The sequence below is a fragment of the Lolium perenne genome, chromosome 3 (genome assembly GCF_019359855.2).
Source record: "Lolium perenne isolate Kyuss_39 chromosome 3, Kyuss_2.0, whole genome shotgun sequence".
NCBI classification, from domain to species: Eukaryota; Viridiplantae; Streptophyta; class Magnoliopsida; order Poales; family Poaceae; genus Lolium; species Lolium perenne.
In genome coordinates, this window is record NC_067246.2 from 268,845,268 (window position 1) to 268,989,446 (window position 144,179).

Genomic DNA, 144,179 nt, shown 5'->3' on the forward strand with positions numbered 1-144,179 from the left:
TTCACCACCACGAATCACCGTGGAGAACTCAAACCGATGCACCAAATGCAATGGCAAGAACACCACAAAGATGCTCAAGTCCTTCTCTCTCAAATTCCAACAAAGCTACAAAAGCTATTGGGGGAATAAGAGAGGAAGAACAAAGGAATTCACAAAGAACACCAAGATCAAGATCTAGAGAGTTCCACTCACAAAGAGATGGATTTGATTGGTAGAAATGTAGATCTAGATCTCCTCTCTCTTTTCCCTCAAATGGGGGCAAGAATCATGGAGGGATTGAGAGATAGAGCAAGCTTCTCTAGTTCAACAATGGAGGAGAGAGAGAGTGAGAGAAGCGCAGCCCAAGGAGGAAGAAGGGGGGTATTTATACCCCCCAAGAAAATCGAGCCGTTTGGGCAAAAACAGGGCCGGATATTCCGGCCCAAGTTGGGGCCGGATTATCCGGGGGCCGGATAATCCGGCCTCAGGGACAAAACCTGGACAAAATCCGGCCAAAAATCCGGCCCCTATCCAGAGCTGCTTTTCTTCCGGTCCTTAGACGATTTCGGGGGGGGCCGGATATTTCCGAAATATCCGGCCCGGATAATCCGGCCCGGATATTTCCAAAATATCCGGCCTAAGAAAACTGCAGAAACACCAAAACTAAAACGGGCATAACTTTTGCATCCGGACTCCGATTTCGATGATCTTGGGCTCGTTGAAATCACAACAATGAGCTCTACAACAATATGCATAGAAACATCATAGTCCAGCAAAGGAGGATAGAAACAAATGAAGAAAGGTTTGACCTATCTCAAAAAGACATACCGGTAAAACCTCCAATCTTGAAAATGCAACAAGTTGCCCATGGAAAAACCATTCTCAATGAACTAGAGCTTGTCATGAGAATAAGCACAAGCTCTAAAACATCACATGGATAAGATCCAAATAAAACCAAGAAAGATGATGAACCAAACTCGAAAACGCAACAAGTGATCTATGCGAAATCCGTTTTCGATGAACTAGAGCTTGTCATGAGAATAAGCACAAGCTCTAAAACATCACATGGATAAGGTCCAAATAACAACCAAGAAAGATGATGAACCAAACTCGAAACGCAACAAGTGATCTATGCGAAATCCGTTTTCGATGAACTAGAGCTTGTCATGAGAATAAGCACAAGCTCTAAAACATCACATGGATAAGGTCCAAATAACAACCAAGAAAGATGATGCAAGGATGCAAAGGTTTGAGCTCTCTCCGAACGATACGATCGAGTTACTCACTCGAGAGCCCTCTTGATAGTACGGCAACTAAACTATAAACCGGTCTCCAACTACACTATGAGACCGGTGAGAAACAAACCCTATCAAGAGCAAACCTTATACTTGCGCATTCCACTTGAGCTCGATGACGACGATCTTGACCTCAACAAGATGGAACGCCTTTCTTGCTTGTGCTTGCTTGACGAAGTCTTGTGGATTGCTCCCCCATAATCCACCATGGGAGAGCTTCTTCTTCGGCGCATCTTCACATATCCATGATCACCATATGGATGGCAAGACTCAAGCAAAGGATCTCTTCGAGATGGCTCATCTTGAACTTGCACTTCATTTCTTCATTCTTCATCATGTTGATGTCTTGAAGTAGCTTGAGGGCTCACTTCATCTTCATCTTCAAGACATACTTGACACTTGATATCCTTCATCAATTTCTTCTTATTGCAACCTTGAAGCCAACATATGGTTCAAGAATTGCCTATGGACAACTCCTACAAATATAACTCAATGCAAACATTAGTCCATAGGGATTGTCATTAATTACCAAAACCACACATGGGGGCTCCATGCACTTTCAATCTCCCCCATTTTGGTAATTGATGACAATCTCTTTGAGAGGGTTTATATAAGGAATTTAAGTAACAAATAAGTTGAATATATAGAGCAAACTCCCCCATAATATATGCATGTGTGAATGATCTTGACTTTCATTGCATATATTGGCATTCAAAGCCTAGTGGAGTTTCCTCTAAATATTCAACTATGCAAAGCAACAAGATGCAATGCAATAAAGGCACATGCTTAAGCACAAAGCAAAGACATAACCAAATTCCTTAAACCCTCCAAACTTCTCCCCCATTGGCACCAATTGCCGAAATGGGTGAAAAATTTAAAAGGCTAATATAGTGAGAGTTCCTCCATAGCGTGTGCATTTCTCATAATTTGAGTGGAATCAAATGCACATATCCAATGGCGAATATTCGGAAGGAATCACACTATAGATAGGATCAAAGATTGCAAAAAGATAACAAAGTCAAGAAGCTTCAACAAATGAAGCAAGCAACCAAATGAGTCACAAAGAGGATACCAAAAGAAAGATAGATCTTATGATAAGATCAAGAAGATTGCTCTAAATAATATGAGGAAGCTCCCCAAGGTTTGTGCACAAAACTAGACAATTTGCATTGGAGTATAAAGTGCACAAACATGGAATCATCACTCCCATAATATCATTCAAAAACAAAAGATACCAAGTGAATCAAACTCTAATGATCATCACAAGATAGTGCTCTAAATCAAATGAGGAAGCTCCCCAAGGTACATGCATAAATTAAAATGTTGTATTTGAATACAATATGCATAACATGGAATCCTCACTCCCTCATTACCATTTAAAACACAAACATTTGGAATAGATCATAGATAGAGAAATAAGCTTAACACTTGCAACAAACAAATAGTTGAGCAAAAAGTAAGAGGCACCATAATAAAAGGCTCAACCAAGAAGATATGTGAAAGGCATGATAAAGCATATTATAAGACTATTATATGGATGAGCAAAAAGCATCATCATAGTCTTCAATGAATTATATTTCTTAGCATGACCAATCAACATGCAACAAATAAAAAAGATATCAAATGGAGATGTATCATCTCTTATGTGTATAAGTTTCTCTAAGTGGACAATATCACAAAGATATTTATCCACAAAGAAACATGCACACACCAAATAGATACACAAGAAAAATAGCATGATATCCAAGACGAAGTCATGCAATATACCAATAAGATTTTTGCTTAATAGCATGGCCAAAGGCTCAATATTATCTTATTGTACATTCATGAACTTCAACCACAAACAACTAAAATACATCACAAATATCAACAAGGGATAGAAGATAGTTGGGATGCATTTGAGAAAGGCAACAAGTATCACAAACGGGGATACCAAAAGAAGTAACTAAATTTGCACTTTCATCTATATTGCACATGTGAGAGCCTTGAGGAATTGATATGCAACAAAATTGCTAGATAGGCATAGTTGGGATGGATGAATCATGAGCATGATTTAAAATACTTCCCAACACATGCACTCATCTCAAATTACTCACATTCACAATAAAGAGGTTTCATTAAGACTTTTGCAAGAAGCACAACATTTGCAAATCAAGAGATTCATGCCAAGATGCAACCATAAGGTTGGATACAAGAAAAGTATGCATGAGAAGATACTTGTTACCAAGATAGCATTGGTGTGGATGTAGTAGATATGTGTTCGTTGATCATCCTAGCTTGCCTCACGTTACCATTGAGTCACCACTTCTTTCCAAGAGTGAGACAAGCATTCAATGCATATCCATTGTACCTAACACAAAGGTAAGTACAAAATGGTCCCCAAACTAATTGGGTCCGAAGTAGTTAGACACACTACAACATATAGGACAAACTCCACAATTCTATGTGCATATAGATATGAAATTGAATTTCATGCACATCTTAGCCAAATTAGGATTTGATGGAGTTTACCCTATATATTGGATCAAAGAAAGTGACACATGCCATAAGATATACATATATTAAATATGCATGCACAATACTTTCAAGAACCAAAGGAAGATACAATTTGGACAAAACACCAAATAAACCAAGAGACAATGGTTGTCCAAATTATATCAAAGAATCAAATCAACACAAGATTGACTCCAAAGACTTATCTCATTATAAGAAGCTAATTAAACCTAAGCACAAAGGAATGAGATAACCAACTCCCAAGAGAGCAAGGTTCCAACAAATAAACCAAACCCTCGACACTTTTTATGATGGCACACAGTACCAAAAAGAAAATTTATGACTCCCAAAACCAAATTTTTGATAAAGATCAAGAGAAGTTTATATAACAAATATAGGAGAGCTCCCCCAAGATTAGTGCATTATCTAGGATTTAGAATATGGATACAAAATGCACACAACTAGGATCATCACACTACCTATATCTACAAAAAAAAGCTAAGAAAGTTTGAATAGAAAAAAAGAACACATGGGAGTCAAAGCACAACAAATTCATGGCAATAAATAAGGCAATTTAAACACAAGATCCATAAGATGCAAGGAAGACACATGGGAGTCAAAGCACAACAAATTCATGGCAATAAATAAGGCAATTTAAACACAAGAGCCAATGTAGATATGATCAATAAATATCTACCTCATAATTGATTACCAATTGTCCTAGGACAAGAGGTATTAGGAAATATGTCGGTGGTAGTTTGTAAGTATACATAAGATCATATTTACAACGAACAAAGCATATGGTAAAAGATAAGAGTTAACCATCATGCAAAGAAAGTTTCTTGATAGCTTCATTTAGTCATACCAACATGCAAGGCAATTAATAGTATTCATACCAACATGCAAAGCAATTAATAGTATTCATACCAACATGCAAAGCAATTAATAGTATTCATACCAACATGCAAAGCAATTAATAGTATGACTTGAAGCACATGGTTTTCCAAAAATGTATTGAGGGACACGTTGTGAAAAACCATGCCAAGAAAAACTTACACAAATAAGATCCACAAAGATATTAGCAATGAAGCCATTTAAGCGAATTGGAGCTTGTTTGAGCAAACATGCCACATAGGAGAGATAATCTACAATATCAATTCTATGTGACACAACCTCAAATGTTCACATTTCCTAGGCTTGTAATATGCACAAAGCTTATTACTCCCCCATAATGTGATAAGGAATTTATTTTCACAAGAGGCAAATAAGATCCAACTAGAGATATTAATGAACATTAGAATTTGAATTTCTCATGAAGATGACATACCACATAGAGACTAGATAATCTTGCAATATCAATTCTAAGTGATATTCCTCATGTACACACATTGTTAGGATTGTGAAATTCCTAAAGGCATATCACTCCCCCAAAATGTTATAGTCCAATAATCTCTCATAAGAGCCATATAAGATACAACAAGATGCAAAGAGGCTCCAACACAAGCACAAATACATGGTGTGCAACCTAACATACATAGCCTTGATTTCTCAAGAAAAACACGTAGGATGCACAACATATACAAACACATGTTAGGAACAAAACTAACACATGCAAAGGGGCGAGTAACTTTCAATATAAATGAGTTGAGCACATGTTACCGCAAGGAGGAACATTGGGTGTATGATAGAAGTAAGATAACCAAAAGACTTGGCTTGAGATAGTATAAATGATGAAGATCCCTTAACTCTTCATGATGTAGCCAAGTCTCCAATGCCCTCCAACAAGCACCTATTGATCAAGTTTTGGATTGTTGGTCCCCAACTAAGTTGGGTCCTAAGAGGTTAGTCACAATAGGCCTGGCAACCCAAATGGTTCTTTTCTTGACACCACTTTGAGCACCAACAAATTTGGCAAACACATTGCCACCCTCATCCTTACGAAGAGAATAAACATCATCAATGGTGATAGAGTTGGATGAGGTACCAATAGTGCAAAAGGAGGAGATGTGACCCTTCTCACGGCATATGTAGCAAGTTCTTTTCTTCTCCTTCTTCTCACTAGATTTCTCCACAATGGGAGCATTGGCTTGATTCTTCTTGGGAAGTGGCATTTCTTCAACTTGAGGTTGAATATGAGTTTGAGCTTGAGGCCGCTTCCCTTTTTGCTTCTTCTTCAAAGGGCAAGATCTAACATGGTGCCCTTCAATTTTGCACTTGAAGCAAACGATCTTGGCCGGGTCTTTGACTTGTACTTTGCCCTTCTTCTTCTTGTTGTTCTTGGACTTGATCTTGTTGTTGGAGTTGAATCCAAGTCCACTCTTGTCATTGGGGGATTGTTGCACACTTAACATCTTATCAAGTTTGCATTTCCCTTCATGACCCTTTACCAAGTCGTTCTTCAAAGAAGAGACTTGGGCCTTGAGCTCTTTGATTTCCTCTACATGGTTAGTAACAACACAAGTACTAGTGGAAGTAGAACCTTCATTGTTAGAGCAACAAGGCAATGAAGATAATTCATCACAAGATTTAGCAATATTATGAGTGGATGAATTACTAGGACTAGCACATGGCAATATAACATTTTGAGTAGTAGTGCTAGTACCCACATGAGGCTCACAAGGTGTTGCCTTAGATATTATAGCCTCATGAGCTAACTTTAGCCTATCATGAGAGGCTAGAAGATCCTCATAGGAGCTAGAAAGCTTTCCATGAATTTCTCCCAATTTCCCATAATTGCTAGTTAGCAAATCAAGTTGAGCCCTTAGCTCAACATTCTCCTTCAAGGTAGATGCTTCACAAGAAGTAGAGTTAGTAGCACAAGCATCATTATCAATAGCAATAGGAGAAGGCAAGTTGGCATGCACTTTTAGATAAGAAGCTTTAAGTTGCTCATGCGACTCGGTGAGTTTGGTGAGCGCACTCTCAATGACCCTTGAGCCCTTTTTGAGTTGCTCAAAATCCTCAAGGAGTTTAGCATTAACAAACACAAGCTTATCATTTTTTAGCTTTAGTTCATTTGCCATCTCAAGAGCTCTATCATGGTTTTCCTTTTCTCTAGACAATTCTAGAGCAAAGGTCTCCTCAAGAGCTTCCTTGATGGTTTGTTCTTCTTCAAGTTCATTCTTTAAAGATGCTACATCATCGGCATACTCTCGTTCAAGAGCACCCTTTTTATCAATGGTGTTCTCATGCATCCAAATAAGTTTTTGGCTCTCAATAGCGGTAGTCAAGATTTCAAAGAAGTGAGTGCTAGCAATTTTATCTTTGCAAATAATCTTGAATACACTCTTACCCTTATCGCGTAGAGAGACAACCCAATCCTCTTCTTCATAAACATCCTCATCCTTATCACCACGAGAAGTATGAGGTTCCATGGTAGGAGATACCGTGGAACCCTTGGCCATAAGGCACATATGAGAACCGTGAGATAAAGATGAGGAGTTACTTGAGGCTCCTTTCAAGATCTTGTCTTGACCAATAGAATCTTTGGTTTCCTCTACAATGTTAGTCACACAACAACTAGAGGAAATAGAAGCATTTTTATCATGGCCACAAGACAAAGCAAGCATATCATCATTAGATTTATTCAAGCAACTTACACATGATATGCAAGGACTATCAACACAAGCATGTAAATCATTTCTAGTGCTAGATGTGTTTGAGTCCGTAGATGAAACATTGCATTGAGATAGAGATGAAGAATCATCAATAGAAAGCTTAATATCAACATTGCAATTTTCATCACCACTCACCATATCATTACCTTGTGTCTTGACACACTTTGGTGAAGTGGATGAAGATGAGAACTCATCACGGCCGGAAGTGGAAGCAATGCAATCATCCTTAATAATATTGGACACATCATATTTATCTTGAATTTTTGTCCATAACTCATGAGCGCTCCCAAAAGGCATGATTGAAGAAGTAACTACATTGCTCACAACAATGGAAAACACATGAGAAGCAAGAGCATCGAGGCAAGAGTTTTTCTCCTCCTCAAGAGATAAATTTTGAGGATCCTTAGGAGAAGAAAAACCCATGCCAAGAAATCGCTCCATGTCCGGAGACATACGCCGCAAAATATTAAGCACATAAATTTTCCATAGATCATAATTTGTGCCATCAAATATAACCAAGTTATTGTGCACTAATCCCCTAACCGACATCTTTACTCTCAAGGCGGTGAAGCCTAAGAATGAGAGACCTTGCTCTGATACCAATTGAAAGGACACGGATGTCGCCTAGAGGGGGGGGGGGGTGAATAGGCGATTTAAAACTTTTACGAGATGGGCTTAACAAATGCGGAATAAAACTAGCGTTTACTTTGTCAAGCCCAAAGCATATATACTATGGTTCACCTATGTGCACCAACAACTTATTCTAAGCAAGAGTTCACCTATGTGCACCAACAACTTATGCTAAGCAATACAAGCAAGTATGTGATAGCAAGATATATATAACTTCAAGCACGATGGCTATCACAAGGTAAGGTGCATAAGTAAAGAGCTCGGGTATAGAGATAACCGAGGCACGCGGGAGACGATGATTTATCCCGGAGTTCACACTCTTGCGAGTGCTAATCTCCGGTGGAGAGGTGCGGTTGCTTAGTGCTCCCGAACGCCACAAGAGGCTCACCTTGAGGTGTGGTTGCTCGATGCACACCAACGCCACAAAGGCCTCACCCCAAGATGCGGTACTCACACCACACACCGAACGCCACGAAGGCGCCTCACCTAAATCTCCGGTGACCCTCGCCACAAAGGCCTAGGTCACGGTTCCACTAAGGGATTTCCTTCGAGGCGGAAACCGGGCCTTACACAAAGATTGGGGCACACATCCACAACTTAATTGGAGGCTCCCAACAAACCGCCACAAAGGCCTAGAGTCCGTCTAGGGTTCCAAGAACCCAAGAGTAACAACCTTCTTGCTTTCACCACCACGAATCACCGTGGAGAACTCAAACCGATGCACCAAATGCAATGGCAAGAACACCACAAAGATGCTCAAGTCCTTCTCTCTCAAATTCCAACAAAGCTACAAAAGCTATTGGGGGAATAAGAGAGGAAGAACAAAGGAATTCACAAAGAACACCAAGATCAAGATCTAGAGAGTTCCACTCACAAAGAGATGGATTTGATTGGTAGAAATGTAGATCTAGATCTCCTCTCTCTTTTCCCTCAAATGGGGGCAAGAATCATGGAGGGATTGAGAGATAGAGCAAGCTTCTCTAGTTCAACAATGGAGGAGAGAGAGAGTGAGAGAAGCGCAGCCCAAGGAGGAAGAAGGGGGGTATTTATACCCCCAAGAAAATCGAGCCGTTTGGGCAAAAACAGGAGCCGGATATTCCGGCCCAAGTTGGGGCCGGATTATCCGGGGCCGGATAATCCGGCCTCGTGGACAAAACCTGGACAAAATCCGGCCAAAAATCCGGCCCCTATCCAGAGCTGCTTTTCTTCCGGTCCTTAGACGATTTCGGGGGCCGGATATTTCCGAAATATCCGGCCCGGATAATCCGGCCCGGATATTTCCAAAATATCCGGCCTAAGAAAACTGCAGAAACACCAAAACTAAAACGGGCATAACTTTTGCATCCGGACTCCGATTTCGATGATCTTGGGCTCGTTGAAATCACAACAATGAGCTCTACAACAATATGCATAGAAACATCATAGTCCAGCAAAGGAGGATAGAAACAAATGAAGAAAGGTTTGACCTATCTCAAAAAGACATACCGGTAAAACCTCCAATCTTGAAAATGCAACAAGTTGCCCATGGAAAAACCATTCTCAATGAACTAGAGCTTGTCATGAGAATAAGCACAAGCTCTAAAACATCACATGGATAAGATCCAAATAAAACCAAGAAAGATGATGAACCAAACTCGAAAACGCAACAAGTGATCTATGCGAAATCCGTTTTCGATGAACTAGAGCTTGTCATGAGAATAAGCACAAGCTCTAAAACATCACATGGATAAGGTCCAAATAACAACCAAGAAAGATGATGAACCAAACTCGAAAACGCAACAAGTGATCTATGCGAAATCCGTTTTCGATGAACTAGAGCTTGTCATGAGAATAAGCACAAGCTCTAAAACATCACATGGATAAGGTCCAAATAACAACCAAGAAAGATGATGCAAGGATGCAAAGGTTTGAGCTCTCTCCGAACGATACGATCGAGTTACTCACTCGAGAGCCCTCTTGATAGTACGGCAACTAAACTATAAACCGGTCTCCAACTACACTATGAGACCGGTGAGAAACAAACCCTATCAAGAGCAAACCTTATACTTGCGCATTCCACTTGAGCTCGATGACGACGATCTTGACCTCAACAAGATGGAACGCCTTTCTTGCTTGTGCTTGCTTGACGAAGTCTTGTGGATTGCTCCCCCATAATCCACCATGGGAGAGCTTCTTCTTCGGCGCATCTTCACATATCCATGATCACCATATGGATGGCAAGACTCAAGCAAAGGATCTCTTCGAGATGGCTCATCTTGAACTTGCACTTCATTTCTTCATTCTTCATCATGTTGATGTCTTGAAGTAGCTTGAGGGCTCACTTCATCTTCATCTTCAAGACATACTTGACACTTGATATCCTTCATCAATTTCTTCTTATTGCAACCTTGAAGCCAACATATGGTTCAAGAATTGCCTATGGACAACTCCTACAAATATAACTCAATGCAAACATTAGTCCATAGGGATTGTCATTAATTACCAAAACCACACATGGGGGCTCCATGCACTTTCACATGTGAGCTGCCTAACATGATCAAGATCATCTATCTGTAATGCTATATGTTGTGTTTGTCGGGATCCGATGGATAGAGAATACTATGTTATGTTAATTATCAATCTATTACCTATGTGTTGTTTATGATCTTGCATGCTCTCCGTTATTAGTAGAGGCTCTGGCCAAGTTTTTACTCTTAACTCCAAGAGGGAGTATTTATGCTCGATAGTGGGTTCATGCCTCCATTAAATGCAGGACGTGTGAGAAAGTTCTAAGGTTGTGGATGTGCTGTTGCCACTAGGGATAAAACATTGATGCTATGTCCGAGGATGTAGTTATTGATTACATTACGCACCATACTTAATGCAATTGTCTGTTGTTTTGCAACTTAATACTGGAAGGGGTTCGGATGATAATCTGAAGGTGGACTTTTTAGGCATAGATGCATGCTGGATAGCGGTCTATGTACTTTGTCGTAATGCCCAATTAAATCTCACAATACTTATCATATCATGTATGTGCATTGTTATGCCCTCTCTATTTGTCAATTGCCCGACTGTAATTTGTTCACCCAACATGCTATTTATCTTATGGGAGAGACACCTCTAGTGAACTGTGGACCCCGGTCCTATTCTTTACATCGCATACAATCTACTGCAATACTTGTTCTACTGTTTTCTGCAAACAATCATCTTCCACACAATACGGTTAATCCTTTGTTACAGCAAGCCGGTGAGATTGACAACCTCACTGTTTCGTTGGGGCAAAGTACTTTGGTTGTGTTGTGCAGGTTCCACATTGGCGCCGGAATCCCTGGTGTTGCGCCGCACTACATCCCGCCGCCATCAACCTTCAACGTGCTTCTTGGCTCCTCCTGGTTCGATAAACCTTGGTTTCTTTCTGAGGGAAAACTTGCTGCTGTCTGCATCATACCTTCCTCTTGGGGTTCCCAACGGACGTGTGCTGTACGCGCCATCACATATATAAAGCTAGTCAGGGCACCCGAAATAGGAGGAGAACAGATAGACATAATAGATAGACAACATAGCTCCGCCTACGGCGGCACCCTGTAAACACATCTATGATCATATACTGGATTGCTAGCAGCATGTAGGGATCCTCCACCGAGGGGACCCAAAGCTGGGTAAATCGTGTACCCAATCTCGCTCCCGGAATCTCCATCGTTGCTCTCTCCCAAAACCCAAGTCTACAATACGTAGGCATTGGCGAGGTGATCCCTCGTCAGTCGGAGGGCTGACAGGGGCCCCACACGCTAGGGCGGCGCGGCCTCACCCTTGGCCGCGCGGCCCTAGTGTGGCGGCGCCTCGTCGCCCCACTTCGTTATCCTTTCGGTCTTCTGGAAGCTTCGTGGAAAAATAAGACCCTGGGCGTTGATTTCGTCCAATTCCGAGAATATTTCTTTACTAGGATTTCTGAAACCAAAAACAGCAGAAAACAGCAACTGGCTCTTCGACATCTCGTCAATAGGTTAGTGCCGGAAAATGCATAATAATGACATATAATGTGTATAAAACATGTGAGTATCATCATAAAAGTAGCATGGAACATAAGAAATTATAGATACGTTTGAGACGTATCAGGATCCTCCACCGAGGGGACCCGAAGCTGGGTACGTCGTGTGCCTAATTTCGTTCCCGGAATCTCCATCGTCGCTCTCTCCCGAAACCCAAGTCTACAATACGTAGGCATTGCCGAGGTGTTCCCTCGTCAATTGGCGCCGACCGTGTGGATCGCGACGACTGGATTTCGTTATCCGGGCGAGATCCGTCATCAACAACGATCAAACAGTGACACTGCATGGAAGCAGCACACAGCTAGATGGAAATCACCTGGCATGCATCAGAGTCGCGCAATCGCTTTGGCGAGGCGCTTACGCGGAGCCGAACATAGGCAGAAATCAGCCAAGGAGCGAATCTCAGATCTGAAGAGTGGATTAGAACAAGAAAGAAGACTCTGGATTGGAGTAGTCGACGAATACGATTTCTCGTGAAGCACTATAGTCGGTAACATGCAAATTTTTATTTTCTTTTTGCTAACACAGCCGTTCAATCAATGGGTATCCAGGAATTTCTAGTAAAAGCACTGCGACCATCACATGAAATCAAGGTCATGCACAACAGACTAATATCAATCGGCGACATGTCTGCTCACGCGCCCAAGTTACGAGGCCGGAAAGAAAACCATCAGGATCTAACATGCACTATGCACAGCACTTGTGTCCCACCCCATGTGACCAAGCTCGTTACTTTTACAATGATCTTTTATATTGTTTAGTTTAACCATCACTTATTTCATGATCGATTTAACCCCTATGGGCATATATTTTTTCTCTATGCATATCTAATCTGAAACAATCATGAGTTCAAGGCAACGTAGGAGTTGGCGGACGAAGGAAAATTCCGGATGCGCGTGAAATATGCCAGACTTGCTGGCCGTGCAACCACCATGTTCGAAGACTCAAAAGTTTTTTGCGCCGCAATATAACTGCAGATTGAACAAAGCTTCGACTACTCCGCTCGAACGACCACGCCAGCTACACTTGGGGGTTTACCTGTCGTGGATCTGCCACATCGGCTGCGTCCTCTTCATCGACTACTTCCGGCCAGGCACCGCGCGACTATATCGACTGTGTTCGCCACATGACTTGCTTCCACGCTGGCTCCATCGCAACCGATAAAAAAGCTAAGTGATCCTCTTCCGAGAGTCAATTATTATTTATTTTCGCCACACCCGAATACCCGGGGGCCTAAACAATTGCATTATTACTGCAAACTCACCCAACGCTGGGGGTTGTGCCATTACTTCGTTATCACACATATAGTCGGTTACTTGGTGAATTTCTTTTTTCGGCTCTGGATATATCTTCTCCGGCTAAGTGGAATTATTTTCTCCGGCTTCGTGAAATTATTCGGCTTAGTGGATTTCTTCGGCTCAGTGGATTTATTTTCTTCGGTTTACTGGATTTATTTTTTCGGGTCAGTGAATTTATTCGGATTCATCTATATGGATATTACTGGTTTACTCTTATACAATATTACCCGATGTGTTTCCGGGTCAATGGATTCATCTTCTATGGTATTACTGAATTTATTTTCTTCGGATCAATAGATTCATCTTCTATGATATCAGCGGATTCATCTTCTATGATTATTACTGGATTCTTCGGGCCAATGGATTCATCCTCTATGATATCGACGAATTTATCTTCAATATATGCTCTATATTTAATGGCGTAATATTCAATATGGATTCATCTCAGATACTTCATCTGGGATTCATCTTCGTATATTATTGTCTATGGCTTCATCCTAAATGGCTTCACCAAATATGACGCCGCGACTCCATCAACTTATTTCGACGTCACGCCTAACGCTCGGAGGCTCGACAATGATTTCGCCTCGGGTCACGACTGCGACACAACAATCATGACATCACCTCAGCAATGCTCGGGGGCTCGGCTATTTCTTCATCAACAATTTCGCGGCCTCCACTTTTGCTATTTGGTGGTTTCTACTTTGGCTAGATTTCTTATCTACACTCGAAGACTTCATCATGCATCGACTTCGTCGTGTCCAAAAAGCTAAGTGTTCTTATATTTTGCACAAAGTTGATTATCGTTTACTTTTATCGCACCCGACAGTTGGGGGCTGCGCGGCATATATTCACTTTACATATCATCGAATCTGAGCATCTGACACCGCATGCGAAAAAGAGTGTAAAGAGAAAGATAGAAAAAGTTTGTTTATTTGTGCAGGAGAAAGCAAAATTCAAAGTATATAAGAGAGAACCCGACGAAATTGTCTACAGGGAGAACTCAACGAAATTGTCTTCAAGAAAGAACAGGACCCGAAGAATTATCTTCAGGGAGGTCCCGAAGAATTATCCTCAGGGAGGACCCGAAAAATTATCCTCAAGGAGGACCCGAAGAATTATCTTCAAGGAGGACTCGGAGAATTATCTTCAAAGAGGACCCGAAGAATTGTTCTCAAGGAGGTCCCGAAGAATTGTCCTCAAACAGGACCCGAAGAAATTTTCCTGAAGGAGGAACTCGACGAAATTTTCATCAAGGAGGAACCCAAAAAAAAAGGGGTGGACAAATCTTCGGGTCCATTGACTCGTCACATTGTTCCGAGCAAGAGCATCGGTGATGTACCCGACAATATAGAATAACCAATATATTCGGCTGTCTCATCAAGCCCGAGAGAAAAATAGAAGAACCCGCAAAATGGGTCATTGCATCAGCCGAACAAGGCACTTGACAAAATATTCTCAGAGCGCCAAAGTCGCGAATAATCTCTGAATACCGCAAAACTCTGCGAAGGTAAGACCCCGGGATCCGTCCTGTGTGGCGTGGCATCGCCAAAGACTGCGCTCTGCTACTTTTTTCCACATCAACAGATGTGAAGAAATATCCCGGCGGACGCGCTGTGGACCCGATAACATTACTGGAATTCGGATCACGGTAAGTCCTTAAGCGGCACGTGACGAATTACGCCAGGTCCCGAGATCATGTCCAGGGACGTGATCTTGAAGTAGGTTCTTGCGGGATTGCCACAAGAGCAGTTAACTGGTACCTGATCCGCCAGATGAACCAGCCCCATTTACCATTATCCCTGAACAACATAGATAGCAACGGCCTGGAGTCGATAAAACGAGGGGCTGCGCCCAGAAATATAGTCAAGTTCTTTATCGAGTAGTACAACTTGAGTCTATGCCCAGGTGCAAGCACCTGCCCATAGACTCGGGGGCTACTCTTATCAAGAGCATTGTTCACCCTCTCAATAAGATACAAGAAAGAGGAAAAATTGTGGAGTAGATTAAAAGCAAGTTGAGCCTACACCCAAGTGCAAACACTTGGCTGTAGCCTCGGGGGCTACTCCCATCGGGAGCGCTGGTCGCGCACCCGATAGAAAAATAACTTCGACAGCATCTACGACAATCAAGCTTTGTAGACTCAACTCGATTCTACGATTCGAGTGGAGCCTACTCCCATCGGGAGCCCATGGATTTCATCAAGTCCTCCAGAAATATAGTTAAGTTCTTCATCGAGTAGTACAACTTGAGTCTATGCCTAAGTGCAAGCACTTACCCATAGACTCGGGGGCTACTCCCATCGGGAGCGCTACCGCGCACCCGATAGATAAATAATTTCAAGAATCGTCGACATCGTCTACGCTACACATGATCTACGACATGGACCTCGCCTTTGGAGATGATTATGCTTGGAGTCTCTACGCAAGTCTTCGACTTCCCTAGACACTAGGGGGGCTACTTACATGGGTATACCCTTCGGGTACCCATTATTGGTATACCTGGATCGGCTCGGCCCAATATGGAGAAGGCCCAACAAGGCAACCCAAAGAAGTAGTCGACTAGGACTCTTGTAAAACCCTAGGCTGGTTGCATATATAAAGCTAGCCAGGGCACCTGAAATAAAGAGGAGGATAGAGAGACAGCATAGCTCCGCCTACGGCGGCACCCTGTAAACACATCTATGATGATATACTGGATTGCTAGCAGCATGTAGGGATCCTCCACCGAGGGGACCCGAAGCTGGGTACGTCGTGCGCCTAATCTCGCTCCCGGAATCTCCATCGTCGCTCTCTCCCGAAACCCAAGTCTACAATACGTAGGCATTGCCGAGGTGTTCCCTCGTCAATGGGACCAACTCAAACAATTCTGTAGGATTGGTGGACTCCAGCAAGGGGTATGTCCGGTCGCAATGAAACTCCTATGCTGGAACTACCGAGGAATGCATAAGTCTTCGGCAGTTCGTGAGCTCCTGGATCTCCAGGCGCGGATAAAACCGGATGTGCTTTTTCTGTCTGAGGCACATTTGTGTAAAGTTAAGGCAGAATCTTTGAAATGGAGATTATTGTTTGATGAGATGTTGGTTGCTGAGAGTGATGGCAGAAGTGGTGGCTTAGTCTTGTTCTGGAATAACGATATTACTGTAACGTCTAAGGAGATGGAGCAGAATTTCATTGACATCCGTATTAATGAAAATAGTGAGGCGGGACGGCGCTTTACTGGTTTTTATGGTGAGCCTAGCAGTGATAGAAAGTATCTGTCATGGGATTATATTCGATCTCTTCATGCAGCAATTGATCTCCCATGGATTATGGTGGGTGATTTTAATGAAATTCTTTATTCAAATGAAAAAAGGAGGTGCTTCCAGATCCCTCCGATGTATGCAAGCCTTCAGAGATGTTCTCAATGACTGTGAGTTGGAAGATATGGGTTTTGAGGGGGACATTTTCACCTGGAGAAGAGGGAAGATCCGGGAGAGGCTGGACCGTGCGGTTTGTAACTCTAGATGGGCAGATATGTTTCCTATTGCAGGAGTGATTAATGAAGATTTTGGTAAGTCAGATCATCACCCAATTCTTGTTGATACTGAATGGCTAGATGGGATTCAAGTGCAGCATGTGGTATCACCTCTTCGGTTCGAGGCTCGATGGTTGTGTGAGAGTTCGGTTGAATCTATTATTCAAACGGCATGGGACAGAGCCAAGCTGATCCATGCGGAGGCTTCTCTCAGTGATCACACCACAGAGGTACATGAGGCACTTCACAGTTGGGACAAACATGTGCTTCAAGCCCAAGGAGAAGACTACGTGAGCTTCAAGCTGAATTGAACCAAGTCATGTCCGGTCCACTCCCGGACGAGGCTATTTTTAAACAGAGAGATATACAGCTCAAAATGGAAAATCTATTAGAACAAGAGGAGCTTTATTGGGTTCAGTGTGGCAGGGTCAATTGGCTCCAGCATGGTGACCAAAATACGGCATTTTTCACCGTTTTGCTTCAGGGCGTCATAAACGGAATTTCATTAAATTTTTGAAGAATGAATCTGGAGATGTTATAGAAGACCAGGATCAAATTATGGGTATAGCTAGTAATTATTTCCGGACGCTGTTTACCGCGTGTTGCCTGCCAAAACCCACCGGCGAGCAGTGGTTAAGCAACACGAAGATCTGGGAGACTCCCAAGACTGCTAAGTGGGCCCTGGTGCCTCGCGTCGTCCCGCAAAGTCCCAGCACACGTCCTGGCGGTTGCAAGGGCGTGCCACCTGACCTATACCTGATCAGGAATGTGTTGGATTGCTTCAACTAGTCTCCTGCATGGTAGACACGTAAACATTAAATACGAGCCCGATCGGCTCTCAGGTTGCCCTGTGGATCGGCTCAAAGAGCCGATCGCCCCATGGTTCACGTTGGATTTACGATGACATGGGGATCCTGCTTGATCAAAACAAAGCTAAACCAATCTACGACAGTTTAGGGTTTTCACCGCATAATCGGAACATCCTACGCGTAGTTGGGCCTAGCAGATACGAAAGATGATGGAAACTATCCCTAAAAGAGGCCTAAAAACCAACGTTAAGTCAATTCCCGGAACATCCCTTATAGGAACGGTAAAACAACACCTCACGCACTACCGGATCATCCAACCCCAGCATAAGGCCTAATCATGCAGATATTAAACTAATCCTTGAAACAAGGAGCAACTATAACAGATTGGATCTACTAAGTAACGAACAAGCAAGGTGTTGCCCTTACACCTGAATAGGTGTAAGGACAGCTAGATATCGAGGGACGGCATTGCTAAGCAAATATGCATAAGAAAAGCATCAATGCAAGCCCCGAAACATCTATGATAAATAGTGCTACTCGCCATCAACAACGCTTCAGCACGAGTAACACAAGGTAACGAATAAACGTATACTGCCTAGATCGCAAGATGCGATCTAGGCAGCATGATGTTTACCCGGAAGAAACCCTCGAAATAAGGGGTGGCGATGCGCCTGGTTTGTGTTTGTTGTGAACGTGATTGTCCTCTATTTCAGAAACCCTAGATACATATTTATAGTCCGTAGACTGTTTAACGTGGGCATAAACCCAACCGTGTACGAGCTAGACTCTATTTCTTAATCCTAACCGACACGTACACTACTATTATTTACAGATACACGGGCACGCTGGCCCAAATTCTAGCCCCAAGGCCGATTCAGAAACTCCTCTTAGATATAAATCTTCCAAGCCCATCTTCATCTCGGTCCAACTCCAATGCGGTCAAATTCTGGCGATAACACCGCGGAGGTACATGATCCAGACCCTAATATTATAAACAAAATTCTTCCTGTTGTTACAACTGAGATGAATGAATTTTTTTTAGCTCCATATTCGAGAGAGGAAGTTAAAAAGGCTTTGTTTAATATTGGAGATCTAAAGGCTCCAGGACCAGATGGGCTTCATGCTATTTTCTATAAACGTTTCTGGCATATTATTGGTGAGGATCTTACTGACGAGGTTCTCCTAGCAGTCAATTCAAGAGTAATACCAGAAGGCTGGAACAATACTACAATTGTGCTTATTCCAAAGGTGGAGAACCCGGATATGATTACACAATTCAGGCCTATCAGTTTATGTAATGTGGTTTATAAGGTGATTGCAAAACTGCTTGCTAAGAGACTCAAATATATTCTTCCAGAAATTATTTCTACTACGCAGAGTGCTTTTGTCCCAGGCAGACTGATTACTGACAATGTACTGGCGGCGTATGAGAGCTATCACACTATCAAAAATAAGAAGTTGGGAAAGTTTGGAATTTGCTGGACATGCACAAAGCATATGATAGAGTGGAGTGGTCTTTTCTGAGGAGGATCCTGATGCGTTTGGGTTTTGACCCTAATTGGGTTGATCTCATTATGGCTTGTGTTTCCTCGGTAAGGTACCAGGTTCGTCTGAATAATGAATTGTCTGATTATATTTATCCGTCTAGGGGACTCCGTCAAGGGGATCCTCTATCACCTTATCTGTTTCTTCTTTGTGCGGAAGGACTCTCTAGCCTGCTCAAGTTTGAGGAGAATGTGGGGAATTTAATTGACGTCAAGGTTTGTAGAGATGCACCTGCAGTGTTGCACCTCCTCTTTGCGGACGACTCACTTATTCTCATGAGGGCTGATCCTGGTAATGCTATATGTCTTCGTAATGCTTTGAATGAATATTGTGCTGCCTCGGGTCAACTAGTGAGTGAGGCGAAATCAAGTATTTTCTTTAGCCCCTGTACTGAGATAGATATGAAGGTCGAAGTCTGCAATATTCTGAATATTTTCACTGAAGCGATAACTGATAAGTATCTAGGCCTTCCTCCGTTGGTAGGGGTGGATAGGTCGGATTGTTTTCAGCATTTGATTGATAGGATCTGCAAAATCCTTAGTGGATGGAAAGAGAAGAATATGTCTTTTGGCGGGAAAGAGGCGCTCATAAAAGCCGTCATCCAGGCAATCCCTGCATATGCTATGTCTGTGTTCAAGCTTACCAAGCAGATTATTAAAGGGATAATCACCGTAATATCCTAACTCTGGTGGGGAGATGATGATCAGCAGAAACACATGCACTAGTTCGCATGGTGGAAAATGTGTGTGCCGAAAAAACAGGGAGGTATGGGCTTCCGTGATCTTCACTGTTTTAACCTGTTTATGTTGGCAAAGCAGGTTTGGAGATTGATCTATGTAACAGACTCTCTTTGTGCTACAGTACTGAGAGCAAAATACTATCCATCCGGGGACATTCTGAATTGTCAATTGAAAAAAGGAAGTTCTTATACATGGCAAAGCATTTGTGCTAGTATCAAAACATTCAAAAGAGGACACATGTGGCGTGTCGGTGACGGATCAAAAATAAATATCTGGACGGATCTGTGGGTTCCTGGAAGTCCAAACCGCATGATTACTACCAGAAGAGGCAATATTATTCTGTCTAGAGTTTCTGATTTAATAGATCCCGATACTGAGAAGTGGGATGAAGAGATCTTATCGGATATTTTTTGGCATGTTGATGTGCAACGTATTCTGAATATTCCTCTAGCTAGTGGGCTGATGCAGGACTTTGTTTCTTGGCATTTCACTAAAACGGGGATTTTCTCGGTGCGTTCATGCTACCATGTGGAGTGGGATCATCAACACGACATCAAACTAAGGAGAACATCAGGTTATGGTACATCATCGAATTTGCCTGTTTGGAAAACAATATGGTCTTTGAATGTTCCAGTAAAGGTGAAAATACACTTATGGAGATCGCTTCTGGGAGCTATTCCTTGTAATGGGGTGGTAGCTAATAGACATATGATCACGAGCTCTCAATGCTCACTCTGTCAAACTGATTGTGACAGCATTCGGCATGCTTTTTTCTGCTGTCCGCGAGTCTTGGAAATTTGGAGCAAACTCGGTATGAGAGATTCGATATCGCATGTGTGTTCTGCCAAGACAAATGGCGGCGCGGTCCTGGAATCTTTGCTCCGGGACAAGTTGGCAGTGGCTCCGATGATTCCTGAAGTGGATCGGAATGATCTTATAGCAGTTGCGGTTTGGTATATTTGGTGGGAGCGGAGAAAAGCTACTCATGGTGAAACTGTTCAATCTCCCGCTCGTACTGCTCAGTCGATATCTGCACTCACTCTGAATTACTCTAGAGCAAAGAAGAGGAAGACATGAATTGACAGACATGGGTGGGTAAAACCAAAGGAAAATTTTGTGGAACTAAATGTGGATGCAGGGTTTAGCGCTGATGCTGGTTCTGGAAGCACTGGTGCAATTATTCGGGATGATACTGGGGGGTTCCTAGCGGCGAGTTGTTGTGGCATCCCTTTTATATCTGATCCATCTTCTGCTGAAGCTAGAGCGCTTCGGGGTGGACTGATCTTTGCTGGCCAGATAGGATGCAACAGGATAGAGGTGAATTCCTATTGCATGGATGTTATTGATGTTATGAATCAAGGCGGGATTTCGTTTAGTCCAGCTGCAGCTATTTACGAGGAGTGTACGATGCTTTGTCATAGTTTTACAGAGGTTGTGTTCTCTCATTGTCCTAGAGAAGACAATATGGCAGCACATGCTTTAGCTAGACACTCAGAGGGACCAGAGTCAATTGTCTGGCTTGATGACCCCCCTGATTTCATTTTTAGTGTGCTGGCAAATGATGTAACTGTTATGTGACTCAGACAGCAAGTTTCTTACGCACTCTTTTCCTTACCAGGGTACAGAAGGGGACTGGAAGGTTTTTAATGAGGCGGCTTGCTTGTCTTATATATATATAATGATTTTGTTTCAAAAAAAAAAACACATCACGGACGACGAAAACCATATATGAACCAAACGGACCAAAAGCAAGAAAATATTAGGTATATTATAGGAAATATGCCCGCGCGTTGCGGCGGACTGACTTTTACAATGTTGGCAAATACCATCAAGAATATTTGAGAGTATGTTTTATTTCATAGTGACTAACACATGGTATCCATAAATCCCAGTCACCTAAATTGTTTTTTAGCCAGGCTTCATAATTCAAACAAATCCACTGTGTTGACCATTAAAATATTATTGCTTGGATATAGTCGGCACTTGCATAATGTAGAACCAGCGTGCTCGATCAAAACATGAGAAAGAAAGCACCTTCATTTACATGAGAATAAATATAACTATACAACTCACCCGCTGGATCCTGATGCATTTCACCCTAACAATCCATTAGACAAGCAAAAAAAAATTGCATTTGCATGTGATCGGCAAACATCTGCTCCAAAACGATAGATTCAGATGATGTGTATTTTCTTGGATATCTAAATACAAATGCAGTTTCAAATATGGCAGCCTCTGCACAAATTAGCAGCAACCAGTAGCAAGCAAAAATTAGCAGCAGTCTCTCTCTCTCTCTCTCTCTCTCCCTCTCTCTCTCTCTCTCTCTCTCTCTCTCTCTCTCTCTCCCCCTCCCTCTCCCTCTCTCTCTCTCTCTCTCTCCCTCCCTCCCTCCCTCCCTCCCTCCCTCCCTCCCTCCCTCCCTCCCTCCCTCCCTCCCTCCCTCCCTCCCTCCCTCTCTCTCTCTCTCTCTCTCTCTCTCTCTCTCTCTCTCTCTCTCTCTCTCTCTCTCTCTCTCTCTCTCTCTCTCTCTCTCTCTGTGCACCAATTCTTGCCAGCCGGCCGAGGACCCGTGTGAAGTGTAATAGTAGGACCAACATCTTCTGTCGATTCCCCAATCCTTCGCTGTCTCGAACTCTCGATGCTCTCTGAGATAAACAAGGACTGCTGGACGCGTGCAAGATGGTGGAGTTGTCTGGCGTCATGGTGACATCGACGATAGGTCTGGCAATGTCAATACGGTGATCCCTCTTAAAGATGGGTGGAGGAAGACGGCGGTAGCGATTTCTGTGGCGTGTGTACTGGCATGCGCTCAGGGTCCGCTTGACTGGTTGTGCATCTCACCCTCCAATGGGCGGCTTGGGAAGGCATTCAATTTTAGATGATGTGTGTTAGTGTATTGTTAGGGTAATGACCCTAATCATGGTCAACCCCTTCATCGCTCTTGTAGGCATAGCAAATTGTCGCTGGAAAGGTGGCTTCGAGTTGATCTTTGTATTTCCCTTGTAAGGTTTTGCGAATAATTTAATAAAGAAGATCTGTGTGCATCCTTTAGATGCAGAGGCTGGGGCGATGCTCCCATTTCGAAAAAAAGACGGCAAGCAGTAGTAGCTTTCCCTAATTCCCTGCCATGTCTCCCGGTTCACAATTGTCACAGATTCCATGCCATCTTCTCCCTCCTACTCATCCTCCCCAATTAGCAGCGACACATCAGAGGACCGAGCGGAGGCAGCCAGGCAGGTCAGGGCAGTGGAGGCTTTGCATAGGTATCTTTCTCGCGAGCCCTACTCGAGGTCGGCTGAATCGAGCGACGCAACCTCCGTGAAGCTCGAGTCCGTCAGCACGAGGTCTGACCGCCGTTCCTGATCTCCCCATCCCTGACCTCCTCTTCAAGAATTAGTTCCGGCCGCCCCACACCCTCCCTCCTCATTCCTCAAGAAGCTACACCGACCGATCTGCCCCGATCTTCTCCTCCAGCACCTGCTTCGGTTGCCTTTGCCACCGACCGCCGACGCATACACAAGTGGATAACATCAACACTCTATTTCGATTTAAAGCTAGATCGATTGATTTGATGTAAGAGAAGTCGATTTCTCCCATATTTAAAGCCTCGGAGAAGCCGAGAAAATCCCTACTCGAGAACGTACAAACAGGGAGAAGTTGGACACCGCGCGCAAGCTGGATTTGGCAGAGTCACGTTCGCGGGGTGCTGATTCGTGGTGGAGATTTTTTTCCGGTCGCCGTCCTCACGCGTGCCTAGAAGTCTCTCGTGGGAATAAGCCAGGCGGCCAGGTGGGCATTTGTCTGGGCCGGGCGAAGAACTCATGAGGCTACGGTTGATCGGGGGAGTCGGACTGTGACGAACCGTTACTTTACTTAGCGGTGGCAAAACCTCGCAATTTTCACACAAAACTATGGGCAAGAAAAAACGGACGATGGAATCCCTTTTTGCTTTATTATCTATACCTACTAATAAAGGAAGTAAGGTTTCTCCCCAATTTTTTCGTCCGTTTTTTATTTAACCTTATTCTTGTGTTAAAATTACGTGCAGTGCCACCGCAGGGTAACGATTCGCTCCGTTCGCCCCGTCCAAAAGAAACACGGAAGAAGAAGAAAAAAAAGGGCAGCCTCTCCCACGCACGCACGCCCTCACAAATCAAGGCGGACGCTGTCTGCCCTGACCCGCGCACAGCTGCTGCCGGCGGCCACGCCACGCCCCCGACGCGGGGACTATGGAGGCCGCACCAGATTCTAGCCCACTCGCTCGCCGGTACTGTGGATGCCATGCCCGCTGCCGGGGCACTCGCTCGTCATCAATCGGACAGCGTGGAGGCCTGATCCCTGCAGGTGTGCTTGGTCCCCGTCGCCGGGACAAACTGGAGGCCGCATCCCTGCCGGCGTGTCCGCTTTATGGTGCTAGAGGTCAAACCATCTGCAGGAGCGCTCGATGTGGGACTCTCCGCATCCTCACGAGCTTTTCTCCTCACAGTTCAATCGTTCTCTACTTTTCTGCCCCTTCCTAATTCTTGGTGTAAGCCAATGCTCTTAAGGTGTTTGACGAATTGCTAACTAGCTGATGTGTCAACAATGGTCATAATTATAAAGTATACTGTTTAGTTGTCTGGAATCAAAATCTGGCTAGGCACAAAATACATATAGGAGTACTATTTTTTTTTTGGTGTGCAAGTCTAGCAATCTATCACCATGCGAAGCAATAGAACAGGTGTAGGAGTCCATTTGCAGTTCATGGAGAGAGTGATGCAGAATTACAGCGGGAGATGTGGCAGTTCAACTATTTGCGACACATGTTAGTTATTCGGCTCCAACATTTGCATGTAAAAAGAAAATTTCTGCCAAAAACTACAGCTGTTTGTTTCTGGTAGTTTACTAATTCGGTCAATAGTGAAATTTTAGATGTATTTTTTTAATAAAAATAGCCACCGGGATTGCACCTTTTATACTTGGTAGTTCAACAGAAGTACACAACTTCGATTTAGTGCACTGCACTTCCCGCTTGGAGAAGGGTCGAAGAAAAATTATGAAGTCCGCCAAGAAGTAGATACAATTGTTCCAAGAAAAAAAAAGGGGTACCAATGGGTCCCTGAGGTGTGCGGAGCGGAGGAGAGTTCGAGGATTGTTGCCAAAAAAAGGAGTACCAATCGGTCCCTGAGGTGTGCGGAAAGAAGGTGAGTTCGAGGAAATAGATGAGTGAGCATCGTCGTCGAGTAGAAAAAACATGCTAAGTTGGGGGCCAGCGAGCAGGAACGGGACAAAGTCGTGCACGGGTGAAAGGTGGAGGACTGTGAGACGGCGCGTAAGTGTAAATGGTCCTGTTTTGCCCTTCCGAGGAGCTGACGGGAATGAAGAAGGCTGGATTGTTGCATTTTTATGTTTAAGTTTCCAAATAGCAATATTAATACAATATCACCCGTAGCAACGCACGGGCTTTTTAACTAGTTATATATAGATATAGATAGCAGACGTACCCGTGCGTTGCATCGGGAGATAAAAAATACCGTCGTGGCACCACGCGTTTTACAAAAACCAAACAGTTTTATCACGTCTCCATGGCCCTTTACGGTCATGCGCGTTGCTATCGTTTCCTCCGCGGGACTTAGCCAGGGCACTTAGTACACTTGTGCCGGCTAGCAAAACCATGTGTTGTCATCGCCACCTCATCTCACTCCACGAAGGGGATTGAGGAGTAGAGGAAGCAGACACTACGGGAAAAATGGTAATTGCCGTGTTGCCCTAGCTTTGCCGTGTGCCCTACACCTCTGAACACGGCAATTATAAGCTTTGCCGTCTTCCACATAAAATGAACACATCAAAGATTAAAAACACGGTAATAATTAGAAAAAGAACATGGCAAAAAAACGAGCATGGCAAAGGTCCAAAAAAGAACCCGACAAAGAGAGGAACACGACGGACCTCGTACAAGGCACACGGCAAAGGTCTGGGCCACGGCAAAGACCGTGCCACGTGTCCCGGGTGGGCGCTCAAGACGGCACCGTCATAAGCAAAGGCCCTTCTCCCGCGCACACCACCCTCCTCCCGCCAACTTTTCCCGCGCGAAGGAGCATGTCGGCATCATTTTGGCGCGAAACCTTCGTTGTGTGCAAAAGAGCAAGGAACACAACAAAGATGGCGTTGCCGTGTGCCATTTTAAAAAGAACACGACAAAGGTCCATTTCTCTCTTCTTCCCCGTCATTTCTCTCTTCTTTCTACCTGTTTCTTTCCCGTCGTTTCTTTCCCGTAGAAAGGCACATGGCAAAGGTTCTTTGCCGTGCCGTTTTTCGCCGTGTGGACGTTGCCGTGTTCCGCCACACGGTAAAAGCTTTGATGTGTTCCGAAGGACCTTTGCTGTGTATTTTGCCAACACGGCAAAGCCGTGTTCTCCCGTAGTGAGAGGGAGATACAAAAATCGTATGAGGATTTACTTGGGTTCCAAATGCACGACATCCATTTGATCATCCCTTCTGACACAAGCTGACAGTCTTGTGCGGCTAGGTGCTATCTGTAGAACTACTTACTCACCAGCTGCCACCGACAAATTTCTATGAAATTAAAGATCTATACGATGCAACTCGTGAAAAATCGGTCCGATGATGACACCCTCGCAGCGGCTAGCCCCGTCCTATGATGTGCTCCCGGCTAACATACAACAAAATATATTTTTTGAACCACCAGATTGGATATCCATGGTTGATGTATTATTCTAAAAATCTACAAACAAAAAGAAGAAAGCAAGAAGCCAACTGCATTCAGAAGAACATGTCGATCTGGTACCATCCTTGCTCACGCATCCCTGAAATGCACACATTGAGATGCTACTATATGTATCATCCGTTTGGTTGAAACTGGTGATATGTTCAGTTTGTAGTTTAACTTTATGTAACAGGCAGAGGAAACTCTGGACATGCACCAAGCTCTGTTCATGCAACTATGCTAGGAAGTGCGGAGAATGCAATCAAATATTTTGGTGATAAACTGATAACAAAATTCGTCCTCCAAAAGCAAACAAATACTGAAGCAAAGTCGTAGTATCGGAATTCATTCATCCATTCAGTAAAGAGGAAGAAGCAGATGGAAAGCGAATAGACAGTCAACTACAGGAGATACTGGGAAAAAACAACAGGACGAAATCGTCAGTTCGTCACCATCATTTGGCCGCCTCCCCATCGACATCAGACTCGAGTGGGAGCTTGGCCTCGCGGAGGGTGTGCCGCGGCTGGACGGGAACGGGAAGGGAGTGCTTGGTCTTCGAGATAGGGCGGGGGCGGCGGAGCTCCATCACGCCCCCCACCCTCAACCGGTTCTCCGGGTCGTGCGCCTTGTACTTTTTTGTTGATGCGCTCCCGACGGTAGTACTTGGATTCAAGGTTTTTTTTTTTTTGAAACGAGGCAAAAGACTTGCCATTTTCATTAATAGAGCAGAAGTACAGATGTTGACCAGTTTATTAGCGGGAAACCGGCCGAAAACCGGCACACAGCCACCCTGGCAACCCACAGAAGCTACACACACCACCGAAGAGAGAGTCGCAGTCGAGGTTGCCCACCAACGTCATCGTCATCACCCTGCGGCGACTCCGACTTCACCAAGAAACAACCACCAAAGGAGACCTCACCGAAGTGGCACCACATAGCTCAAGTCAGCCTATGCCAAACAGGTGACTCCTCACACAGAGACAGGCAGCTCCGACTTGAGGCGAGCTTTGAAGAGGAGATGCGCAAGACCCGCGCCGAAGAAGACCTTCACCACCGGACCGCCCTTGCAGGTCATCGTACGCTGCTCAGAAGAAGAAACTTGAACGAACATAGCAGCTCCGACTTCACGGCAGGGGAAGGCTAGCACGAAGACACTCGGACACGCCGGAAGCCGACTAACAAGGTCTTGCCGCGACCAAACCATCGCCCATCCACGCCATCGTTGCCACACAAGACGCTGCACGGCACTCTCACATCGCCGGCCACCAGCCGCGATGCCGTGCAAGTCCAGCCCAGGGAAAGCACGCAGGGGGACTCGATCTTCAAGACGACGCCCTCAAGAGGGTATGCGACGTGAAGCGACGCCGTCGTCCGGCCCTGCACCGCAAGGCCTAGGATTTCACCTGAAGATGAGCGCCGAGGTTGAGGGGAAAGGAGAGCTCCACGACAACCCTCCAAGAAGGAAAGCGACGTCCACGGACGCCGCGTCGTCAGGCTTTCGCCCGGAGCAACCTAGAGCCCACAACCCCACACAATCGAACGGAACTGAGGAAAACCACAGGGCCGTCGACCTGCAAACCCGCTGGCCCAAGCACCTCCAACGCGATGGCGGCGCCACCGTCCCGCAGGAGCCACCAACCTCGCTGCCGATAGAGTCGGCAGGTCAGATCTCGGCGCAGACCAGATCTGACGCCCACAGCGCCAGCTCGAACGCAGCGACCGCGGACACCTCCAGACGGCCGGACACCACCAGGAACAGGAGGGAAGGCTGCCACCCCGCCCCGATGCGCCGAGCAAAGCCGGCGCCGCCTCGCCGGGCGGATGGCCGAGCCATCAGCTAGGGAGGCGCTGCAGGGGCGGCGACACAAGCGCGAGACGGAGGGGACCGCCGATGGCCACCGCATCAACCTGAGCACCGGGGGCCGAGCCTCCCCCGCCAGGATCCTCGCCGCCGAGATCGGCGCTGCACGCGCGAGCGGAGAGGCCCCGCCGCCGCCGTCCACCGCACGGGCTTCGCCCGACGGTTTCCTCCGGCGGCGGCGCGGCGAGAGGGGCTACAGGGAGGGGGGTTGCGGCGCGGTGGGGCTAGGGTTTCCCCCGAGCCGCCGCCAGAGAGGAGCCACGCGGGGGTGGGGAGGGTTCGGATTCAAGGTTTAAAATAGGGTGCTAAATAAAATAGCGGCAGCTTCCTTCAAACGCTATGAACGCTATATCTTGCTAATAGCGTGGTATATTTCAAATAGTGTTTTCAATATAATACTAAATATAGCCTAAAAATAAATAATTTTACTAGAACGAATGGATATATAGTCCAAAAGTGACTGAATCATACATACATGACCACATATAAAAATAGATCTCAAATATTTTAGAAGGCTAACATAAGCATTTCACAAGCCAACAACATAGTATAAATTATTTATTAAAAATTATTAGCATTAGAGATATTATCTAGAAGTGGAACCAATAGATTACAATTCATCACCACGAAAAAGTGAAAGCAACTTACCTGAAAGAAATAGCGTGCTAATGCTATGAAGTTTTAGCGCGATATAGCATGCTATATCAACAAGTTGGGTTGCTTCGCCGTGAGATCCGAGCTAGCCGCCTCTGCCGCCACCACCCGCCTTGGACATGATCAGGTGGAGGTGGAGCAGGATACTGTTTGCGGTGCGCGCACCCTTGCGTCCTGGTGCAGTCGCAGTCAGGGATGACCCTCTCAGCTCGCGTGGCTGCAGCAGCGACGGCATGTCGAGGCCGTCGGAGCGGTGGCGTGATGCGTGTAGTTGACACGTCCGTTGGGAACCCCAAGAGGAAGGTGTGATGTGCACAGTAGCAAGTTTCCCTCAGTAAGAAACCAAGGTTTAATCGAACCAGTAGGAGTCAAGAAGCACGTTGAAGGTTGATGGTGGAGGAGTGTAGTGCGGCGCAACACCAGGGATTCCGGCGCCAACGTGGAACCTGCACAACACAATCACAGAACTTTGCCCCAACGTAACAGCGAGGTTGTCAATCTCACCGGCTTGCTGTAAACAAAGGATTAGATGTATAGTGTGGATGATGATGTTTGTTTGCGAAGAACAGTAAAGAACAATTGCAGTAGATTGTATTTCAGATGTAAAGAATAGGACCGGGGTCCACAGTTCACTAGTGGTGTCTCTCCCATAAGATAGCAGATGTTGGATGAACAAATTACAGTTGGGCAATTGACAAATAAAGAAGGCATAACAATGCACATACATATATCATGATGAGTACTATGAGATTTAATCAGGGCATTACGACAAAGTACATAGACCGCCATCCAGCATGCATCTATGCCTAAAAAGTCCACCTTCAGGTTATCATCCGAACCCCCTCCAGTATTAAGTTGTAAACAACAGACAATTGCATTAAGTATGGTGCGTAATGTAATCAACACAAATATTCTTAGACAAAGCATCGATGTTTTATCCCTAGTGGCAACAGCACATCCACAACCTTAGAACTTTCTGTCACTGTCCCAGATTTAATGGAGGCATGAACCCACTATCGAGCATAAATACTCCCTCTTGAAGTCACAAGTATCAACTTGGCCAGAGCCTCTACTAGCAACGGAAAGCATGCAAGAACATAAATAACATATATGATAGATTGATAATCAACTTGACATAGTATTCAATATTCATCGGATCCCAACAAACACAACATGAATGATTACAAATAGACGATCTTGATCATGATAGGCAGCTCACAAGATCTAACATGATAGCACAATGAGGAGAAGACAACCATCTAGCTACTGCTATGGACCCATAGTCCAGGGGTGAATTACTCACACATCGATCCGGAGGCGATCATGGCGATGAAGAGACCTCCGGGAGATGATTCCCCTCTCCGACAGGGTGCCGGAGGCGATCTCCTGAATCCCCCCGAGATGGGATTGGCGGCGGCGGCGTCTCTGGAAGGTTTTCCGTATCGTGGCTCTCGGTACTGGGGGTTTCGCGACGAAGAGTATATGTAGGCGGAAGGGCAGGTCAGGGGGCGTCACGAGGGGCCCACACAACAGGGCCGCGCGGCCAAGGCCCAGGCCGCGCCGCCCTAGTGTGTCGCCACCTCGTGGCCCCACTTCGTTTCGTCTTCGGACTTCTGGAAGCTTCGTGGAAAAATAGGCCCCTGGGCGTTGATTTCGTCCAATTCCGAGAATATTTCCTTACTAGGATTTCTGAAACCAAAAACAGCAGAAAACAGCAACTGGCTCTTCGGCATCTCGTCAATAGGTTAGTGCCAGAAAATGCATAATAATGACATATAATGTGTATAAAACATGTGAGTATCATCATAAAAGTAGCATAAAACATAAGAAATTATAGATACGTTTGAGACGTATCATGGCGCTAGCAGCCGGGTAGCGGAAACGGCAGTGCCGCGTGATGGCACGGTGTGGTTCCCGTCGCCATCAGGATCAGGCCATCGGAGCTGGATTCGCTGGTAGGAGGAGAAGACGTCCACGTCGCGGTGGCTTGTTCAGGTTGGAGTAAATTCTTTTTCAGTTGGACGGGACGGCTGAAACGTTTTTTCTCTGACTTAGGCGGTGGCAGGATTTGTAATTTCGACAGGAATAGAGGGGTATAGAAAATGGTACGACGAAATCCATTTTTGCTTTATTATTAGGTAATAGATTAGGTATAGAAATGCACACGTGACGATTTTAGGTGATTCACGTGATTTTTCATCAAATTTCCAATTTCCTTTTCTAGACATTGAAATCTTTCCTTACATAGGCGAGTGTTTAGATGAGCAAACTGGCACCCAGATGCTCCCTAGCCACGTCTATATAAAAAGATCGTGATATGCATGCATGATATCATGTATTGTAGAGACATAAGATATTAGCAATCGTGACTAATCTAATCCATTTAGATCGGGCGAATCTTTGGCTGATTAATGAATGTTGGTGGGCGCATTGTTTAGATGGATAAGGTTCGAAACCTATAAATAGGGGCCTCCGAGCGCATGAGTCAGAGCAACGAGGCAAAGCTACACCACGCGGAAAAGAAAACAAGGAAATTACCTAGCTAGTTTGTCTTGTGAGATCGATCGAGCTAGCTTGCTAGGCCGGCAAGAGTTTGTCCGGCAGACTAGGCCGGTAGAAGCTACACCGGACCTAGTAGCGGTCACCACCATGTTAGGAACTTGCTCCTCTGCATCTCTTTTGCTCGTCGTAATAACACTCATATACCTTGTCCAAAGGTTTGGGTTCAAGAGCAACATCTGTGGTGTCACATGCTCATCGGCAATGGTTCCACTTCCACCAGGGCCGTTGCCGTGGCTGGTGGTCGGTAACCTGCCCGAAATGATGCTCAACAAGCCGGCATTCCGTTGGATCCATCTCGTGATGAAGAAGATGGGCACCGATATCGCCTGCTTCCGCCTCGGCCGTGTCAACGTCGTCCCCATCACCTGCCCCAAGATAGCGAGAGAGGTGCTCAAGAAGCAGGACGCGAACTTCGTGTCCCGGCCGCTCACCTTCGCCTCCAGCGCCGTCAGCTGCGGTTACAAGAACGTGGTGCTCTCGCCGTTCGGGGAGCAGTGGAAGAAGATGCGTCGGGTGCTCACCACCGAGATCATTTGCCCTTCCCGCCACAAGTGGCTCCACGACAAGCGAGCTGACGAGGCCGACAACTTCACACGCTACGTCTACAATCTTGCCACCGGCACCAGCTCCAGGGGGTCGTCTTCAACATCGGATGCCAACGTCGATGTCAGGCATGTCACACGACATTACTGTGGCAACGTCATCCGTCGGCTTGTCTTCGGTAAGCGGTACTTCGGGGAGCCTCAACCCGACGGCGGGCCGGGGCCGCTTGAGATGGAGCACATAGATGCTTCATTCACTTGCCTGGGGTTCGTCTACTCCTTCTGCATCAGCGACTACCTCCCGTGGCTGCTTGGTCTTGACCTTGATGGCCAGGAGAAGGTGATCAAGGAGGCCAATGCGACGGTGAATAGACTGCACGACATGGTCATTGATGAGCGTTGGAGGCACTGGAAGGGTGGCGAGACGCAGGACGAGGTCGAAGATTTCCTCGACGTTCTCATCACGCTCAAGGATGGGCATGGCAGCCCGTTGCTTACCATCGAGGAGGTGAAAGCAGTATGCAAGGTAAGCAACCCATTAATTAATGATAAAGATCTAGCTATATGCATGCAGCGTATCTGGGTATTTACATCGAAGCTAATAATGGCCCTCGGCTCTTCTCCTTGTAAATCTTGCAGGGGGACATAATATTTGCGGCGCTAGATAATCCTTCCAACGCCGTGGAGTGGGCGCTAGCAGAGATGGTGAACAACCCGGAGTTGCTGGACAAGGCGGTGGAGGAGATGGACCGGGTGGTCGGTCGGGAGCGGTTGGTGCAGGAGTCCGACATCCCGCAGCTCAACTACATCAAGGCGTGCATACGTGAGGCATTTCGACTTCATCCTATTGCTCCCTTCAACTTGCCGCATGTCGCGTTGGTCGACACTACTGTCGCCGGCTACCGTGTGCCCAAGGGGAGCCACGTCCTCCTCAGCCGGGTCGGCCTAGGCAGGAACCCCACCGTCTGGGATGACCCGCTACGCTTCAAGCCAGAGCGCCACATGAGAGACGACGCCGGCGTAGAGCTCACTGAGAACGAGCTGCGGTTCATCTCCTTCAGCACTGGCCGCCGTGGCTGCATTGCAGCGTCGCTAGGGACGACGATCAGCGTCATGCTCTTCGGCAGGCTCCTACAGGGTTTTACATGGGCCAAACCAGTTGGGGTGTCCTTCATCAATCTCAGCGAGTCCAAGCAGGATCTCTCCATGGAAAAGCCGCTGCTGCTGCACGCGGAGCCACGCCTGCCGTTGCACCTCTACCCGACGAGCCGTTGAAGTTCGATCGATCGATCATGGGAGGCCATGCATCTCCGTCCCAGCTTTTCTGTGCACTTCTTTTATTTTCCATTTCTTATGTCACGGCAAATAAAAGAAGTGATGGTTATGTGGCAAATAATAAATATTTTAAAGAAAAGTGTGTGATAAATTATGAATAAAATTGTGACAAATTGTAAAATTCCCCGACGGTGTTGGGGTTGAGGATTAGCCTCGCAGCAATTATCTATACCTATACCTAATAATAAAAGTAAAAGGGTTTCCGTGGTTCGGTCTATCGTCCGTTCTGATTTTTTTTGTTGTGCATCGCCCACATTCTGGTTACCTCCGATTAAGGATTTGTAGGAATTGCATTCCTATAGATTTTTTCCTATCACAGTCGTTTAAGTTGTTTGGAATAGAACCTGTAGCATTTTTCTCTAGGATTCTCCTAGTCTATACCTAATAATAAAGGGAGAAGCCTTTTCTCGGTTTGGTCCGTATGATCTAAGGTTTCTGCCAAAAAGTTTCGTCAACGCTTTTTTTTGGACCGTTTTACCCTCCCACCAAATCTCATAATACATCAAATTGCCACAGTACCGGTTTGTTCTGTTTTATTCCTTCGGGCCTCCGCTTCCGGAACGATCCTTCTCCTCCGCCCGCCGGATCGATTTCTCCGCGCGTGCGAGGACCCGTGCGAGCGCAGCCTCTGAACTCCACCGAGCTTCACCTGCGCCATTCAACGAACTGAGACTGGTCGAACCGAAACTGGTCAATAGCAGAGCGGTCGGCGAGCTGGAGTGTAGGCGAGAGGGGATTTGGACTAGCAAGCGGTCGGAGGTGGCGGCGGACGCTAGAGGCAGCATAAGTGGTGGTCCAGGCGGCAGGGGAGCGCAGAACGGGCGGCGAGATGGAGTGTAGGCGAGAGGGGATTTGGACCAGCAAGCGGTCGGCCCCCTCGGCGCACAGAGAATTAGCTTCTCGGACAAGTCCATTACGACCAAGAACAGCTTCCATCAGCCGCCCGCACTCAATTATTAGCGATTTGATTTAGACGTGCCTCGCAGCCGAAGGAAATCAATCATTACCTATTTCCTCCAGGAGATTAGCTCCAGCCCGCATACACTCGAGAACAGAGGAAGGGGAAAGTAAGAACAGACCGAGACTGGAGGTCAGGGACGGCAAGGATAAGAAATGAGAATAGAGATAGGAAAAAACAGGCCATCGATGTGCCATGGGCCGGCCACATAGTACGGGCCTGGTGAACAAATCACAAATTAACGAGCCTCGGGTGGATTTGACTGTACCATAGGTAGTACAACTCGCGTATTAGTCCCACCTTGCTCGTTTACACGGAACCCTACCAGTTTATATACGTTCAATTTGACCAGGATATCACCAAGGAATCATTAAATAGCAGCATCGCTGGTTGGTTTGAAGATTATGTGATGGATTTCTATGTACAGAAAATGGTTGGTTGCATGATGAAAGGAGTGGATTGTTGCATGGGGAGAATTAGAAGACAGCAAAATCGCCATGAGAAGCTTGCCAAGCGGAACTACCTCGGCACGGAGAGGAGCGGGCAGAGGCAACCCAGGGCTGACGTGTGCAGCGCGGAAACGAAGACGGCCCACGGAAGGCAGGAAAAAAACCATGGCGTTGACCAAGCACTGCCTGAGAGAGTGAGAGGCACTGACTGGCACAGAAAGCAACAACCGGATGTATGACCGTCCGGACAAGAACAATAAAGTACTCGCTAGCCCTTCACAACGGAGGTCGAGGTGGTCACGTAATAACCTCCCGACCAATATTTTGTCAATCTGCTCATTAATCGGGGAAGGTGCTAACTTAGCTCATGCATGCCTATTTTTTTAAGAGAGAACGAATATCTATAGCTTTCATGAATGTCTCTATATCTCCTCCGTATGATTATATAGAAACTGACTTAATGTTACAAATTGATAAAACAGTTTGTATCTTTTGCTCTGCCTGCTAGAGCTACCTTGGGTGATAACTATAGCCATCAAAAAGTCAACGGGTAGACCATTGTACGATGTGCAAAGAGTACCTCCGTGAAGGATAAGCTCGGTGTCATGATGGCGGCGCTCACCTATGTTATCACCTCCGTGTGCCAGCCAACTGTCACTTGTGCTGCAACAAAACTGTTTTTCTCCCGGTGCAACGCACGGGCACGTTTCCTAGTCTATTCTTGTAGGAAATTTTTTATTAGATGGGAGCTCTTGAAAAAAAAAACGCGCGCACCGCTCATTCGCTTGCATGCCCTAATTTGCCGCCAAAACACTGCTCTGCGCACCTTCTAGGTAGCCATCAGAAGAAAATCAGAGCACTACTAAAAAATAATTGTAACCCAGGTAAAAGAAATATCAGCAGGAGCCCTTGCCGGTCGGCGGTTGCATCGATGGCGGCGGGCTGCTCCACGCCGACTCCTTCTCAAATCTCAACCCTTCCGTGCGCCGTCCTACTCTGGTCCTTCACAGCCCCCTGCTTAAACCCCTTGCCTCTTCTTAGCTGACGGTTCATCTCCAGCAACAAGGTACCTTACAGGCCATCGAAAAATCATGGTTTCGTTCATCCATGCGTACATCCCTTGCTGTTTTCTCTATCATGCACTTAGATTTGATTGGTTTGATCGAGTTGATCTTGACGGCCGGAAATAATCTACAGGAGAAGAACTAACCTTAAAGTTTGAAGACTTGACCAATTAAGGAAAACTTCAACTTGCACTAGTGAGGATTTGGAACCTCCGTGGTGCTGAATATGTTTGAAGAACATAGGTACAAAGGAATCTCTTACATATACTAGATTATGAAGTGCGCCTTGGCGCACGATCCTGTAGAGTTTATCTATAAGTGCAAAAGTGATAATAACTTTCTTAGGTGTTACAAAACATAATGAACCTAAGAGAATATATTATAGCAACTCGTGTATAGTTGATTGCATTCATCCAATACTATAAAATTTTCGGGTTTTGCAAGTTTGTAACGTTTGTTTCCGCAGGTTTGGTGCGTTCTTCGGTCTGTTGATTCAACTGAAGCACTGAATGATGTTGGAGTGGTTTCCCTGTAAGTACCTACAAGGTTAGATTTGTATCAGATGTCATGCTTAAGTTATTGATTTTTCAACAAATGGTGATTTAATTAAGAGTGAATTCCACTTTTTACCTTGTAGTTATGCATTTGTGACACTAGTTATTCTATTGACTGAAAAAAAATCTAGATTAAGCATCTAAAATACTTGGACCCTTTTTTTCTGGTGCGTATCCATTAAGCAAGGCGTGAGGTGATAACTGGCGTTCAAAAATATCAGTACAATGATGTGAAATGGAAAACTTGGACAAGAAAAGTCTGGACATAATGATCGATGATGCCCTTCGATCTTTACACGTTTTGTCATGCCACATCAACAAAACACCCTGGTGATATCTAACAAAAACAAGCAAAATGCTAAACTCAGATAAAACGTGTTTTAAAGTCTCCTAGATGGGGATACTTTTTTACAAATAGAGTAATATGTCTCAGATGCCCAAGTGTAGGGTAAAAAGTGGAATTCCCTCTTTAGTTAAACTCATAAGTTCACATCAAGAAAATACAATGAACAGAGACCTCTGCATATCCTCGATTTTTTTGAAACGAAAAAAAAAAACGAAGACAGAGACAAAAAAAGACTAAGACAAAAAAGACAAAGACAAAGACAAAACAAGAGGCAACATACATTGCCATGCACGTCTAATATGAAGTCTAAGAGCATATCCATCCGCGTCCCAAAGCGACCCCCAAACAGCGCCGGATTTATCATTTGGGGGACGCGTTTTATTCGTGCCGCGTTTGGAGGACGTCGCTTTCCAGCCGCGTCACCCAAACACGGCCCTAAACTATTTTTTGATAGGGTTTTCGAAAACACAAACCATTTTATTAAACATAGCATACAAATAAATCCTCCGCAAATAAATCCTTCGCGGCGCGGCCTCTTCTGTTTCTCCGTCTCGACGTCAAGCATGTTCTGGAGGGAAGCGATGATCGACAAATGCTCCCGAATATCGTTGTCGAAGGCTTGCTCGTCCTCCAACAGTCGGACAATCATCTTGTCGTTGCTATCCATGTCTGAAGCAAAATAAATTGTTAAAATTCAGCCGCGGCAGAGGAGGCAACGAACATCAACCTATCGCGCCTACCTAACAAGGCGTCGAACGCCTTATGTGCGCGGAGGTCTGGCGGATTTGACGGCGCATTCTGAGACGCGTTGGCGAAGCGGTGGCAGCGAAAAGGCCAGCGAGGGAGCCAGCCGACACGACGGTACTCGACTCAGAAGAGATTTGCCATCGAGACGGCCGGCAAATCAAGGGCGACGGTGGAGGGGTGGGAGGTGCGACAAAAAATAAAAGGCAGGAACCAACCGTTGTGAATGTGATCGCCGACAGGTGGGAGACCGCCTCGATTTTCGTTGTGTCCAGCACCCCGGTGGACCAGGGACATGCTTGGGACGCCGGACACCGTATTGAGCTGCGCCGGACGAAAGAAGGTTTTGGGGCACATGACTGGGAACGGAAAATTATCTAGCACACCCCAAATACCTTTGGGTGACGCGGCTGGAGATGCTCTAAAGCCTATGCCGCTTGAGGGCCAATCCAAAATCTATGTCGCCATCCATGTGGTTGCATTAGCTACCAAGGTGTCTGAATTAGCTACTGAACTAGTATGAATAAACGATGGATGGAAAATAAGAAGTTCAATACATACATAGGATCAAAAATGATAGACCCCTAAAAAATTGTAGGCATCACCAATCCACAATACAATTTCTACAATTTGTTTATTTCATCTTCATCAGGAATTGGCAGAAGATAGCGCCTGGAATAATGCTCAAAATGAACAACACTATCCTCAAGAAATAACAGAAATGAACACCTGCTGCCAGTTACCTCCGCAGACCATACATGCCCAGCTTGTATTTGCAAGGAGATATAGATGAACTCCCAAGTGGCAGGCTCAGGAGCTACCCACTGCCTTTTGATGCCACAGCATTGGCCATCTTTCGATGCTCTTAGATCAGGCATTCAAGGGTGCTAAACACAGCATTTGTTGCTTGATCTCAATTTGTTGGGTCGGATCAGAACGGCTGAAAGGCACATGGGCAGTTCTATCTTCTATGTGAACCGGCGTCGAGAAATTCGACCAGAAGCCGCAAGTGTAAATCTGCTCCCATCAGACTCTCGGTCTCGGGCCACAGGTTTCATGGCTTTATATGCAAATGTGCTCAAATCAGGAGGACTCTGGGCAGTTCTTATGGCCATTGTAGAGAATTTGCTCTGGTCAGTGCAACTAGCAGTAGTCTTGGGCATGTATGCAAATGTGCTCAGATCAGGATGACTGTCAGCGTTGCCCACTGATTTAAGAGTGTTTTTGCCCTGATCAGGATAACCACCAGTAGATCTTGCAGGTTCATGCCCAAATGTACCCAAACCACCAGTGCTAGTAGCAGGACCAGCAGCTTTATTGGTGGTCTTCCCCAGATCAGGAAGAAAAGCAGCAGTTTTGCTAGGCCTGTATGCAAATGTGTTCAGATCAGGAGGACTCTCAGTGCTGTTCGAAGCATAACTTGTGGATCTGCTCTGAGAACGATGACCTCTGGCACTCTTCTTCTGCTCCGGAGGTCTGAGAATTGATCTGTAACAGAACAGACGTGTCATTATATATTCACTCATGGAGGAAACCAGCTCACTTCTGTGTACTGATAAGTAAACTGTGTGTACTTGCAATTTCTAAAGCTGCATACCTCACAGAAAGGGTATTCTTCACATCCTTTAAAGGAGCACGAAGGCCACTGGCACGGGAACCTGCATATCTGAAAGATGATATCAGCTCAGCAAACTTATCCATTGATTTTTCCGCAATGCCACTGTATTTGTTCACATGGGAAACATCGCATCCAAATCTGCCCTCAGAATTTGTGTCATCGATACCATCGAGAGAACCAACATCACAACCTGCGATAATTTTAGACATTACATGTGATCTCTCTCTAAAGATCAAGAGGGATACATACGTAACTATGTAACGGCAATTATGGGACATAAAAAATCTATAGTACAGGAAGAATTGCATGGAGGATGAAGATTGAGAAGCATCTAAGATCGAACCTACTCTAGAGCTTGGCTGAATTGGTTTTAGAATAGTAAGCTTGGCTATATTACTGTAAAATGCTTAATATCCGTCCTTGTGACCAGTGGCGTATTCAGTGGGGTGCCATGGGTGCCACATGGCATACCCTCCAAAAATACAGATGCTCTTTAGCTACTAGATTTTGTAAAAATTACGGCTAAATGCAAAGCCTAACAGGGAAGTTTTTAATCTTGCCACCGCACCAATTTCATTCTAGATTCGCCACTGCTTGTTTCCAAGAATAACAAACTGAGAAATAATGAAAACTTCATATGCCAAAAGAAAAGCATTACGGGGTATGATAGTCAAGCTGCTAAATATCAGTAAAACTTGCATAACACACACACGCATGAAAAGGAGTGAAAGGCCCAACGAATTGCATGCATGGTAAAAAGCAAAGGACAAACAGAGGCCGATGTTAGTTGCAGCGATTTTTAGTCATCTTCTTGATATCAAATATAGCAAAGGGACGAGGAAATGCTCCAAATGCTCAAAGAGAAGAAACAGGGACTTAATGAAACAAGGTAAAATTATTACCTTCATCATCTGGTGGACTGTCATGCAAGGTAGTTGGCTGCAACGTTTCCTGCACAAATAGCATATCAAAAAACAAGCTATGTACCCCGGTAGAATTACTTGCTGCCATGTAACGATAAATAGAAATAAAACAATCACTTACGCCTTCAAAATTTTGGGGATCCCAAAGTTTTCTTCTCTTTGTGATACCTTCAGGGTTCCTCAGTTGATCTTCAGAAAAAGTAGAAGTACAAGTCTCTTGGTTATCATCATCATCATTAAACTGGTCTTCTCCTTGATTTGTGTAAACTCTCTCATCTTTCTTGAAGTATGAACTCCTTACAGTAATATTTCTTTTAGTAGGGGCCACAGTGCTTTCAGCATAATGTGGCACTGGTCTAGATGTCTCCGTGTTGTATGAATTTAATAATGGGTCTGCTATCCCAGGCGACATCCCTAGAAACATAAAATAGACACATATAAACTACTGAAATCAAGCATAATGTGGCATGTATGCTTCCATTAATAAACAAGCAATTACACGACTTATAGAGTAAGTCATACATCAACCATACAAATTAGAGGTCTTACTCTCTAAGCAAGGACTTGCTGGTATTGTACTTGCATTGCAATAGCTGGCCTCAACCTGAATAAGACAAGCAAGATATGAGGACAACAGGAATATGTTCACAGTAGGAAGGTAGGACTATGAGAGTGTTGGCCATGTTTAGGCACTAGTCATGAGAGATACCTCGGTATCTTCAAGGTATTGGTCCTCGGAAGGAGGATCACTGCCAATATCACGAGAACTACAGTAGGGTGAAACACCAGCTGAATCATCCGGAGGGAAGGCACAACTGAAATGCTCAGCACTACACTGAGGGACTTTCATTGAATCGTCTGGAGAAGGTTCAGAGCTAAAACGCGCAGAACTAAACTGAGAGGCTTCAATATCATGTATTGGAAAGCTAGTGTCGTCAACTGAATCAGGGGTACCAGAGTCTTCAGTCTGCGGACTGGGCAAATAAGATTCATTCAATTTTTGTTGCTTGGGTGTAATCTTAGGTGCCCTGAACTTCCGTTTTGCCTCAAGCGACGCCAAGCCTTCTAGGGGTTAAGGATAGTACAATACAATGGACAGCTAAATGATGTGTAGAAATGATGCAAAATAACCTAGTAAATAAGATGGTGTGGATGAACTCTGATAGTATACTACGACTCGTACATCACCTTTGCCAGCTAAAATATTTGGGGTGGTAAAGTAGGAAAACTGTGCATGAATGAATCAAACAGGTTTGAGAGGCAGAAATTTACAAGATATGCCTGAAGCTAGGAGCTCACTCTAGTAACTTAAAATCTTAAATAACGCAAAGTTTTCTGAATAAAATTAGATGTGTTGAGAGGATACAGAAGTAATTTGTCAATATGTTTTTCTGCACAGGAAGATCTAGCCTCTTCTTTCCAAATGAAGGGTTAACAGACTCTCTGATTGGATAACCTTTATCAACAGCTGGTGCATTGCACTGAGTACTGGCCTGCAAGGTATGTATATGTAAGGCAGGGCAGATGGCAATCTCAACAAGATAATCAAGAAAGAAAACATAACTTCATCTTGGTGATTTGAGAGTCCTGCATTATAGCTAAGAGCATCCTGATATAATTTTTTATAACAAGTGATAACAAAGTAGTACATTCAGTAAGAGTCCTTTATTTTTGAGATGTACATTCAGTAAGAATTGCCAAAAAGGAACACAAAACCATGAGAACTTGTATCTACTTCCACTCTACCCTTTTGGTGACGAACGTTGTCCGTTTTCTAGCTAAATGTCAATTTGATTTCCCGTTTTGTATCTTCTATACTGGGCTGGTGTAATGCACTAATGCTATGCTCAAGACTTCCTTAATCAATGAAGTGAGAAAGTTGCTAATAAACAGAAAAACATGCGGAAAAGGTATTTGCTTTTCTTCATGTAATGGTGATGCACTATGTTTGTGCATATGCATGTCATTACATGCACGAGGCTCCTCAGCAGAGTAGAATGGATTACGTTTGAAGGAACAAAGCACCAGCAAACCAACTTGACCAATTAGTAAAGCATGAGGGAAAGCAAGCATAACTTTCACAAAATGTGAATCAACACAAAAGTTTTTCTTGTGAAAAAAAAAAAGAAACCTGAGAAGAACTACCACAGGAGGAAACGGATCAGTACCTCAAACGGTTCCTTTGTGAGTGAAACAAAAAAGTTTTTCTGGTGAAAGAAAGAAACCTGACAAGAACAGGACAGAAACAGACCAGTACCTCAAACGGTTCCTTTGTAAGTGGATCAATGTCTCCTAGAGCAATACCTTTTACAACAGCCTGTGGTAACCATGTATAGACCAATTAAGGAAATGCTATAATGCATGTAAGTAATATTCCTTCTGGAGGTAAAACAGTTTGGAATTACTGAGGAATTGGTGTCATGGAAAAAAAACTCGCCTAGATACACTGGTGACTGGTCATTAGAAAGAATGAACGCCAATTTTCAGCAAAGGTTGTCATATTTCTATAGTATCTTCTTTTTGCGGGAAATATAACATCTCACTATATAAACATAAGTTAATCAAGGATATGGGCCCAGAAAGTCATCTTCACTGAGGCCATGAGGAATGCCAGACAAGTGAACAATATCTTCTGTCGCAGGATCATAGACCCTTTGAAACTGAAATGCCCATATTGCCTTCTTGAAGTTTTCTTCATACTGAGGTGGAACAGAAACAGCACTGTACCTCAAGTGCTTGATTACCTGAAAGCATACATGCCATTAACTTGTGGAGAAGTTTCTAAATCGTAAAATTAGAAACACGACAGAAAGCTAAAAGCTCAGCGGTTACTGTTCATTTAGTTGCATGACTATTTAAACAATATTCCTATTTGAAATACAGGTTTTGAATGTTGAATAACTAACCAAATAATAGCCTCATAAAAGTTGATGGACCAATGAACTTTTTTTTTGCCTACTGTAGCCATTTCTAGAACTATTTATTCTGCATGCACATAATGCGTCCTTCCTTATCTTGTAGGACGGCCATGCCACACTTGGTTTCTTTTTTTTTTCATGAAATAGTGAAGTAGTATGCTCAAATGTTCAATAGACGCAGAGAAGACAGGATTTACCTTCTCGTAACTCTTGAGCTTTTGGATGAGTGCATGAGCTCGTTTCACACCCATTCCAGGTAACGATGGAAGATAGTCACAGCCACTTAAAATACACATCTCTAGCAACATTTGTTTTGTGAATCCATTCAAGTCCAACTCCCTGTTTCGTTCTAATCGTGTAATCTGGAATTCGACACCTTGCCCAAATTTGTCCATCTTAAAAATAATCTGCACGTTACAATAAGATACATAAAAATTAGAATACAAAGAATGCTCTCACAGGAGGCAGTCATCCAACTGCCAAACATGATACCAGGGTAATAAAAAGAAAGATTCTGGAAGTTGAGGTGCGCTTACTCTAGAACAGCCAAACGGTATCAAATCTGAATCCTCAGTAATTACAGCATCAACAAGTTTGTTTACAGATAAGAATGCCATTTGTGCATCTGCTTCATAAGGCGCAACAATATAATCAACCTTTTCTTGCTTCAGTACCTGCATTGCATGATACATAGCCAAATAAATGTTCTCATCCTGGTAGAAACTGCTTCAAATAGGTGGTAACTAAATATGGTGGTAACCAGCTGATAGCATTACATGGAATTTGCATCTGTACCTGGATCAGATCAGAAGCAATTTTAGGCGTAATGTCAACAGCTTTCTGATAACACTCATAAGCAGCACGTGAATTCCCAGCTGCTTCATGTTCCCTGGCACGCTCAAGATTTTCCTTCCGTGACCTGAACAACAGCATGATTAGCATCCAGTAAATAATACTGCAAAACAAAAAGATAGCTGTAGCGCCCCTCAACATATTAACATTAGGGAGTAATATTACAAGTGCATAATATAGGTAGAGAGTCCCAGCTGACCATAGCAGTGGCACATACGTTTAGAAAGATCTAAATACTTTGACATTATGCAAGGCTAATGCCAATGTCCCTTGGCAGCTGAAACAACACGTTAGGCGATTACCCTTGAAAAGAGCATACCTTGCACGTTTGACCTCTTGTTCGCTCTTCATTGGCAGATAGCCTCCATCAAATACGAGAATCGGCTTCACGCCGTGGTGCCGCAGCAAGTTAACCCTATGCATGCAGTAGTCGATATGCCTGGTTCAAATTCAGAACACAGGTGAGTTTATGGTGCTGCGCTATGAAAGTAGATACGGAGTAGCAAGTTTCAGTTGCAGCTCTATGGGCCTCTGCATTATGATTTCATGAAAGATGAATTTCAACCGCATCGTAAAATACTATGGTCCACGGTACAGACAGGCAGAAATACCGGTGCTGTGCCAATAGTTGCAGAGATTTTCATGTAAAGACCATCTCCAACAATAATTTCACGAACTGAAACGGTGAATTGTTTGAACTAAAGCAGGATTGCCAAAAATATGTTTCTTGTATCCGACATATCAAGAAATCTTGGCACTGGCACGGTGCAGACCGGTAGATTCTGTAGAATGTGCTGCATTTTGAGGGGTAAACAAAACAAATGAAGCGCATTTCCTTTCCGCAATCCTGAGAGAGACAACACGCACAAGGTCCCATATTTACCCTTCGTCTGGAATGGGGGGATCCATCGATTGGGATGCCGAATCAATCAAGAAATCCCCGGGGCCTTAGAGGGGATATCATATCAAACGTTGAGGGATTGGGGATTCGGGAGCGAAATGCGTGGCAAAGAAATCGATTTCCCCAATCCGTCGATTAGGATTCGGTAAACGGGTCGAGAAACCCTATCGCGGTCAAAACTAGTTCTTCCTGGGTCCAAGAAAGGGGGCGGGAGGGGAACCTGGTGGTGGGGATGCCCTTGCAGAGGCGGTCGCCGCAGGAGAGGGCGCCCTTGTGGAGCCAGGAGTAGGTGTCGACGGCCACCGTCTGGCCCCTGAGGTCCGCCACTCCGATGGGCGCCATGATTGACTTGAGCTGCGGGAGCAAACCCTGGATCCCCATTGCGGCCGCCGCGGCTCCCTCCCTCTCCCTGTCTCCGTGTAATGAGGTTTTCTTGCGAAGCGGAAGTGGGAGGGGCGGGAACAGTCGAACAAGAGGAGGGAAGGCTGGAAATGGAGCGCCCAAAATAGTCGCCCTTTTCTTTCTTTTTTTACTAGTACTAGTAAAAATGTCCGTGCGTTGCCACGGGTAACAAATACATGTAAATAGTGTACAATATTGATTTAAATGTAAATTCAATATCATCGACCTATGGACCTATGGTATTACTTTTACAACACTAAATTATGTCATGAGGTGAAGTGGCAAAGTAGAGTGGCGTCATCAATAATAGGCAAGACGAAGCTCACTCAGAGTATCATGTAGTCTCATGGTCCTCATCTTTTTTTCTATTGATCGGGGTACAATTTGAAAGCATTAAGCTTCATGAATTCAATTTTTTTGATAAAATCGTGAAACAAAAATTCCAAGGAAAACTAAAAGATAACATAATACAGTACCAAGATAACTTACCAAAAGTTGTAAAATACATTGCCACAAATTACATGTGGCATTTTATAATGCATAGCTAAAGGAAAACTTCAAAAAATAATCAAAACATCTTCTTATAGTGAAATCGGTAATGTGGTATTGTACAATATTATATTATACAGATAATGACATGTTGAGGTGAAGGACCTCAAAGTGCAGAGTTTCTCACAAAAAAAGTCTATAATAGAAAGATGAAGATCAGCTTGGACTATCGCTGTCTAAGAGGCTCTTGAAGATCATTATGGCAATGTTTCCACATAATATCTCAACACAATGCATGACCTAAAGAACTCATTATAGTATTACCACACACACACCGTTTTGACCGGGCTTTCCACTTGTTGCATGACTTATCAACTCGTCGTGGCAACCTCTTCTCACCTGCATGTCTCCCTTCCCTTCTTCTGTCGAGCATTGTTATTTGTAATCCATATCACCCTTCTCCTTCTGCTGCCCCTAGAAGATACCACGTGACTTTCAATCAGAGTTTTACTTGATTAGGCAGAAAACATGTTTGCTGCTAAAATATATATCCAACAAATACTCACTTACTACCAACCATTAGAATCATATCATATACACACAACATGACGCGGACAATGTCTTACCTATGTTATGGATTTAAAGGGAGCAACCTAACATGATTAAAATTTAGCAGAAGCTCAAGCAACTATAGAGTACAGACCATGGACCAAAATCTTCAGAAAAAGTTAATTGAAGCTCCTGGTTGAGAAATAAGGTCCCTGAAGTTAACAATGTCATTTTTTTATCTACAAACAGAAAAATATGTACATGAGCAGTTTCACGTGATCTTACAATGATACACAGTAGCACATAAAAATTCAGGTAAGTCAATCCTATGCAGCAACTAAGTCTGAAACAAAACAGTAACTAAACATGAACCTATCTACTGTTAGTCATGCATGTACATACACACGCAGACTGGTTATTTTTATTCAGACTAACACAGCTAACTGAATGAGGGTAAACTGCTTTGAATTAACTAACAACACCCCCCTCCCCTAATAGATGCAGTTTACTCATTTGATCTCGACGTTTCGCAAATCTTCTGAAACCTGGCTTGCCCCACAGCTTTGGTGAAGATATGAGCGAGCTGAACATCCGTGCCGACAAAATCGACAGTAACAGTCCCATCCTCGATGCATAGTAGCAGTTTCCAGAGGAAGCAATTACAAATCATCAGTAAATAAGTATAAAACAACAATTAGTAAATCAAAACCGAAGTAATACACAACTATAAGAAGCAACGTTTGACCTTGCTGATTTCTAATTGGATTGACTGGCCCCTTTTCCTGCTTACATGCACAAAAAAGATGTATATCATGTAACTGACTAAATGAAACTGGTATGCCTAACGGTATAGCTGCATTGGTTCAAATAAAAATCATCAACCACAAATCCGAAAAACATAAGTCTGAAACAGTAGATTCCTGTAACAGATCATTATCAGGCAGGTGTGATGCAGCCTCTAGACGTAAGGATGGTACGTGAGATCACATTTTAGAAAGCCATTGCTAGACGCAACTACATTCTACAGTCAACACAATATCTGGGAGTACGAAGCACTTTTTGCCTTTATCGGCCACCGTGGCCGAACCATATGACCCAATAATTACAAAATAGGAAAGCATTCCAGTTTCAGGCAACCAACCAACCTACCGAACATTACAACTTTCATTAGACGCCAACAGGAAGTGTCTTACTTGATGCAGAATAAGATGGCTCTGCCCCTAGCCTCAATGGCTCTATGAAGTTAACCTACTGATGGGAACACTCAAGTGTTTGCAAGAATAAACTATTTTACCTACATAAAGAATAATTTAATTTTGCTCCCGATGGAAATCCTACAGAGATAATACAAGCATAGCAGATAAACTGCTTATTCAAGCCACCAAAATAACTGGAACATAATCTGTGGAAACACATTAATGAAAAACACTCTCTAATGAAAAATATTATAAAATCAATAAGTAGTATTACAGAAAGTGTCCAGATGCCCACCGTAAATCACGTAATATGGTTGGTCTGGTCGTTGTTGACTGTCAATATTTATTAGGCACTCCTATGAAATTACAGCACCATCCCTATTCACAAGTTAAAACAATGCCCAGAAAAATCAGTGCAGGTCCATCACAAAGTCACCACTCATCAGGACCTGGTTTAGACATATCTAACTAATAGTACTCGTACACCACAATAAATAATCTTTAGACTTTGGTCCCAATTAAAGTGAAACATTAGGCATGGTTGTACATAAAAAGTACTAATTCTCTGTGTAGACCGTCCCTTGTTAATGATGAGCATAATCCAGTTTGTGTCCACTGATATGCATTACAATGGAATCAACTTTCTTGGATTGACAAGATTCTGCATGTTGGTAACTTGCTTGGCATATGAACAAGCCAGAACTCTCTAGATTCGTATATTACTAGTAAAATGCCCGTGCGTTGCTACGGAAGACAAAATATATAAATAAATAGAAAACCATGACTGAACGTCCAAAAATAACCCTAGCTTGGTATGACAAGGCCAATATAGGAACAAATTCAAAGTAAAAAGTGACACGAGGAAACATAAACTAATATGGTATATATAGTCTACACATCACACTTCTAAATCGGTACTTGCTATCTCTCTCGAACACATTCGACAATACATCTCCCTTTGAATGCAACTTGGAACCATCAACCTGCTTGAGAGATCGACAAGTAGGCAGCCTTGGCACCCTAGTTAGCTTGGGCTATTTTCTATTTTTTATTTTATTTTCGGCACGATGTAAATGGTTCTATTAACTGAAAAAATATTTTGGTCAAAAATATACATCGGGCCATTGAAGCTATCCCTGATCCAGACGGATATATCATCCAACAAGATCAATTTAGTGTCCACGATTCGACCTAAACACACATAAGTAGACATTTTTCGTGTCCGAAATAAGCCGGACAGCTGGAGAGGCCCGATCTTGCACGTTTCTTGCCGATGCACCAAACACGATGTGCGTGAAAAGAAGTTAGAATCAAAGTCACAAGCAAAGTCGTAACCAGCTATTTGTGACTACTCTTTTTTATTTAAATTGACCTGTTGATAATCTAATCTAAACAAATTAGTAGAAGCAAATTTGGTGCACATGAGCACCAGTGCTCTCAGTTTTTAAAATATTTAAAAACTGTACATTTGCTTTTAAAAAATCATCACATTTATTTCATGAATACATACATATGTTCTAAATAGTCATGCACAATTTCGGTAGAAATTGTATTGTGCATTGAGCTACAGGAAAAAAAACAAATTTATGGCTACGTATAGAGGTAGATATTTGTCAGAAATTTATCTTTTTTTTGTATAGCTTAAAATATAACATTTTTTCTCTAAAATTTCTACCATACCTTTAAAATGTTTATAGTATGTGAGTATTTAATTTCATTTTTTGGAATTAAAAATATAATTTTAAAAAATCAGAAGACTGATGCTCATGTAGTCATGTGCCTGATGCTCATGTAGTCATGTGCCAAATACACGCAAATTAGCGCACTTATTTCAGAAAGAGCAAGTACTACTATTAGCTAAGCTGGACAATGTAATTCCTCCTATAAATGTCCCAAGACTACCCTCTCAACCAGGGGGTCTGAGAGGGGCAAATGAATCTGGTCCGTTCGTTTCACCTAGCACAGTAACTTCCTAATCCCACTTTTCACCTCAGCCGTCGGATGTGGTAATCTTTGTCCCACCGGCCGCTGCTTGTTCTGGGTGCATGACAGCTGGGCCCATACCTGCGTGGGGCCGTTTGTTTGAGACGGTGAGCGTCCGTGCTCGCGTCGATCAGAAAATTAAAACGGTGAAAACCCTAGCCTCACCGAGAGCTACCTCTCCCCAATCCCGTGCCTCCCTCTCCTCCTCCAATCCAGTCCCCCCCCCCCCTCCCCCAAACCCGATCCGCCGCCTCCTCCACGCGAGGGCCCCGGGGATGCGCAGCGAGGGCGGCGCCGTGAGGAGCTTCTAGAGGAGACCGGGCAGAGGCGCTGGAGCTCGCGTCGCTGGAGATGGGGAGGCGCAGTGGAGCGCGTACCTCTACTCCATCGTGGTCGCCGTCTCCAAGATCGCCCACGTCGCCCTCCTCGCGCCGCTCGTCACCTCCATGTTCGCCCTCGTCGGTTGCGGCCTCGCACTCCTCATTCGGCCGCGGCGGTCCACAGCTGGGGGGCAAACGCTAGCGCGGTAGGCAGCTGAGCAGCAGGGTTGAGGTCGACGACGGTGGCTGCAGCAGGTGGATGATGACGGCAGCATCGGCTCGCCCTCCGCCGCCTCGTCGTGGTCGCCTCCAATGAGGGCAACGGTGCAGGCGGTGGAAAGCACGGTGGTGCTTCAAATCCTTGATCCCAAGCCGGAGATTCATTCAGGTTTGGGCATCCTTCCTCTCTCTGTCCCTTTCTCTCTGTCTATCTTCATCTGGTCTTCACTCTGGTTTTCCCTTAATGGACGAGGGCGCCAGATGCAGGGAACGGAGGCGAGCCATCAGAGGTCACACGCGCCTTCTCCTCCCTGCTCACTCGTGGTGGGCTAGGGCCGGAGCTCAAAGGTTGCCGGAGCCGCTCATCCACCCTGTACCTGATTTGATTTGAGCAGAGAAAAGTAGAGAGTGGTGGATTCGCATCCTCGACAGCCCGCCAGGTGACTAGCTGGAGAGGAGGACGTCAGCGACGATGTTTACTGGTTGGTTTTGCTTTCTGAGTTATTATTTGCTTTTTGCAGCTAGGATTTGCGGCGGGGAGATGCGAAGTCTAGCTTCATTGTTGGGTTCTTTACTGGACGTGATGCAGGTGCGCCATGCCTTCCTAGCCCCCTTTACCCCATCCCTGCACATATATTTTGTCTTGATTTTCGGATGTGTCTGCACCAATTCTTTCTCTTTTCCATTCATCCCAAGCTGTCCGTCAAGGGAATTTTTTAATTCATTTAGATGCAAAAATTAGAGGGTGAAAATGGTTGGAATATGGATTTTACCGATTCATATTTGGGTAAGCTTAGTAGTTGAATAAGAAAGACACGAATATATTGCAGAGCATAACTCAACTAATGCGATTAAAATCAACTGTAGTGTTCGGCAAGGTGATTTGGAGGAAGGTGGCGACCAGTACTCGGCAAAACTGTTGTGTTGGAGGAGGGCAAATTTGCCATGAATAGTTTTGTATTTACTTCAGCCCGACACTGAAAAATGGTACATTAATTGTTGGTTCTTCACAATTTTCGTTAGAATTATGTAAAAGTGTTTATAATCTCTCATTTCTTGTATTTATATATCTAAGTGTGCCATTTTAGGAATGTTTGAGCACCTAGACAGTCTTGCCATGTTGAGCATTTCTTATGGCTCTGTAATATTGATAGGCAGTGCAATGTCTCTTGACTGGACCATGAATTATCTTATTTTCAGAACTGTAGTTTTTTGTTTTGGAAACAAAGTATTATATGTTGACTTATTGCTACTCTCTTATTTTGTAGGTTTGGTCCTTTCTTTCGTTAAATGGTGAGAGATGCCTGCCAAATATTCCTCCACTGAAGCCTGCGATGAGTATAGAGGAGTTTGAGTCTTCTATTTTGCAGCTAGGGTTTTGGTTTATAGAATATATTCTTACCGATGGCGATTACAGGCAGCATTTATGTTCATATTGTCCATGGCTGGTACAAGCAAGCACATATTCCATACATTTCTGGCTGCCGGAGCTTGGTGTGAGTTCTTGTGATGGCATGGTGAGGTGAGAAAGCTTTGTTCATTCTTTTTGTTCTCTATCCTTGTTCCGGTCTAGATTGTTTCTATACTGGTTGTGACAGTCAATGTATCTTCTTTTCAGTACATTGTCAATTTTTTGGTTAAATTGCTTTGTACAATAACATACTGATTTGCTGCGGGGAAAGGCTGATGTTGCATTCCCCGATTTATCTCCAACAACAAATATAGTGTTACATCTTTCAAAATCATGAAATCTAAGCGGCGAACATTGAAAAACAACTGGGTGGCTTCATATTTTTGAAAGCTGGATGCACATCTAATTTATTGATGTACACTAGACCGTATTTAAGAATTTGATTACCCATTCATGCATTAATACTTTGAAAAGTGTGCCAATGTGTCCTTCTAATTCGTATATGATGCATGAACAGGGTGGTTAGCGGTGGCGTGACGGTGCTGCAACTGTTGCAAGGTCGCGCTCTCTCTCTCTCTCTCCCCTTTGATTTCTTTTATACTATGTGGCATTTACTTGTCGTCGATTAGAATTTTGTCATGTATCTATGACTTTGTCAATGTCTTCAGGTATAAGAATCATCCATTTGCCTCACTTATTTTTATTTTTGAAAAACAGATCACTGGATATTTGGATATTTCGCTCGTCTTGACATATAGAGTATTTTGGAGCAGTAATGAACTTGACTTGATATGCATATCCGTATTTAATTTATTTGATTTAGATTCCAACTCAATCCATATTACTAGAGATGACCTTCTACATGCATTTACATGTATGAATATATGTCCTATAATTCTTTTACAGATTTTATTTGCTCTGTATAATTCATTTATAATATTATATTAGTACACTGAAATAAAAGTACTGCAAGGAGATTAAGAAAATCTTAATTTGTACTTAATGCAAACCTTTTCCATGATCGTCCTTCATCTTGGTACTTATTTATTTGGCATCTTAATCAAGTGGTCTAGCTCTATTATTGTTGTCACAGACTCCCAGTGCATGTAATAAAGTGGTCCATGAGCAAACATTTGGCTTTCAACTATGCATTCCTCTGCTATTGTGCAATGGAGTAGGACTTTCATGCAATTTTAGTTTTCATTCACCGAAGCTTGGACATTTGAAATGCAGGTTATAGGTCACTACAGGAAAGCCAATACCCACTCTAAAATTCATTCCACCTAATGTAACAGCGAGGTGTTGGTGGTGTCCCTGATGAGGTCGCTTGCTTCCTTCTTTTCCGTAATCCATCTGGTCCAATGGGTTCCACGGTTCTGCCATTAAAGTTCATTTTTATTCTATGGCCACTGCAGACCATGCTGAAGTTCAGGAAGTTGTTGCATGAGGTGAGGCTGAGACCTCTTGTTCTTATTTCGGTTTGATCTTTCCGTAGGATTCTCATGATAGATTACTTACTGTCTAGGTGTGTGGTATTTTGGTTTTTCCCGTAGGACCAGTTTACACACATCATTACCTTTCTATTATGGAGTACTTAGAATTGCTCCATTCTTCTATGGTTATTATAGGTTTCAGAGTAGAAGAATATGTGTGGTGTTCATACCCTCATTATTGTCAAGTTTCAATCATTTGCACGTGCGCTCAGGTCAATCTGCAGCTTTAGGTTTGATTTTCCAATTTGAAAAGCCACAATTTTGAGTCCATGCTTATTTAGCAAATTCCATTGTTTCAGTTATATTTCATCTTGCACTTGTTATTTGGGAGATATGCTATGTAATCATATATCATGTGGTTGCAGGGAGTAGTATTGTTGTGTTTCTGCTCAAAAGATTAGGAAGTGGAATTCCCTGGAAGGCACCAATTTTATCTACAGTACTAGGCACAAGGCATGTTTGGTACAAGCTTATATTGTGCATCATGTTCAGATAGTATATCAATAAAAAGCTACATGATTTGGAATAGTTTTCTAAGGTTGTGTAGTGTGAACATAGTAGAATTAGGTCATCGTGCAAATCAGCTGTTGATTCCTACATCTTCCAGTTTATGTCGTATCTTTGTTCATGGAGTGCTTACTAGAGAGGGGCGTATATATTGAAATTTCATTTCAATTGTGTATTTTACTTTGAGGCGCTATTTTTTTTTCCTGAAACCTACCGTATGCTTTGCAGGTCAAGAAGGTGATTGAAGGTGGTGCTTCCAGCGAGGAGAAAAGATGAAGAGAAGGCGGCGCGGGGGAGACCGGCAGCGTCGGCGCTGACTCGTCGACGAGCGCCTCCACAGGAGGTGGCACTGAGAGACCGGCTGTAACGACGGCCGGCGAGCTCGACGAGATGGCGTGTTAGGGTTAGCTGTTGCGAGCGCGCCGCCGAGTGCGCCATGAGCGCCTCCCTACTTCCTCGCTGCTCTCCTGTGTTGGTGAGGTTTGCTTCTCCCTCCTCTTTCCGTCTCCTCTCCGTCACTTCTCTTACTCATTTCTTCTGGCTCTAGGGAATGGAGGACGAGGGGGTGCGAGTGGACCCGAGGCTGGTCTGGTTCGTTGGCGAGGAAGATCAACTAGGGAGAAAAGGTGAGACTGGTGAGGCTAGGTTTCTCATGTTCTGGCGTATTCTCTTTTTTTCTCTCTGATTCTCAATCCACCTCCATTTTATGCCTGCTTCTTTTCAAACATATTTTCTTACATAGATCCAGGCATAAACAAACCTGCTGCGCTACTGGATAAAAACTTGATGAGATACATCGTCTCGGTTCTGAAGGTAAACTACATTGTTTTGGTTTTTGTTGGATACTCCTTGCCGGGATTCAACCCGTGCTGAAATTTGGTGTGCTTGTTATCAACTTCGAATGCACCTTCCTGCTTCCTGCATTCCTTGTGTTGCACCTCATATCGACAGTTATGGCATTACCAACAGAGAGGATCGACCTACATGTTGCTTCGTTGGCTGCACATACTTATATTTGAATGCATCTTCACCCAGTATTTATCACATTGAATTTGATGTATAAAGTACTTGAGAAGGACTAAATTGTATGGCTGACCGGTGGCATGCATCTGAGGTTCTTAGGTGTTTCTGCTTTTTTAGTTCCATACATGATATTTGAGTCCTCACAGTCACAGGACATGATTTGTCACATATATTTGAGAACAAACTTTACCATGCGTATACTTGATAGACCTACTAAAAATCATTATCTCTAATTATACGAATTAAGATCTACTAAAAATATGGAGGATATCTATATTATACTTCACCCTTCTTCGGTTGGAAATCATCATCTCTCAAATTCCCATTCAATGTGTATACTTGATAGACCTTCAAGATGATGCGATAATGCAAATCCATCTATGATGCGGATTACTATTTACTAGCTAATAACTTGTGAACAATGGAGTTAGCTGTGTTTGTCTTGGCATGAGTGAGAATACACTATTTCTCCTTATTTCGATCCTTACTTTGGTAGTAATCTGACAGTGTCTTAGGTAGCAGTTTCACTTTTCTTACAGATTTGATCTGTTATTGCAGTGAATAAGTGTACTAATCTTTACTCTTAGTGTTTACGTATGTACATCACCTTCTTTTTACCTTCAAATAGTTTCATTCTATTTTATTTTTCCACAGCATAGTGCACAATACTCATAATTAGAAGCGCTGAGCATTCGTGTTGCCCTTGTGCTTTGAGGTATTTCTCATTTCCATTACCTTCTCCATCCTCTCAGGCTAGCCCTTCAAATCAGATGTACTTTTGAATCTGTTTTTCACCTACTTTTTAAACTGGATTTGCTGCATTACATGAGCCATCCATGGAAATGCTCGCCATTAGGTCGACAATTGCCAACCGGTGTAATTAGTTCATCCTTTTAGTGGAGATTTAATGAATCGACTGTATCTTGTATCTATTCAGTTCGATTTTGGAATTATTTTGACTGAGTGGAACTAATTTTGAAAAGCATTTTGGAGAATCACTTTGTCCATTTTAATGCACATTTTCATTGAAATATGGCGCCAACATAACTGTGCTTTACCTCACACGATTCAGAAATATTAGCACTCAGCGGAACTAATTTTGAGTATTGTTGAGACTGCCGTGTTGGTTGCTTGCTTTTCTGAATCAAGAACTGTAGGTAAAGAAATGCTCGACAAGGTTTTTCTAAACATACAATGTATTCTTCTGCATCTTTTTTGATGTTTAATTATTAACTCAGACAAGTGAATTGTTATTTCTGCAACCGCAAATTTTGCTATGGTTCTAATTGTGTATGGCATATTGGCCTTCCATATATGTTGCCCTTCCACTTGTTTCCTTATTCACAATTTGGTATCCTCTAAAAAATGCCGATATGATCTGCATGATTCTGTATTCATAGTTCGTTTTCTTGACGAAAATGGTTCTTTTATCTTATGGTACTACCAAATTTTGGATGTAAGGGCATGTTTGGGTGCCAAAATTTTGGCAAGCTATGATTTATTGGGGCTTGTTTGGTTGGTAGCCAAAATTTTGGTCGGCACTAGAAAATTGCCCACCAAACTCACGATTCCCCTTCACCTTGCCAAAAATTGCCCACGTACTTAGCTAATTTTGTGGCTAGCCAATGGTTGGAAAAAATTGGTAGTGCATGAGATGGCTCAAACCAAACATAACTTAAAACCAGTAACAAAGGGCCGAGCCATGGTTTTAGAGTTGGCTGAAATTTGGCGTGGGAGGGTTACTTTAGTAAGTTAATTTTTGAAACTGAGACTATCTCATGCGTATATGGTTGTTGCTCTTACGTTTGGTTATGTTGAAATGAAGTAAATGAGGTAGTTAGAAAGCATACGAGGTAACCAAATGAGACGGTGTCCACAAGAAGATAGCATGCTCTACAGAATTCGACAAATTTCTTATGGGGAGAAAACAAGACAGAAAAGACGACATCTTTTGGTTTCAGATATATTTGTTACTCAAATTTGTGTGGCGAAGCTGTCTTAATCATCACCATTTTAATGTCTGATGATTACTTAAGTTAGGGCATTTTTAAAACAGAGATTACCTCTGACTCTACCGTCTTGTTCATTGTCTAATTGAATCTTTCAGAAGGTTCAGTTTTGTGTTTCCCTTCGTAACAGACTGATACGTCTCCGACGTATCGATAATTTCTTATGTTCCATGCCACATTATTGATGTTATCTACATGTTTTATGCACACTTTATGTCATATTCGTGCATTTTCTGGAACTAACCTATTAACGAGATGCCGAAGTGCCAGTTCCTGTTTTCTGCTGTTTTTGGTTTCAGAAATCCTAGTAACGAAATATTCTCGGAATCGGACGAAATCAACGCCAAAGATCTTAGAATCCCCGGAAGCATCCAGAACACACGAGAGGGACCAGAGGGGGGGCACAGGCCCACCAAACCACATGGTGGCGCGGCCTAGGGGGGGCCCGCGCCCCCCTATGGTTTGGGCAGCCCGTGGCCCCTCCGACTCCGATTCTTCGCCTATTTAAGCCGTCGTGACCTAAAACTTCGACACCAATTGACGAAACTCCAGAAAGACTCCAGGGGCGCCGCCGCCATCGCGAAACTCCAATTCGGGGGACAGAACTCTGTTTCGGCACCCTGCCGGGACGGGGAATTGCCCCCGGAGCCATCTCCACCGCCGTCTCCACCGCCATCTTCACCGCCATCGCTGCCTCCATGATGAGGAGGGAGTAATCCACCCCCGAGGCTGAGGGCTCCGCTGTAGCTATGTGGTTCATCTCTCTCCCATGTACCTCAATACAATAATCTCATGAGCTGCTTTACATGATTGAGATTCATATGAGTTTGTATCACAATTTATCTATGTGCTACTCTAGCAAAGTTATTAAAGTAGTTCTATTCCTCCTGCACGTGTGTAAAGGTGACAGTGTGTGCACCGTGTTAGTACTTGGTTTATGCTATGATCATGATCTCTTGTAGATTGCGAAGTTAACTATTGCTATGATAATATTGATGTGATCTATTCCTCCTACATATGCATGAAGGTGACAGTGTGCATGCTATGCTAGTACTTGGTTTAGTCTTTTGATCTATCTTACACTAAAGGTTACTAAAATATGAGCATTATTGTGGAGCTTGTTAACTCCGGCATTGAGGGTTCGTGTAATCCTACGCAATGTGTTCATCATCCAACAAAAGTGTAGAGTATGCATTTATCTATTCTGTTATGTGATCAATGTTGAGAGTATCCACTAGTGAAAGTGTAATCCCTAGGCCTTGTTCCTAAATACTGCTGCGTTACTACTGCTTGTTTCTTGTTTCTTTGCGTTACTACTGCTGCAATACTACCACCATCAACTACACGCCAGCAAGCTATTTTCTGGCACCGTTGCTACTGCTCATATATATTCATACCACCTGTATTTCACTATCTCTTCGCCGAACTAGTGCACCTATTAGGTGTGTTGGGGACACAAGAGACTTCTTGCTTTGTGGTTGCAGGGTTGCATGAGAGGGATATCTTTGACCTCTTCCTCCCTGAGTTCGATAAACCTTGGGTGATCCACTTAAGGGAAAACTTGCTGCTGTTCTACAAACCTCTGCTCTTGGAGGCCCAACACTGTCTACAGGAAAAGGAGGGGGAAGTAGACATCAAGCTATTTTCTGGCGCCGTTGCCGGGGACCAGAAAGCTACACAACAGGGATTTCCTCCCTCGTCAACCCCGCGCCAGTCCTGGACAGCATCAAGTATTTTCTGACGCCGTTGCCGGGGAGGAAAGGTAAAAGGTACTCACACTCCGGACCTCGGCTACCAAGCTATTTTCCGCCATTGTAAGTACTCGAAGCTATTTCCTTTAGATCCTGCAATTGCATCTTTTTGTTTCTTGTTTACACTAGTTAGGCATAATGGAAAACAACAAAAAAATTGGTGAGCTTTTTAGTCTTTTTCCTGATTTAGAATTGTTTGATGCGAAAATTAAAAAACATGTGGAACCTTATTTGCATGATAGTAGTGATGTTATTAGCATGAATGCAATTACTGCTAATACTATGGAAAAGTCTAAGCTTGGGGAAGCTAGTTTATATAAAGATAATCTTTTTTGCTCCTCAGCTTTGGAAGAAATATTTTGCTCTGATAATGCTTTATCTCCCATATGCGATGATTCTAATGATGCTTCTGATATTTTAATTTCACCTGCTGAAAGTATTCCGTATAAAATACCTATGAAAATTATTGAACGTGTTATGGACAACCACTATAAAGGGGATGGAACTGTCCATCCTAGAGATCATTTACTGTTTTTGCACGAATTATGCGGGTTATTCAAGTGTGCAGGTATCTCTATGGATGAAGTGAGGAAGAAGCTATTCTCTGTTTATTTGTGCAGTAAAGCGGCGCATTGGTATAAATTGTTGGAGAATAGACATTTTCTTGGTTGGGAGGAAATTGCATCTCTCTTTTATTCTAAATTTTATCCTCCTCATGAAGTGCATATTGATAGGAATTATATTTATAACTTTTATCCTCGTGATGGAGAGAGTATTTCTCAAGCGTGGGAGATCGAAGTCAACGATGCTCAAATGTCCCATTCATGAGCTTCCCCGTAATGTTATTGTTAACAATTTTTATGCGAGGCTTTCAGGACAACACAAGGACTATCTGGACGCGTGTTCGGAGGGATCTTTCACAAGCAAGGAGGTTGAAGCTAGGTGGGATCTTCTTGATCGGATTGAGGACAACGCTGAAGGATGGGAGAACGACAAAGGTAAAGAGTCAGGTATAAATTATGATTATGAATGCATTGAAGCTTTTATGGATACCGATAAATTTCGAAATATGAGTGCTACTTATGGTCTTGACTCTCAAGTTGCTGCAAATCTTTATAAAGCCTTTGCTTCTCATTTTGAATTGCCTAGGAAGAATTTTGATAAGTATCATGAACCTTTTAAAGAGGCTTGCATGAAGAATGAAATTGTTGTTAATTATTGCCATAAGCATGCTCAAACTCCTAAGAGTGCTATTTCCTATAAGCATGTTAATTTTTGTGGAATGCATAGACCTTGTGGAATTAATCAAGTCAAAGATGAATATTGCATCCATCATATTAATGAAAAAACTAGAAAGTGGTTTAGGGCTCTAGATGATCTTGGTAAAAAAGTTTGTGCCCTCTATCCTTTTATTTGTGAAGTTTGCCATGAAGTGGGTCATTTTAATTTTCAATGCTCCTCTAATGATAATTTGAACCCAATGAGTGCTGCAAATTTGTATTGTGATGATGAAATTACTCCTAATCAGCATGATGAACTTACTTTATTTTTGGGGTGTGAAGAACTGTCGAGAAAAATCTCTTTGTTACATATGAGTGATCTTGATATTGATGATGTCCTGCATGGGTGTTTTTCTTATTGCATTGATAATAGCCATACAAATACTTACATACAAAATATTTTAGAAGATGACACCTTGCCAAAATACGATAGGACCGCTGTGTGTTTTCAACTAATTAATGAAAAGGAGGGATCCTCCCAAGTTTCTTCTATTGTTTCTGAAAGTAAATCAGGTTATGCGGACAAGCCAACCTTCAAGCCTCTTCCTCCTAAAGAAGGGAACAAGGAGAAGGAAGAGAAGAAGAGGAAGAAGGGAACGAAGAAGAAGAAGAAGAAGAAGAAGAAGAAGAAGAAGAAGAAGAAGGAGAATAAAAAGAAAGAGGTAACGGCGTATCCCCGCGTGAATGAGATAACGCTAAGTAACCGTAAGTATGTTGCTCCTAATGATTATTGTGACAGTGAATCTGAATATGATGATCTTCCTATGCCCTTTACATACATTAGCGATCATGATTTGAATGAGCACACTACTTTTGATATTGCAAATCTCTGGGAAACTAATTCTGAAAATGATGATAATAATTGCCATAGTGTCAGTGCTATCCATGCTTCCTCCCATAATAATATAGAAAGCTGTAAGCTTGGGGAAGAGGTGTTTGAAAATCCATTTGCTACTGATCATTATGTGTTTGATACATCTCCTTCTAATAACAACGATGGTATGGTCATAGATAAACCGACTGTGAAAGATAACTATTCTATTTCTTATGATGACACTGTGCCTCCGATCTTTGATGATTATTATAAAGAATGCTATGATATAGGTTATAACTACCCTTATGAAACTTGTCATAGTCATGATTGGATTACCAAAAACAATTCTTTTAATATGCAACTTGTTTACCATGTTCAAATTCTTGATAATAATCTTGCTCCAATTACTATTAATGAGAATAACTCTTCTTATGCCAAAATTAATGATACTTCTATGCATATGAACCATGATAAGAATGTTTTAAGTGATGGGTATATTGTGGATTTCATCAATGATGCTACTGAAAGTTATTATGAGAGAGGGAAATATGGTTGTATGCATCTTAATAATATTAAGTTTCCCCTCTTTATGTTGAGAATCTTGAAGTTACTCGTGTTTTATCCTCTTATGCTTGTCACTTTGTTCTTCATGAATTCATTTGTGTACAAGATTCCTATGCATAGGAAGCATGTTAGACTTAAATGTGTTTTGAATTTGCCTCTTGAAGCTCTCTTTTGCTTCAAATACTATTTCCCGCGAATGGATTATTAAAACTGCTGAGCCCATCTTAATGGCTATAAAGAAAGAACTTCTTGGGAGATAACCCATGTGTTATTTTGCTACAGTACTTTGTTTTATATTTGTGTCTTGGAAGTTGTTTACTACTGTAGCAAACTCTCCTTATCTTAGTTTTGTGTTTTGTTGTGCCAAGTAAAGTCTTTGATAGAAAAGTAAGTACTAGATTTGGATTACTGCGCAGTTCCAGATTTCTTTGCTGTCACGAATCTGGGTCTACCTCCCTGTAGGTAGCTCAGAAAATTAAGCCAATTTACGTGCATGATCCTCAGATATGTACGCAACTTTCATTAAATTTGGGCATTTTCATTTGAGCAAGTCTGGTGCCATTTTAAAATTCGTCAATACGAACTGTTTTGTTTTGACAGATTCTGCCTTTTATTTCGCATTGCCTCTTTTGCTATGTTGGATGAATTTCTTTGATCCATTAATGTCCAGTAGCATTATGCAATGTCCAGAAGTGTTAAGAATGATTGTGTCACCTCTGAATATGTTAATTTTTATTGTGCACTAACCCTCTAATGAGTTGTTTCGAGTTTGGTGTGAAGGAAGTTTTCAAGGGTCAAGAGAGGAGGATGATATACTATGATCAAGAAGAGTGAAAGCTCTAAGCTTGGGGATGCCCCGGTGGTTCACCCCTGCATATTCTAAGAAGACTCAAGCGTCTAAGCTTGGGGATGCCCAAGGCATCCCCTTCTTCATCGACAAATTATCAGGTTCCTTCTCTTGAAACTATATTTTTATTCGGTCACATCTTATGTGCTTTGCTTGGAGCGTCTGTGTGCTTTTGTTTTTGTTTTTGTTTGAATAAATGCTTGTGTGGGAGAGAGACACGCTCCGCTGGTTCATATGAACACATGTGTTCTTAGCTCATAGTATTCATGGCGAAGTTTCTTCTTCGTTAAATTGTTATATGGTTGGAATTGGAAAATGATACATGTAGTAATTGCTATAAATGTCTTGGGTAATGTGATACTTGGCAATTGTTGTGTTCATGATTAAGCTCTTGCATCATATGCTTTGCACCCATTAATGAAGAAATACATAGAGCATGCTAAAATTTGGTTTGCATATTTGGTCTCTCTAAGGTCTAGATAATTTCTAGTATTGAGTTTGAACAACAAGGAAGACGGTGTAGAGTCTTATAATGTTTACAATATGTCTTTTATGTGAGTTTTGCTGCACCGGTTCATCCTTGTGTTTGTTTCAAATAACCTTGCTAGCCTAAACCTTGTATCGAGAGGGAATACTTCTCATGCATCCAAATCCTTGAGCCAAACAACAATATGCCATTTGTGTCCACCATACCTACCTACTACATGGTATTTTCCGCCATTCCAAAGTAAATTGCTTGAGTGCTACCTTTAAAATTCCATCATTCACCTTTGCAATATATAGCTCATGGGACAAATAGCTTAAAAACTATTGTGGTATTGAATATGTAATTATGCACTTTATCTCTTATTAAGTTGCTTGTTGTGCGATAACCATGTTCACTGGGGACGCCATCAACTACTCTTTGTTGAATTTCATGTGAGTTGCTTTGCATGTCCGTCTTGTCTGAAGTAAGAGAGATCTACCACCTTATGGTTAAGCATGCATATTGTTAGAGAAGAACATTGGGCCGCTAACTAAAGCCATGATCCATGGTGGAAGTTTCAGTTTTGGACATATATCCTCAATCTCATATGAGAAAATTATTAATTGTTGTTACATGCTTATGCATAAAAGAGGAGTCCATTATCTGTTGTCTATGTTGTCCCGGTATGGATGTCTAAGTTGAGAATAATCAATAGCGAGAAATCCAATGCGAGCTTTCTCCTTAGACCTTTGTACAGGCAGCATAGAGGTACCCCATTGTGACACTTGGTTAAAACATGTGCATTGCGATGATCCGGTAGTCCAAGCTAATTAGGACAAGGTGCGGGCACTATTAGTACACTATGCATGAGGCTTGCAACTTGTAAGATATAATTTACATGATACATATGCTTTATTACTACCGTTGACAAAATTGTTTCATGTTTTCAAAATCAAAGCTCTAGCACAAATATAGCAATCGATGCTTTTCCTCTTTGAAGGACCATTCTTTTACTTTTATTGTTGAGTCAGTTCACCTATTTCTCTCCACCTCAAGAAGCAAACACTTGTGTGAACTGTGCATTGATTCCTACATACTTGCATATTGCACTTGTTATATTACTCTATGTTGACAATTATCCATGAGATATACATGTTATGAGTTGAAAGCAACCGCTGAAACTTAATCTTCTTTTGTGTTGCTTCAATGCTTTTACTTTGAATTATTGCTTTATGAGTTAACTCTTATGCAAGACTTAATTGATGCTTGTCTTGAAGTGCTATTCATGAAAAGTCTTTGCTTTATGATTCAGTTGTTTACTCATGTCATTACCATTGTTTTGATCATTGCATTCATTACATGTGTTTACAATAGTATGATCAAGTTTATGATGGCATGTCACTCCAGAAATTATCTGTGTTATCGTTTTACCTGCTCAGGACGAGCAGAACTAAGCTTGGGGATGCTGATACGTCTCCGACGTATCGATAATTTCTTATGTTCCATGCCACATTATTGATGTTATCTACATGTTTTATGCACACTTTATGTCATATTCGTGCATTTTCTGGAACTAACCTATTAACGAGATGCCGAAGTGCCAGTTCATGTTTTCTGCTGTTTTTGGTTTCAGAAATCCTAGTAACGAAATATTCTCGGAATCGGACGAAATCAACGCCAAAGATCTTAGAATCCCCGGAAGCATCCAGAACACACGAGAGGGACCAGAGGGGGGGCACAGGCCCACCAAACCACATGGTGGCGCGGCCTAGGGGGGGCCCGCGCCCCCCTATGGTTTGGGCAGCCCGTGGCCCCTCCGACTCCGATTCTTCGCCTATTTAAGCCGTCGTGACCTAAAACTTCGACACCAATTGACGAAACTCCAGAAAGACTCCAGGGGCGCCGCCGCCATCGCGAAACTCCAATTCGGGGGACAGAACTCTGTTTCGGCACCCTGCCGGGACGGGGAATTGCCCCCGGAGCCATCTCCACCGCCGTCTCCACCGCCATCTTCACCGCCATCGCTGCCTCCATGATGAGGAGGGAGTAATCCACCCCCGAGGCTGAGGGCTCCGCTGTAGCTATGTGGTTCATCTCTCTCCCATGTACCTCAATACAATAATCTCATGAGCTGCTTTACATGATTGAGATTCATATGAGTTTGTATCACAATTTATCTATGTGCTACTCTAGCAAAGTTATTAAAGTAGTTCTATTCCTCCTGCACGTGTGTAAAGGTGACAGTGTGTGCACCGTGTTAGTACTTGGTTTATGCTATGATCATGATCTCTTGTAGATTGCGAAGTTAACTATTGCTATGATAATATTGATGTGATATATTCCTCCTACATATGCATGAAGGTGACAGTGTGCATGCTATGCTAGTACTTGGTTTAGTCTTTTGATCTATCTTACACTAAAGGTTACTAAAATATGAGCATTATTGTGGAGCTTGTTAACTCCGGCATCGAGGGTTCGTGTAATCCTACGCAATGTGTTCATCATCCAACAAAAGTGTAGAGTATGCATTTATCTATTCTGTTATGTGATCAATGTTGAGAGTATCCACTAGTGAAAGTGTAATCCCTAGGCCTTGTTCCTAAATACTGCTGCGTTACTACTGCTTGTTTACTGTTTTACTGCGTTACTACTGCTGCAATACTACCACCATCAACTACACGCCAGCAAGCTATTTTCTGGCACCGTTGCTACTGCTCATATATATTCATACCACCTGTATTTCACTATCTCTTCGCCGAACTAGTGCACCTATTAGGTGTGTTGGGGACACAAGAGACTTCTTGCTTTGTGGTTGCAGGGTTGCATGAGAGGGATATCTTTGACCTCTTTCTCCCTGAGTTCGATAAACCTTGGGTGATCCACTTAAGGGAAAACTTGCTGCTGTTCTACAAACCTCTGCTCTTGGAGGCCCAACACTGTCTACAGGAAAAGGAGGGGGAAGTAGACATCAAGCTATTTTCTGGCGCCGTTGCCGGGGACCAGAAAGCTACACAACAGAGATTTCCTCCCTCGTCAACCCCGCGCCAGTCCTGGACAGCATCACAGACACAGAGGAGCACACTGAACTGAGAACATAGCTATAGGAATTGGCAGAGTTTCGCGTGGTCAGAGTAGTCAAACAGTGCTGGATTGGAAGAGGGTGATCTGCTCGAGAATGGTACTAGCATTTTTTGCTAATTTTTTCCTTTTAGTAATTATTGGCTACTCTCAGACATAGCCACCCTGGCTATCATGCCGAGGCATTTGAGGTGTTCGAAAGTTAAGGTGGTTTCAAATGGTAAGATTATTTATTTCATTTGTCATTTCTACACAGTGCTTAACTAGCCATGTTGCTAAGAAATCCTAACTACTGTATTTTTTGTTATCTCAACTCTCTAGAGAGATGAAAGAGAATGTATTTAAGCTGTTAGGATCTTCACATGATAAATTAATCTTTGACCTATCTCTCAGTTCTCAGTAGAGAGGCCGGACTTTATAACTTAATAATGCACTTCACGTTACAAGTGACCAACTAGCTTTGTTTCTTTATAATCGTTAATACAAGCTAATTCTCTTAGGTGATACTTTCTTAGATGTGCTGGCAAGGCCTAAAAGATTTCAGTGAGGTTCCTGCAATTTTTGATGCATTAGATAAATCAAAGGAGACACAGTGCCACCAAAGGATGCATGTATGTAAATATGCAGCCAATTCAAAGCAGACACATAGCAGCATGTTTCACAAGCTATCATCATTCATTGGAAAATAGAAATTACTCCTATTTGTACTTGACATATGTATTGAAGAATCTATATATTTTAATAGACATGGCATGATGATGTATAGTGATCTTGGTATACAAGTATGATAAAGACCACTTGGTGTGGCCTGTGCGCATTTGTTCTTTGATTCTTGGCGAGGATCCTGGTGTATTCTTATTGAAGGAAATGACTACAATTGTACTTATTGTATGTGTTGATGGCACCCAAAAAAATAATATTTATACACATTTATTTCTCTTTACTATGAACAAATGGTTGGATGCAGCAAATGTTTCTCCTGTGTGTACATGTGTTAGACAGTTGCTTGAAAGTTTTTTTAAAAGGATTGTTTATACAAGCTTAAGGGCTCTCAAAGGCATACCAAATTCTTAGAAAACTATGCACACATCAGCCGAGTAAAACTTAAGTTTATATTTTCTATAAAAAAGATTGTCTATGTAGGCTTAAGGGCTCTCTAAGACCTACTAAATTTTTGGACAACTAAACAAACATCAGCAACATAAAAACATATGATTACAATACTGTCTTGCATTTGCCTGTGCGCCGGGGCGCACCGGGTCATCTAGTAATAACCAAACGCACCACGGCACCAGTCACAGAGACACGACACATTCCTCACTCGCTTTCCTCTCACTCTCTTCTCCCCATGGCCTCACTCCATTCCCCGCCCACCTGATTCTCTCAGCCGTGAGCGCTGCTTGATCTCGAGGTCACGCCAGAGCCTGGGTTCGCGGCTACGATCTCCCTTCGCCGACCCTCGCACGGGAAATCGAGGTTGCCATCGCTCCGTCTCCAGGCCACATGGTCGCTCGTTTCTTTGACTTTTCATCAGCGCTGCCGGCCGAGCTTGATTCTGCGGATTCAGCCGGGAGGCACGCAGAAGAGCTTGCCCGGATTGGGGATGGAGGCATCCAGGATCAGCTGCTGGAATAGCTTCAGGTATCTGTTCAAATTCTTCTCATGCATCTGATAGAATTGAAATACACGAGAAATCCTGCTAAAGTTCCGGTTAAAATTAAACAAGAAAGTAAGATGCAATAATTCTTCAGGCAAGGAACCACAAATTATAGTGCTGAAGGTGGACGCGGCGGCGGCCGCCGCACCGCCCTAGGCATCCTCTGCCGAGCGATAGGAACGCTGCCGCCCGGCGGGCTGTCCGATGAAATGGCTCGCTGTCGCTTTCGCGCCCCGCGGGTACCCCTGCTCGGCCTACTTCGTCGACGGTGAGCCATCCAACATCGCCATTTGCCTATCTACTTTCTGAGTTTTATAATTTCTTGGTAAAATGATGACGACTTGGTCTAGATTGACCGAGTTTGTGGATTCGGGAATTTTTCAGGAATTTTTGTGGGCCATATTTCCATTTCGATTGAAATGCATTTCGATTCGTCATAATGTAGGCATGTTTATCTTTTTTTTTTCCTATTGGTATGCCTGTGCCTTGTAATATGAAGCTAGCGTTTGGCAGATCAGTTTTTGTAAACCAGTCTTGAAATACCACAGTTCATATGCGCTGGCCATTCAATATCGCAATTCTAGAATACTACAAGCTGTGTTTAAATTATGGGTCGTTTGGTTACTGTTGTATTCAACAAAGTATATTTTAGTCACTTTCTGAATGATAATTAGTCAGCTCACTTTCTGAACGATACTCGCTCACCTTCTTTAATCACTTTATATAGTAAAAGGAATTTTATTCTGTGTGCGCGATTAATGAAATTGTTATCATACATACTATATATTGTTTATTATCACCAAGTTGAGCCTTTCAGCGATATGCTCTTGTAACCTTCAAATGTGCCAAGATCTTCCCTACGAGGCAATGGTATTGAAGCTATTTACGATTGTCCTTGTCATATTGCAGAGTTGGACAGGGTTGCCAAGAGGTGTATAATTCTAGCGATAGTGATCTTCTATGGCATCTGGCTGCAGAAATTGGGTGTTCCGTTACGCGCCGGATTTTTAGTGTTTGCTCTGCAGGTCTGTAAAAAATTACGCATGTGTTGTTTATTCCTATTGAATGTATATAGCCTTCTACATATGTTTAATTAGTGAGTTATTTGTGAAGTGCAATCTTATCACTTTACTGCTTTATGTGAGGTTATTTTAATTTTTGGTCGCTTGTATGCAGGATGTTAAAACTATGCTAATGAGTTTTTCAAGGTTTTCAAAATTGACGAGGATTTTGGGTGTGTGCGAGTTTATAACCAATCAGGTAACAAGAGCCAGTGTAAGAAGCCATTGACAGCTGGTGAGAGTGTCTACCTTATTTGCTAACTATCCGTCGACTGAAATTGTTCTTCAGACAACTTTCAAGTTGGCTGAGAAGGTTGCATCCATAATGGATGAACCAGAACCTTTCCTTCCACGGGCATATTCTTCTGTCCAATTATTTCGTAACATTTAGCATCTTTTGACAAACTTCTGAAATCTCTGTGAAACCAATGCATTTTACTCAATACTGCTAAAGTGCTAAATCGGATTTCATGGTTTCAAATTCAAATGACTCCCAGCTAATGAAGTTCTGCGAAGCATGTTGGCACTCCGAAGTCTTCCAATACTGTTTCTCAATCCTTAGTACCTCAGTATTTCGGAAAAAAAAATACTTGTTTGCCATAAGCATTCTAAATATTTCAATCAGTATTAGCACTTTTTGTCCATTGTCTTCTACTTAAGTACATTTAAGTTCTGCAAGTTATATTTGATATTGATGTTCTTGTTGTCGATGCCTGCCATCAAGAAGAAAATAATAGTCTATGATTCCAAAATGCTAGTACATGTTAGTTACATGCTCTACCCTTTAATATTTTTTTTCATCACAAATATCTAATGTGTAAACATAAAATGCACACAAATACTCATGTAATAAAAGATTCAAGTATGCTAGCATCCACTACATTTGGAAAATATAATAATCATTAAGGAATCTGCTCAAATCAGGTCCAGCGAGTTCAAGTGCTAAGTACTTCCTTGTAGACTATGTCTAGCGTGGCCCTTACTAAGGGCTCAGTTCTTTTTCGCTTCTTTGAGTTTTTGGTCTTGTCCTTGATGGCGAGGATCTTGATGTTGCTTTTCGCGGTGGCTCTTGACAACACGACGTACAGTTGGCCATGCGAAAAGACTGGCTCCGGTAGGTACACGCCCACACTCGGGATGGTTTGTCCTTGCGCCTTGTTGATCGTCATGGCAAAACTGAGCCTGATCGGGAATTGCTTCCTCTTGAATCTGAACGGAAACATGTCATTGTCAGATGGGCATAGAGGTATCCGAGGAAGAAACACTCTCTCTCCTGCGTGCTGCCCCACGACGATCTCTGCGTCGATGGCGTTACTTTGGAACCCACGGACCACAAGCCTCGTGCCATTACACAACCCGTTAGCTAGGTCGAGGTTCCTCAACAGTATAACCGGGCAATTTATCTTCAGTTTAAGTGCGTGGGGGGGAAGCCCATTAGGAGATAGGTCATTTAGGAACTCTTGAGGGTAGTAGCCATGCAGATCATCCTCCGCACTATCAAAGGTATAGTAGATCCTTTCCTCGCCGTGGAAATGCTCAATCATGTGCATGTTTATTCCATCGACGCTATCATTTCTTGTGGAGAGGATAGCTCGAGAAGTCATGTAATGCGGATTGTCCATGTTGTGATCTAGGGCAGGAAACACATGGTCGATCAGCTTCTTTATATTAGCTGCATCGTCGCCTGTTGATGACACACAAATATCTTTAGGCAGTTGGATGTTTCCATCCTTGTCAGTTTCCTCGGTGCCATTACCGACCCTCAGGAGGTAATCCGCGAACCACTCGTCGCTTTGCGCCCTCATATTCTTGATGAGCCTTAGTTGGCGCATGCCCTTCCAGAGGTTCGAGCTTCGTAGACTTGCGTCGATTATTTGACCCCGTGATCCTTTCCTCACTACAGGAAGCACCTGCCTGAAGTCCCCACCGAACACGACAGTCTTTCCCCCGAAAGGTCGGTCTGGGCATTCCATGATGTCGCGCATGCTTCTATCCAATGCCTCAATTGCCTGGCGTTTTATCATGGTTGCCTCATCCCATAGTATGAGTGAAGCCATCCTCAGTAGCTTGGCTGTCCCACTCTGCTTAGTGAAGCTGCATGATTTTCCTTCTTCAAGGTTTAGTGGGATCTTGAACCTTGAGTGGGCTGTCCTACCTCCTGGCATAATGGAAGCGGCGACTCCTGATGTCGCTGTAGCCAACGCGATCTTTCTCTCGCCCCTAACCCTAGCGAGCAGTGCCCTGTAAAGGTAGGTCTTCCCTGTGCCTCCTGGGCCATCCACGAAGAATACGCCCCCATCTCCGCCATCAACTGCTGCTAGTATCTCTTCATAGGCAAGCCTCTGCTCGGTGTTTAGTGAGGTCGCTAGAGAAGCGTCTTCCTTGTCTACATGGATATTGGTTTCCTCAATAACCTCCCTGGCCTCGCCATCTGTGTTGTCATAAGTCTCGTCGATGTCTGGGAGAGGGAATGTCTTTATGTCTTTGCCCATTGACTGCAACATGCCCCTAATATCAAGCAACACCTTCTGCTCCACTGCTTTTGGACACTTGAATTCTCGTCGATAGTCATCAGACATCGCCTCAAGGTGCCTATCCCAAAGGCCACGCACATCTCCAGGCTCGCAGAATACCAAGATTGTTGCGAAGAGCCTCCTGAGTGAGGCCGGCATGGCAAACTGCTCTGACTCGGTAAGACACTCATCGAGCGTGTTGTCAGCCTCGATGAGACCCCTCCTCTCAGCGGCCTCACGAAAGTTATCACATAGCACACCGTCCACTGTTTTGAGATCTTCGAAGGACCTTGAGCCAGGCACGTGGTTTAGAAGCACCCTCAGAAAGTACCGCTCCCCCTTGGCGGGATGGGCTGACACGATTCGGCCTACCTGTTGACCCTTGTCCCTTCTCTTCCAGTACTTTGCTGATTGCCATGTGAAGCTTCCCGGAAAATCTCTATAAAGAATATGTCGAGCCCACGCGTGCTTCTCGTTAGCCACAAAATACTCAGTCAGCATGGATGGATTCTCTCTGGCCGCGACATCTTTCAGGTTGTCTCTCGCTTTGAATGTGACCATTTGCATATTTTCGAGATGAAGCTGCAGCGGTAAGACCGATGGGTGGTTCTCACAGAGTTTGAAGCCGAATATCCTCCACATGGCCTCCTGTGGAGTTACCCACCTCGCGTCAACGAACCTCTTAATCTCGTCTATGTTGCCTTCAGCGTCGGGCTTCTCAATATTGAATGACGTCTGATCATGGCCCTTGTATACGTACTTATATAGGTACTTGACGGCCTTTATGCTGGAGCACACCTCCACGTTAATGTGGCAGTCGAACATCCGCAAGAGGTACGGGTTGTAAGGCACGACCCATCTATTGTCCAACGTATGGCCTCGGACCTTCGCACAACGACCGTCCTTTCGTCTCCGATAAATGGGGTATGAGTCCTTCCCCTGCACGGTGGTCCCATTGAATGCTCGTGGGTACCTACACTTGCACGATCCATCTTGCATGCACACATTGTTTGGCTTGAGGACACCACATGGCCCGTGCATCATGTGCTTCACGACCATGGCGTATAGCTCCGGGTACTTATTCTTGTCAGGGAGCTCGGCGGATATTACGTGGTCATATTGCTCTGGCACTATGAGCTTATATTTTGAATCCATGATCAACAAGAAATGAGCATGCGGGAGGCCTCTCTTCTGGAACTCGACCACGTAGACGTAGGCCTTCACAACGCCCAATATATGCTTCTTGGTTAGCATCTCTTTCATTGTCTCCAGCTTGGCCCTAAACACTCTAACCACAATGTCCGGTCTGTCCTGTGGGGTTTGTCCTGGAAGCAGTGCATCTTGTATCTCCTGCCAGTTAGGGTTGCATGTCATCGTCAGGAAGATGTCAGGCTTGCCATACGTCTGCACCAACGCCATGGCGTCCATATGTCTGCGCTTCATGTCTCTAAAGCACCCCTGGAACTTCCAAGGAAGAACAATCCTTGTGCCAACAGCACTTGCACGAGTCTCTCCGGCTGTGATGCAATCCACAATGCCTTTATAAAGATCGGCGCGTATCTCTGACTGGTGATCCCTGAACCAACTCAACCTGCAACCCTCAATCTTTATGTACATGTCGACCGCAAACTGTTGGAACAGACGCCCGCCATGTAGTATGGGGTTGAATATAGCCGGACGCGTTTGTAGTCGGTAACAGTAGTAGTCCCTTACGGAGACGCATATATTGCCACCTCCATCTGCGTGAATAATGTGAAAAAGAAGGTTATGCAAAATACAAAAAAGCATAGAAAAAAAATAGGAAGTATTTTGAATAGCTGAACCTTCATCCTCGAGGTCCTCTCTTGATAGCTGCGCAACATGCCAAGGCGTATCACGTTTAGGGAGATTTGAATGCCAGCCAAGCTCCCCCTTAGGGAAGAAGAGGGGGTACGAGAGCGGGTCATAACATCCTTGTGTGTCCTGTATACTATGCCTCTCGTTGTTGTCACCGTAGAGGGTAATGCTGCGCTTGAATCTATTTGCCAGGTCGCTGCCCTCGACCCAGATCGCAGCTACCTCGGACGACAATGGTAAATTGTATCTCCGTTGGTCTAGCTTCTTGTCGGTGTTCAGTTCTATACAGTAGTCTTGTAGGTTGTCCTTATAGGCGCCCAAACTCCTAAATTGCTCGGAGTAGGGGTTTCCTCTTAGTATGTCCACAACCTTCCGGACGACCTCTTGGTCCAGGTCCTTAGTGGATTCCTTGTGATGGACCAAGCTGGGATCATCGTCGTAGAAGTATAGTTGCAGATGTTCCGGGCGAGAGTTTGGCCCGAACGAATGCATATTATGGTACATCTTGCCTTGGGCCCGGAATGTGTACACACCGGACCTCATGTTTGTGCAGTTGTTGTCTAGGCTGACGCCAAGAGTTGTGAATGAGAAGTGTCCGTTGAAGAATCTTATGTTCTCCCGAAAATGTCGAGAGTCCGCATCTGAGCTAGACCATAGCCTCACCAGCTCCGGGATAGGCTCTGATTCTTGTTCAGCTAGTTTGATCTGTCCGTTTCGACAACAGAAACCATCGGCCTCACGCTCAAACTTCTTGGCATGACAGTGTTCACAGTTCGGGACTTGCGTAAGTACGTTTGTGCTGTTTGGGAGATTCGAGTACACAAAGTCGAAAGGATCGATAGATTCCGCGCCGGATGAGTCCGCCGGTGTTTCGAGGTCAATGCCATCAGCGTCAAAACCTAGGTGCATAGTTTTATATCAATATATGTTCATGTTAACTCAGATAACAAAGTTGGTTAGTGGAAAGGTTGGCATAAGTACCTTCACGGTCATACATGTAGCACTCCTTATCCGTGAGGTCGTTGGGGATGGCATTCTCGTCCATGATACTGCTAAGGAAGGCCTCCATGTCACCTATATCATTCTCGTGTCGGTAAGTATGATGCTTTAATGCATGAATATACATAAATAAAGGGAGTAAAGATGGGTGTGTTACCGTCGCTCCCAATGGTATACGCCGGCGTGCTCCTTGAAGGGGAGGCGGAACATGAAGTAGTTTCCTCTCTGGTTGGTGATCCGTGTGTGGTCGATGCCAAATTTTTTGTTGGCAAAGATGTTGCGTCTGGGCACTGCATCGCGATGGATTCAGCGCAGGGGATGTTCCTCCTAGCTGCAGCGTTTAGTCTGCGCTGAGCTAGCATTGCCGCTCTCTTCTCTTGAGTTATGCTTTGCGCCGATGTGCGCCGACGTGCATTTATCTGCTCTTTTTGCTCAACCGTTAAACTATTTCGCCGTGCTCTATCCCGTTCACGTCTTCCTTCATTTTCGCCGCGTGATCTTGCTCTTCTACGTGCATTAATCTCTTCCTTTTGCTGTGCTGTCAAACTATTTCGTCGCGCTTTATCACGTTCACGTCTTGCTTCATTTCTGTCTTCTGAAATTTTGTAACCTGGTTGCTTTTGATCTGCCATCACCGTCCGCGTCTGTTTCGGTATTATTCTGCAATGAATAAAAATATAATTTAGAAATCCAGTTCTTAGATTATTCAAAAAATAGATCATCTCTAGTTCTGAAGTAGATGATGATGCATCAATAATTTAGAAATCCAGTTCTTAGATTATTCAAAAAATAGATCATCTCTAGTTCTGAAGTAGATGATGATGCATCAGCATGTATGTGTCAGATTACACCATGATAGTCCAAGTCCAAGTCGGTCCTCTTCTTTTAGCCAATTTCTTATGTTTACAAAGGAGCGGAAAGGTAGCAGAACAAAGGAGCAGCACAGTCGACCCAGGCAGCAGCGCCGTCAGCATCTCTAGGTGAGAGATAGTTTTTCTGGGTTTACCTAATAAATTTTTTTTGTTTTTTTTGTGTGCAGAGCATAAAAAAGCGATGGAGAACGATGGTCTCTGTTGTACCTTCGGTGAAGGCGTTGATAGATGGAGTTCCGGCGCCGGCAAGTATTCCCTGTGCGTAAGCCCGCAAGTATTAGCTGATTGGGCACCTGAGTTTCGATGAAGTTATAGAAGCGAGATTGTAGGATTTGTGGATTGTCCGAAGGAATCGATTCGTTCTTATGCATCTCCATGGGTGTGTGTTGTAGCATTGTTCGTGTCGGTTCCAGTTGTCTGGCCGTGTCTGTTCCGTAATTGACCTGACCGTCTGTTTTAGTCCACCTGACCATCTGGTTGGGCCGTCTGACTGACTGGGCTCGTTTATTTGACCGTCTAATGATTTTGATTTTGATTGGGCCGACGTACATCTTTTGGTCTGACTGCTGGGCCGTCCGGCCGGTGATATGTTTTCGTTCGATGTGCGGGTAACGACCGATGGGACTTGTAGGACATACGACGTACGGCTGATTGCTGTTTAATAGTAAAGATTAAAGATATATCGAGTAAATTGTACATGAAGAAGCTTTACCTCTATTCAACATTTTTTGTGAAATTTTAGTTTTGGTTACATGGACGGGTCTCATTTGAAAAAAAAAATGTATTAGATATGTTGTTTGCACCGAATAATCACCAAAATAACTTTAACCTATCACACACAAGTTAGAAATTACACATATGCGAGGAATGGGAACAGTCAAGTCATATATGCATCAATCAACTTGTTGTATTTCAGAGAAAATTGTAGGACATGTTATATTTTACATATGATCAAGCAAAACAATTGCTGTACTGAAAACAAGCAGGTAATTGGACTGAAGATGTTTACCTGGATCAGATCGGGTAGATCAACTTAGAGATCCAATTACACTTCTAGGAAATTCATATGACTAAACGAATGTTGCTCATCATTAGCAATTTAGCATGTCCCTCGTTCAAATGCATTCTCTCAGGTACTGTGTCCCCTCCATGTTGGTTGGCACCAACTTCGGCTCTCACATAGAAAGAAAATGGTCGCTGGCCAGCACAACAAAAGGAGAAGTTTTAATTGCAATTCAACCCCAACACCAAACGAATATCACTTTATCACAAAGAAAGAAATTAAGGAGAGGTTGGCCCCAACCAACCTAGTGGATGAATCAGATGTTGATAGAGGATGTGCCTGGCGGAGGCTTGCTGGCGGCGGATGAGTTCTCCGTGCGCAAGGATCCACATCTCATCGCCTTGCGCATCACTGCCTAGGATTCCGATCGCGTCCGTCGTCCCGCACGATCGGAGGTGAAGCGAGGCAAGACAGGGGAGCTCAGCTGAGGAGAGAGATCGAAGGAACCGTTCGGCGCGGCGGCTAGGGTTGGACGCAGGACAGTGTATTGTATTGTGATGGGCCTGGCCCAGTTTGCCGCGTGCGGGGCGAAACCATCGGGCGACATATTGCGGACGACGAAAATATTCGACGTACTGCGGCTCGGCAGAATAAGGAACATGTTCCTCCTTTTTAAGTAGTGTAGATTAAAAAGAAGCAATTCCATTTACATTACAGTGTTTTACAGCAAAAAAGAAGTAGTCCCACCACTACTTATGGGGAGGACTATTTGGCGGTCACCCGCCAGGGAAGAGCCAAGCGGTCACTTTTTTGACCGCACACGACAAAACCGACGTTGGCCCAAAACCCTAACCTTAGCCCCTTTCTTCATGTCTTCTGTTATCCCTCTAATTTGCCCGCACAGTTCCCGCAAACCGACGCTAGCCGAACTACCTGCCACCGCCACCAGCGCTACTTCGAATTTTTGTCTTCGTTCTCGGCTTTCCCTCTCAGCCGCCTCCCCTTCATCTCCGGCATCGGCCAACCCTCAGCCCCACCCCCTCCAACCTTATGTTCATTGCTCAGTGTCGTCGCGCTCTAGGCTCGTCATTGCCTTCTCTACCTCGACTCTCTGGTGGTCATCGTGGCACCACGACTCCGGCTTGGGTGGAGAGAGAGAGGAGAGATAGATAGATATATAGATAGATAGATATATATATATATATATATATATATATATATATATAGAGAGAGAGAGAGAGAGAGTTAGGGTAGAGGGGAGATAAGGCCATGACAACGCGGATGGGTTTGAGAGAAAACAATAGGAAGGTAGAGAAGGAAGAGGCAGAAGGGGTGAAAGTGCATTTCCCTCTCTAAGTGGTTTTGGTGTCAATGACAATATGATTTATGGATTAACCATGTGCCTGATCTTTAAGACAAAGCCTAAACACATCCCAAGATCTCACTAATGGTTGGAACCCCCCTCGAAGCAAAAGGTGAAAAGAGACCGGCATCTCGGCGTTTTTCTCTAATCGCAAGGAAACCCATACTATTAAGAGGGAATGGCTTGGTAAGGTAACGGAACTATATTTACACCAGCATAAACTTCATATGGTAAAGAGAGCATTCGAACTTCTCAGCCAACCTCCACGGTATCCAAAAAGTTGTGTATGGTTGACACTAGATAGAACAACTCTCTCGAGCTCGGATGGGGCCTTAAGAGCAGCTCTAGCAGCTACCGTAAAACGCGAACTAGCAAGTTTAGCTTGCATTTCGGTGGCCGCGAGAGCTGGCGCAGTTCAACTACCGTAAACGCAAACCGGGAAACTGCATATCGGGATATGCAGTTTCCCGATTTGCGTTTACGGTAGCTGCACTGCGACGTGGACTGTAAACTGAAACAATATAGCATAACTGAATTTTGATAGGTCATGAGAGCATATGAGACAATGTTTGCAAACATGTTCGCCGTAGCACCCGCACCGGCTTCCTCTGAAGTGTTTCCACCGAATGCAGCACCACCACTCGTCGTAGCACCTTCACCGGCTGCAGCACCACCACTCGCCGTAGCACCCTCACGGAATGTAGCTTGGGCCATGGCTTGCCTCCGCCTTGTGATGATCTCCATCCTCCTCACGACCTTCTTCAACCCACTTCTGGCGGCCTTCTTTCGCTTTGCGACTGCCAGCGCGACGACGGCCCTACCGGCGGCTGGGGAAGCAACGGTTGGGGAAGCAGCAACTGGGGAAGGAGGGGAAGCGGCGGCCGGGGAAGGAGGGGAAGCGGCGGTCGGGGAAGAAGGGGGAGCGGCGGCGGCGCGTTTCATATTCTTGATGGCGGTATGGGCGGTGGCCGGCGAGCATGCGTGCACCGGCGGAGCAAGAGGAGCTTCCGCTGTGGGACGGGAGAGTTGAGCAGTGGCTGGCGGGAGGTCCGATGACTCCATGGCGCCGATTCGCGGTGGCGGTGGCCTCAGAGGAGCGCGGGGCCGGTAGATCGACGACGGCGGCGTCGTGGGAGCGGGAAGGGATGGGGGTGAAAGTTCCGTCCCGCAAAAAACAGAAGGGAGTGCAGGTCGCGCTCGGTGTTCCCTCTCGAAGCCTGAAGAAGTACCGCTCGGCGGGAAGAATTTGATGTTGCCTCTAAAAAAATTTAGGTTTCGATCGAAGTGCAGGCGCTACACTGCGCGTTTTTTTACGGGGCACGGTTATTATTCAGTTTTACCCGTTTTACGGTAGCTGCTAGAACTGCTCTAAAGCCTGTGGCCCTCCTATGGAAACCTCTAGGGTATCCAGAAAGTTGGCACCGGTCTTCCTTAACTCTCGAGTGCCCGGAGCCTCCAGTCCAGGGAACCTTGGAATCTCGCAAAAATATGTGCTAACGGTTGGATTTGAGGGGGCTGCTATGTAAAGCCACCTTCTTCCTCACACGCAGAGTGACAACTCGATTCTCTCTATTTCTGGAAGAGCTCAAAATTTCAAAATCTTCTTCTCTATCATCTATTGCTGGAAGAGCCCAAAACTTCAAAATCTTCTTCTGATCCAATGTGGAGCCTAAACCCTTGGTGGAGAAGGGCTTTGGGCAAGTTCAGGAGCCTCCAACCATCGAGCCTCCAAGTGTAGGCAAGTTCATTATGATGAAATATTCGCGGAGAGAACCCAGTCATGGAAGTTAAATACGGGGATGGCCACATCCCCCCACCTGCCAGCTCTGCAGATGCTCCCTGAGACGGCTCGACACATCCTCTTCGAATGTCGGTTTTCCAAGCGCATTTGGGCCGCGGCGGCCTTCTGGCTCTCCTGTCCGGATCTTATGGGGAGCCTTGGAGAAGGTAGAGCAAAGGTCCTTGATTACTGGCAGGCCATCACGTCGACCACTACCTCTTCTCCCAAGGGGTTGCGATCTGCGGTCATTCTCATCACTTGGGAGATTTGGAAGGAGAGGAACGAACGCGTTTTCAACAATAAGTCCTCGCTGCCATCGGTCGTTATGCACAAGATTAGGGAGGAGGGAAAGGATTGGATCCTTGCGGGGGCAAAGAGCCTTGCAGATGGTTAACTAAGTAGTTCTGGGGCGGAGTTCTTGATCCGCCCCTTTTTTCCTTTTTTTTAGCTCTTGCCATGTACCTGTTTGCTTCTCCTATATCAATATAAGGCAAAATCTTTTTTGCCGGTTTCAAAAAAAAAAGTTAAATACGTTTTGAGGTGATGTCCTGTGTGAATTATAGTACATAGAAAAAAGGAACTGCACAACTCGCTCTAAAGGAACTGCAGGACAACGCAGGATTCCCGTGTCAAAACGATGTTCAGAGGCTCAGAGCCGATCTAGAAAGACGGGAGAGCGTAGCTCCATGAACAATTAACCTTTTTTCCTTCTCTTTTTTCCCTGTATATTTTTATGTACAGCAAGAATGCTCATGCCATGGGAAGGGGGCGTAGCGACGACGACGTCGACCCCGCTTGCTAGTAAAAGAATGGAGGAAATATAGAATCACAATGTCATGTCAGTCACCCCCGTGTGCGTGTGCTATCTACTACCCAGGACGCCAAAAATGAGCATATGCACAAGGGTGATGACGATCCCGGTAGGCACCAGGCCGATGATGCGGTACGATGATGGCCGCGGCGACCCGTTTACGTCAAACTGCCCTGTGTTCACGTACTGATTCTTCCCCGACGAGGAGGTGACGTTGACCGACAACGAACCTGACAATAGGAAAGGGGAAGGCACTGTTAGCTGGTAAAGTGACAATAAACCTGACAAAAGGGAGGGATCTGAATTTACAATCGTAGTCCGCCCAGCCCATCCGCATGTTGGCCAAGTCATAAACGAATATCTTATCCTTTAAAACAAGATCTGCAGCAAAAGGTTTACAGACGATTAGTAAGAAAACACCAGGCTTGGGAGATGGGCAATGGCTAGTGTGAAGCTAGTACATAGAAATAACCGGTCAGTGTAAGATTAGGGGGTTAAAGAAGAAAAGGCATGGAGTAAAAAGGCAGGATCACTCTCTCCCAAAGGTTGGATACATTTGAGTTGCATACTTGTGTATGTATTTGGTGCAGTATTCAAAATTTTGTTCGATGGATTAATTTATTCAGACATCCATTATGGAATCGGAACCTTAAAGTATACTAGCAACATGTGCAACTTATACCGGGCAATTCAGTCAAAGATGACTAACCTCCAAGTATAGTGATTCCCTGGCTTCTTTGCCAGCCAATGCACCACAGTACATTGTCGCCCTGCAAACCACAATACAATATTAATTGCATCCGAGACAAGTGAGCCCATAACATTTTACAAGATAAGCAATGACAGAAAAAAATAGCAACAGGTGGAATAAAAAGGCTTGTTCACATACACTTGAACCCTGCTGCAATAGATAGTTCTCTGGCTTCACATTCATTGCAACACCACCCTCAAAAATAAGTGTTGCTGTTGGAAATGACGAATCGACACTGGTAGAGAAGCAGGAAAACATATATAAGTAATTCAACATTCTGAATGACATGCGCTGCTAATTTCCTTCTTAGAAAGAAGAAAAAAACCTGCTGGTTGTAACAAAACATTGGCTCCCCTTGTTGACAACAGACTGTACAGATGGAGAGACTGCAGCAGCTATCTGCAGATACAAATCAATAAAACTAGTAAGCGTGTATTTAAGTAATGCAAACTGGTCACATACTTGCTGTTCCACAAAAAAAAAATGATGAGGTGTGCAATAAGGGGTTTACCGCATTAACAAACGGATCATAGGCTCCGTCAACAAGGTAGACTAGTGTTGTGCCTGAATCTACAATTGTTCCTTGTGTATTTGAGGTTGCAAACAAAGAAGAATCGATGGGTAGCTTTTGACCACTCACAGCAATGCTCTCCAGATTCAAGTTGTAATGAGGCCTACATTTCAATAAACATAATAATAGCACGCAATCAGTGTTTAGTATCAAAATGCTCCTTAGTATATCGCCACCACAAATGGCAGAGTACTTCACAGAAACAACCAGCTATATTGTTAGCCACTCACAACACAGATACACACTTAGTGTTGGGAAATTAAAGATGCACAGATAAATTCACCTCACAGGTGTATTTTCAGAAAGAAAAAAGACTAGAAAGCAAATGACTAAATCTGTTACTATTTGCAGCCATAGTATTTAACTATTTATCACCCCATACATACTTTCAAGCTATAACAACACAGGTAGCATAAGTATAGCAGAACTCTGAAGTTACACTCAGTAGTAATTCTAGGAAATGAAACTTACTGTTGTGGAACAAGTGGAGTAAATACTAATCCTGGCTCGACAATTTCACCAAGAACAAGAATGCCGCCACCATTATCTGAACCTTTCAGGCAGTGAGAGAATGTCTTTGGGGATACTCCAAGAGAGTACAATTGTGAAATGACAGACAGCTGATGCTGTCCAAACCCAAAAATGCCATCAACTGCCCTGTCTGACTTCATCAGGTCACCTGACTGTTTGTTACTACATCTGTTACAAGATAATAAAAAAATTAGAACAATGAAGAAAATACATTGGAAAATGTTACTAGGCAGCATGCTTCCTTATTAACGCAACAACTACACAAAATTGTAACCATATATACAGTTGTTGTATACTAACACACGGTTTAACTAAACTAATAAGACCAGCATAACATTGCAGCACCATCACTACAAAAATCCATTGAGTCTAGCCTTTAGAATGTTCAGACACATATCAGAGGAGAGACCTGTTGATCAATCAGCATTTAAGGATGTTCATATACTAGTCACGTGCCAATATATTTTGGCTAGAGAATGAAAGACATAAATATAACTATTCCAACATTTGTTCAGGATAAAAATAATGGAAACTGATTTTTCTTTCTAGTAACAACTGTTCTCTAGAATGATAGCAAGGAAAAGAACTATGCTGGCAGTAGTAACTAGCAACCTGCTGGTTTCAGGACAGCATTTTGTTGTCACTAGATCCATCATTTGTACTAACCAGATGAACAAAATGATCTAACTTTATCCGCACCTGTGCCACAAAGTGTCAACATGTAAATGGTTCACATTATCAAGGAGACAAGGACCCACATCATGTCAACCATCTTACCTGGCACAGTTGTGCACCACTCTAGCTAGGTTTCTAGCTATCTTTTGTAAATGATCGTCAACTATAAAAGGAAATTTTTCATTATCAGATAGGGGTTTCAAAAATGTAGAGGACTATAAGGAAACTGTACCCGAAAACAACAGAGGCTGAAGAATTGGCAGTCTGCTCATTTCCCATGACAGTGTCGAAGTACATAGTGTCAGAAACATAATATCCTGATGTGCCACTTCCATCGCCATAGGTGAAAGTGTAACCACATGGGCTGCTTGGAGAGTCCGAGGTTTGGCAAACTGCTTCCCCTGTTTGGAGGGCAGCTGTACATCTATCATCCGAGCATGGTATTCTGGCTGATGTTGACGACGAATCCGGGTTGAAGAACTCCAACTGGATCTGAGAAGCAAAGCAAGTTGATCCATCAGAAGCATCTTCTTAGCTAACAAGCAATTCCATCTCAAGGGAGAAAATGTGTTTATTAAAGAGATTAATAACACTAGATGATGATTGTCTCACATTGAGCCCACTTGATGTCGGGCAGCCCGTGCAAGGGCTGCAAGAAACCCATAAGATGTCGCTCCCTGTGTCAATTTGGACAAAGTATTCCTTCGCAGGGTTTCCCAGTTTCACCCGTGTAAAATAGAGTCTGTAAATTGGAACTTTAGGATACAGTCACAACAAATAACTGCAAGCCTAGTTGCAGAATGAAAAAAAATTGTGAACTGATGAGATGATAATGCCAAAAAGGATTAATCAAACAGAACACAATGGTAAAACCAAGGAATAAACTGAGCTTTGCATCCTAACCAATTCGACGATTGGTCAAAAGAAACTAATAGACTCTTGCATCCTGAAATAGATTTTTGCTACATGTGGATAACGGACTAAGCCACTAAATAGTCTAAAGGGATTTTATGAATCACAACAGATTTGTACCAAGAGTCTATGTCACTAAAACATAAATCCTAACTGAAATCAGGCATTTGGAAGAGGGGAAGGCGTCTTAGCAAACACGGCCAGAAGCATTGGCTGCACATGGCGAGTAAAAATGGCTGCCAATACATCCATTATACTATTGCTAGCAAAACCTCAACAAAATACTGGCTCCAAACCGTGTGAGTAAATGTATACCCCTACACCTTTGTGGACTAACAAGCTTAATTCGAAACATGAAGTACATCAGGGAGGGAGAAATCCCAAAGTGCAGCTTAAACAGAAGGAATTGACCTTAAGCAAAAGCAACCCAGAAAAATGAAAGAATATGCGGTCAGCAACAAAATTTCCAAAGAGTAGTAAGATCCAAGAGAAGCAAAGCATTAAAAAAGAGCTGTTTTTCTTTCAAATTAAAGACAGCGAATTGTGGTAGAACAAAGACATGAGTATTGAGCTCCCGGTATGCGTTGGCAAAAACTGAGTGGAACCGAATGAAGAAAAGAAAAACAAGACTTGGTCATTCGGAGCAACGATTTGGCAACAAAAAGGTGAATTGTCCATGAACAAGCATCGCAGAAGCTTGTGCAATATTTGCAGAATGCACGCAGGCAGCAAAACAATTCACGGAGTATGGTATCAATCCTTCAACGGGCGTGGCTACAGGCGACGAACGAGACCAACATAGGCATCCAAGCAACCGAATTGCTGTCCATTATTCAAAAGAAATTGCCTTCGCCGGTACCCGGTAAAAGCTAACAGATCATCAATCCAGCAAGCAAAGCAAACAATTTCAGGTGAGCGCCCAGGCGCGCTGAGGCGACGACGCCAAGTTCGAATTTTCAACGCCTCCCCCGATCACGCACGCGCAACCACCCCGAACCGAACCCGAACCACCAGACGAGAAAAAAGAAAGAGAAGCGAAGCAGCTCACCCACCCGACCATGTACGGGTTGGCGGAGCCTTCCACGGGGAAGTCGACGACGCCGGCGACGGCGGGCGCCGCGCCGAGGAGGCCCCTCCCGGCGTGCCGCGCCCAGTCCCGCTCCCTCAGGTGCTCCGCGGGCACCCCCTTGTGCGGCAGCGCGCGCTCGAGGGTCAGCGCCGCCGGGAACGGCGCCGCGGCCGCCGCCCCAGCGAGGAGCGCCACCGCCAGCGCCACGAAGGCTGCGGCCAGCGCCAATTCCGGCGGCCTCATCGAGGAGCAAGAGCCGGACGCGGCGAGGCGAATGGACTGGCTGCGCTTCTTGGCTGGCGCGGCCGGCGGCTGCCTGCGCGTGTGCGCGTAGCAGCTCGGCCCTTTTCGCGCTCGAGGACCCGAAAGAGCTCCAAATTCGCGCTCCGGCACCTACGCTTCCTCCTCCCGGTCCAGACTTTTAAAATGCGAGAAGTACAGGGGGTAGAGCGGGAAAGAAAGGAAGGAAAGATGATGGTTTGATGGGATTACGTGTGGACTCCCTGTGCGTGTGGCGTGCCTTGTGTTGCACCGCTTTATAGGGTGGGCAACACTTTCATCCGGCTTTCCTCTTTCGCCTTCTTTTCTCTTTGGGTTTTCCTTTTCTCTGCCATTGACCAAAGTGATGGGTTTGGTCTGATTTGGTTTGTTTTGTTCAAAGATGGCCGGCTGGATGATGATAAATTGATCATGGTCATTAGAATAGTTTTCTTTCCCGATGGGTGATGTGTTTCCAAGAATTTATTATTGTGTGCATCATAGGACCAAGATTGTGGTGTACTTCAGTAGACTAAAGAAAACACCACCAAAATGCTAAATTTATTAAGTAGTCAAAGTATTGTCCAACAGTTCGATGAGAATATTCAAACGCGTCGTCTCTTTGAACAAGTCTATACAACTATATCACATAAGAATTGACAACGTTAGTACCACAAACAAACAGTTGTTGATTGTCGTTTGGTAAGCACATAAAAATGTGCACTAGAAACCACCACAACATTCATTCTAATCCAACAATCACCATATATAGATTTTGACAATGTATTATAAAAAGGGCAAGTTATATCAAACATGGGCATGTTTAAGAAGAATGTCGTGAATAGAATATTACATGGTGTTGTCTTCCACAAAAGTAGGGATACTAACAAAAACAAAGCAACTCTACACATCGACAAGGAACCATTTTCATAGGGATGTTTTACCGTTCTTTTATTCAAGTATGTGTTTGGTTTCAAGGAAACTCCTATCGTTCATACAAAAGCAGGGTTGTGAATTAATAAAGTTTGAAGCAAACTCTTGTCCAAATACCATATTAGCTTCAAGAAATGCCGGGCTCATCAAACGTAAGACCTCTTGGGACATATGAAGGCACCTACGATTCGAAGTTAACTGACATCACCACACTTAGCTACTTCAGAAAATATATGCTGCATTCACTGGGCGGTATAAGATAATTTTCTCTCTGCAAACTTTATATGATGGTTATTTCTTATTTGTAGCTCACTTATATTAGAAATTGCAGACTTTTAGCCATTTTTTTACATAACCTCATCAGAGGGCGGGGAGCTCCCACTTTGCATTATAAGAAGAGGAGAAATAGTCCAGTTAATAAAGAAAACCGAACCAGAAGACCATACATGCACGGTTAATTAAGTGAAACTGGCGAAAACAGCACACCACAGGCCCGAAAATGAATCAAGGCACATCGTTGATCCAGATACAAGAGTCCCTAGGCCCAAGACCGTCGGAAACACCTTGTACCCAGCCAAGCCAACACCCGCAACCTCTAGAGCACTCAAGCAACAAGATGGGTGCTCACGAAAAATCTCATGACCGTGATTTTTAGCATTTCATTGAGTCTTCTATGCCAACCACCATTTGGGCTTCCATATCAGCTGACATAGTTGTCCAATGCAAGTTTAATGTCTAGATATAGTCGAAAAAAATAGATTACGTTCTTTCAATTATATTGGGATTTTACAACAAATTTGTTGGCCTTATTTTGCGTGATACATTCCCATATACTAAGAACATTCTTCTCACCGACAAAAAATCAATGCTATAACCTAATCATACATATCTTTTGTTAGACCCATTATCTTTATAGATTGTTTCAACAGAACGTAGTGTTGAATTATTCAACCCTGCCTTCAGAGTAGAACAAATAGAGATCATATATAGGGAAAAGTTCATTTGCTATCTCCGGTTGGTACCAAAGTCTAAGTTTGGATCCTCGACTTCAAATACAAAATAATTGTCATCCATCAAGTGTCGACACCATCTAGATTTGCCCCCCTCCTCAAGCAGCGGTAGTTTTGTACATGTGCCAGCCGAATCTACAAAAAAGAGCAATGAAAAAAAGGTGAAACTAAAAACATTCAAAAGGGGTTTTGTTTTCTTGATTTTTTAAACGTACTTAAAATATTTGTGAATAAGTTATCTAGAATATACTTTATATTTTCATGTTATTTCCTTTTTCTTGCAATTTCATATTGTTATCTTTCTATTTATGTTGCAAAATTATTGAAAGATGTTTTTGACTAATTTTCAACTTCCTTACAGACCTTCATATATGTTAAATTACCTGAAATTTTAAATATTTCCCCTACTTGTCTTCAAAGTAGTCATGTTTTTCAAAAAAACTTCAATATTTTCTAGGTTTTGTTACTCTTTTGCTGATTGGTTGCCTGTGTGTCAAACCGTCGCTATATCATCCTTAAAATCACTTTCAAGGGAAGAGAGACGACCTAATGTTTTGGCCTTGAATGACCAGTAATTTCTGGTATTGGACGCAAAGAGTTCAGCCAAAACACTCAAAATAAGGCAATTGTTGTCCAAAGACAAGAAAAGAAAAAGAGCACATTCAGGTGGAGAAGCTTCAGTCTGTACCCTAGAGTATTGCAATAATTGAGACCTGGAATAGACCTCTTCTTCTATAGAAAAACGCACATATGAGACGAGGTGGTGTCGAAACTTCTGGGTGTGAGCTGGCCAGCCGCGAACGCCTCCAGGCAAAACTGTATCATGAAACAAACCTTGACGTCAAACCAATGACTTTGGGCATCATCTCCTCCTGTCCATCTTCGACAGGGCAGGTAGAAATCCTCATCTCGGTAGGTATAACCGGCGCGCATTGCCACGCCGTCTTCGTTGGGCGATTTGCTGCCTGCTTCCAAGTGGTTCAGCCTGAATGAGCCGGGAATTGTTGAAAGTTGTGTCGAGTCGTTGTCAGGTTTTGCCCTTCTGCAACCGATCTTGCAGGCACACGCTTTCCTGTCCTGTCTCGTCCCAAATATCTCACTCACCAAATGTGTACTCCCTCCCTTGGAACTGGCATGGAGAAAGGGTAATTGATTATGTGGTTGTGGCCTGTTGGGTTGGGTTAGGTACATAGTCCCGGCATTTGGTTTATCGCTAATGCATCTTTGTGTTTCTTTCTTTTCTTTCAGTCGGTATTTTTCCAGGCAATTGAAGGGGTTTTATAGTTCCCACAAATACATAAAAAAAACCTTAATTATATCTCTACGTTTGCTGTTTGGGACAAACCAGACGTGCTTAGCATGACCATACTGTCCATACATGCAGGCATGGCAATGGTGTGGTCTATGAACTGTCAAGAATCTGTTCTTGCGAAGATGCCAAATGTTCCCTACGGAGCTTCCCATTTCTTGTCCCTGGCGCCGTTCTAGCTGGAGAGGAAGAAAACAGCAACGATAGCCATCGAATCGACCGGAGAAGAATGGCCAGCTGAACGGGTCAAGCAACCGGTTGCTCCACCCTCCCGTCTCTTCATATCTTGATACTGTTGCTAATGCCCTCGCTGCCTGAATTTGCCATTTGTTTATCGTCAAGTTGGCTAGGATAAAGAGTTGACGAGGGGAAAGGGCCTCGAATCTTTTGATTTCTCCCTGCCTTTTAGACAAATTGTTGTCTATGGCGTTGTACTGGTTGGTACACCGCATGGCCGCAGGCCACATTCCATTCAAAGATATTTTTCCCCATTTAATTAGTATACTATCGTGATGTCGTTTCAACATGATGATCATCAAGTGCTGGTCCAGGAATAAACGATAAACTTATTATGAAAACCAATCATGCGATGCCTGGTACAGAATAACAAGGATTATTATGACATTTCTTCGTCAGTTCGTCTGCCAGATGGAACAATATTTCAATACATTGAAATATTGTTCTCCATTCGGATCTGGATCGAATCATGAAGAATTATGGAGCAGTTGGACTGTTGGATCAACTGAGGGCCTATTTGTTGATGTTGTTGTCGCTGTTGGTAGGAGAGATCTGACAATTTAAATTAATCTGAGTTGACTGAAAACTATTGGCATAGTCATTGTTCAACAACTGTTGATCGTTAGTTAACTAATTATTAATTGATGCCAACGAGGTTACTTGTTCAGCAATTGTTGAACTCCGCTCTTCTTCTTTTTGTGATTTTTTTATATTTTCCGCCCATGAGATAGTAGGGCCGCAAAGAAAACGTAGGGCAATAGGGCACACAAAAGAAATCATTATCCTGTTTTGCCTCCTTCATCTTATACTACTTATTTCTTTCTTTTAGTGAAAAGAGATATTCCATTAATCAGAACAGTTCCTTTTCCTGTTTTGGTTCTTTCATCTCATTACATTATTTTGCGGGAAAATAAATATTCCATTCATCAGAAATAAAGGCACATTCCTCACATATAGTCTACTAGACGATGCCCCGCGCGTTGCTGCGGTATTTCTTAGTGAACATTTGAAGTTTCAATCTAAAAAACAAAATATAACACCAATGTGGTACTGATTCCCTTTACAATAATGTGATAACAAAGAGAGCAATGTCTCTATTGAAAGCAGAGTGGTTCAGAGATGAACAGAACATACTCGCTTACCATGTGATTACCTTGATCATGTGACATTGCACTAAATGAGTGTCAAGGATAGGTCGAGAGTTTTGCCTCGAAGCGGGGAACAATACATAAAAATTGAAATATATTTCAACTTATTTCTCTTTAAAAGAAAGCAAGAGGCTTGCAACTTTCATTGACAAAAATAAGAAAGTTTTGTTGGTTTCATAACTGTCTAAATTAATGCACAAGCACAATTTATCTGAATTTACGAACAAAATTTGGACCACTTGAACAATGTTGAGGATAAAGCCTCTATGGAGATCAAAATGTTCAACTCGGGTGAGCATCTGAAAAATCATGAAGACATGGTTAAAAGTGGAGAGGAAATCACGTAACATACCTTGACACCTGCCTACGAAAATTTGGTCATTGTACTACAATGGTTTATTTTTCAAAGAAAACTACTCATAAGGTTATCCTACCAGCGATGACTAAATGTGGATAACTTACATTGTGAATTAATTTGGTTGGATGTCAGGATGTGTAACAGTGTCCTGCCTGCAAAAGAAAAACATGAAAAGAAGTGCAATTCCACAGAAACTTAGTCATCCAACATTCCAAAAAGCAGATGATGAGCGAAAGGACCTGTTTAGGCATCGTTCAGAAAACTCTTTCATCACTTGAGCGTGTGGATCTTGGAGGAAGATGAGTAGCGACCACACCTTCCGTTTAATTGTTGCAACTCCAAAAACAAATCCGTGTTAGATGCCATCCCAAGCGCCATATGTGTGTAGCAGGAATATAAAAAGGGAATCCCAGAAATCTGTGATAATTCATCAAAAAGAAAGGGAAATGACATCACAGAGAAAACACATTAGCTGGGATAGGAGAGGCGGGACTTTGATTATCCTGGCGGAGGAAGAAAGCAGGTGGCTCACTTCACTGCAGTGTCTCGGATGTTGTCGCTTCCGTGTACTGGCAGATGACCTCGAGCATTCCAATCTCCATCGTTCTCTAAAAACGTTAGCTTATCTTGGCTGGGAACGTGGATGAGACGAAGGGGTGTGACTCACGGCGGTTCATGGAGAAAGACAAAGTAAAAATACCCGAACAAAAAACAAACACAGGAATATGAACCAATCGAAGGAACCATACGGTGATGATGATGCGTGAGTGGAGATGAAGAGGAAGGGCTAGTAACAGTAATGGAGGAGTCGAATGGTTGGTAGCAACGAACGTTTGTTTAGAGGAGACGGAGGGTTTATGGGAAAGGTAATTGTTAGGTGAAATAGAGTGAATGACATGGATGCAACAAATTGTGGGGACATGTCATAGCCAATAGGAACAATTAAGGTGATGTGGCATGCTTGCATGTTGAGAGAATTACCTTTAGTGGGTTGCTCTAATTTAGATATTATAGATAAGATCTCAACACAGAAGTGGCCTAGCCAAAAAGCAGGGCGAGACTAAAGACGAGGCAAGCTTGCGAGCTCATGGCTCGCCCTTTTAATCTCGATAGATGTCATCTCTCTCCCACGAGATATTTTTCAAATAATGGTGAACAATTTCCAAGAGGGCACTATATTGATCGGACTTAAGGGAACAAAGAAGAAGTCATTATGCATCGACAATGTATCACTAGCAAAACGCATGAGAACCATGGGGACATGTTGGTGCAGTAGCACTTCAAAGACTACTAGTACGCCGTCATTCTAATTCAATATTAAATAAATCTGAATATGGATTTTTCAACACAAGTCATGAAAAAATCCATTGTCACTTTATTTGATACTATTCACAGCTTTTTCAAATTTTAGGTCAAATTTGGATTTGAAATTTATATCATGGTAGATACATACTATCAAGATATCAGAACTTTTTCCTAGAATTTGGAGTAGCTGATAGTTCACCAGTACAGCTCAAGTTCTCAACTACGTGTTCTCTAGAAAAAATCTATATCAAAGGTGCTAAGCTAAGGTTCCACCATCCAAGCAAACTGACGAAGTCCTCACGGTCTCTCTTTGATGTAAGTTTTGCCAAAAGAAAAATCACCAAAATTAGATAGATACATGAAAATTCCCCTCCATGAATCAACAACTTCATCTGCAGTCTAGTTCGACCGCTAGCTAGCAACTACTGTACTAGTGGTATTGTAGCAGCTAACCCCAAGCCAAAACAACTAGCTTTGGCGTTAAGCAACCGCAGGGCCCGTTTGGAAAAGGAAAGATGCCCCCAAATAAACCTGGCTAGAGACAGTGACCTATCACTGCCGCTGCTTTAACGCAAAACCCGAGCCCATCCCAGACCAATTACCCAGCAAAAGGTGTCTCACTCATCTAAACAAAAGGTGTCTCGCTCCATGTATACCCCACAGAGAGACAGAGATTGGGGAGAAGAAAGTAAATCACAACAACTAGCAACTAGTACGGGTACTTTTGTGTACGGCAGTTTTCAAAGGTGTGCTTCGAATTCGGGGACCGGCAAGGAGATCATCTGCACATGTTCAATGCCGGATCTTGTAGGAGCCGTAGTACACAGTTTCTTGACCCACCATATACAACTTTCAAGCTTGTCTTGTAACTGAATCACTGATCACACACACATGTGTTTCGGTCTCTATATGTAGCAAACATCAGGTGAAACTGCCCACACTGTGAAGAAGATTAAACAGTGGAAACCATGCTCAAAAGATCGATTATACAAAGTGCAAAATAAAATATTTCGACAAACCGCCAGTATCTCTTCCAACCGTGATTCTTGAAATCTTACATGTTTCCACTTTGCAGAATGCCACCTCCCTTTGCACATGGTGTTTAGCCGAGATTTTGTTTCATGACATGTACATGGTGTTCCTTCATCCACATATGTTAAGATCTCTATAGACTATGGCTATCCCTTTGGAAGAAAGGAAGAAGATCTCCATAACTATAATACTCTGATCTAGTGATCTGCCATATGTGGAACACTCTACTCTATTGCAAGTTGCAACGTACCACCAGCTCTTGTTCTTCACAAAGAGTGCCTGCCTTGCCCTTCCCTTTAGATCGACAGCATATAAAAGCGTACATCAGAGGCTGATTCGACTGCGATGCCCTGCGGTGTCTAGGGCTCTAGGGAGTGCGGTGGATGGATCATCCTCAGACGAGAACGTGCACAGAATGCTGAATTGGGCAGCCGAGACAAAGTGTGAAAGCAGCTAGCTGCTTGAGCTGAGGCCGCTAGATCCAGACTTCTAGTCGCCAGAACAGCAATCCCACAACCTTTCCACTGCAATGAACGAAAATCATGAGCGAATATTCTTCAACTAGTTATCCCCCAACCTTATTATTGGATGTGACACTTCCAATTTTTTATAAGGTGAGAAATAGATTATGAGCATGGGTTATGTTATATGTTGTGCACCTGCAAAAAAAAATACATTTTAATTTTTTTAGAAGTATGACATACAAAATGGGGTGTGTGATTGTAATTTCTCGAAAAAAAAAGTGAATAACTAGTTTACATGAGACGACACACAATCTAGGTCCATGATTTTTGCATTTTACATTTTTAAAAACCATTATATGCACACGGCTACCGCGGGAACCAGACGCTTAATTAGCTCGGACCCCACCCACCATAGCCGTGTTTGGACTTCTGAGCCGAGATCGCGTGCGGCTAGCTTTTCCTTGCTATGTGAAAAATCGTTGCAGCACTGCACCATGGTCCATGGTTGGTACGAATGTGTACTCTCCTTTTTTTTTTCTTTCTAATATAATGGTCGTCTAGAAGGTCAAGCAATGTAGCTCTCCGTCGCAACTGGGAGTCGGCAAGGAAGATATGAACAGCCAGAAAGCGTGCCTTGCTGGACGAAATCCATAACTAAGAAGAGACACGGTGGTTGTGTTGTCGAATCGGTCTGAGTAAAATAATGGTCTGTCGAATCTTGTCAAAAGATTTCTTCCAGGTTTTGAGAGAGATGATGAGCTCCTGTGGAGTGGATTCTCATCGATGTAGCCTATGCCGAACCAAGGTTTGAGAGAGCCAACAACATGCATTCAGCGATCTATTCGTTTATTTATTATCCAGTACCTACGTACCGGTAAGTACCACACGTACGCGGCACTCATTTTTGACAAGTTGGAGGAGCTGTTGGCGGTTCGCCATCCGTGCTCGCCATGGACCTCGGATCGCCACATACGTCGAGGCAAGGAAAGGGCGACGCCTTTTCCGGTGCGGAGCTTTTGCGTGCGAGCCGTCGTCACAGACAACGGCCCAGGACACAGGCAGCTATCGCGCTTCAAGCAACGTCTCATCCACCAGCGCTCAACGCCCTGATGGCGTGATGCCAATAGATTTCAGCTTCTGCTGCTATCCCTTGATTCATGCGTGGTCCTGGCTCCTGAGTACGTTTCGGAAGTATTAGCTGAAAAAACGTGCACATAGATAAATTGTACAGAGAAAATAATGGTGACACTCGGTAGTAGTTTCAAGGAGAATAATACATGCTTTATTGCTATATTTGCAGTGTACACAACAACTACACATGGAAATTTACCACGCTTGGGAAACCACAACCGCTCGCTGTTCCAACTTAACGCTCCCAAATAGCCACAGACAAGAAAGAAAGAAAATGGACTCCAAAATTCTTTTCACGAGGCCAGTGTCCAAATATGGTGAGCTAATTTCAGTAGGAAGCTGTAACTGCTTTTCTCCTATATACCTTGTCAAAATGCACGCACGAAAGCACGTATAAAAAAGGATTTGATTCCTCGTATCACCACCTGTTCCATATCTGCAGGTTAAGCAAGCCAATCTTGAGCGCCATCAGATCTGCTGGAGCTCTCCTCAAGTGCTAAGAGGCTTGGTACGATGTGATGAGCACCACTGGGCCAACTACGTGTTGTCAATCTGTAAGCAACAGATTTCCAGCACCAGATCTCATTCATCAGAAGAGCTGCCGCAGACATGCTGACACGCATTTCCATTTGAGGTACTGACTGAAGGCTTAGATTGACGCCTTCACAGACTATGAATCATAGCGAACACCGGATGTGAAAGATGAGAAGAACCCAGCTGCTGGCCCAGGAAGAATGTCGCTGAGCTTCCCAACCTGCCCATCAGAGAGCATGGACCCCCATCTCGATGTGTTCTCCCCAAATTTGCTCCCAACCTGATAAACGACAAAGCAAGGATATGTTTTTAGCTGAACATTGCTATTCAATTAGAATTTAGAAATACATGTCATATCTCAAATCTAGCCAATATGCTTTGACTACGATAAAGAACTATATACAGCATCTTTTCAAATCCGCCTACCCAACTGGCCTTAACGATATTCAACCATAAATAAAAGATTATGTTGACTTGATAAAAATGTTGTCAAGACATAAATCCATAGATGACCATAATTCTCTTGACATGTTGAACTGTACTAAGTCTCAGTAACTTCCTACATGACGATGCCAAAAGATCTTCTGCCAAGCAGAATGGGTATTAACATATGGGACACCATTTACGAGAAGCTACGCCAATGCATTGTCGCCATTGGGTAGTTTCACTTCAAAAATTTGAATGCAAGGACAAGATAAAAAGAGTAATAAACATGGCTGGTTACTTACCTGGGTAACAAAAGACTTGAGCAATGGAGCAGCACTTCCAAGACTTGCATTACTATCATATTCTGATGCGGTAGATCTTTCGCCATTCGAATATGATTTCCAGGGGCTTCTAGACGCTGAATCCTCAGATGGTGACTGTAGTGATGATTTGGGCGTTCTTGATGATAGAGCTGGGGCACTACAAGCGGAAAAGGTGATCAGTGAAGCAGCTATAACCTAGAAACTAGCATGTTTGCTCATCACAACGAATCCTCGCAAAGGGGAAAAAAGTAACTCCGACCACAGGGCCCAAAGCAACAAGGGGAGAGATATAGCAACACCAATCATCAAGCAGTCCTACTTACGCAGAAAGGAGACACTGAAAACATGTCTTTGACAATTCACCATGAGGTCCATGAGTGCTTTGTCAGCTTACTTTGTGTAATGAGACAGACGACAACTGTAAGAAGTCGTTTGGAAGCCAGGTTTTCATTTCATTTGTAGCATTTTGAAATGAATACACATTTACATTGTAATTTTAGAAATGGACACTTGTTTGGTTGCCACAGGAATTGTAAATGACAGTAGAATTCAATATTGAATTTGTTTGGTTGCCACAGGAATTGTGAATGACGGGTTTCAGCTCGGAATTGTGATTACACATGGCATCATTTTGCTGGATTTCCCAAATGAAATGATGGTCCAATTCTGTGGCAACCAAACAGCCCACCTATGGAATTTTAAAATGAATTCCAGGATTCCAGGCTCAAATGATAGATACCAAACGACCTCTAACTAATTTCATAAGAAATGATGGCTTGCAACATTCTCCTACGACTTCAAGGTACCTACTTAATTTCATGCACAACTTATGATATATGTATTGCAACATTGTCAGGTGAGTATGTGTAGGATGTTCAAAAACCGTTCAACGCAAACTGTAGAAACAGTCCTACTAGAATTTTCAACTGGAGCTGCCCATATTTTATAACTGGAGGATGCTTTAAATAAATGGCTTACAGTTAAGACCGAACAATTATTTACCTGATTGGCAAATATTTGAATCTTGGAACCTGAGAGCACCTCATAATATTTGAATCGGTGTTTGCTTTTGTTGGTAACTTTTGTACGGCGCCAGTATACATGTGATTCAGTTGAACCAAGAAACCGAAAAGAACAACGCAGCGTTTGTAAGACTGCTTCTCATTCTCCCACAAGTAATGTTCATACCTGTTTCAATTGAGACATGGTTAGGGAAGATTACTGAGCAACCTAATTTAGTCAAACGTTCATATTTATAACAGAGAAAATACTTACGTTGCCCAGTCTATTGGATCCAGTCTTTGTGAGAATTTATTTATCAACTTGTTTATCGGTTCTATGGTAGCTGAGTCTGCCTGGAATTGTGACTGTTTTCTCCTGTAGGAACTCTTAGCCATGGTGCTTGGTAAAGAGTCCTGTTTCACTTGTGTTTCAGAAGAGTTGGTGGGAGATTTTTTGCCTCCTGATAGGATATCACCAATGAAACGCAGATCTAGCAGTATTTGCAGAACACCTTTATCTGAAACCTGTGAGTTACCTAACTCGATAGATGCCAAAAGGTTTTCATAGATATTGATAACCTACATGAGTTTAAGTACACGTTAGTTCACTGACTAGAATGGAAGTCTGCACTTTCATATCCAAACTAAATGGAATATAATAGTTAACGCTTAAAACAAAAATGTTAATAGTGACACTTAAAACATTACTTGGAAAACCAATCAGCAGATGATGTATTGCAGGCAAAATATGCTCACAAGTCACGACTTTATGTATACTAGTCAAGTGCCGGTGCACTGCAACAGAGTCAGAAATGTTCTATCATGGTATGTTAACTGATGACAAACAAATTAATGTCTTAAATGCATATGGCGACAATGTATTATTGTGTGAGATGATTGACTTGTAGAAAAGAAAATTGAATTCACAAATTTCAAAATAATAAAAGAAAATTATGCCCTTTATGCACATGTATATTTTTGGGAGGAAAGAAGAATAGTTTTCTCTTCTGTGTAACAAACAAGTTCAGTGATAGCATTTACCTTTTATAGATTTTATCTTCCATTCTTCGGGAAAATTTGCACAAGCAAAAGACACGAGTATCTACATATTGAATTTTTTGGCATGTGTTCATAGGAGCCAAAACATGGCTATCGACATGTAGTGGCTACATGAAAGTGGATTGACAAATCCGTAACCTCTATGGAGTAAGAAACAAGGCATGATAATCAATTGCTTGCTGCTAGGCCTATATCAAGTGGCCGAGGCAGTTAAAATTAAATCTGTTACACTGCCCTAACTCTCTGTTACCACAATCATCTTTTCGACTAGGAATATATCTATAGAGTGCAGACATTCTTTTCATGTAAACATAGACATATAGACTTTGAACAAGACTGAAGAGTGTCTATCAAAGATAGGCCAGACTTGAATTACTCTGTAACATGAATGCTGCTGAAAAATTCATACACACAAATAAGGCTGGCAATGGCACAGAGTAATTTTTGTGTATGAATCACACCCCTAAACTGTACCCAAGCATGGGCAGTTTGGAACCATAACTGAACCACACCCCTACCGCCCCGCAAAACTAAAGCTAAACCAAACTATGCACATCATCCACCCAAACCAAAGCCAAAACCAAACCACTTGCCAATCTATGGGTTAAGCCCGGTTCCTAGTTTTCGGTTAAAACTGTCGCAGGTCTCGCTTCACTATTGCATGCTCCACCTTTGCACGTAGTATCAAAGCAAACTCTGCTAGATAGCTAGCCTGTTACGGTCTAGTTGCCTACAACAAGCAGCACAAAGCTAGCTCGCTTCTCCAATGAGCTAGTTGATATTTATGGCAGCACAAGTGCACAAATGATGCATGCGATGCACAGGGGGCTCGCAAGTCTAGCACGAACCATCAAATTGCTGCTTTTGTGTCTAGGCGTTGAACTTAAAAGAAAACTGCTCAGGCCCATCTGAAAAACTGGGTCTTAACCTGAAGTTTTGGTCAGTTCCACCCGTAACTATTCAGACCCATAACTAATCATACCCAACTGTTTACATCAGGAAACCAAGCTAACCCAACCCGTAGGACAGAAATGGCCATTTCCAACCGAACTAAACAAACCCAGAACGGGAAACTAAACCATCCAACCCGGTTATGCTAAAACTATTCTCAGATTTACACAAAGTTGATAATCATTGGTGGTATTACAGGTTATTTACATATGTCTGCTGTTTGGATCTGAAAACATGTTGGTCTGATACCATATAAACAGTTGCATTCAGCTTTGCCTGAAACTGAATAAGAACTGATACTGCACTGGACTTGGTTCAAAACTGAGGTGCTTAATTATGTGCCTCTCTCTCACTGGGTAAAACAGAAATACACTTGATCTTAACCAGTGAGTGAAGACAATAAATACCAGGCATTTTCTTGTATGTTTATGTGCTAACGCTGAAAGCTGATAGAGAATAGAAGCCACACGCTTGTTGCCTAACAAAAACACTATGATCATTTAAAGCGGTTCTGGTGGTTCTGTTCTTCTACACTTAGCTGTTAAACAATTCGTGGGTAAAGCTCCCCTATCTAACCAAATCACCATGATCCTTTGTGGGTAAGACCACACCTTGATTTCGACTAGTTGTTCTTAGTGGCAACGGAGAAGCCGAGAAAGGCTCGAGAGCAAGGCAATGGAATGTGCTGGAGGAAGATGAGGAGGTGGTGCAAATGGCAGCACTGCTACAAAGCTGCATCTGCATCCCTGTTCCGATGGAATTCGACACTGGTATGAGGCAACGGGGAGAGAAGAGGTGACAAGGACCTATGTGTGACCATGACCAGACCAGCGACGGAGGAGGCCAGTTTGGCGGTGACGGTTTCCCTGAGGAATTGAGGCGCCGGAACCTGGGAGATGAGACGAGTGACACAGGGGGGCTGTTCATGGATTAAGCTGGAGAGATGATGTGGACCGATGGAGGAAGAATGTCGGCCAGCTAAGGGACTGAGAAGAGTAGGCGCTAGCCTAGAAGAATATTTAGATGACTTTCTGTGGCATGCATGTTTAAATGACTTTCTATGGCATGCATGTATCAGGGGCTTGGTCCAGATAGTATGCTTCTGTCTGATGAGTGGCAGGTATTCACTCTAAGACCTGGCAGCTGCAATTGTTATTTAATTCACTTCAGGGAAGAGCAAGCAAACCATCAGCAAGGTGTTAGCCATTGGCTTCAGATCCTATGGTTCTGTTGCCACAAGGGCAGACACACCATCACCACAAACTTATTTGTTTATAGGAGTTAAGCATGCCATGCTTTCTCAGCAAAGAACACAACTAGGAAAACTAATTACAAAACTCAATAATCAGTGCTAACAAGCAAACAAATGCACCAAGTTATTTGTTTTTTATGGAGACACGTGGTAAAGCAGCTTAGTTACAAAACAACTCAAAGAACTCCTGAGTTCTTCCCTACAAGTAATGAAGTATCAGAACAATAACATAGTGTTATGCATCTTGATAAATTGTTATCATAGAACATACCTTCTGTAGTAACTCCCACGCAAACTTATGCAATACAATTCTGTCCAGGATGTGCCCTCCAATTTTATGTATCTCCAGACATGATTGGTAAAGAAAAGATATAATGTACAGTGAAGGCATTGATGGAAGAGCGATTTGCATCTCCATGGGTCCATCAGCCGGTTCCTCTTGTTTGATGACTGTTACTTCCCATCCCTGACAAGGCAAGCATACCAACAATCAAAACAAGCAGCATACATAACAAAAGATAAGATGTTTCTTTTTTACATTGAAATAGCTCCATACAACAATGGAGTGATGCTGAAATCTTTAAATGGAACTTAATGACTGTATATAGACAAACCCATTTCGGAAGTACAACTACAGGAAAAATAATTATTTAGTGTCTCGAAAAGGTGCACCGTTAGGGTACAACTCCATAGCCATCCTAGGAGATATTATTCCCAAGTTGAGGTTCTGTCGCACGCAAAACCAAACTTCTTTAAGTACGAACATCTACATTGTTCCAGAATTTCTAAAATACTACAGTGGTGCTAAATCACAGAGAAAAAGTCTCCTTTCTGTTGAGTCATGTCCAACATGATGCATAATTATGACAATTTACAAGTTGTATGGGTCAATTATGTTACTCTAGATATATATCTTCATAGGAAACATAGCTAAAATCTGCCCTACTAATAATATGAATAGCATGAGACACATAGCTAGATACGTGACATACGTCAGTGTAATATGTAATAAGAATGATCAAGAACAAAAATGAAAAACGAGTGGCGCTGAGGGCGTACCCTTAAAGGGGCTGATGAGGCTAATGAATCATCTGCATTAAGAGCATATGAAAGAAGGCCTGACAATTCAGCGGCCACCCATGTGATCCACAAAGTGTGAGCTGTAATGCATAGTGCCTTTAAGGTCCTGTTGAGTTCATCAAGTTTGGGATTGGAGCTATCATCAGCACCAAACAAGGAAGCAGCTGCAGCAAGAGGTTGCCTTCTTGGACTGTCAGAAAACTGATTTCCAGGACTCCTAGGGCTGTCAAATGTGTGCCTCCTGGGGGTAAAAGGTACCGCCGAATCAAACGATGCTCTTGAATGTCTTGGCGTGGGCGATGATAACCTGGCAAATGCTGCACCACCAGAATCCTTTACCCACTGCCTTGGGGAGCTTAGTATCAGGGGTACATGACTTGAATGATATCTCAAGGCAAACAAGAGGCGGCCAATGAAAAGAGACCTCTCCACAATAACGGATGCAGCAGGCTCACTGACATCACCACTTTTGGTTCCCAATGAATCAGAGAGCTTTCCCAGTTCGGCTTCTAAATTGTTCAGTACTCCCAAGATGGTCCTGTAGCATTTCTCCTGAAGGTAGGGCACCAATTCCTTCAACCTCGGAACAGAATTGTGTGACTCAACAAAGATTAACAGGTCCTCAAGAATACTTTTGCATTTGCTGTCAATTGCATTCTTGATGCGGCTAACTTCCGGCCCAAAATACGAGTCTAGGCAGCTGTGGAAGTCATTCTCGTCAGCAATCGGTTTCAAGTGTGCTAAAACACCCCCTTTCTTGATCTTAGACTCAGAGAACCATACGCTGCCTCCAGTGGAAGCCTTTCTCATATGCACCAGGAAATCGGCGGCATCCTTTGGATCAGCATTGGCACCGATCGCCTCAACTGATTCCATGACATTAACAGTGCCACCCAAGCTATCGAATTCTGAATGAACAATGTCCTTCATTCGTCGGACAAATGCTTCCTCCATCCAGTCCTCAAACACGTCCTTCCCTTCTTTCAAGATCAATCCGCGGATTTGATCCCACGGGGATTCAATCTCTGACCCAAACACGCTCTTGAGCCACTGCTCCAAACTCGCTTCCAGTCCTTTCCTCCCATCTAGCGTCTCACGCATAAGCCGCTGTACCGAGCCAAGCCCCTCCCCACTTCCAATGGCATCAACTAGCCTCTGCGCGCCCGCAACCACCCCAAAGATCTCATCGCAGCATTCCTTAAGCCAGCCTGTACAGGTTTGTGCCACAGCATCCGGCTCAAGTAGCACCATGGTAGCCTCAAGCTGATCCCAGTGCTCTCTCCACATCCGCATCTCGTCGTCAGGGTCTGGAATGCCACCGAACAGCTGCGCGGGGGGCGGTGACTCGAGCACTGTCTTGTAGAACAGCGGTAGCTCGGTGAGCGCGTGCACAAACAGCTGCCCGACGTGGCCGAGGGTGGCCTGGACGATCCGGGCGACGTCGCAGAGCACGGAGGCGTAGGCGGCCGGATCCGAGGCCAGCTCGGCTAGAGCCTGGGAGATCCAGGCGCGGCGCGAGGAGAGGAGCAGGAGCAGCGCCTGGGACGGGGTGAGCGACGGCGCGTCGATCGCGGCGACGGCGGCGAGCGCGTCGGCGTGGGCCGCGACGGGGAGGCGGCGGTCGGCGAGGCGCTCGCGGGCGCGCTGCGCGATCTGGGGCCGGAACGCCTCCACGAGCTGCGCCTGGTGCGCGAGGAGCGGGAAGCGCGCGGCGGCGGCGGCGTCGCGGGAGAGCAGGCGGTGCACGGCCTGCGCCCGCGCGTACCGCCCCGCGGCCTCCAGGAGCATGCCCTCGTCGAGGCGGCCCCAGATGTGCTCGGGCGTGTCGACGAGGTACTTGGCGCGCGCCGCCGCGGCGTAGAGCCGCGCGCGGGCGCCGGACGGGGCGGCGCTGGTGGGCGGCTCGGGGGGCGGCGGGGAGAGGGAGGAGAGGGAGTCGGAGACGCGGGCGAGGTTGCGGGAGATGGCGTCGGAGGAGTGCTTGATGAGCAGGATGGAGTCGGCGGAGTCGAGGAGGTCGCGGTAGCTGCGGCCGACGAGCTGGCGGAGGTCCTCCTCCTTGGCGGCGATCTCGCGGCGCGTGGCGCCCTCCGCCGCGCGGATCTCGGCGATGCGCCTGGTGCGGAAGAGCTCCTCGGCGTCGGCCACGCCGCCGCCGGAGGCGGCCGCGGCGGGCATCGTGGCCGCGGTTTTCCGGCGAGATCCAGGAGCGGGTCGGGTGAGGGTGGGAGCGAGGGAGACTGCTGCTTGCTAGCAGAAGAAGATGCACGGTTGTTTCAGTTTTTGCAGTGGTGGGCTTTGGGTTTGGGAGGGTGCACTGCAGGTGGACCACGATAGCCCCCCAACCTCAACAGGTAGTGAAAACGATCATGGTTTTTTCAAGGAAAAAAAGTATACATTGAGTACAATAGAATGAACAAGATATGAGTTGTCAAAAAAATGAACTAGACATGACAAATTAAAACAAAAAAATTGATAAATACAAACACACAGTTCATGTGAAAACAGAACTAGCACTGTGGCATCTTTTCAATAGATTAGTTCAGGAAAATGCATAAAAATGCAACAAAATGTAAACAAAACGTATAGAAATTGATGTAAAACAAGCATAAAGCATAAAAAATTATAGATATGTTTGCAACGTATCACCCTTTTGTCTGGAGGAATAGCCAATAAAATACATTTGATAGCCCGGTGATTTAGCTTGCGAACAGATAGCCTGTGATCCCTTACAAAACATGTACAACCAAAAAGTTTGGGTGCCACAACAAAATCATTGTTATTTAGAAGGAGTTTGCGAGAAGATTGCATACCTAGAATCTTTGAAGGCATTCTGTTGACCAAATACGTAGCAGTCATAACTGCCTCACACCATAAGAATTTGGGAACATTCATGGTAAACGTAAGAGATCGAGCCACTTCAAGAATGTGCGTATTCTTCCGCTCAACAACTTCATTCTGGAGAGGAGTGTTAGGACATGAAGTCTGGTGCAGTATACCTTGTGAAGATAAGAAAGCATCAAAAGTTTTGTTGATATATTCAGTACCATTATCAGTTCTGGTCACTTGCACCTGAACATTGAATTGGTTTTTCACATAAGCACAAACCTCTGAAAACAAGTGAATGCTTCATCTTTATGATGCATAAGATAGATCCAAGCCATTCTAAAATAGCAGTCAATAAAAGTCACAAAGTACTTCATGCCACTAACTGACACAACAGGATACGTCCATACATCAGAGTGCACTAACACAAATGGGGATACACTTCTGATCCCTCTACTAACATAAGAGGTTCTCGTATTCTTAGCATATTCCATGCTTCAGGAAAGCGGAAAGCGTAATCGGTGCGGTAGCCTTCCGCTTAGAGCTTATGCAATTAGTGTGCGCTTAAGCGGAGCTAAAGCGTTCTTGACTTAATCAACGGTGAGACCAAAAATTAGGAATTTCAGGCCAAATAACAAGTATAATTTGGACATAATAGTGGAATAAAGAAAGCTTACATCGATTTCTTTGTCTTCTTCTTCTAAAGCTAAATTGTCACTTGTATACGGCATACTCCCTGCGGATCAGTACAACAGTGGTTAGTTTAGGATTTAGAACTTGACTTAGGAAATTGCAATCACAAAATATCGTAAGTAGGTAACTTAAATTTAAAACAAGCACCAAGATAAGCATGGACATGCATCTCGCAGGTCTGCTGCATTTGAGCACTGCACCAACACAGCAGTAGAAAACAACACAATAGAAAAACAAGAGACAAGATACACCATATAAAGAATAGCAAGTCAACTAGCCAAGTAGTACCAAACTTGATTACATCTCAAGAGAGTTTCAGGGACGAATAGTAGAATACTAACACACGGAATGCATAAATAAGTTCATTACAACCCAGCAAAATAAAGATAAATGGTGACACTATGTCATTTCCTCGGCACACTTCTCACTAAAAGCCAGCCACTTCCCTGATATCATCTTCTGCTTCATCATCATCAAAATCGATGTCTTCCTCCTCTCCATCTTCAATGTTGATTCCCACTCTTCTTCATTTATCTCTCTAACCACCCTTGCACTTCTACGAGGCTGAAGTTGTTCGTCAGCTCCAACAGCTTCTCCAAGCACACTCCATGGTATGTTTGTACCAGGGATGTAGCCCTCATCTGGATCATGAAACACCATCAGTGCGTGTGCATCTCCTCCCTCAAAAAGGAATCCCTGAGCTTCAGATGCATCAGCAGCTAGCAGCTAGGAGGACCTCGTAGGACTTGCTCCGGCTGCGTCTCTCCTTCTTGGACAACATCCGGTTGTTAAACTGAATGTTGGTTAACATATCCATCCTTTCTGTTGTTAGCATATTCCTTTTCTTAGTGTGGATCTAGAAATCAGATTACAAAGTGTTAAGACTGTTATTAAATCAGATAGAATAGGTAACTAATTTTACTGACCGATTCAAATGTGCTCCAGTTTCTTTCACAACCACTAGTGTAAGGGTATTTTACCCTTATCCATTATTTTGGTATCTATGACACCGTGCTAGAGTATTTGGACTAATACATGCCTACAAGATGACTTTCAGGTATTAGCCAAAGAGGTATGATGGTGTAGCAATGGAACAAAAGGCAACGGGAGACCCCCCCAATTCGACGAAAAATCAGCTAGTTTTTACGAGCCCGGCTGGCCACAGATCCGGTCGGACCGGCCTACTGCGCCGGCAGCCCGGTCACCAACCGGACCCAGAACCGGTGCCATCCGGGCAAGTTCCAGTAAAGAAGAGAAGCTCTCCGGTGTGCGTCCGGTCACCAGCCCGGTTTCGAACCGGCCGCTCCGGTCCACGACCCGGTCTGACCGGGCTCCTGACCGAGCGGCCCGGTCAGCAACCGGATTCTGCGTCTGTGACATCCGGGCGACATCCAGTAAGCCCAGAAGCCTGCCCGGTCAAGTCCCGGTCCCAGCTCCGGTTGGAAACCGGCCGGCCCGGTCTGTGGCCCGGTCTGACCGGGCTGTGGACCGGCCTGTCCGGCGCCAATTCCGGTTGACCGGGTTTCTCGAAGAATCTGCTGATGTGGCAAGTGACCAACGGCCGTATTTCGAAGAACACTATAAATAGGTCTTCTCCTACCTCTGAACGGTTAGGCACTACACTACAAGCTATTCTTGAGCTCTCTCTCTCTTACTCCATTGCTAGAAACACCAAAAGCCTCAGATCTCCCTCCTCCTCCACCCAAACTCAAATCCCTCCGGGGAATCATTAGAGGAGGACCCGATCTACCGTTCTACCAAGCCAAATCTCATTCCCCCCTTGTATTCATTGAGAAGCTTGCTTCCTAGGGTTCCTTGGAAACCCTAGGTAGGCAAGAGGAGTCCGGAAGCATCCGGGCTGTGGATTTGCTCCGGGCAAGATTGTGAAGGTTTGGAGGCTACCTCAAAGTCTACCACAAGTGAGTGAGCTATTCCTTCGTGGGATAGGCTCCGGAGAATAGGGTGAGCCTTCGTGGCGCGGGGAATCCTTCGTGGGACCTCCACTCCTCCAAACGTGACGTACCTTGTTGCAAAGCAAGGGAACACGGGAATACATCCTCGTCTCCGCGTGCTATCGGTTATCTCTAACCGAACTCCTTACTTGTGATTTAATCGCTGTGAGAGCCTTCGTGCTCGAGTTAGTTGTATCCTCATATAGGTTGCTTCACCTAGTTTGCATTAGGCTCATCTTTATATTCCGCAAAGCCTAATATTGCAAAGAAAGAATTAAAATTTGTAGAAACCTATTCACCCCCCCTCTAGGTTTACCATCTCTATACTTTCAATTGGTATCAGAGCCTGGACTCTTATTAAGGGCTTCACCGCCTTAAGAGTGAGATGGATAAACTCTTCGAGGGTCTAGATGAAGACTCTAACCTTTCGGTTAAAGAGATGAAATCTAGATTCTTGGCATATGAGGCCGAGAAGAAGAAAAAGGAGGATGAGCTACAAAACCAAATGGCGTAAATGAGCGCCATGCTTAAGAACCTAACTGCGGGAGGAACTTCTAGTGGGGCTTCGGCCTCTAAGGAATCCTACCATGATGTTAACCATGACTATCCTAGAAACACTTCACCCATGCCTCATATAAACCATAGTGGGACCGTTCCCCATTACGATGGAACTCACTTTTCACATTGGAAATCTACTATGGAATCTCATATTCGCAGCTGCAGTGTGGAGCTATGGGAGCTCATTGTTCATGGACATCGGGAGCCACAAGATCCTACTCGGTTGACCTCCACCGAGTTCTACAAATCAACTCAATGCATCCGCACGTGACAAGATTAGAAGTGGCATCAACCGCAAGCTTCTTGATCAAGTCGATGACATTGTCTCCGCTAAAGAGTTGTGGGATCGGATCGTAGTACTCCAAGAGGGAACCGATTTGATCCAATCAGCTCTCTATGAGACCGCAAAGCAAGAGGCCTACCAATTCATGATTCGAGATGGAGAATCCATATTTGATGCCTATGCTAGGCTTGGTGCTCTGAAAGTAAGGGTCAAGGGACTTGGTGTTGAGAAGTATAATGACGGATTTGAGATGAACGAAGCCTTCATAAAATCCAAGGTCATTGCTATGATTGCCGTCAAACAAGAAGACACCAACCTTGGACTCAACTTGCAAATCATGACCAAGAGTGCCGATCTCAACTCCGATGATCTAGTCTCCTATGTGGCCGCCAATGAAAGCATGGCCAAAGCCGGAAAGAGGCTCAAGGCAATGAACCGTGTTGATGAAGCCTCACACAACCATGAAGCGTCACACAACCTTGCTCTCAAAGCTAGAGCCGACCATGAAAGCAAAGAAGACTATGAGATTGGAGAAGATGAAGAGATGACTTCAACTAGTGACATTGCTACCGACTTTGCTTTCTTTGCCAAGAAGTACAAGGCAAAGTTCCCAATGCTCCTCAATGACAAGAAGAAGAAGAGAACTTGCTACAATTGTGATGAAGATAACCACTTTGCAAATGAGTGCCCTTATGAGAAAAGGGTAGACAAGCCAAAGTTCATCAAAGGGGTCAAGCCAAGATTGAAGCCGAACCCAATCAACGATCGGTACAAGAAGAACAAGGGAAGAGCTTTTGTTGGGGCCGAGTACTTGTCCGATGAAGAAGAGGAAGATGAGGAGAAGGAGGCGAGTGGCCGGTTTAGCTTACTCTAAGCCCGGGTCACTCTTCACATATGACTACTCCAAAGATTACTCCACGGAGAATGATGTTGGCTCTTCCTTCATGGCAAGAACAACTCAAGATGATGACTCCGATGACTCTCCCTCCTCTCCAATCATTGGCTCTTGTCTTATGGCAAGGGAAACCAAGGTAATGGAACCTCCACCTTCCCTATCTAGTGTTCTTGATGATGAAAACGAAGATCAAGAAGAATTAATTATGCTTAAGGAACTCTATGATGTTAGATGCACCCTTCGTGGTGAAGCTCTTGTCAAGTTTGATTTCTTGATGGACTCACTCAAAGAAAAGGATGAGTCCATTGAGGAATTAGAATATCAATTGAATGAGAAGGAACGGAGATTCGATCTCCTAAGACAAGAGCTAAAAACCGAAAGGTGCATATCTCAAGGCCTTAAGCAACAAATTGAAACTTATGAACTTGATAAAGTTAAGGACCTAGAAACTATTGATAGGGCTCAATTATAGACCCAAGAGCTCAATGCTTCAAAGGAGAAACTTGAAGTTGCTCATGCTTCTCTCACTAGGGATCTTGACCACCTTGAAAGAGCTAACAAGCTTGTCAAGGATGAGCTCAAGAAACTTGGAGAGAATCATGATCTACTTCAAGAATCCTACAAAAAGGCTCTTGGATCAATAAAGGATTCCATTGATGTTGAAAAGCTTGCTTGTCCCTCCATTTCCTTTACTAGTGAGCATGCTAAACTTGTTGAGGAACATGTTCGTTTACAAGAGGAACTTTCTTTGCATGTTGAGACCAATGCATATCTTGAGTCCTTGGTGACCAAATATGGTCTTGACTATCATCCTAATGAATCTTCTTGTGAGCAAGCATCTATTCTTGAGGAAAATGTTAGGCTAACAAAGGAACTTGCAAAGTTCACCACCGCCAAGAACAGGATGGGATTGGATGACCTCTTGAGCAAGCAAAGGTCAAACAATCAAAAGTATGGACTTGGATATACTCCCAAGTCCCACAAGAAGAACAACTACAAGAAGGAGAAACCCGCTCAAGATAAGAACAAGAAGGTCACTAACAATGGCAAAGCCTCAAAGGGCAAAGCCACTAGTGGTGCCCACACGGGGCCAAACGATCACTATGCATTATTTGTTGATTATTATGGTGATGTCTATGCTAACTATGTTGGCCCTCCTAATGGCTATGCTTATAGAGAGTACTCAATTTGGGTACCAAAAGATATTGTTGCCATTGCAAAGGAACCCATTAATCGATGGGTTCCTAAATCCTCTACTTGATTTTGTAGGGGTATTCCTCCGGTGGTCCAAAATGGGTGTTTGATAGTGGATGCACAAATCATATGACCGGAGGAAAAGGTGTGCTTGATCAATTCATTGAAGATATCCAGAAGAAGTCAAGCATTACCTTTGGTGACAACTCAAAGGGAAAGGTACTTGGGTATGGCAAGGTAGAAATCTCTAAGGACTTGTGCCTTGAGACGGTTATGCTTGTTGAACACCTTGGCTACAACTTACTTTCTATATATCATCTTGCCGATGCCGGGTACAATTCATATTTCACTAAATATTATGTGCAAGTCTTTAGGAGTGACAATCTCAAATTGGTCCTTGTTGGATTTGTGGAGAACAACCTTTATGTGGTTGACCTCTCGAAAGAGAGCCCCTCCTTCTCCACATGTCTAATGGCGGCCAAGCATGACGAAGGATGGTTGTGGCATCGCCGCCTTGGTCATGTTAACATGAGGAATCTTAAACAACTCCTAAAGGGTGAGCATATTGTGGGACTAACCGGTGTTTCTTTTGAGAAAGATCGTGTTTGTAGTGCATGTGTAGCCGGAAAGCAACTCAAGAAGAAGCATCCCATCAAGAGTATTGTTACCACATCTAGGCCTTTGGAGCTCCTTCATTTGGACCTCTTTGGGCCATCACACTATGATACTCTTGGTGGAAGCAAGTATGGACTTGTCATTGTTGATGATTACTCAAGATACTCTTGGGTCTTTCTCCTTAAGTCTAAGGACGAGACCCATAGAGAGTTCATCACCTTCGCCAAGAAAGCTCAACGTATGTATGAATCCGAGATCAAGGCAATTAGGACCGACAATGGCACCGAGTTCAAGAACTACACTATGCAAGAGTTTGTGGATGATGAGGGCATCAAGCATGAGTTTTCGGCGCCATACACCCCTCAACAAAACGGCGTTGTTGAAAGGAAGAACCGGACTATCATTGAGATGGCAAGAACCATGTTGAGTGAATTCAACTCACCCCACAACTTTTGGGGAGAAGCCATCTCTACGGCCGTCCACTACTCCAACCGGCTCTTCCTCCGTCCCCTCCACAATAAAACCCCATACGAGCTCCTTACCGGTAACAAGCCTAATGTCATGTATATTCGTGTCTTTGGATGCAAATGCCTTGTTAAGAACAACAAAGGAAAGCTCGGTAAATTTGAAACTAGAACCATAAAGGGTATATTTGTTGGATATGCGGAGAACTCTCACGCCTATAGATACTACAACCGGTCCTCCGGGACTATTGAAGTATCTTGTGACGTGGTGTTCTTGGAGGATAATGGCTCCCAAGTGGAGCAAGTTGTTCCATGTGTTGCAGGTAATGATGTTGATCCATCTAGTGCCATCAAGCAAATGGGCATTGGACACATCCGGCCCATGGAGGTTCATAATGATGATCAAGATGATGGAGTAGATGTCTCAAGCACGCCACAAGTAGAGCCTAGCTCAACTCAAGCCGAACCATCAAGTGCAACTCAAGAACCACCCTCCACTCAAGATGAGTCTCAATCCGAAGAACAAGAAGAAGACCCTCATTCCATGGAGCAAGATCATGATGACGATCAAGAAACATCCTCAACTCATGATCAAGCTCAAGTGGTCCCTCATGATCAAGTACTAGCAAGAGATGAATTCATTGATCATGAAGGAACCGTTCGGAAGATCAAGGCCGCTACAAGGGCAAGTGACATGAAAATGGATCAAGTCCTTGGTAGCATCTCAAGAGGAGTGGTAACTCGTAGACACCATGCATTACTTATCACTTATTGTCAACATCATGCTTTTGTGTCTAGTTTTGAACCACTTAAGGTACATGAAGCCTTGGTCGATCCGGATTGGGTAATTGCCATGCAAGAAGAATTGGAGTGTTTCACTCGTAATGAAGTATGGTCTCTAGTTGAGAGACCCAAGGATCATCGCATCAATGTCATTGGGACCAAATGGGTATTCAAGAACAAGCAAGATGAGAATGGCATTGTTATACGAAACAAAGCAAGGTTAGTGGCGCAAGGGTTTACCCAAATAGAAGGTATGGATTTTGAGGATACCTTTGCGCCGGTAGCCCGTCTTGAAGCTATTCGTCTTTTGCTTGCATTTGCATCTTTCCACAATTTCAAATTATATCAAATGGATGTGAAAAGTGCATTTTTGAATGGTCCCCTAAAAGAAACCGCATATGTGGCTCAACCCCGGGTTTCGAAGACCCATGCCGACCCAACCACGTGTATTTACTCCATAAGGCACTCTACGGTCTCAAGCAAGCTCCACGTGCTTGGTATGAGTTCCTTAGGGATTTCTTACTACATGATGGGTTTTGCATGGGTACGGTCGATTCCACCCTTTTCACCAAGCGGGTTAAAGGGGGTGGCCTCTTTATATGTCAAATATATGTTGATGATATTATTTTTGGTGGAACTAACCCCAATCATAACAAAGCTTTTGAGCTACTGATGACTAGGAAATTTGAGATGTCCATGATGGGAGAGTTGAAGTTCTTTCTAGGCTTCCAAGTGAGGCAACTTGCAAAAGGCACCTTCATCTCTCAAGAAAAGTATGTGAAGGACATGCTCAAGAAATTCAACATGACCAATGCAAGTCCAATGAAGACACCCATGCCCGTAAAGGGGCAACTTGGTTCATGTGACGGTGAGAAGGATGTGGACATAAAGGTATACCGCTCCATGATAGGATCCTTGCTCTACCTTTGTGCCTCTAGGCCGGATATCATGCTAAGTGTAGGGATGTGTGCTCGTTTTCAATCCGCTCCCAAGGAGAGCCATTTAGTGGCGGTCAAACGGATACTAAGATACCTTGTTCTCACTCCTACTCTCGGGCTATGGTATCCAAAGGGGTCAACCTTTGAACTCATTGGCTATTCGGATTCCGATTGGGCCGGTGATAAGGTTGATCGGAAGTCTACCTCCGGGGCTTGCCAATTTATTGGTCGGTCATTGGTGAGTTGGTCATCCAAGAAACAAAACTCCACCGCCCTATCCACCGCCGAAGCCGAATACATATCCGCGGCATCTTGTTGCACTCAATTGTTATGGATGAAGCAAACCTTGAAAGACTATGGTGTGTCTCTTGGTACGGTGCCTCTTCTTTGTGACAATGAAAGTGCAATAAAGATCGCCAACAACCCGGTTCAACATTGTCGCACCAAACATATTGACATTCGCCATCACTTCCTACGTGATCATGTTGCCAATAAGGATATTGATCTCACTCATGTGGGAACAACCTACCAGTTGGCGGATATTTTCACTAAGCCTTTGGATGAAGCCCGCTTTGTTAACTTGAGAGGAGAACTTGGTATTCTTGATCCTAAAAACTTGGATTGATTAACTTCTTGCACTATATTCTTGCATTTATCTTGCTATCTAGCTTAGAGGCATAGCACATATGGGGATAGTCATTCTACCATATCTTGGTATGATGCATACCTATGTGTGCAACATAAATAGACCCAATATCATTATATGGACCCAAGCATGTCTCTTCGAGGTCTCATGACATTTGCGCTTTCACATAGGGGGAGTAATCCCCCGCCCCTCATTGAGCCTTCATTCCAACCTGATTTGACTATATAAGGCCAAATGATCTTATTGCAAAAACTATTTCAAAATGCTCTTATGATTCTTGATATACTTCGAATCATGCCCATTGTAGCTATTTGTATCATGTTTGCATTTTCACTCCAATGGGTATGCCTAGAGAACTTTGTGTTTTCCAACCCCATGTCTATGCTCATCTCATCATCATCTATCTATCTATATGTACATGTCATCATATGAGCACTCACACACATTTACACAAAGATTAGGGGCAAAATGAGGCAAAATGACACATTTTTGGGAAAATTGACTCTGGCCGGTCACTGGCCCGGTCGGACCGGCCTGTGCGCCGGATCGTCCGGTCACTGGCCCGGTCGACCGGGCGTCCGACCGGCCGTGCGTGCTGTTATGTTTTGAAGAGGATACCCCTTGGGGATCTTCTTCCTCATTATCCCCCACCTCTCAAACCTCCATGGCCGCCGCCTCCACCATCTCCACCACATCCTAGGCACTTTCCCCCACTAGATTCTCCCCAAACTTCACACAACCATAGATCGGGATCTCTCAAGCACCTTCACCAAAGGATTTGGTCCCTCTCAAGCTCGTTTGAGAGATCGTGGGGATTTGGTCCTCAAGCCTTCTTCACGAGTTCTTCTTGCTCACTTGGGCCAAGAGGACAATGTCTTCGGGTAAATCTTTCTCCCTATCCCTCTCCCTCTTGCTTTCCCTCCCACATTGCTCATTATTGAGGAAAGTTGAGAAAAGTTAGGGTTAGGGTTAGGGTTAGTAAGTCCTCATGCCACCTAGAGTGTCACACCCCTCCTATGCACATTGTTCACTCTCCTGGTATAATCTATGTTCAAGTTTGTGAGTTTTGCATGATTTTATGTCGAATTTCTGGGCAAACATCACAACTCAGCATGATCCGGTCCACAGCCCGGTCGACCGGTCTCTCGACCGGCTGGTCCGGCGCACAGCCCGGTCAACCGGATGGCCAACCGGCTCGTCCGGTCTGTCGTCCGGTCGGACCGGCTCCTGCGCCGGCTCGCCCAGCTTTTTCGCATGATCTCGTCGAGACACTTGAATATAGGCTATGCTTTTGGTTTCCTCACATATGCTGATGACATGTACACTTACCTCTTTGCTATCCTCGCCCTATTATGCTGATTCACAGGTGATGAATGGACTGATGCGGACCTTGGCCATGTTGCCAAGAGAGGGAGGCGCTCCGGGGTTCCACCACGGCGCTCCACTGGTCGTGCTCCTCAGACTACGAGAGGTGGCAGCTCAACTGGAGGCAGAATCAAGAAATCTGCCAATAAGAGGAAAGATAAAGAGGCAAAGACAGATGGTGATGAGGTACGCTGCATTTCCATGTTGGTAATGTGCATATTGGGGCATGGAGACGACTCGTAGAGTCCAACCCCTATCGCTTTGCGGAACCCACTTACACAGGGGGAGATCAATTTTTACGGACCAACACACGGCAAGTCATGTGGGATGACTTCTATGACTCCCGCGAGCACATGAAGAAAGGCACCATTGTTATGCCCAAGGCCATCAAGGATGTCATTGGAATGTATGAAGCCACCAAGTTCCGCTTTGTGGTTGCGACCTTGAGGCGGATGGGATTGTATGATCTTATGTGCTTGACACCTACTGATGGGTGCTATTGTCCAACCTTGGTGAGACAGTTTCACTGCACAGTCTTTTTCCATGATGATGCAGCTCGGACTATGACTTGGATGACTGGCAAACAGAAATACACTTGCAACTATCTTGATTTCTGTGAAGCATTGGGGTTTGGTGGAGGGCGTACTTCTGGCTTCAAGATATATTCTCAGCAGGTTCAACCGTGGGGACATTGCTGGTTGCTATCCGCCGAACCCACCTGGACCTCCCACCATCTCCGGGATGTACTACTCCTACCTCTTACTTGCCAAGCTCTTCCGTGAGACTCTCATCAGCAAGTCCGGCGATACAAGTGAATGCCGTGCATATCATCTGAACTTGATGTACTACTGTCTCCCTGAGCACCGGCAACCTATTGATGGCTGTGATCTCATCTACTGCGAGTTACGGCGCTGTGTTCGCGAGAGGTTGACTCCTAATCTTGCCCAGTACGTTCAGCTGCTCATCAACAAGGTTGTGCCCGCACCTCTCAATACTTTAGGTGAGCGGGTCAGGATGGAAGCGTTCAAAGTACCTGCTCAAGGTGATAACCCGGATGTTCTGAAATGATGCCTTCTGAGCGCCGGTCCAAGGCACGCCATGACCATGCTAGCTCCAGCTCCTCTCGTCGCCCACAGCGTGGTGTCGCACGGTTCTTCTCTCGCTTATGGCAGATGTGCAAAAATACAAATGATGTTGCACATCAAAGTCTCTCTTTGAACCAAGAGACAAGGAGGCGCCAAAATGAGTTCATGGCTGCTAGGAATGTGCCTATCCCTCCTCCTGGCCCTGAGTTGGAGCCTGTCCATGCACCGGACTGGGAGATGCCTCTTCTCACAGATGAGATGTTCCAGAACTTTGATCCTTCTCTGTACTTTGGTGGTCCTACTCCTAGATTTGCTCATGCACCTCCTGCTGATGATGATGATGAAGAGGATGATGACGGTAATGAGGATGATGATGAAGAGGATGATGATGAAGAGGATGACGATGGGGATGGTGATGGCAGCTCTCCATCCGCGGGGCACGAGTTCTATTGATGGGACGCTAGCATCTCTCCTCTTTTCTTCGCCTTTTTGGTGTTCCGATGCCAAAGGGGGAGAAGAGAGTAGAGTCTAGAATCACGGGGTTCTTTGATTATCACAAGCCATGGGAGTTGCTTTATTTGGATTTTATATGGCTTGTGCGTATTTGCTTTGATTTCTCAAGAACCATTTGCTACTTTGAATAATTCATGTATGGATATGTATGGACGACTATTATGTGTGCTACTCTATGTTAGGATAATCATGCTTTATGGATAATCATGCTTTATGCTTATATATGTTGATATCCTTGTCCATACCATGCTTGTTTCCTAAAGATATTGGGGGAGCTTCTCATATTCCACAAATGGTGCACTTTGCATTCAAACGCAAATTCTCCAAGTGCACACATTATGGGGGAGCTGTCGTAATATCTTATATGGAATCAAGGTTTAGAGCTTATCATAATATCTATGTGTTACTCTAGCTCGGTTTGTCATCGTATACCAAAAAGGGGGAGATTGTAAGGGTATTTTACCCTTATCCATTATTTTGGTATCTATGACACCGTGCTAGAGTATTTGGACTAATACATGCCTACAAGATGACTTTCAGGTATTAGCCAAAGAGGTATGATGGTGTAGCAATGGAACAAAAGGCAACGGGAGACCCCCCCAATTCGACGAAAAATCAGCTAGTTTTTCTGAGCCTGGCCGGTCACAGATCCGGTCGGACCGGCCCTGGCGCCGGGCAGCCCGGTCACCAACCGGACCCAGAACCGGTGCCATCCGGGCAAGTTCCAGTAAAGAAGAGAAGCTCTCCGGTGTGCGTCCGGTCACCAGCCCGGTTTCGAACCGGCCGCTCCGGTCCACGGCCCGGTCTGACCGGGCTCCTGACCGAGCGGCCCGGTCAGCAACCGGATTCTGCGCCTGTGACATCCGGGCGACATCCAGTAAGCCCAGAAGCCTGCCCGGTCAAGTCCCGGTCCCAGCTCCGGTTGGAAACCGGCCGATGGCCGTGGCCCGGTCTGACCGGGCTGTGGACCGGCCTGTCCGGCGCCAATTCCGGTTGACCGGGTTTCTCGAAGAATCTGCTGATGTGGCAAGTGACCAACGGCCGTATTTCGAAGAACACTATAAATAGGTCTTCTCCTACCTCTGAACGGTTAGGCACTACACTACAAGCTATTCTTGAGCTCTCTCTCTCTTACTCCATTGCTAGAAACACCAAAAGCCTCAGATCTCCCTCCTCCTCCACCCAAACTCAAATCCCTCCGGGGAATCATTAGAGGAGGACCCGATCTACCGTTCTACCAAGCCAAATCTCATTCCCCCCTTGTATTCATTGAGAAGCTTGCTTCCTAGGGTTCCTTGGAAACCCTAGGTAGGCAAGAGGAGTCCGGAAGCATCCGGGCTGTGGATTTGCTCCGGGCAAGATTGTGAAGGTTTGGAGGCTACCTCAAAGTCTACCACAAGTGAGTGAGCTATTCCTTCGTGGGATAGGCTCCGGAGAATAGGGTGAGCCTTCGTGGCGCGGGGAATCCTTCGTGGGACCTCCACTCCTCCAAACGTGACGTACCTTGTTGCAAAGCAAGGGAACACGGGAATACATCCTCGTCTCCGCGTGCTATCGGTTATCTCTAACCGAACTCCTTACTTGTGATTTAATCGCTGTGAGAGCCTTCGTGCTCGAGTTAGTTGTATCCTCATATAGGTTGCTTCACCTAGTTTGCATTAGGCTCATCTTTATATTCCGCAAAGCCTAATATTGCAAAGAAAGAATTAAAATTTGTAGAAACCTATTCACCCCCCCCCCCTCTAGGTTTACCATCTCTATACTTTCAACTAGAACTTGAAGTCGGTGGAAGAATTTGAATTGCCATCCTTTGCAAATCTGGTGCTCCACCTCCATAGAGCCTCCACCAAGATGTTAAGAAAATAGTAAATGAGACATGGTAAGTTACTGGAATACATGAATAGGACTAGATACACCAATAAAACAAATGCATATATCACCTGGATTGAATTCGAATTTCTCATAGCTTTTAGCCATCTTCTTTGAAAAAGAATCATGTTTCTTCTGAAATTTGTCCAAATCAACATTGACAACAGCATATGCCTTGTCATCATCACGATGATAGAAGGTTTCAGCACAAAGCATAAACTTTTCAATGACATTTGGGTCATCAAAGATTGTGCTATTGTTATAAGAGTAGTATGGGTTCAACATGTATGCTACAACATGCAATGGAGAGTCCAGTCTACCCTTCATCTTCTTATCAACAATCGCCATCACATCTTTGTAGTTCTTCTCCACATTACCAAAGGCATCTCTGATATCTCTTAGCCTTGAGCAGTTCTCCATATAGGAAACCCATTGATGGTTTAACATCCCCATCAACCAAACGAAGAAGCTTGACCAAAGGCTCGAAAACCTTCAAGCAAAGGTGAACATTGTTCCATAAGGTCTGACTTAGAACTGTGGTTGTTGCTTCCTTGCCCTTTTTTGACCTCACATCTGCGAGTGTTTCCCACCTCTGATGTACAACCATCCTCCTTAGTTGATCCCTCTTATCAAGCATGCTTTGCAACGTGAGGAAGGATGATGCAAATCTGGTCACTCCTGGCCTGATGATCTCCTTCTTTTTGGTGAAGGAGCGCATACAAGACAATGTGCGGTGGTGTCCATACACGAATATGGTGAAACTCTTTGCTTGGTCAATTGTCTTCTTGAACTTTGGCAGGTTGCCAATTCCCTGCAGCATCAAGTTGATGGTATGGGTCGCACACGAGCTCCAGGAAATGTTAGGCCTCTTATCCTTCAACATTGTCTTTGCTCCCATGTTGTTGGATGCATTATCAGTCACAACTTGCACCACATGATCTGGTCCTGCGTCCTCTATGGCCTTGTCCACCAGTGTAAATATCGCATCACTTGTATGGGACACATCTGACATCTCCTTTGACTTCATGAAAGTTGTCCCCTCACTTGTATTTGTGCACATGTTCATTATACTCCTTCTCTTCATGTCTGTCCAAGCATCAGTCATAATGGTGCATCCATTCTTTAACTTATCTTCTTCACGATCCTTCAACAGACTTTGATTTCTTGCGTACTCAGCTTTCAGCAATGTCTCTCGCAGGTCATATGGGGAAGGAGGCTTAAAACCAGGACCAAAGCATCCAATTGCCTCAGCCATCTCTAAAAATTCATCATTATCAATAGCATTGAAGGGAATGGCTGCAAAACAGTAGTACATAAAAGGGAATTAGTAATAAATTCACAACACATCAACATATCTTGCTGTTTGAAAGAGTGAAAGAACAGTACCATGTGTATACATCTTGCAACATATCTTGCAGTCTGCTGTGTTCTCTCTTTGTTAAGTGCTTCGTTAATATTCTGCTGTTTCAAAGCTTCAGCCCTAGTTGCTTTTGGATCAATGGGGCGCGTGAATTTTTCCATGGGGCCTAGCTTAGAAGGCTGTACAGAGCTACCCGCCCTTGATTGTGACTCTTCACCATCTGTGTGCCCTGCTGAAATCAACACGCCTTCTCTGATCTCTTTGTCATTCATGGCCTTGTCCCTCTTCTTCTTACTAGTTTCTTCAATATTTTCCCTGCATCTTTCCTTCACTTCCTCGCTGACCTTCTTGCACTTTGACACAACATTGCCAACATGGCCAAGATGATGTTTCAATCGGTTGATGCCTCCAGTACTCTCATGTCCACACAACTTGCACTTCAGCTTCGTCTTGTCATTAGGATTCGAATTGAACCCCCACTCCCATCCCATGTCATCGGAGTTCCTCTTGTGCGTGTTAGGCTGCACTGGTGTGCCTCCATCACCCATGTCAACATCATCAGCACTTGTTGCTGCCATCCTACACGAACAACAAGGAACAAGCACATAAGCATTCATCAACACTAATTCACAGCGGATTTTACAAATTGATTTGTTGCTCACTTCTCACATACAGGTTGGATAATAGAGAGGAGAGAAGGCAGTAGAAGGCAGGAGACGGGTACTTGAACTGAAGCCTGGGGCGTAGAAGAGTGGAGAGAGATCGGGGGTGCAGGTGCAGCAGGGGCGGTGAGGAAAGGGGAGACGCCGGCGGCTTCGATGTTGCTGCAGGGGCAGAGAAGACAGGGAGCGGAGGAGGAGCAGTTCCTCAGGCTTCGTCTTCCATGGTTCTCTCCCGAACTCAACCCCTATGCTAGATTGCAAGGAGTAAATGGAGAGGAAGAGTCCAGTGTTTTATAGCCAGATTGCCTTCAATGTGACGCTTTGGGAGTTGCTCGCTTTGGAAGGGATGCTCCTAGTAAATTCGTGGCTGCACCTTTAATTCCTGGTTGCACCTTTAATTCCTTCAATTCTGACGCTTTGGGGCCGCTTAATCCATGCATCAGTGTTGACTAATCACAATTACCAAAAAAACATCTTGATTAAGCGCGCCTACCGCTTAATGAGGCGATTAGGCCCTAATCGAGGCGGAGACCCTTTGCTTCACGCTTCAGCGCGCATAAGCGTACGCTTTTTTCCGCTTTCCCGAACCTTGGCATATTCGAAAGCATCACAAGATATTTTGGTTTTGTCCACTCTATTCATTACATTAGGAAAAACTCGAAATATTTTATCAAACGCCATGTGGCCCATTCAACAATGATGAACCAGTGCCATACTCTCATTTCCTCCAACAATCGCATCAAGCACGGAACTCGAATCATGCCCCATCTCGTCACGATCTATGTGTCAAAGATCTCTATGTCTGGTTGCAGTCTCAATCTTCTTGTTGCTCTCCCTTTTCTGAATTAAACACATATATCTATCAACTATTATATGGTAGTCCTGCTGATCAATCAAGGCACTTAGAGACAACAAAATTACTAGAAAGCAAGAACATATAAAACTGATGACAATTTTATGTTGGGTGTACATTGCACCGACCCCTACCCTTTTATAGATTCTGTTGTGCCATCTGTTGTTTGGATAGTGCCTCTATGTGTGGGAGGATACTGAGTATAGGACTCAAACACACTAATATTCCCACTAACATGTTTGGATGCTCCAGAATCAAGAATCCAATCTGAATTAACATTATGAGTGGCTATAGACATGATACGTCTCCGACGTATCGATAATTTCTTATGTTCCATGCCACATTATTGGTGATATCTACATGTTTTATGCACACTTTATGTCATATTCGTGCATTTTCTGGAACTAACCTATTAACAAGATGCCGAAGTGCCAGTTGCTGTTTTCTGCTGTTTTTGGTTTCAGATATCCTAGTAAGGAAATATTCTCGGAATTGGACGAAATCAACGCCCAGGGTCCTATTTTGCCACGAAGCTTCCAGAAGACCGAAGAGGAGACGAAGTGGGGCCACGAGGTGGCCAAACCATAGGGCGGCGCAGCCCAAGCCCTGGCCGCGCCGACCTATGGTGTGGGCCCCTCGTGACGCCCCTCGACCTGCCCTTCCGCCTACAAATAGCCTTCGTCGCGAAACCCCCAGTACCGAGAGCCACGATACGGAAAACCTTCCAGAGACGCCGCCGCCGCCAATCCCATCTCGGGGGATTCAGGAGATCGCCTCCGGCACTTCGCCGGGAGAGGGGAGTCATCTCCCGAAGGACTCTACGCCGCCATGGTCGCCTCCGGAGTGATGTGTGAGTAGTCTACCCCTGGACTATGGGTCCATAGCAGTAGCTAGATGGTTGTCTTCTCCCCATTGTGCTTAATTGTCGGGTCTTGTGAGCTGCCGAACATGATCAAGATCATCTATCTGTAATTCTATATGTTGTGTTTGTTGGGATCCGATGAATAGAGAATACTTGTTATGTTGATTATCAAAGTTATGTCTATGTGTTGTTTATGATCTTGCATGCTCTCCGTTACTAGTAGATGCTCTGGCCAAGTAGATGCTTGTAACTCCAAGAGGGAGTATTTATGCTCGATAGTGGGTTCATGTCTCCGTGAATCTAGGGAAGTGACAGAAATCTCTAAGATTATGGATGTGCTGTTGCCACTAGGGATAAAACATTGGTGCTATGTGATGGTGTGTATTTCACACGTTCGTTGGGCAACCCCAAGAGGAAGGTATGATGCGCACAGCAGCAAGTTTTCCCTCAGAAAGAAACCAAGGTTTATCGAACCAGGAGGAGCCAAGAAGCACGTTGAAGGTTGATGGCGGCGGGATGTAGTGCGGCGCAACACCAGGGATTCCGGCGCCAACGTGGAACCTGCACAACACAACCAAAGTACTTTGCCCCAACGAAACAGTGAGGTTGTCAATCTCACCGGCTTGCTGTAACAAAGGATTAACCGTATTGTGTGGAAGATGATTGTTTGCGTAAAACAAGAGAACAAAGATTGCAAGAGATTGTATTTCAGTAAAGAGAATTGGACCGGGGTCCACAGTTCACTAGAGGTGTCTCTCCCATAAGACGAACAGCATGTTGGGTGAACAAATTACAGTTGGGCAATTGACAAATAAAGAGAGCATGACCATGCACATACATATCATGATGAGTATAGTGAGATTTAATTGGGCATTACGACAAAGTACATAGACCGTCATCCAACTGCATCTATGCCTAAAAAGTCCACCTTCAGGTTATCATCCGAACCCCCTCCAGTATTAAGTTGCTAACAACAGACAATTGCATTAAGTATGGTGCGTAATGTAACTAGTGACTACATCCTTGAACATAGCACTAATGTTTTATCCCTAGTGGCAACAGCACAACACAACCTTAGAACTTTCTCACATTTGTCCCGGTGTCAATGCGAGCATGAACCCACTATCGAGCATAAGTACTCCCTCTTGGAGTTACAAGCATCTACTTGGCCAGAGCATCTACTAGTAACGGAGAGCATGCAAGATCATAAACAACACATAAGCATAACTTTGATAATCAACATAACAAGTATTCTCTATTCATCGGATCCCAACAAACGCAACATATAGAATTACAGATAGATGATCTTGATCATGTTAGGCAGCTCACAAGATCCGACAATGAAGCACAATGGGGAGAAGACAACCATCTAGCTACTGCTATGGACCCATAGTCCAGGGGTAGACTACTCACACATCACACCGGAGGCGACCATGGCGGCGTAGAGTCCTCCGGGGAGATGATTCCCCTCTCGGCAGGTGCCGGAGGCGATCTCTGGATCCCCCGAGATGGGATCGGCGGCGGCGGCGTCTGCGGAAGGTTTTCCGTATCGTGGCTCTCGCATCGGGAGTTTCGTCACGGAGGCTATTTGTAGGCGGAAGGGCAGGTCAAGAGGCGGCACGGGGGCCCCACACCACAGGGCCGCGCGGCCAAGGGGGGGGCCGCGCCGGCCTATGGTGTGGCCCCTCCGTGGCCCCTCTTCGTCTCTCCTTCGGACTTCTGGAAGCTTCGTGAGAAAATAGGCCCCTGGGCTTTGATTTCGTCCAATTCCGAGAATATTTCCTTACTAGGATTTCTGAAACCAAAAACAAATAAAACAAAGAATCGGCACTTCGACATCTTGTTAATAGGTTAGTTCCAGAAAATGCACGAATATGACATAAAGTGTGCATAAAACATGTAGATAACATCAATAATGTGGCATGGAACATAAGAAATTATCGATACGTCGGAGACGTATCAGCATCCCCAAGCTTAGTTCTGCTCGTCCCGAGCAGGTAAAACGATAACACAGATAATTTCTGGAGTGACATGCCATCATAATCTTGATCATACTATTTGTAAAGCATATGTAGTGAATGCAGCGATCCAAACAATGTATATGACATGAGTAAACAAGTGAATCATATAGCAAAGACTTTTCATGAATAGCACTTCAAGACAAGCATCAATAAGTCTTGCATAAGAGTTAACTCATAAAGCAATAATTCAAAGTAAAGGTATTGAAACAACACAAAAGAAGATTAAGTTTCAGCGGTTGCTTTCAACTTGTAACATGTATATCTCATGGATATTGTCAACATAGAGTAATATAATAAGTGCAATAAGCAAGTATGTAGGAATCAATGCACAGTTCACACAAGTGTTTGCTTCTTGAGGTGGAGAGAAATAGGTGAACTGACTCAACATTGAAAGTAAAAGAATGGTCCTCCATAGAGGAAAAAGCATCGATTGCTATATTTGTGCTAGAGCTTTGATTTTGAAAACATGAAACAATTTTGTCAACGGTAGTAATAAAGCATACGCATCATGTAAATTATATCTTATAAGTTGCAAGCCTCATGCATAGTGTACTAATAGTGCCCGCACCTTGTCCTAATTAGCTTGGACTACCGGGTCATCACAATGCATTGTTTTTACCAAGTGTCACAAAGGGGTACCTCTATGCCGCCTGTACAAAGGTCTAAGGAGAAAGCTCGCATTGGATTTCTCGCTATTGATTATTCTTCAACTTAGACATCCATACCGGGACAACATAGACAACAGATAATGGACTCCTCTTTTATGCATAAGCATATAACAACAATTAATAATTTTCTCATTTGAGATTTGAGGATTGTTGTCCAAAACTGAAACTTCCACCATGGAGCATGGCTTTAGTTAGTGGCCCAATGTTCTTCTCTAACATATGCATGCTTAACCATATGGTGGTAGATCTCTCTTACTTCAGACAAGACGGACATGCATAGCAACTCACATGAAATTCAACAATGAATAGTTGATGGCGTCCCCAGTGAACATGGTTATCGCACAACAAGCAACTTAATAAGAGATAAAGTGCATAATTACATATTCAATACCACAATAGTTTTTAAGCTATTTGTCCCATGAGATATATATTGCAAAGGTGAATGATGGAATTTTAAAGGTAGCACTCAAGCAATTTACTTTGGAATGGCGGGAAAATACCATGTAGTATAGGTAGGTATGGTGGACACAAATGGCATAGTGGTTGGCTTAAGTATTTTGGATGCATGAGAAGTATTCCCTCTCGATACAAGGTTTAGGCTAGCAAGGCTTTATTTGAAACAAACACAAGGATGAACCGGTGCAGCAAAACTCACATAAAAGACATATTGAAAACATTATAAGACTCTACACCGTCTTTCTTGTTGTTCAAACTCAATACTAGAAATTATCTAGACCTTAGAGAAACCAAATATGCAAACCAAATTTTAGCATGCTCTATGTATTTCTTCATTAATGGGTGCAAAGCATATGATGCAAGAGCTTAATCATGAGCACAACAATTGCCAAGTATCACATTACCCAAGACATTTATAGCAATTACTACATGTATCATTTTCCAATTCCAACCATATAACAATTTAACGAAGGAGAAACTTCGCCATGAATACTATGAGTAGAAACCAAGGACATACTTGTCCATATGCTACAGCGGAGCGTGTCTCTCTCCCATAAAGTGAATGCTAGGATCCATTTTATTCAAACAAAACAAAAACAAAAACAAACCGACGCTCCAAGAAAAAGCACATAAGATGTGATGGAATAAAAATATAGTTTCAGGGGAGGAACCTGATAATGTTGTCGATGAAGAAGGGGATGCCTTGGGCATCCCCAAGCTTAGACGCTTGAGTCTTCTTGATATATGCAGGGGTGAACCACCGGGGCATCCCCAAGCTTAGAGCTTTCACTCTCCTTGATCATGTTGCATCATACTCCTCTCTTGATCCTTGAAAACTTCCTCCACACCAAACTCGAAACAACTCATTAGAGGGTTAGTGCACAATATAAATTGACATATTCAGAGGTGACACAATCATTCTTAACACTTCTGGACATTGCATAATGCTACTGGACATTAGTGGATCAAAGAAATTCATCCAACATAGCAAAAGAGGCAATGCGAAATAAAAGGCAGAATCTGTCAAAACAGAACAGTTCGTATTGACGAATTTTAAAATGGCACCAGACTTGCTCAAATGAAAATGCTCAAATTGAATGAAAGTTGCGTACATATCTGAGGATTACTCACGTAAATTGGCATAATTTTCTGAGCTACCTACAGGGAGGTGGACCCAGATTCGTGACAGCAAAGAAATCTGGAACTGTGCAGTAATCCAAATCTAGTACTTACTTTTCTATCAACGGCTTAACTTGGCACAACAAAACACAAAACTAAGATAAGGAGAGGTTGCTACAGTAGTAAACAACTTCCAAGACACAAAATAAAAATAAAGTACTGTAGGTAAAAACATGGGTTGTCTCCCATAAGCGCTTTTCTTTAACGCCTTTTCAGCTAGCGCAGAAAGTGTGTATCAAGTATTATCGAGAGACGAAGTGTCAACATCATAATTTGTTCTCATAATAGAATCAAAAGGTACCTTCATTCTCTTTCTAGGGAAGTGTTCCATACCTTTCTTGAGAGGAAATTGATATTTTATATTACCTTCCTTCATATCAATAATAGCACCAACGATTCGAAGAAAAGGTCTTCCCAATATAATGGGACAAGATGCATTGCATTCAATATCCAAGACAACAAAATCAACGGGAACAAGGTTATTGTTAACGGTAATGCGAACATTATCAACCTTACCCAAAGGTTTCTTTGTAGAATGATCAGCAAGATTAACATCCAAATAACAATTTTTCAGTGGTGGCAAGTCAAGCATATCATAAATTTTCTTAGGCATAACAGAAATACTTGCACCAAGATCACATAAAGCATTACAATCAAAATATTTAACCTTCATCTTAATGATGGGCTCCCAACCATCCTCTAGCTTTTTAGGAATAGAGGCTTCACGCTCTAGTTTCTCTTCTCTAGCTTTTATGAGAGCATTTGTAATATGATGCGTGAAAGCCAAATTTATAGCACTAGCATTAGGACTTTTAGCAAGTTTTTGCAAGAACTTTATAACTTCAAAGATGTGGCAATCATCAAAATTCAAACCATTATAATCTAAAGCAATAGGATCATCATCCCCAATGTTGGAAAAAATTTCAGCAGCTTTATCACAGCGATTTACAGTTTTAGCGATTTAGCAGTTTTTCGCGCTTTGCATTAGAAGTGGAAACATTGCTAACACCAATTCTTTTATTAGTATTAGTTGGAAGTGCAGCAACATGTGTAGCATTAGCATTACTAGTGGTGGTAATAGTCCAAACTTTAGCTATATTCTTCTCTTTAGCTAGTTTTTCATTTTCTTCTCTATCCCACCTAGCACGCAGTTCAGCCATTAATCTTATATTCTCATTAATTCTAACTTGAATGGCATTTGCTGTAGTAACAATTTTATTATGATGATTCTCATTAGGCAAAACTTTTGATTTCAAAAGATCAACATCAATGACAAGACTATCGACTTTAGAAGCAAGTATATCAATTTTCCCAAGCTTTTCTTCAACAGATTTGTTAAAAGCAGTTTGTGTACTAATAAATTCCTTAAGCATGGCTTCAAGTCCAGGGGTGAACTCCTATTATTGTTGTAAGAATTCCCATAAGAATTACCATAGCCGTTGCCATTATTATAAGGACATGGCCTATAGTTGTTACTAGAATTGTTCCGGTAAGCATTGTTGTTGAAATTATTATTTTTAATGAAGTTTACATCAACATGTTCTTCTTGTGCAACCAATGAAGCTAACGGAACATTATTAGGATCAATATTAGTCCTATCATTCACAAGCATAGACATAATAGCATCAATCTTATCACTCAAGGAAGAGGTTTCTTCGACAGAATTTACCTTCTTACCTTGTGGAGCTCTTTCCGTGTGCCATTCAGAGTAGTTGATCATCATATTATCAAGAAGCTTTGTTGCTTCACCAAGAGTGATGGACATAAAGGTACCTCCAGCAGCTGAATCCAATAAATTCCGTGAAGAAAAATTTAGTCCTGCATAGAAGGTTTGGATGATCATCCAAGTAGTCAGTCCATGGGTTGGGCAATTTTTAACCAGAGATTTCATTCTTTCCCAAGCTTGAGCAACATGTTCAGTATCTAATTGTTTAAAATTCATTATGCTACTCCTCAAAGATATAATTTTAGCAGGGGGATAATATCTACCAATAAAAGCATCCTTGCATTTAGTCCATGAATCAATACTATTCTTAGGCAGAGATAGCAACCAATCCTTAGCTCTTCCTCTTAATGAGAAAGGGAACAATTTTAGTTTAATAATATCACCATCTACATCTTTATATTTTTGCATTTCACATAGTTCAACAAAATTATTAAGATGGGCAGCAGCATCATCAGAACTAACACCAGAAAATTGCTCTCGCATAACAAGATTCAGTAAAGCAGGTTTGATTTCAAAGAATTCTGCTGTAGTAGCAGGTGGAGCAATAGGTGTGCATAAGAAATCATTATTATTTGTGGTTGTGAAGTCACACAACTTAGTATTTTCAGCGTTGGCCATTTTAGCAACAGTAAATAAAACAAACTAGATAAAGTAAATGCAAGTAAACTAATTTTTTTGTGTTTTTGATATAGTAAACAAAATAGCAAGTAAAGTAAAACTAGCAACTAATTTTTTTGTATTTTGATTTAGTGCAACAAACAAAGTAGTAAATAAAACTAAGCAAGACAAAAACAAAGTAAAGAGATTGAGAAGTGGAGACTCCCCTTGCAGCGTGTCTTGATCTCACGACAGCGGCGCCAGAAAATGTGCTTGATGGCGTGTATTTCACACGTTCGTTGGGCAACCCCAAGAGGAAGGTATGATGCGCACAGCAGCAAGTTTTCCCTCAGAAAGAAACCAAGGTTTATCGAACCAGGAGGAGCCAAGAAGCACGTTGAAGGTTGATGGCGGCGGGATGTAGTGCGGCGCAACACCAGGGATTCCGGCGCCAACGTGGAACCTGCACAACACAACCAAAGTACTTTGCCCCAACGAAACAGTGAGGTTGTCAATCTCACCGGCTTGCTGTAACAAAGGATTAACCGTATTGTGTGGAAGATGATTGTTTGCAGAAAACGAGAAACGATTGCGGTAGATTGTATTTCAAGAAAGAGAATTGGACCGGGGTCCACAGTTCACTAGAGGTGTCTCTCCCATAAGACGAACGACATGTTGGGTGAACAAATTACAGTTGGGCAATTGACAAATAAAGAGAGCATGACCATGCTCATACATATCATGATGAGTATAGTGAGATTTAATTGGGCATTACGACAAAGTACATAGACCGTCATCCAAGCGCATCTATGCCTAAAAAGTCCACCTTGAGTTATCATCCGAACCCCCTCCGGTATTAAGTTGCTAACAACAGACAATTGCATTAAGTATGGTGCGTAATGTAACTAGTGACTACATCCTTGAACATAGCACTAATGTTTTATCCCTAGTGGCAACAACACAACACAACCTTAGAACTTTACATCACTTGTCCTGTGTCAATGCAGGCATGAACCCACTATCGAGCATAAGTACTCCCTCTTGGAGTTACAAGCATCTACTTGGCCAGAGCATCTACTAGTAACGGAGAGCATGCAAGATCATAAACAACACATAAGCATAACTTTGATAATCAACATAACAAGTATTCTCTATTCATCGGATCCCAACAAACGCAACATATAGAATTACAGATAGATGATCTTGATCATGTTAGGCAGCTCACAAGATCCGACAATGAAGCACAATGGGGAGAAGACAACCATCTAGCTACTGCTATGGACCCATAGTCCAGGGGTAGACTACTCACACATCACACCGGAGGCGACCATGGCGGCGTAGAGTCCTCCGGGAGATGATTCCCCTCTCCGGCAGGGTGCCGGAGGCGATCTCCTGGATCCCCCGAGATGGGATCGGCGGCGGCGGCGTCTCTGGAAGGTTTTCCGTATCGTGGCTCTCGGTACTGGGGGTTTCGTCACGGAGGCTATTTGTAGGCGGAAGGGCAGGTCAAGAGGCGGCACGGGGGCCCCACACCACAGGGCCGCGCGGCCAAGGGGGGGGGGGCGCCGGCCTATGGTGTGGCCCCTCCGTGGCCCCTCTTCGTCTCTCCTTCGGACTTCTGGAAGCTTCGTGAGAAAATAGGCCCCTGGGCTTTGATTTCGTCCAATTCCGAGAATATTTCCTTACTAGGATTTCTGAAACCAAAAACAGCAGAAAACAAAGAATCGGCACTTCGGCATCTTGTTAATAGGTTAGTTCCAGAAAATGCACGAATATGACATAAAGTGTGCATAAAACATGTAGATAACATCAATAATGTGGCATGGAACATAAGAAATTATCGATACGTCGGAGACGTATCACTATGTTCGAGGATGTAGTTACTGATTCTATTACTCGCAATACTTAATGCAATTGTCTGTTGTTAGCAACTTAATACTGGAGGGGGTTCGGATGATAACCTGAAGGTGGACTTTTTAGGCATAGATGCATGATGGATAGCGGTCTATGTACTTTGTCGTAATGCCCAATTAAATCTCACTATACTCATCATAATATGTATGTGCATGGTCATGCCCTCTTTATTTGTCAATTGCCCAACTGTAATTTGTTCACCCAACATGCTGTTTATCTTATGGGAGAGACACCTCTAGTGAACTGTGGACCCCGGTCCAATTCTCTTTACTGAAATACAATCTCTTGTAATCTTGTTCTCTTGTTTTACGCAAACAATCATCTTCCACACTATACATCTAATCCTTTGTTACAGCAAGCCGGTGAGATTGACAACCTCACTGTTTCGTTGGGGCAAAGTACTTGGTTTGTGTTGTGCAGGTTCCACGTTGGCGCCGGAATCCCTGGTGTTGCGCCGCACTACATCTCGCCGCCATCAACCTTCAACGTGCTTCTTGGCTCCTACTGGTTCGATAAACCTTGGTTTCATACTCGAGGAAAACTTGCATTTGTACGTATCACACCTTCCTCTTGGGGTTCCCAACGGACGCGTGCTGTACGCGTATCAAGCTCTTTTTCTGGCGCCGTTGCCGGGGAGATCAAGACACGCTGCAAGGGGAGTCTCCACATCGCAATCTCTTTACTTTGTTTTTGTCTTGCTTAGTTTTATTTACTACTTTGTTTGCTGCACTAAATCAAAATACAAAAAAATTAGTTGCTAGTTTTACTCTATTTACTATCTTGCACTCTATATCAAAAACACAAAAAAATTAGTTGCTAGTTTTACTCCATTTACTATCTTGCACTCTATATCAAAAACACAAAAAAACACAAAAAACAACAATGCTTACCGGAACAATTCTAGTAACAACTATAGGCCATATCCTTATAATAATGTCAACGGCTATGGTAATTCTTATGGGAATTTTTACAACAATAATAGGAACACACCCCTGGACTTGAATCCATGCTTAAAGAATTTATTAGTACACAAACTACTTTTAACAAATCTGTTGAAGAAAAGCTTGGGAAAATTGATATACTTGCTTCTAAAGTCGATAGTCTTGCTGCTGATGTTGATCTTTTGAAATCAAAAGTTATGCCTAATGAAAATCATCATAGTAAAATTGTTACTACAGCAAATGCCATCCAAGTTAGAATTAATGAGAATATAAGATTGATGGCCGAATTGCGTGCTAGGTGGGAAAGAGAAGAAAATGAAAAAGAAGATAATATAGCTAAAGTTTGGACTATAACCACCACTAGTAATGCTAATGCTACACAAGTTGCTGCACCTCCTACTAATAATAATAAAAGAATTGGTGTTAGCAATGTTTCCACTTCTAATGCAAAGCGAGAAACGCTGAAAGCTGCTAAAGCTGCTGAAATTGCCTGTGATAAAACTGCTGAAATTTTTTCCAACATTGGGGATGATGATCCCGTTGCTTTAGATTATAATGGTTTGAATTTTGATGATTGCCACATCTCTGAAGTTATAAAGTTCTTGCAAAAACTTGCTAAAAGTCCTAATGCTAGTGCTATAAATTTGGCTTTCACGCAACATATTACAAATACTCTCATAAAAGCTAGAGAAGAGAAACTAGAGCGCGAAGCTTCTATTTCTAGAAAGCTAGAGGATGGTTGGGAGCCCATCATTAAGATGAAGATTAAAGATTTTGATTGTAATGCTTTATGTGATCTTGGTGCAAGTATTTCTGTTATGCCTAAGAAAATCTATAATATGCTTGACTTGCCACCACTGAAAAATTGCTATTTGGATGTTAATCTTGCTGATCATTCTACAAAGAAACCTTTGGGGAAAGTTGATAATGTTCGCATTACCGTTAACAATAACCTTGTCCCCGTTGATTTTGTTGTCTTGGATATTGAATGCAATGCATCTTGTCCCATTATATTGGGAAGACCTTTTCTTCGAACTGTCGGTGCTATCATTGATATGAAGGAAGGTAATATTAAATATCAATTTCCTCTCAAGAAAGGTATGGAACACTTCCCTAGAAAGAGAATGAAGTTACCTTTTGATTCTATTATTAGAACAAATTATGATGTTGACACTTCATCTCTTGATAATACTTGATATACACTTTCTGCGCCTAGCTGAAAGGCGTTAAAGAAAAGCGCTTATGGGAGACAACCCATGTTTTTTACTACAGTACTTTGTTTTTATTTTGTGTCTTGGAAGTTGTTTACTACTGTAGCAACCTCTTCTTATCTTAGTTTTGTGTTTTGTTGTGCCAAGTAAAGTCGTTGATAGAAAAGTTCATACAAGATTTGGATTACTGCACAGAAACAGATTTCTTTGCTGTCACGAATCTGGGCAAAATTCTCTTTAGGTAACTCAGAAAATTATGTCAATTTACGTGAGTGATCCTCAGATATGTACGCAACTTTCATTCAATTTGAGCATTTTCATTTGAGCAAGTCTGGTGCCTCAATAAAATTCGTCAATACGAACTGTTCTGTTTTGACAGATTCTGCCTTTTATTTCGTATTGCCTGTTTTGTTATGTTCGATGGATATTTCGATTCCATTGACTTTTAGTAGCTTTGTACAATGTTCAGAAGTGTTAAGAATGGTTATGTCACCTCTGAACATGTATATTTTGATTGTGCACTAACCCTCTAATGAGTTGTTCTAAGTTTGGTGTGGAGGAAGTTTTCAAGGATCAAGAGAGGGGGATGATACAACATGATCAAGGAGAGTGAAAGCTCTAAGCTTGGGGATGCCCCGGTGGTTCACCCCTGCATATATCAAGAAGACTCAAGCGTCTAAGCTTGGGGATGCCTTGGGGATGCCCAAGGCATCCCCTTCTTCATCGACAACATTATCAGGTTCCTCCCCTGAAACTATATTTTTATTCCATCACATCTTATGTGCTTTTCTTGGAGCGTCGGTTTGTTTTTGTTTTTTGTTTTGTTTGAATAAAATGGATCCTAGCATTCATTGTATGGGAGAGAGACACGCTCCGCTGTAGCATATGGACAAATATGTCCTTAGACTTTACTCATAATATTCATGGCAAAGTTTCTTCTTCGTTAAATTGTTATATGGTTGGAATTGGAAAATGATACATGTAGTAAATTGCTAAAATGTCTTGGATAATGTGATACTTGGCAATTGTTGTGCTCATGTTTAAGCTCTTGCGTCATATACTTTGCACCCATTAATGAAGAAATACAAAGAGCATGCTAAAATTTGGTTTGCATATTTGGTCTCTCTAAGGTCTAGATAATTTCTAGTATTGAGTTTGAACAACAAGGAAGACGGTGTAGAGTCTTATAATGTTTACAATATGTCTTTTATGTGAGTTTTGCTGCACCAGTTCATCCTTGTGTTTGTTTCAAATAAACCTTGCTAGCTTAAACCTTGTATCGAGATGGAATACTTCTCATGCATCCAAATACTTGAGCCAACCACTATGCCATTTGTGTCCACCATACCTACCTACTACATGGTATTTCTCCGCCATTCCAAAGTAAATTGCTTGAGTGCTACCTTTAAACAATTCAAAATTTATCACCTCTGATTTGTGTCAATGTTTTATAGCTCATGAGGAAGTATGTGGTGTTTATCTTTCAATCTTGTTGGGCAACTTTCACCAATGGACTAGTGGCTTCATCCGCTTATCCAATAATTTTGCAAAAAGAGCTGGCAATGGGATTCCCAGTCCCAAATTAATTAATAAAAATAGACACTCCTCCATGGTATGTGATTGATTGGACGGCACCCGAAGGATTCGGTTAGCCATGGCTTGAGAAAGCAAAGGTGGGGAGGAGTGTCATCATAATAAAACTAAAATAAAAAGGCACTCCTTCATGGTATGAGATTGTTGGCAGGCACCCGAAGGATTCGGTTAGCCATGGTTTGTGAAAGAAAGGTTGGAACGAGTGCCACACAAAAATAAAATAAAATGGGAGCCGCTCTTTGAAAGTTTGTCTGGCAAGGGGGTTAGAGTGCCCACTACCATTCGTTGACAACAACAAACACCTCTCAAAATTTTACTTTTATTGCTCTCTATATGTTTTCAAAATCAAAGCTCTAGCACAAATATAGCAATCGATGCTTTCCTCTTTGAAGGACCATTCTTTTACTTTTATTGTTGAGTCAGTTCACCTATTTCTCTCCACCTCAAGAAACAAACACTTGTGTGAACTGTGCATTGATTCCTACATACTTGCATATTGCACTTATTATATTACTCTATGTTGACAATATCCATGAGATATACATGTTATAAGTTGAAAGCAACCGCTGAAACTTAATCTTCCTATGTGTTGCTTCAATGCCTCTACTATGAATTATTGCTTTATGAGTTAACACTTATGCAAGACTTATTGATGCTTGTCTTGAAGTACTATTCATGAAGAGTCTTTGCTATATGATTCACTTGTTTACTCATTTCATTACCATTGTTTTGATCGCTGCATTCACTACATATGCTTACAATAGTATGATCAAGGTTATGATGGCATGTCACTCCAGAAATTATCTTTGTTTATCGTTTACCTGCTCGGGACGAGCAGGAACTAAGCTTGGGGATGCTGATACGTCTCCGACGTATCGATAATTTCTTATGTTATATGCCACATTATTGATGATATCTACATGTTTTATGCACACTTTATGTCATATTCGTGCATTTTCTGGAACTAACCTATTAACAAGATGCCGAAGTGCCAGTTGCTGTTTTCTGCTATTTTTGGTTTCAGAAATCCTAGTAGGGAAATATTCTCGGAATTGGACGAAATCAACGCCCAGGGTCCTATTTTGCCACGAAGCTTCCAGAAGACCGAAGAGGAGACGAAGTGGGGCCACGAGGTGGCCAAACCATAGGGCGGCGCAGCCCAAGCCCTGGCCGCGCCGACCTATGGTGTGGGCCCCTCGTGACGCCCCTCGACCTGCCCTTCCGCCTACAAATAGCCTTCGTCGCGAAACCCCCAGTACCGAGAGCCACGATACGGAAAACCTTCCAGAGACACCACCGCCGCCAATCCCATCTCGGGGGATTCAGGAGATCGCCTCCGGCACCCTGCCGGAGAGGGGAATCATCTCCCGGAGGACTCTACGCCACCATGGTCGCCTCCGGAGTGATGTGTGAGTAGTCTACCCCTGGACTATGGGTCCATAGCAGTAGCTAGATGGTTGTCTTCTCCCCATTGTGCTTAATTGTCGGGTCTTGTGAGCTGCCGAACATGATCAAGATCATCTATCTGTAATTCTATATGTTGTGTTTGCTGGGATCCGATGAATAGAGAATACTTGTTATGTTGATTATTAAAGTTATGTCTATGTGTTGTTTATGATCTTGCATGCTCTCCGTTACTAGTAGATGCTCTGGCCAAGTAGATGCTTGTAACTCCAAGAGGGAGTATTTATGCTCGATAGTGGGTTCATTTCTCCGTGAATCTGGGGAAGTGACAGAAATCTCTAAGATTATGGATGTGCTGTTGCCACTAGGGATAAAACATTGGTGCTATGTTCGAGGATGTAGTTACTGATTACATTACGTGCAATACTTAATGCAATTGTCTGTTGTTAGCAACTTAATACTGGAGGGGGTTCGGATGATAACCTGAAGGTGGACTTTTTAGGCATAGATGCATGCTGGATAGCGGTCTATGTACTTTGTCGTAATGCCCAATTAAATCTCACTATACTCATCATAATATGTATGTGCATGGTCATGCCCTCTTTATTTGTCAATTGCCCAACTGTAATTTGTTCACCCAACATGCTGTTTATCTTATGGGAGAGACACCTCTAGTGAACTGTGGACCCCGGTCCAATTCTCTTTCTTGAAATACAATCTACCGCAATCTTGTTCTATCGTTTTCTGCAAACAATCATCTTCCACACTATACATCTAATCCTTTGTTACAGCAAGCCGGTGAGATTGACAACCTCACTGTTTCGTTGGGGCAAAGTACTTGGTTTGTGTTGTGCAGGTTCCACGTTGGCGCCGGAATCCCTGGTGTTGCGCCGCACTACATCTCGCCGCCATCAACCTTCAACGTGCTTCTTGGCTCCTACTGGTTCGATAAACCTTGGTTTCATACTGAGGGAAAACTTGCCGCTGTACGCATCACACCTTCCTCTTGGGGTTCCCAACGGACGCGTGATGTAAGCGTATCAAGACACTCTATCAATATTACTTCATCTTTGTAGACGTAGTGAGCAAACTTTCCAAAGGTTGCTTCATTTTGTCCTTCTTCCTTTGATTGTCCCTCAGAGGTACTAGTAGTTGGAAGCTGCTGCCATATGTGCCTTGCGTGATGTAGCATGTTGTTGTCCACCACTCCTGCCATACCGATGTCCATATGGTTGTCCACCACCTTTGCCATATCGTTGTCCATCACATCTACCATACTGCTGCCCACCACCTTTGCCATATTGTTGTCCGCCACCTCTACCATCACCTCTTCCTCTATAGCTTCCTCTGCCATGTGTGTATCCTCCTCTCCCCCTACCGGGTGTAGCAAAGGAGGTACACTAACGCTTCAAGTGTCCCTTTTGTCCACAAGTATATCAGTCTCTCATCTCTTGTCTCTCAGTTGTGTAGAAGGTTGGATGAGGGACATAATCGCTGCCCTTTGTCATATTCAGACGCACTTCCCCTCTGAACATAGATGCAATGGCTTCTTTGAGAGAAGGGGTAGTGGTTTGATGCAGTAAAGCAACCCTTTGCTTATGACAGTAAAGCACACGTCTGTTGGGAACCCCAAGAGGAAGGTATGATGAGTACAACATCGAGCTTTCCCTCAATAAGAAATCAAGGTTATCGAACCAGTAGGAGATGAAGACCATGTGAAGGTTGTTGGTGAAGGAGTGTAGTGCGGCGCAACACCAGGGATTCCGATGCCAACGTGGAACCTGCACAACACAATCAAACTACTTTGCCTCAACTTAACAGTGAGGTTGTCAATCTCACCGGCTTGCTGAAAACAAAGGATTAAATGTATGGTGTGGAAAATGATGTTTGCTTGCAGAAAACAAAAGAGAACAATGATTGCAGTAGGTTGTATTTCAGATGTAAAAGAATGGACCGGAGTCCACAGTTCACTAGTGGTGTCTCTCCAATAAGATAAATAACATGTTGGGTGAACAAATTACAGTTGGACAATTGACAAATAGAGAGGGCATAACAATGCACATAAATATCATGATGACTACTATGAGATTTACTTAGGGCATAACGACAAAGAACATAGACCGCCATCCAGCATACATCTATGCCTAAAAAGTCCACCTTCGGGTTAGCATCCGCACCCCTTCCAGTATTAAGTTGCAAACAACAAACAATTGCATTAAGTACTGTGCATAATGTAAACAATACAAATATCCTTAGACAAAGCATTGATGTTTTATCCCTAGTGGTAACAGCACATCCACAACCTTAGAACTTTCTGTCACTGTCCCAGATTCAATGGAGGCGTGAACCCACTATCTAGCATAAATACCCCCTCTTGGAGTTACAAGTATCAACTTGGCCATAGCCTCTACTAGCAACGGAGAGCATGCAAGATCATAAACAACACATATATGATAGACCAGTAATCAACTTGACATAGTATTCTACATTCATCGGATCCCAACAAACACAACATGTAGCATTACAAATAGATGATCTTGGTTATGATAGGCAGCTCACAAGATCTAAACATGATGGCATAATAGGAGAAGACAACCATCTAGCTACTGCTATGGACCCATAGTCCAAGGATGAACTACTCACGCATCAGTTCGGAGGCGGGCATGGTGATGTAGAGCCCTCCGGTGATGATTCCCCTCTCCGGCAGGGTGCCGGAGGAGATCTTCTGAACCCCCCGAGTTAGGGTTGACGGCGGCGGCTGATACGTCTCAAACGTATCTATAATTTCTTATGTTCCATGCTACTTTATTGATGATACTCACATGTTTTATACACACTTTATGTCATATTTATGCATTTTTCGGCACTAAACTATTGACAAGATGCCGAAGAGCCAGTTGCTGTTTTTGGTTTCAGAAATCCTACAAAGGAAATATTCTCGGAATTGGACGAAATCAACGCCCAGGGTCTTATTTTTCCACGAACCTTCCAGAAGACCGAAAGGGAAACGAAGTGGGGCGACGAGGCGCCGACACAACAGGGCGGCGCGGCCCAGCTCTTGGCCGCGCGGCCCTAGCGTGTGGGGCCCTCACGTCGCCCCCTGACCTACCCTTCCGCCTATAAGAAGCCTTCGTCGAGAAAACCCCGGTACCGAGAGCCACGATACGGAAAACCTTCCAGAGACACCGCCGCCGCCAATCCCGTCTCGGGGGATTTAGGAGATCGCCTCCGGCACCCTGCCGGAGAGGGGAATCATCTCCCGGAGGACTCTTCATCGCCATGATCGCCTCCGGAGTGATGTGTGAGTAGTTCACCCCTGGACTATGGGTCCATAGCAGTAGCTAGATGGTTGTCTTCTCCTCATTGTGCTATCATTGTCGGATCTTGTGAGCTGCCTAACATGATCAAGATCATCTATTTGTAATGCTACATGTTGTGTTTGTTGGGATCCGATGAATATGGAATACTATGTTATGTTGATTATCAATCTATCATCTATGTGTTGTTTATGATCTTGCATGCTCTCCGTTGCTAGTAGAGGCTCTGGCCAAGTTGATACTTGTAACTCCAAGAGGGAGTATTTATGCTCGATAGTGGGTTCATGCCTCCATTAAATGCGGGACGGTGTGAAAGTTCTAAGGTTGTGGATGTGTTGTTGCCACTAGGGATAAAACATCAATGCTTTGTCTAAGGATATTTGTGTTTATTACATTACGCACCATACTTAATGCAATTGTCTGTTGTTTGCAACTTAATACTGGAAGGGGTGCAGACGCTAACCCGAAGGTGGACTTTTTAGGCATAGATGCATGCTGGATAGTGGTCTATGTACTTTGTCGTAATGCCCAATTGAATTTCACACTACTCATCATAATATGTATGTGCATTGTCATGCCATCTTTATTTGTCAATTGCCCAACTGTAATTTGTTCACCCAACATGCTATTTATTATCGGAGAGACACCACTAGTGAACTGTGGACCCCGGTCCATTCTTTTACATCAAATACAACCTACTGCAAACATTGTTCTTACTGTTCTTTGCAAACATCATCATCCACACTATACAATTAATCCTTTGTGTTACAACAAGCCGGTGAGATTGACAACCTCACTGTTAAGTTGGGGCAAAGTATTTTGGTTGTGTTGTGCAGGTTCCACGTTGGCGCCGGAATCCCTGGTGTTGCGCCGCACTACACTCCGCCACCATCAACCTTCAACATGCTTATTGACTCCTACTGGTTCGATAACCTTGGTTTCTTTCTGAGGGAAAACTCGCTGCTGTACGCATCACACCTTCCTCTTGGGGTTCCCAACGGACGAGTGCTTTACCGTCACAAGCAGCGCTTTTTTGGCGCCGTTGCCGGGGAGATCAAGACACGCTGCAAGGGGAGTCTCCACTTCTAATCTCTTTACTTTGTTTTTGTCTTGCTTTATTTTATTTACTGCTTTGTTTGCTCATTATATCAAAAATACAAAAAAATAGTTACTTGCTTTACTTTATTTACTATCTTGTTTGCGTTCTCTATATTAAAAACATAAAAAATTAGTTACTTGCATTTACTTTATCTAGTTTGCTTTATTTACTATTGCTAAAATGGGTACTCCTGAAAATACTAAGTTGTGTGACTTCACAAGCACAAATAATAATGATTTCTTATGCACATCTATTGCTCCACCTGCTACTACAGCAGAATTCTTTGAAATTAAACCTGCTTTACTGAATCTTGTTATGAGAGAGCAATTTTCTGGTGTTAGTTCTGATGATGCTGCTGCCCATCTTAATAATTTTGTTGAACTATGTGAAATGCAAAAGTATAAGGATGTAGATGGTGACCCTATAAAATTAAAATTGTTTCCTTTCTCATTAAGAGGAAGAGCTAAAGATTGGTTGCTATCTTTGCCTAAGAATAGTATTGATTCATGGACTAAATGTAAGGATGCTTTCATTGGTAGATATTATCCTCCTGCTAAAATTATATCTTTGAGAAGTAGCATAATGAATTTTAAGCAATTGGATAATGAGCATGTTGCCCAGGCATGGGAAAGAATGAAATCTTTGGTTAAAAATTGCCGTACCCATGGACTGACTACTTGGATGATCATTGATACGTCTTCGACGTATCGATAATTTCTTATGTTCCATGCCACATTATTGATGATATCTACATGTTTTATGCACACTTTATGTCATATTCGTGCATTTTCTGGAACTAACCTATTAACAAGATGCCGAAGTGCGATTCTTTTTCTGCTGTTTTTGGTTTCAGAAATCCTAGTAAGGAAATATTCTCGGAATTGGACGAAATCAACGCCCAGGGTCCTATTTTGCCACGAAGCTTCCAGAAGACCAAAGAGGAGACGAAGTGGGGCCACGAGGTGGCCAAACCACAGGGCGGCGCGGCCCAAGCCCTGGCCACGCCGACCTATGGTGTGGGCCCCTCGTGACGCCCCTCGACCTGCCCTTCCGCCTACAAATAGCCTTCGTCGCGAAACCCCCAGTACCGAGAGCCACGATACGGAAAACCTTCCAGAGACGCCGCCGCCACCAATCCCATCTCGGGGGATTCAGGAGATCGCCTCCGGCACCCTGCCGGAGAGGGGAATCATCTCCCGGAGGACTCTACGCCGCCATGGTCGCCTCCGGAGTGATGTGTGAGTAGTCTACCCCTGGACTATGGGTCCATAGCAGTAGCTAGATGGTTGTCTTCTCCCCATTGTGCTTAATTGTCGGGTCTTGTGAGCTGCCGAACATGATCAAGATCATCTATCTGTAATTCTATATGTTGTGTTTGTTGGGATCTGATGAATAGAGAATACTATGTTATGTTGATTATCAATTTATATCTATGTGTTGTTTATTGCATGCTCTCCGTTATTAGTAGATGCTCTGGCCAAGTTGATGCTAGTAACTCCAAGAGGGAGTATTTATGCTCGATAGTGGGTTCATGTCTCCGTGAATCTGGGGGAGTGACAGAAACCTCTAAGATTATGGATGTGCTGTTGCCACTAGGGATAAAACATTGGTGCTATGTTCGAGGATGTAGTTACTGATTACATTACGCGCAATACTTAATGCAATTGTCTGTTGTTAGCAACTTAATACTGGAGGGGTTCGGATGATAACTTTGAAGGTGGACTTTTAGGCATAGATGCATCTTTGGATAGCGGTCTATGTACTTTGTCGTAATGCCCAATTAAATCTCACTATACTCATCATAATATGTATGTGCATGGTCATGCCCTCTTTATTTGTCAATTGCCCAACTGTAATTTGTTCACCCAACATGCTGTTTATCTTATGGGAGAGACACCTCTAGTGAACTGTGGACCCCGGTCCAATTCTCTATACTGAAATACAATCTACTGCAATACTAGTTCTACTGTTTTCTGCAAACAATCATCATCCACACTGTACATCTAATCCTTTGTTATAGCAAGCCGGTGAGATTGACAACCTCGCTGTTTCATTGGGGCAAAGTACTTGGTTTGTGTTGTGCAGGTTCCACGTTGGCGCCGGAATCCCTGGTGTTGCGCCGCACTACATCTCGCCGCCATCAACCTTCAACGTGCTTCTTGGCTCCTACTGGTTCGATAAACCTTGGTTTCATACTAAGGGAAAACTTACCGCTGTACGCATCACAGCTTCCTCTTGGAGTTCCCAACGGACGCGTGCTGTACGCGTATCAAGCACTTTTTCTGGCGCCGTTGCCGGGGAGATCAAGACACGCTGCAAGGGGAGTCTCCACATCCCAATCTCTTTACTTTGTTTTTGTCTTGCTTAGTTTTATTTACTACTTTGTTTGCTGCACTAAATCAAAATAAAAAAAATTAGTTGCTAGTTTTACTTTATTTGCTATCTTGTTTGCTATATCAAAAACACAAAAAAATTAGTTACTTGCATTTACTTTATCTAGTTTGTTTTATTTACTGTTGCTAAAATGGGTACTCCTGAAAATACTAAGTTGTGTGACTTCACAACCACAAATAATAATGATTTCTTATGCACACCTATTGCTCCACCTGCTACTACAGCAGAATTCTTTGAAATTAAACCTGCTTTACTGAATCTTGTTATGCGAGAGCAATTTTCTGGTGTTAGTTCTGATGATGCTGCTGCCCATCTTAATAATTTTGTTGAACTATGTGAGATGCAAAAATATAAATATGTAGATGGTGACATTATAAAATTAAAATTGTTCCCTTTCTCATTAAGAGGAAGAGCTAAAGATTGGTTGCTATCTCTGCCTAAGAATAGTATTGATTCATGGACTAAATGCAAGGATGCTTTTATTGGTAGATATTATCCCCCTGCTAAAATTATATCTTTGAGGAGTAGCATAATGAATTTTAAACAATTGGATACTGAGCATGTTGCACAAGCATGGGAAAGAATGAAATCTTTGGTTAAAAATTGCCCAACCCATGGACTGACTACTTGGATGATCATCCAAACCTTTTATGCAGGACTGGATTTTTCTTCGTGGAACCTATTGGATTCAGCTGCTGGAGGTACCTTTATGTCCATCACTCTTGGTGAAGCAACAAAGCTACTTGATAATATGATGATCAATTACTCTGAATGGCACACGGAAAGAGCTCCACAAGGTAAGAAGGTAAATTCTGTCGAAGAAACCTCTTCCTTGAGTGATAAGATTGATGCTATTATGTCTATGCTTGTGAATGATAGGACAAATATTGATCCTAATAATGTTCCGTTAGCTTCATTGGTTGCGCAAGAAGAACATGTTGATGTAAACTTCATTAAAAATAATAATTTCAACAACAATGCTTACCGGAACAATTCTAGTAACAACTATAGGCCATATCCTTATAATAATGGCAACGGCTATGGTAATTCTTATGGGAGTCCTTACAACAATAATAGGAACACACCCCCTGGACTTGAAGCCATGCTTAAAGAATTTATTAGTACACAAACTGCTTTTAACAAATCTGTTGAAGAAAAGCTTGGGAAAATTGATATACTTGCTTCTAAAGTCGATAGTCTTGCTGCTGATGTTGATCTTTTGAAATCAAAAGTTATGCCTAATGAAAATCATCATAATAAAATTGTTACTACAGCAAATGTATCCAAGTTAGAATTAATGAGAATATAAGATTGATGGCCGAATTGCGTGCTAGGTGGGAAAGAGAAGAAAATGAAAAAGAAGATAATATAGCTAAAGTTTGGACTATTACCACTACTAGTAATGCTAATGCTACACAAGTTGCTGCACCTCCTACTAATACTAATAAAAGAATTGGTGTTAGCAATGTTTCCACTTCTAATGCAAAGCGCGAGAAACTGCCTGAAACTGCTAAAACTGCTGAAATTGCCTGTGATAAAACTGCTGAAATTTTTTCCAACATTGGGGATGATGATCCCATTGCTTTAGATTATAATGGTTTGAATTTTGATGATTGCCACATCTCTGAAGTTATAAAGTTCTTGCAAAAACTTGCTAAAAGTCCTAATGCTAGTGCTATAAATTTGGCTTTCACGCAACATATTACAAATGCTCTCATAAAAGCTAGAGAAGAGAAACTAGAACGCGAAACCTCTATTCCTAGAAAGCTAGAGGATGGTTGGGAGCCCATCATTAAGATGAAGGTCAATGATTTTGATTGTAATGCTTTATGTGATCTTGGTGCAAGTATTTCTGTTATGCCTAAGAAAATCTATAATATGCTTGACTTGCCACCGCTGAAAAATTGTTATTTGGATGTTAATCTTGCTGATCATTCTACAAAGAAACCTTTGGGGAAAGTTGATAATGTTCGCATTACCGTTAACAATAACCTTGTCCCCGTTGATTTTGTTGTCTTGGATATTGAATGCAATGCATCTTGTCCCATCATATTGGGAAGACCTTTTCTTCGAACCGTTGGTGCTATCATTGATATGAAGGAAGGTAATATAAAATATCAATTTCCTCTAAAGAAAGGTATGGAACACTTCCCTCGAAAGAGAATGAAGTTACCTTTTGATTCTATTATTAGAACAAATTATGATGTTGACACTTCGTCTCTTGATAATACTTGATATACACTTTCTGCGCCTAGCTGAAAAGCGTTAAAGAAAAGAGCTTATGGGAGACAACCCATGTTTTTACAATAGTATTTTGTTTTATATTTGTGTCTTGGAAGTTGTTTACTACTGTAGCAACCTCTCCTTATCTTAGTTTAGTGTTTTGTTGTGCCAAGTAAAGTCGTTGATAGAAAATTTCATACTAGATTTGGATTACTGCGCAGAAATAGATTTCTTTGCTGTCACGAATCTGGGCAAAATTCTCTGTAGGTAACTCAGAAAATTATGCCAATTTACGTGATTGATCCACAGATATGTACGCAACTTTCATTCAATTTGAGCATTTTCATTTGAGCAAGTCTGGTGCCTCAATAAACTTCGTCAATACGAACTTTTCTGTTTTGACAGATTCTGCCTTTTATTTCGCATTGCCAGTTTTGTTATGTTCGATGGATATTTCGATTCCATTGACTTTCAGTATCTTTGTTCAATGTCCAGAAGTGTTAATAATGATTATGTCACCTCTGAACATGTATATTTTGATTGTGCACTAACCCTCTAATGAGTTGTTTTAAGTTTGGTGTGGAGGAAGTTTTCAAGGATCAAGAGAGGGAGATGATACAACATGATCAAGGAGAGTGAAAGCTCTAAGCTTGGGGATGCCCCGGTGGTTCACCCCTGCATATATCAAGAAGACTCAAGCGTCTAAGCTTGGGGATGCCCAAGGCATCCCCTTCTTCATCGACAACATTATCAGGTTCCTCCCCTGAAACTATATTTTTATTCCATCACATCTTATGTGCTTTGCTTAGAGCGTCGGTTTGTTTTTGTTTTTTGTTTTGTTTGAATAAAATGGATCCTAGCATTCATTGTGTGCGAGAGAGACACGCTCCGCTGTTGCATATGGACAAATATGACCTTAGGCTTTACTCATAGTATTCATGGCGAAGTTCTTCTTCGTTAAATTGTTATATGGTTGGAATTGGAAAATGATACATGTAGTAATTGCTAAAATGTCTTGGATAATGTGATACTTGGCAATTGGTGTGCTCATGATTAAGCTCTTGCATCATATACTTTGCACCTATTAATGAAGAAATACATAGAGCATGCTAAATTTTGGTTTGCATATTTGGTCTCTCTAAAGTCTAGATAATTTCTAGTATTGAGTTTGAACAACAAGGAAGACGGTGTAGAGTCTTATAATGTTTTCAATATGTCTTTTATGTGAGTTTTGCTGCACCGCTTCATCCTTGTGTTTGTTTCAAATAACCTTGCTAGCCTAAACCTTGTATCGAGAGGGAATACTTCTCATGCATCCAAAATACTTGAGCCAACCATTATGCCATTGTGTCCACCATACCTACCTACTACATGGTATTTCTCCGCCATTCCAAAGTAAATTGCTTGAGTGCTACCTTTAAATTTCCATTCTTCACCTTTACAATATATAGCTCATGGGACAAA

General features: G+C 43.5%; 6 protein-coding genes, 4 long non-coding RNA genes and 1 pseudogene across 10 annotated transcripts; 5 read left to right on the forward strand and 6 right to left on the reverse strand.

Annotated features, from left to right (window-relative positions):
• Nucleotides 1–31,706: 31,706 nt before the first annotated feature.
• Nucleotides 31,707–33,660, forward strand: LOC127344010 (tyrosine N-monooxygenase). The gene is made up of 2 exons (XM_051370231.2): nucleotides 31,707–32,804; nucleotides 32,918–33,660. Exons 1-2 carry the CDS (start codon nucleotides 31,824–31,826, stop codon nucleotides 33,551–33,553), a joined length of 1,617 nt encoding a protein of 538 aa, XP_051226191.1. The 5' UTR covers nucleotides 31,707–31,823; the 3' UTR covers nucleotides 33,554–33,660.
• A 4,603-nt stretch (nucleotides 33,661–38,263) lies between these two features.
• On the reverse strand, nucleotides 38,264–45,389 carry LOC127344009 (exonuclease 1). Its single transcript, XM_071828480.1, has 14 exons — nucleotides 45,161–45,389; nucleotides 44,359–44,478; nucleotides 43,983–44,106; nucleotides 43,724–43,861; nucleotides 43,385–43,594; nucleotides 42,839–43,013; nucleotides 42,527–42,597; nucleotides 41,636–41,762; nucleotides 40,979–41,331; nucleotides 40,819–40,873; nucleotides 40,391–40,683; nucleotides 40,249–40,297; nucleotides 39,326–39,536; nucleotides 38,264–39,216 (listed from the first exon to the last, which is right to left on the reverse strand). The coding sequence occupies exons 1-14, from the start codon at nucleotides 45,319–45,321 to the stop codon at nucleotides 38,697–38,699; spliced, it is 2,607 nt and encodes an 868-aa protein (XP_071684581.1). The 5' UTR covers nucleotides 45,322–45,389; the 3' UTR covers nucleotides 38,264–38,696.
• A 509-nt stretch (nucleotides 45,390–45,898) lies between these two features.
• On the reverse strand, nucleotides 45,899–46,600 carry LOC127338621 (uncharacterized). The gene is made up of 2 exons (XR_007874437.2): nucleotides 46,535–46,600; nucleotides 45,899–46,305 (listed from the first exon to the last, which is right to left on the reverse strand). It is a non-coding gene; the product is annotated as an uncharacterized lncRNA (long non-coding RNA).
• A 515-nt stretch (nucleotides 46,601–47,115) lies between these two features.
• LOC127344008 (uncharacterized) lies at nucleotides 47,116–75,809 on the reverse strand. Its single transcript, XR_007877685.1, has 3 exons — nucleotides 75,587–75,809; nucleotides 75,289–75,476; nucleotides 47,116–47,162 (listed from the first exon to the last, which is right to left on the reverse strand). It is a non-coding gene; the product is annotated as an uncharacterized lncRNA (long non-coding RNA).
• On the forward strand, nucleotides 50,622–52,069 carry LOC139837659 (uncharacterized). The gene is made up of 3 exons (XR_011754251.1): nucleotides 50,622–50,687; nucleotides 51,516–51,620; nucleotides 52,027–52,069. It is a non-coding gene; the product is annotated as an uncharacterized lncRNA (long non-coding RNA).
• Nucleotides 53,742–56,667, forward strand: LOC127344007 (uncharacterized). The gene is made up of 4 exons (XR_007877684.2): nucleotides 53,742–53,984; nucleotides 54,057–54,135; nucleotides 54,252–54,322; nucleotides 55,187–56,667. It is a non-coding gene; the product is annotated as an uncharacterized lncRNA (long non-coding RNA).
• LOC127344006 (uncharacterized) lies at nucleotides 66,641–74,827 on the forward strand. The gene is made up of 5 exons (XM_051370229.2): nucleotides 66,641–66,982; nucleotides 67,093–67,266; nucleotides 67,908–68,023; nucleotides 68,175–68,258; nucleotides 74,447–74,827. The coding sequence occupies exons 2-5, from the start codon at nucleotides 67,203–67,205 to the stop codon at nucleotides 74,543–74,545; spliced, it is 363 nt and encodes a 120-aa protein (XP_051226189.1). The 5' UTR covers nucleotides 66,641–66,982; nucleotides 67,093–67,202; the 3' UTR covers nucleotides 74,546–74,827.
• Nucleotides 75,810–78,444: 2,635 nt separating the features above from the next.
• LOC139838166 (uncharacterized) lies at nucleotides 78,445–78,819 on the forward strand. The gene has a single exon (XM_071827536.1). It carries the CDS (start codon nucleotides 78,445–78,447, stop codon nucleotides 78,817–78,819), a length of 375 nt encoding a protein of 124 aa, XP_071683637.1.
• Nucleotides 78,820–79,112: 293 nt separating this feature from the next.
• Nucleotides 79,113–84,210, reverse strand: LOC127344005 (aspartic proteinase 36). The gene is made up of 10 exons (XM_051370228.2): nucleotides 83,729–84,210; nucleotides 82,377–82,506; nucleotides 81,997–82,256; nucleotides 81,030–81,257; nucleotides 80,499–80,661; nucleotides 80,313–80,386; nucleotides 80,126–80,222; nucleotides 79,946–80,006; nucleotides 79,546–79,617; nucleotides 79,113–79,466 (listed from the first exon to the last, which is right to left on the reverse strand). The coding sequence occupies exons 1-10, from the start codon at nucleotides 83,986–83,988 to the stop codon at nucleotides 79,288–79,290; spliced, it is 1,524 nt and encodes a 507-aa protein (XP_051226188.1). The 5' UTR covers nucleotides 83,989–84,210; the 3' UTR covers nucleotides 79,113–79,287.
• An 8,848-nt stretch (nucleotides 84,211–93,058) lies between these two features.
• On the reverse strand, nucleotides 93,059–101,829 carry LOC127344004 (conserved oligomeric Golgi complex subunit 1). Its single transcript, XM_051370227.2, has 6 exons — nucleotides 99,536–101,829; nucleotides 98,748–98,942; nucleotides 95,489–95,793; nucleotides 95,216–95,401; nucleotides 94,193–94,370; nucleotides 93,059–93,744 (listed from the first exon to the last, which is right to left on the reverse strand). The coding sequence occupies exons 1-6, from the start codon at nucleotides 101,732–101,734 to the stop codon at nucleotides 93,601–93,603; spliced, it is 3,207 nt and encodes a 1,068-aa protein (XP_051226187.1). The 5' UTR covers nucleotides 101,735–101,829; the 3' UTR covers nucleotides 93,059–93,600.
• Nucleotides 101,830–116,250: 14,421 nt separating this feature from the next.
• On the reverse strand, nucleotides 116,251–135,036 carry LOC127339931 (uncharacterized; annotated as a pseudogene).
• Between the last annotated feature and the right edge of the window lie 9,143 nt (nucleotides 135,037–144,179).

Excerpts from the sequence above, each read along its gene's own strand:
- LOC127344004 (XM_051370227.2), bottom strand. The coding sequence starts at position 101,734 with ATGCCCGCCGCGGCCGCCTCCGGCGGCGGCGTGGCCGACGCCGAGGAG. Across the intron at positions 98,943-99,535 it reads CCTCATCAGCCCCTTTAAGG|GGATGGGAAGTAACAGTCAT; the intron begins GTACGCCCTCAG and ends TTGCCTTGTCAG. Across the intron at positions 94,371-95,215 it reads TTCAAATATTTGCCAATCAG|TGCCCCAGCTCTATCATCAA; the intron begins GTAAATAATTGT and ends TTCCGCTTGTAG.
- LOC127344010 (XM_051370231.2), top strand. The coding sequence starts at position 31,824 with ATGTTAGGAACTTGCTCCTCTGCATCTCTTTTGCTCGTCGTAATAACA. Across the intron at positions 32,805-32,917 it reads AGGTGAAAGCAGTATGCAAG|GGGGACATAATATTTGCGGC; the intron begins GTAAGCAACCCA and ends TAAATCTTGCAG.
- LOC127344006 (XM_051370229.2), top strand. The coding sequence starts at position 67,203 with ATGAAATGGCTCGCTGTCGCTTTCGCGCCCCGCGGGTACCCCTGCTCG. Across the intron at positions 67,267-67,907 it reads CTCGGCCTACTTCGTCGACG|AGTTGGACAGGGTTGCCAAG; the intron begins GTGAGCCATCCA and ends GTCATATTGCAG. Across the intron at positions 68,024-68,174 it reads TTTTAGTGTTTGCTCTGCAG|GATGTTAAAACTATGCTAAT; the intron begins GTCTGTAAAAAA and ends GCTTGTATGCAG.
- LOC139838166 (XM_071827536.1), top strand. The coding sequence starts at position 78,445 with ATGGCCACATCCCCCCACCTGCCAGCTCTGCAGATGCTCCCTGAGACG.
- LOC127344009 (XM_071828480.1), bottom strand. The coding sequence starts at position 45,321 with ATGGGGATCCAGGGTTTGCTCCCGCAGCTCAAGTCAATCATGGCGCCC. Across the intron at positions 44,107-44,358 it reads CAAGAGGTCAAACGTGCAAG|GTCACGGAAGGAAAATCTTG; the intron begins GTATGCTCTTTT and ends GCTGTTGTTCAG. Across the intron at positions 41,763-42,526 it reads TTACAAAGGAACCGTTTGAG|GCCAGTACTCAGTGCAATGC; the intron begins GTACTGGTCTGT and ends CATACCTTGCAG.
- LOC127344005 (XM_051370228.2), bottom strand. The coding sequence starts at position 83,988 with ATGAGGCCGCCGGAATTGGCGCTGGCCGCAGCCTTCGTGGCGCTGGCG. Across the intron at positions 82,257-82,376 it reads CGACATCAAGTGGGCTCAAT|ATCCAGTTGGAGTTCTTCAA; the intron begins GTGAGACAATCA and ends TTTGCTTCTCAG. Across the intron at positions 81,258-81,996 it reads TCAGCCTCTGTTGTTTTCGG|ATGTAGTAACAAACAGTCAG; the intron begins GTACAGTTTCCT and ends ATCTTGTAACAG.